A 144179-nucleotide genomic window follows, 5' to 3' on the forward strand; every position below is an offset into this window, starting at 1 on the left:
GGGGTGGCTGGAGTGACATCACAAATCAAATAAACAAACTCCCAGAGCCATCTGAGCCGAGAAAAGCCAGTCGTGATTGTGAGACTACAGATACAGCATAAAATAAATGGGGAATGAGAGTCAGAGAGTTGATGATAGATGTAATTACCTTTATACAATCCTAAGATATTTTAAACTTTTTTCCAGAGATCTGGAAAAATCATGAAGGGAGGAAAATGGGAAACTGTTAATTTTACTCTCGTGTTTTTTTACCTCAGAATCTATGAGGACTTTCCTAAGGAAGCTATTCCCATTACACCCATATAGGGCAAATGTCCATCCAAGTATAAAACAAACAGACCTACGCTTAGTTCAGATTTCACAGGTCTGTGTGCCTTATGAGAACATCCCATGTTCTCAGGATGTCAGATCAGCTATACTTTGCTTCAGCCAAAGCGTGTGCGCGCCTACTTCCTGGCCCCCTGCCACAAAGGAGTTGCTTTTCATTCATCAAACACTGCAGCACTGCACTCTAACTAGGCAACTGCTCCTCATTCCTGCCCAAATCTCTTTATCATGGAATTGGGCTCCTTTCAAAAAGTTTATCATGTTGAAAAGGGCCTGCAATGCAAAAACAATGCCATTTATCAGCTTAGGCAAGGAGCCAGCTAGACAATGATGAATTTTCCATCAGTGGCTGTAGTTTATCACCAGTTTATTTTAACTTCTCCTTGCGCTTGCTGGATATATTTGTATGACAGGTAAACTTTAAGTGCTTCGTGCCCCTCTCCCCTGATGAATGTGCTTAATAATGCAGATGTGCATTTATGAAGTTGTCTCCTAGCAGAGAGGATACAGGAAAGGCCAACTGTAAGAATTACAGAATGTTTTAGAAGCACATGATCTGAGGAATCGTTTAGTTCATGCCAGAACAAAAGGCAAAGAATAACATCAAAGGAAAAAGTGCTTCCAAAAAATATTTTTTGTAAGTAAATGAATTGAACTGTTAGAAAATGTTAAACGCTAGTGGTATACCCCAAAAGGCAGACAATGTTTAGGATTATCAATGAACTGGTATTTGACTGCAAACAACCCCATTCTCTTAATGAGGAGCATCCATTAAGGACGCTGGTGGGGCTGGAGATTCAGGCCACTCTATGGGAATCAAGTCCATTTTACAATGGTTCTTGATGAGATGTCACTGACACTCCAGCGAGGCACAGTCTCTCACTGTGACCCTTTACTTCTGAAAACTAGACATCCCTGAACCTTGGCGCCCCACAAGAGGGATTCTGTACACTGCCTGCTTTATCCTGTATCTCCAGCTGTATCGATTTGGAGAAGTTTACTTGGTTGGTGGAACCTAGGCTGTCTGTCTGGGCTAAGGGGCACTGAGGCTGGGAGGACATTTTCAGATTCTATATTAGAATGCATGGATAGTCATACGGTAAAATCGTCCCCAAACTCAACAGCTGTGCTTAAAGGTTTGCAGGGCAAAACCACCACCACCACCACCATCCTCCTCATGGTGTCTTAGGCAAAAACACCATGGCTACGTGTTACTCGCGTACTGGCCCCTCTTAGCTGCGGAGAGCTAAACCACGTTATTTGTATATTTCAGCTAAGCCAGATGATATCAGATGATTAAAAAGTAAATTCAACAGAAAAGCCCCAGAATCCATTCTTCTTCTATGCCATTCGATACTGTATCCTGTGTTAAGAGCTCCGTCCTAATAATACCAACTCTGAATGACATACCATCTTAACGGAGAAGCCTGATTTATATGAGCTCATACAATTTCCGTTCCTAACTGATTGCTGACAGTAAAAGTTCAATGAAAGCTCAAAACAATTATGTATCTAAGAACAGAGTTCTCTGCAGAATTGCTGCCTCGGAAGCCTCACTGCTCTTATCATTTTGCTCAATAACCTTTGCAATCTATCAAGCATTTAAATGGAATAAAGTATTTTACATAAAAGTTACTGTGCAAATATGTGTATGAGGGAAAAGTGATATTATTGTCTTAAAAGCAAGGGGGAAAAGCACTTTTGGTTCATTGAGGAGAATGCTATGACTCAGAGAAATCTGCATTTCGACTTCAGTCAAAACTAAAGGTAGCTGTATTTTTCGTCTTTGGGCAGGAAGAAAGCAAGAAAGAAGACCTAACAGGCCATAGGGCTGAAGTGGCACATTTGTTTCAACTGTTCCCTGAGATAACCTGGAGGGGAAGCCAAGCCCCTCCCGGGAATTTCCATTTAGATGAAGAGGTGGGAAACAGGCCACGATCAGTGCGTGTTCTTCGTCATCACCCAGACTGAGAAGATGTTCATAAGAACAAAATGGTGATTAGCAACCAGAAATGGAAGCGAATAGAAAGACTCTAGACATTTGGGTGTCCGGCAGTTGGAAAAACAAGCTGCTTCTAGATTTTAAAGAGCAAGTGAAGGGTCTGAAAAACTTTTGAGTGACAAAAATCCAGGAAGAGTTTTCATCAAACAAAAATTCCTGACAAAATTTAAATTACATGTGTATGTTTTTTTCTTTAACGTAATGATTTTAAGTATCTTAAGATAAATATCAGAGAAGAGAACAAGGTGGGAGGGAGAAGAGGAAGAAGGGAGGGGAAGGAGGCATATGGCAGGAGCCAGGAACCAAATAAATCAGAAATTTGTCAGAAAAAACAAACTTTGGATTTGTTCATATAACACTTGCAACCAGGCAAAATTAAGTTTAACACCCTACCAGTATTTCCAGAAAAATCAGTGACGTGCTGATAATCTAGACCTAACCAACATTGAAAAAAACAAAACAAAACTTCATCTCTTTAAAACCACTGTTAAGAAATGAAAAGGCAAGTCACAGCTGGGAGAAAACATTTGTGACTCATAGATCTGATGAAGAAATAATAGCCGTAATATAAAAATCTCACAATTCAGCAAAAGACACAGAATTCCAGCCTCTAATGCACAGGAGACTTGAACAAAAACTTCAAAACAGATGACAGTCACATAAATACTAAGTATACTAGAGATGCTCAACATAATTAGTTTCTAGTGCAAATTTGACCACAGTAAGATTCATGTCATTAGACTCACTCAAATTAAAAAGACTGACACAATGAACTGCCGCCAAAGATGAGAAGCACCCTGGAGCTTACTCAGTCCTGGAGGAAATATGAAATGGTATAGCCACTTTAGAAAACAACTATATAATTTTTTTTAATAAAATGAAATATATACTTAACATTTGACCAAGCACTTCAACTCTTAAGTATCCTTCACTATGAAAATATATATTTATATGAAGGCTTGGACACCAATATTCATAGAAGTTTTGTTCATTCTAGTTTGGAAGCAACCTGTATTTCCATAAACCAAGTCTGGTCCATCCAGACTATTCAGCAATAAAAACAAACCAATTACAGATAAAAGCAACTACATTGATGAAAAGTCAAACACATTATGCTGTCAGAATGATGCCAGATATGAAAGAGAACATTACATATGATTCCATTAATAGGGAATACCAGAATTCTAATATTTAATAACAAAAAATCTACCAGGGACTAATAATTATCCATGGTGTCGAGGCAGTTCTGGCTGCAGAAAAAGCACAAGGAAATCTGGAGCGGGGCAGGGGGAGGCTGTGAAGAGACCACTCTGTATCTTGAGTACAGTGTTGGCCATACAGATACCACATCTGATAAAAGTCATCAAACTACCTTAAAAATAGTACATTTTATTACATCTTTTAAAACATATTCATTACTTTTTTAAAAAAGCATTGCACATTCTGGATATTAGAGCATCCTCATCAGGTCTCAAACTTAGGCTGGAAGCATGCTGTAATTATTTACTATCCCTGAAGCAAGGCAAACTTCTAAGAAGAGAATCTCCCATAGAATATGATCAGGGACCAAAACGAAAAGGAAAGCAACTCCTGGAGAGCAGAATCAGGGCCTATTCGAAGAATTTCTGCTCCATCCAAGTAGGGTCCCTTCACACTCTCTCTGCCCAGTGATATTTTCCAATAGTTTTGGATAAGTAACTCTCCTGTGTCTTCCATTTTTCCATTTTTGAAATGTTACACTCTTGTTTCCTGTGTCTCCGTGTGTTTGTAAGGGTCTAGAAGTTTAGGTTCTGGTAGAGATATCTCGCTGTTAGTTCACAAATGCAAGATCTGTCCTCAGTGTAGATGAAAACACACTGGCCAGAGCTCTTGGCCTTCAAGCAGAATCCAAGAAGTAGACGACTCTTTGGTTGCCTCCTTTGATGAGGGAAGGAGGTACTGAATTTAAGGAGAACAGATGAACAGGTCAAAGGAGGTTAGTCAGCAGCAAAGAATAACACTCACCATCCTCTGCCTAACTCCTTCCTTTTTCATGACACAGAGCTAACATATACTCCTTAGTCTACTCTAAGTGAGGGCATAACTCTGGGTCCTGGTCAATGGAATGTTGGCAGAAGTCATATAAGCAAATTTCAGGTCTAATTTCAAAAACAACTCATTCATTTGTCTGTGAATTCACTTAACCCCTATCTGTTAACTCATCAAACCAAGATGACCTCAGGAATCGCTTGTTGAAGAATGAAAAACCACCAAGTTGAAAAGTAAATAGCTCTGATTGATTTGCACACAGTAGATACCTGCTTTGGATCACAATACAGGTGAGAAACAAACTTTATTTTGTTAGGCCCTGCAAATTTCTTGTCGGAACAGCACTTACCATGACTAATTCTGACAATTATAGAGTTTAATCACACAGAATTGTACAAAAAAAAGTTTATAAACATAATAAAACATTCCACTATTTTAAAACTACCATTCAAAATCCTTTAGAAGTTATGAGGGCAAAAAAATTTTTTTATCTTTTTACTAAATTGCATTACATGAGACGGAATTTCCTAGAACTGCTCAAAAAGCATTTGAAGTACAATTAACCTTGGGTTGTAAAGCTGAGAAAAGTATCACTGAAAATCTCAATCACTGCAATAGCATTCACAGAATTCACGTCCTCATGTTGGTCCCAGAATCTTTTCTGACTATGGCCCTCATTAGCCAAACCCAGCTCCTCACAGCCAAGAAGGGATTTAGTTTTACTTTGATCACAATTTTGAAGCAAAAAACATTTTAGAGTTAGACTCAATAATAACATACTGATGGCCTCTTCTGATTTTTGTTTCTCATGCTTTCAGATGAACATTTTCAGCATTTGTTTTTGTTTGACAGCCTGAATAGATTGCAAACCACAAGACCTTTCCTACATCATATTTTCAGAGGCAAAAATGGATAAAAGAGGTTTTTCAAGTCTAAACAGTCCAAGAGAGGAGAAATTCTCCCTTGACACTCTTGAGGTAGATTAAAAACAAAAAATCCTCCACAGAAAATTTGATTGTCAAGTGCCTTACTCTTCACCAAACATCATGTTCCACTTCAATCATGAAGACACTGCCTCAACTACACCCTAACCCTACAGAATTAAATTTAACCCTAAGAGTTAAAATAAAGCGGCATTACCCATTTGCAACAAGAATACCTATCAAAAGAATGGTAATGAGCAGACAGAATCAAAGAACAGAATTAATATATAACACAGCAGTCCGTTGAGCTGTCTATTGGAGAATCCAGCCCTGACAGAGAATTTCACTCTGGGTCTTAGGAAAACAGGGGTCAAATGGTAGCAGGAGCACTTGAAGAGTTTGTCTATGTGAGCATGTCATCTTGCACTGATGTTTCAACTGAGACTTTGAGGGTGTAAACGAGACAGCCAAGTGAAGATATGTGAGCATGTCATCTTGCACTGAGGGCAAAGCAAGACCAAACTAGCACCGCAGGACAAGGACCCACAGAAGGTGTAGAAACCAAAGGAGTTCAGGGCGCAAAGCAAAGCAAGAAGCGGAGCTAGGTGGAAAAGAAACAAAATGGAGTTAATATTTTTTAAACTTCACTCAGGGTGTTCCACGATCTATGAATGACAGCAAACCAAAGTAAGGCTGGAAGGTGACTAGGAGAGCACCATCTTATTCAAGACCACTGATGCTAGTTTTGAGGATTAAGGTGGTAGTGGTGGAAACGAGGAAAAACGTATCAATTTGAGATACATTTTGAGAGTAGAGTCCACAGTACCTGTTGTTGGACTGTGTGGGAATAAAGAAAGGGGGGAATAAATAATAAACGTTCAGTTTTCAGGCTAGAGCAACTCTGTGAATTTTAGAATTTCCTTTGCTGAAAATCAATAATTGTGTTTGGTGTACATTATGTTTGAAGCATCTATTAAACATCCTACTGGAGACGTAAGTGAGCAATTACAGGCATTTGGAACTAAGATGAATGTGGGAACGGCGCCTGGGGGCAATCTTACTTGTTCCTTTAACCCCATTGAGTAGATCAGTGCCTTGCACATCACTGAGGATCAAAAACTACGTGTTGAATCAAAGACTGTTCCTCAATCCTCCAAATTTGCATGTGAAAAATCTTAACTTTATGAATCTACTACTCAAAATATTTAGAGATTTCGAGGCTTTCTAATGTTTTTCTTTACTGTTGGTAATAAAAAGATTAAAATCTAAAACATTAGTTCTCATCAACTTGTTTTTTTTCCCTGAAATAACTGAAAACTGTATTTTTCTAAACACATGATAAAATTATGCTATTGCATGCCTAAATTACTCTTTTTTGAAAGCAGACCATTTGCAAGCTCTAAAACTATGTTAATTAACTGCATATTCTAAATCTTTAGAAAATCAAATACGTCCTTTGAGAATTTTCTTTCTGGACAAATATTTATGTCTTTCTCTTAGAGGGCTTTTTTTTTTTTTTGCTAGAGGTTTTACTCTTTTAAATATGATAAAAGCTCAGAGTAAGTGACAACACCACAAAACCTCTATTTTGCTTTGGGGTCTAAAATCCAATTATATTTTATTGTGAGAGTTGGAATAAAGTAAAAGAAAAAAGTAGGAAACACCAATACATCTTCTAAGTAAAGTGAAGCAATTTCCCTAGAGACAAGAATAACGTATCTTTCAACCTCATCCATCTTAGTATTCAGAGTACTGCATACTAGAGAGATTTTAAATAAAGTCAATATGCACATCTTTTTCTTCACAGACTATTAAACGTTAATGGACTTCATCAAATATTCTTAAGTATACAAAATAACTTTCTGATCCCTCTTCAGATTAGACACTTACTCAAAATTTGTCAAATAAACAATTTCCCTTTCAAGGTACTATTTTCTAGCTTTTGCTATAGGGGGCCGTGTGCTTTTAAATGTGTACGTTTTGAGAAGGGCTTGTCTGACTGCCGCAAGCATTATCACATAACCCCATGATTAGAACATCAAAGAAGTGGGAAAAAAAATCAAAGGGAACTGGAGAAATAGGACTGGTATGATGAATTATGTGCACACACCTGTTGTATGTTTTCTGTGCTCTATAATTGTTGGAAGTAAACCATTGTTTTGATAATAATAAAACCATTTTAAGACTACTCTAGACACTTTTTTCAAAATTTTAATACTCAAGTGACAGAGGCAGCCTCGTTACACTGGAATGATCCACTTTTACCTGATTTTGATGAAATAAGCCTATCTGATACGGTTTATTGTATCATATGTGCCAACTCCCATTCTAACTTACAACAAGAAACAAGGAAAAGAATGTGTTCCTGGAATGTTAAAAAAAAAAAAAGCATAACCATATAATTTTTAAAAATCATGTGGTTACATTTATTAGAAAGCTAAGCCAATTTTAAAAATCTATCAGATTGCACAAGAAATTATTCAATCATTGTGATTCTGTTGTTTTATCTGAATGCAATTTTCAGCCTGTGTTTGTAGGAAATATTGAAGTAAGTTTCAGTATCATCTTAAGTGTTTACTGCTTCTCTCTCTAACCTGCCCCTCCACCCACTTCCTACTGCACAGGGGCCCTGCACCTTCAAGAATGCCTTCCCCTCTTTTCTTCCTATTTCAAGCCCTCCTACTCTTAGGGCAGGCACAAGTCCTCTTGGCTCCATAATGCCTTTCCTTTCCTCAGTCCTACAGCACATTATTTTCTTCGTTCTATACTCTTTTCCGAAAGAACCCTGCAGTAAGAGGCTAACATCACTGAACTCACTCTTCTATAGCATCACTAATAAACATTTACATGGATAATAGTCATCTCGTGAACTACAGTTCATACAATTCATGGGGCATCTCATCCCAAGGTGCTTCCTAAATCTTATCTCTTAACTCTTCAGTCGTCTACAAATTCCTAGATGGGAGGAATGCTATTTAATTTGACTTCAATAGTGCCTGTGTAAAATGGGATACGTAGGTATTTGTCTACCTGTGTTTCAAAGCAAAGCTTCCAATCTTCTGCCCAATGCTTCTGGTGATGTCTTATCAGAAGATATGGGAACACATATATTACTTGCTTTATGACCAACACTATACTTTTACTTACGTGGCCAACAATTACACTAGACATTTTGGCAAACTCTTCACACTGTCATTAAATTGTATTCAATTTTTAGTCAGCTAAAAACCTAATCTTCCTAATGGTTTGTGATATTTAGTCCTTCTCTCAGTTTGAGCTGTTTTAGCATAGAATTACTATTTTTCCTTTACATGGTGCCTGATATACAGCAGAAGTACCCTATTTTTACAGAATGAATGACCTTAGAATGAAGGAATTTATCAAAGAGTGGTTTTTATTGTTTGTTTGTTTTTTAATGTTAGGAGTTAAATGAAGGTTCTTTAGAGACATAAGCTATGAAAGGAAAACATCCAGCCTGTTTCAGCTTTGGACTTTCTCGTAACTTCCCGTTTCCACCTACCATGCCCTAAACTTCATTTATAAACAAAAGCTTACATGTAGAAAAATAAATAAAACTAAAGTCATCCCCTTTGTATTCACTAAAAGAAATAATATAAAACATTTCCAATAAAAGCCTTCAATAAAAACACAAAATTCTAGCCACAGAGAAACATCACCAGAGCCTTAAGAGGTTAAAAATACAGCAAATTAAACAAACAGAAACTCAGGTCTCATTTGAGCAAAGTTTACAGAAGTGGGCCTCTGATGAAGGTCAAGGTTAATAACTCTTGATAGGGAATCTCGGACAAAGCTGAACAACATAAAATTTCTACAGACTGTGGGGTCATACAAACCAATGAGACAGTCATCAACATCTGATCTTCCTCCAGCTTCAAAAACTTCCCTCTTGTGCTCTATTGTAACAAACTGCACACGATTCTTAACGTTCTTAATTCCCTATCTTATAATTCCTCAGTTGGCATTTTTTGGTTTTATTCTTTTTTTAAAGCCTAAGTGCTGTTCTTTCATGTAACAACTTTCTTTTTAATACAGACCAAGCAATACTCTATTTCCTGGCCACTGAGATCTTAACTGGGTCTTCTGAAGTGTTCGTCATCCCTCCTAATGATTTGATTAGCAATTCAATCTTGTTCTTCTTCAAAGTCAGTGTTTTAAAAAAAAAAAAAAAAGAAGTTAATTATTAAGGAAGTTGGCAACTTACTGGTAGAGATCTTTCACCAGAATGACACAGAGACTAAATCACATAACTTGGGAATAACAATTCAGTTACACAAGCATTTAACTCCATTAACCATCCTGATTACAGTCAAGAGATCAGAAGAGACTATCAAATACCATGCCAAAATCCAGATAAACTATATTGATATCATTTCTTGGTTCCTAGTATAATCACTGTATCTAAAAAGGTCTACAACATCATTAAGAAATGTTCACTGAATGAATGAATGAATGAATAAGCTTCCTCCTCTTTGGGGGACTAGAGTCAATCTCTAGATTTGTTTGGGGATTGAGATATTGACAGCATAACAGGACTAAAAGAAGCAGAAGGAAAGAATTTCACATACACCCAGCGCCCTGTCCCTGGAGAACACGCACCATGGCCTTAAGGGTTCATCACTGTAATGACACAGATACGGAAAAGGGATAATGTGAGGATTCTACTCTACTTTAATGAAAAACGTTGCAAGGGGTATTTACTATACAAGATACCGATGCCTCTAGGTGTCCAAATGCAACTGAAATGTCCAAGGATCTGTGGCTGGACAGTATCTCCTAGATTCATATTACACCCAATATTATTTCACAGCTGCACTCCTGAGATTTATTAAGAAAGCAACTTTTAAAAAAGACTCATGGGGAGATGCAAAAATGAACATGAGAGCAAAATCATTTTTACGTTTTTTTTTTCATTCATTTTATCCAAAAGTGAATTTAATTATACACTTAAAAACCAAGCTCTCTTTTCAGAAACTGTTGCTAAGATGAAAAAGATTTATGGTGAGGGCTTGAGGGTTATAATATCCTCTTTTATTTCTCCATGTTGCTTTCATTTATGCTCCATTAATACTAGAGACCTGGTTCCCTACCAAATTCAGTCTTTTTTAGCACTTGATCTGAGCATTGTAGTTATTTTTCACTTTTTGACCTTACAAAAGATATATGTCTTCTGTTTCCGAAAAAGAATTAAACTTACACATGTAATTTACCACGCTAGAATATGTTCTTTACAGTTATTTCCTTAAGATAGCTGCTAAATATAATTTTTTTAGCATTGTTTCCATATTAGAAAAGTGTGAAGTGCAAGACAGTGGGGATTTTTTTGTTTGTTTTTCAGGGATAAATATGTTCAGCTGTAAACAAGTAGCTTCAGGGAAGAATTAACTCCTTCAAGTCAATGCTAGTCTGTGATATTTTAGTTCATAAATCATAACTTACAAACTAGAGAGGAAGTAAATCTGCCTATACAGAGTATTTATTCTTGGTAGTGACCTGTGAACTGAGAAACTTGGAATCGGGTAAAACTTTCCTTTGAAAGATTTATTTCTCAAATTAGTGGCTATTAAGAATAATTGAGTAGTGGGTTAATGATATAATCCAAATAGATCACTGAAATCAAATTCCTAGTCCTACAAAGTAGGTACCATCAATCAACAAATTACAAGCATCTGAAATTTCTGCCTCAAATTCACTATGACTTGACTGAAACAATCTGAAATTGTGGGGTTGTATAGTGGATGTTAGCCTGGAACGTAACTAGTAAATTTTGGAGGAGGAACAGAGCATAGTAAATGGTTTTGAATAGTCAGCTAAGGCCAGTTCCAATTATCAGTCTTAAAGACAGTGATTCTTGTTAAACTTTTCTTTCTTTTCCTTCTTTTTTTTTTTTGTAGGGATAAGTTGTTGGTAGTAATTAAAATATTATGTGCGTATGAATATATAAAATATCTTCCAAACCTAGACATAGGTACTTACATATTCCTAATTCAGAATTATTCAGAATTCAGAAGTAGTAAATATGGAACAAATATACACTAACATTGACTATATAGAGTAATGATGTCTGTTTAATGTTAAAATGAGATAGAACATGACAACAATAACGTGATTTGGAAAATAGCATATGAGGTTACATTTTCAAAGCCCATTGCATAATCTTGAGAGGATGTTAAGTACTGATTAACTCTGGATAATGATTAAATATCTACCTGCAGTATATTACGGTCACTTCGAAAGGAGGAAAATAGAAGAGGTAACTTACAGTTGGTGTTACATCCCCCCAGAAATCAACATTTCTCTTCATACTAGTAGTTTCTTACTTCAAATCTCTGCCTGAAGTTTCTTTGACTAAAGAATCTGGTTCCCTTATCAATGACAAATGGAACAGTCAATAAATCAGTCAGTTTTCTCACTTTGGAGAGACAAAACTCAAGGGCACTTTCTACAGCACTTCCAAGTGGTCTCCACCAGAGCTGAGTCCCAGCTGCTCTCACAAATACCATGCTCAGTAGTAATTCACCTCCGTGAACTTTCTTCTCTTCCTGTGTCACTTCCCTAACCATTGGTTCTCCTGTATCACTGCTCATGTAAAATGTTAACACATCCTATTCTCAGGAAATGATTCTGAGAGAAACGAACCTATGACAACATTAATTAAGGAGAGGGAATAATGGAGTAAGAAACACTCAAACACCAAAAGGTAGAGTAAGGTATGAGGAAAAAAAAGTACAGAGGCCTGCTAGATAAAAAAAAATTGATAACACAGCAGATTCTACTCAAATATGTTAATCAAACATATTAGATGAAAACTGACTACAAAGTTCTATCTAAAGAAAAATGTTACCAAACAATCCGTAGATATATAGGAAGTCTAAAGAACACTATCAACCAATGTATGCTAATCAACATTTATAAAACACTATATCCCAAAACAGATGGTGGGCCATTTGGTGGGCCATAAAATACAGTTAAGTCCTGATTAACTTCAGAAGAATTAAATATTCCAGAGTATTTTCTGTGATCCAAATGTAATTAATTAGAAATTAGAAGCAATTAAGTTCTAGGAAAATCTCAGGTATGTGGGACGAAACAACACATATTTAAATAACATATAGGTCAAAAAAGAAATAGCAAAAGGAGTTAGAAAGTATTTTAAACAGGATAATAATGAAACTTATCAATTACTTTCGATGCTTACATGATAAAAGATAGATTTAAAAGGAATGATCAAAGTACCTTATTTAAGAAGTTAAGGGGGGAAAAAAAGGAAGTTAAACCAAAAACTAAAGCAAGGGGATAATAAAGAGGGAGAATCAATGAAACAATAAAATTAATCCATGGGAAAATGTAACAAAGCCAAGAGTTGATTAAAATTGATAAACAGCAGAAGAATGAGAGCAAGAGGGAGAGAAAGAACACCAAGTACACACAACACCACCGGATATTTCTACAAATTCTATAAACATTCCAAGTAAAATGAAGGAGTACTAGGAACAACTTAATGCTAATGATGATTTGGGTGAAAGAAGCAAACCCTTTAAACAACACAGTGTTTGGAAATACTAAGCAATCAACAACAAAAAAAAAGAAAAAGAATTGTCTGGTTGCTATGCCCAGAACTTTGGTACTCTCTATTTTATATAATTAGAATAACCTGAAATTCCAAATCTAAATATGTTCTCCCCTATGTATTGCAAGATATGTGAATGTGTAAAATTTTTAAATTTGACTCATGGGATTTTTTTAGTTTGTATTAAATCCTATGACTTGGTCTCATGCAGTTATGACTTTAATATTATGAACTTTTCTTTTCTGCTGAAGTTGTATTTTTGTTTTCAAGAGATCATGACAGTGGGCAATAAAAAGGTAATATTAGTAAATGCAAATGAGAACTTTTTTTGCATAAAGTATAAGAGTTCTAAGTTATTCTCTTCTTTGCATTTATCACTGACATTAAAAATTAATTAGAAACAAGGCAAAGTTTGGTAGCATATTCTTTGTCACATGATTTACTGTTTAGCAAACTCACAAAAATTGTTAAGTTGTATAGAATATCCTGTGGTTGTCCTATTTACTATTAATAAAGAGTTCAGTATTCATAAAGGTGCATCTTAACATATAGATTTTTCCCTAGTAGAAAAGTCTATCTCCAAGGTTATGATTATAATGTTCTTTAGGATATTAATCAGTTTTTGTCTCTAATTTAGCAAACTTATTTTAAAATTTCTTTCCTGATAAACTATAAATATCCTATTACACAAAATGATCTTTAAGAAGCTTTACCAATAAATACCTGAATGAACTTTTACCCTCATTAAGTTTACTAAACTCTCAGACTTTTGCTAATTCTGTATTTATATGAAAGTCATCTTTTAACTTGGTAAACAGTATGCTTTATTAACACAGATACAGAAAATACAAATTTTTCACTTTTTATTATAAATTTGAGTAATTTATTTTACTAAATTTTCCATTAAATTTCTGCAAAGTACTGATGATTACTTTCCACTTAAGAAGTAAAACAATCTCTGTGCCTTTTTAAATTTTCTGTGTGATGCTCATTGTTCCGCCTGAACACTGTTCGTGAAGTCTTCCTTCAAAACCTTCAAAAAAGAATTAGGATGTATGATTTCCTCATCTGTGGCACCACAGAAATCCAAGAGTGTTTTAATTAACATATCAATTTTACTAAATTAACATGTATAATCCAGAAGTCAGGAGGATGAATGCAGAAGGAAAAGGTATGGAGTCTAGAAGTAGATGATGGTTTACCTTGCAGTGTGGTTTTCCCTAAAATTTCAATGTTTAAACTTATTCAATACTTGAAATCATTGAAATTATGAGGAAACTAGTAAAAGGGCTGTATAGTAAGTTCAAATTCATGCAGAAAAAAACAATGTAACCATCATTTAGACTTGAGTGTGGGTTCCCTTGACACCAAAACTAGACAAAGACATTACCAAAAAAGAAAATTACAGGCCAATATTACTGATGAACATAGATGCAAAAATCCTCAACAAAATATTAGCAAACAGAATCCAATAACACATAAAAAAGATCATGCATTATGATCAAGGTGGACTAATCCCAGGGACCCAAGGAAGATTCAACATATGCAAATCAATGTGAAACACATCAACAACAAAAACAAAAAAAAAAAAAGGAAAAAAATCACATGATCATTTCAATAGATGCTGAAAAAAACGTTGTAAAATTCAACATCCATTTCTGATAAAAACTCTTATCAAAGTGGGTATAAAGGAACATATCTCAACATAACAAAATCTATTTATGACAAACCCACAGCCAGCATAATACTCAGTTGAAAGCCTTCCCACTAAAATCTGGAACAAGACAAAGATGCCCACTCTCACCACTTCTATTCAATATAGTATTGAAAATCCTAGCCACAGCAATCAGACAAGAAATAAAAGGGATCCAAATTGGAAGAGAAGAGGTAAAATCATCATATGCGGATGACATGATATTATATGTAGAAAACCCTCAAGGTTCCACACAAAAACTACTAGAGCTGATAAAAGAATTTGGCAAGGTAGAAGGATACAGATTAATATACATAAATCAGTAGTATTTCTTTACACTAACAATGAAATATCAGAAAAAGAGTAAAGAAACAATCTTTTTTAAATTGCATCCCCCCACCAAAAAAAAAAAAAAAAACAAAAAACTTATGAATAAACCTGACCAAGGAGGTGAAAGACTTACATGCAGAGAACTACAAAACACTTATTAAGGAAATTAAAGAGGCCTTAAAGAAACGGAAAAGGTATCCCATGGTCTTGGCTTGAAAGAATAAATACTATTAAAATGGCCATATTATCCAAAGCAATTTACCCATTTAATGCAATCCCTATCAAATTACCCAGGACATTTTTCACAAAACTAGAAAAAATAATCCTAGAAATTATACAGAATCACAAAAGACCCAGAATTGCCAAAGCAATACCAAAGAAAAAGAATGAAGCTGGAGGAATAACCTTCCCAGACTTCAGACAGTACTACAGAGCTACATTATTCAAAATAGTGTGGTACTGGAACAATAACAGACATATGGATCAACAGAACACAATACAGAGCCAAGAAGTAAGTCTACAGACTTAGAGTCATTTAATCTTCAAAGAAGGCAAGAATATACAGTGGAGAAAAGACATTCTCTTCAGCAAGCAATGTTGGGAAAACTGGACAGCTGCAAGTAAACCAATGAAGTTAGAATACTCCTTCACACCATATACAAAAAAAGCTTAAAATGGCTTAAAAAATTAAACATAAGACACTGTAAGCCTCCCAGAATAAAACATAAGCAAACATTTTCTGACATAAATCTTACCAATGATCTCCTAGGGCAGTCTACCCAGGCAAAAGAGATAAAAGCAAAAATAAACAAATGGAACCTAATTAAAATGCATAAGCTTTTGCACAGCAAAGGAAACCATAAGCAAAACAAAATGACAGCCTATGGAATGGGAGAAAATATTTGCAAATGATGTAACTGCCGAGAGCTTAATTTCCAGAATATATAAACAGCTCATACAACTTAATAAAAAACCAAACAGCCCAACTAAAAAATTGGCAGAAGACAAGCAACTCTCCTAAAAGGCACATGAAAAAATGCTCACTATCACTAATTATCAGAGAAATGCAAATCAAAACTACAATGAGTTATTACCTCACACCAGTGAAAATGGCCATCATTCTAAAGTCCACGAATGATAAATGCTGGAGAGGATGTGGAGAAAAGGGAACCCTCCTACACTGTTGGTGGGAATGTAGTTCGGTGCAGCCATTATGGAAAACAGTATGGAGATTCCTCAAAAGACTAAAACTAGATTTACCATATGATCCAGGAATCCCACTCCTGGGCATATATCCAGAGGGAATTCTAATTCTAAAAGATACATGCACCCCAATGTTCATAGCAGCATTATTTACAATAGCCAAGACATGGAAACAACCAATCAACAGATGACTGGATAAAGAAATTGTGGTATACTTACATATAATGGAATACTACTCAGCCATTAAAAATGAATAAAACAATGCCATTTGCAGCAACATGGATGGACCTAGAGATCGTCATTCTAAGTGAAGTAAGCCAGAAAGAGAATGAAAAACACCTTATGATATCACTCATTTGTGGAATCAAAAAAAAAAAAAAGACACAAATGAAGTTACTTACAAAACAGAAATAGACTAACATAGAAACAAATTTACAACTACCAGAGAGAAGGAGGTGGGATGAGATAAATTGGGAGTTTGAGATTTACAGATACTACTTTATATAAAATAGATTAAAAAACAAGTTCATATTGTATACCACAGGGCTATTCAATATCTTGTAGTAACCCATAATGAAAGGAATATATGTACATATATGTATGACTGAAACATTATGCTATGCTCTAGAAATTGATACAGCATTGTAAACTGACCGACCCCTCCCTCTCCCATCTCCCTCCCACTGCTGAATTGAATTACTCATCCCCTTATTCTTAGGCTAAAATATAGGACCCTGGGAAACTTGCCAGTGACATCTTTGTGTTGCAATTCTTTTAGAAGATTACCTGTATTCCCTGTAGAGGGAAAGTGCTTTTGAATCTCCAGTTACCTTCATGTCCAAGCTTGTCTTGGCCTTGCCACCAACACCTCCCCAGCTCAAATACTGTTCTAATTATTAGCCCCTGAAGGCAAGAACAATGTTTTATTGATCTAGATCCAGATTATGAGCTAGTTAACATAATGGCTTAGTAACACCATCAGTAATTATTTTTCGGGTGAACACAGGGTGACTGAGAGGGATAAGTAATTTTCTCAGTATCATACTCTCAGTAGATTGTTGATCTGGTATTTGAACTCAGGTAATACGATTCCAGAGCTTGTTCTTGTGTTCTTTATGCATTTTTCCCCCTAATTATTAACTGGTGAGTGAAGTTCTCCATCCCAGTAAGTACCTTTTCCTTTTCTCTCAGCCCATCCAAATCTTCTCTCTTGAAAGCTTCATTCTCAGGCATACTCTTCCAGCTCATTATCATTTCCTCCCTTTCTGATCTCCCATATTTACTGTCTTTCCTAACAATTGTGTCATTCTGTTGTTATCTATTTTATATTTATGAACCAGTAGAGGCAAAAAATAATGGTAAAATACATTTTACAGTACTTAGGAAAATTTCTAGTATCTACACAAAAAAATTAAACTGATATTCCCACTAAATTATAGTATTAAAATACATATCTTGTATATAATATTCCCACCACCATGTAGCACGATTGAGATACACAGAAATTACCAAATTTTTCTATAGTAAAATATGGAAAACTGTCAAAAATTACTTCAAATAATGATTTATTTGAACAAATTATGTACAGTATAAAATATGTAAATCTTTTACTTCCAACTTTACCTACACAACCAATACGTAATTGGGCATACTGCCACACTTACTACTTTAGAATTTAAAGCTATAATCAATCTAAGCACAAAACACTCTGGTTACAAGAGCAAGCACATCAAGTCTTGCTATTTTTCTTCATTCCATCTACGTGCTTTGCTGCATAAGCAGAAAATGTCCTATTTGGATGTCAGACAGAGAACAGGAATAAAAGGCCATTAGCTATAGCTGTTCCAAATGTATAGTAAATAGGCTGGGATTATGAAACCAACAAAACATCTGTTTTTCCTGTGCAGATCTGACAGCTTAAACTCTAGTTTGGTGGTCTGCTATTAGCCATCATTAAAGCCTCTACTGACTGCACTCCCCATCTGTCATCATGAAGCTGCATTAACTCATCATTTAATTCCATGCCCTTTTCAAACTGTGCACTTTAAGGTTAACTTCACAAAACCGTGTTAACACATTTTAAAATACTGTATACCGTCTATATGTATCACGCAACAATGAGATGTATTCATTTGAAGGGGAGGAAAAAAGCATTTTCTATATGTGGAATAAATGTAGAGTCTCTATTAACTCTCCCTTTCCCTCCTGTCCCCTCACCTTCACCAAAAGATAGGGAAATACTGATCTGTTCTGAGAATCTAATCACAGTAATTATGTACATGCCCACTTCTAAGAGAAATGCATTTGCCTCCCAATCTACCCAGCGTCTGTCTGATTATACCATGTGCACATTAATGTCCTCCTGTCCTTCTTCAATCACGTGACACTTCTCATGACCCATCCCATTTCCTCATCTCATGCAGTTACAACGCGATCTCTGAGTGTGGATGTTTGTGAAATTTCAAGCTTTGTTTCTATGTGGAAACATACGCCACTTGAAGTCAGTGGCCATCTTTCCAAGAGTCAAGCAAACCACCTTGTTCTCAGGAAGCATATGGTGAATAACAGAGTGATTTATAGAGAAAATCAACTAATCCTTGGTGACTATAATAGGTTAATTATAAAGAAATAAGTGACTTGCCTGGATATAGATGTATCTCACAGAAATTGATAAACGAATGTACAGCCTAATAGCATAGCAAACAAATTTTCTGAGTAACATTTCACAGTGGAATGCTCCCTCTGAATTATTTTCATAAGTAAACTTTGCTCTAACAATACTGTGGGATTCTAGATTTATCTTTATGATATCTGAAAGTGCTCTAGAAAAGACAAAAATGTCAATAAATGACAAAATGGATGCCAGCTGATATTTGCATCTTCAATTTATGGAAAATCTCACTGTTTTAGTGACATATAGAATTAATACCTATATTTAACTTGCTATGTTATGTACTAAAAATAGTGGGAGGTGAATCTATGTTTTTCCTAGCATGCCTAATACAAATGTTTATGGCATTTTACTTACGAAATTATCTACCTGTCACTTAAAGAAATTTGACCAAAAAAAATGTGTGAAATAGGCAGTCCTGATCGCCAGTGATTTTACATGATTTAGCACAGGACACCTCACGAGCTAAACAATGGCATTCTAGCTTCTCTTAGGAGAACTTAGGTAGTTTATATTTTTATAAATTTACCAACCTCATCTTTATTGTTAAAAAACTACATCAAGCTAGTATTTTAAATAATTATACATTTTAACTCTTAACTGTTTTCTGTTAAAACGGTTTTCTGCTTTCTCTTATTTCTATTGAATAACTGCTTTAACTAGTTAATCAAATCAATGAGGTATTGGACACCAAAATGTCAAAAATAATGCTTTCACAATTTTTTAAAAGATTATTAAAATTAGCACTTTTTTCTTCCTAATATCCCTTGCTATTAAATTAGCATATTAATTTGTTTGAAAACTTTTACATAGTTATAATGATCTTCAATCTGTTATTGCAAGTGGTTAGCCTTAAGGATTTTATTTGATGATACATTTCTCAAGATTTAAAAAATTAATGACATATACTTAAAATAAGGTAATTTAAATAGGTATTAGAATTGTTCATGGCTTCTAAATGTAAATACTGACTAAAAAAATTGCTCAGTTTATTTGGTTCTAAGACTCCTGGAAGTCTTGGTTTCCAAAAGTAAAATTGCATTAATGTAAGATAATAGGTAAAGAGAACCCAGTGAAGTGATGTGCACAGTATCTCCAACTTACACTAGAAATTACTTATAAAAATGACTTCTGATGATTTGGGATTGGATAAGAATTTTTCTTCCATAATTTACCAACTTCTTTACAACTCATCTTTCCTGTATGTGACGCTGATTTACTCTTCACTTATTTCATCTTTATTAGTTAATATTTAATTTTCACTCTCATTTACAGGCTAAGACATTTCTATGTCTCCTAGACTTTTGCCTCTAAATAAAAACAAAAGCAAACCATGTATGTATAAAACAAAATGTGAAGATGACATTGTATGACAACTTCCAGAATATTGCATAATGCTATTTCAAATGTAAGACCTACACAAATTGAGAAATACATTCTTTAAAAACATCTGCTTTTTTCTATAGAACTTAATTCCACAATAAGGGAATTATTACTTAATCACCTTGCCTCATTACCATATAACTTGGGTAGATTTGGTTATTTGATTAAAATAAAAAGTTAAACAAGACTGTTTAGTAACTGAGTTGAAAAACAAACACCACCAATTAAAATAGGTAATGTAGTTTTCTTACCTAGCTATGCACATCGTTGTTTTCAAGAGCAATTTCTACGAACTGGTTTAATTATTAAACCCTGATTCACTTATTTTTCTTTTTGTTCTTCAAGAACCCATGTTTTTCATTGTGAAAATACATATTTGTATATGTGTATACATATACACACAATATTTAATTTTGTTGACATTTTCTCTTGTATTATTATATACACAAAATTTGGGTTTAAAAAGCTCTTATATATTAAAGAGAAAGTATTTATTCAAAATAGAATTATTTTTTAAGTTTGTTGTCAATTCTCCCATGAAAATAACTACATATTTATATATATATATATCTACATACAGAAACACAGTTTAATTTTATTGACTTTTCCCCTTGTATTATTATATACAAGTAATTCGGATTTAAAAAACATTATGTAATAAATGAAAAATACTTATTCAAGTAAAATTATATTTTAAGTTTATTGCCAACTCTATTATTACATGTAAGCTTTTAGCATTTAGGAATTTTAGGTTTATAGTTAATAAATACATAACTATAATGTAATGTGTATAAAATTTCACAAAAGCTTTATAAATAGGAATAAATATTATCACAATAGTTTATGTTTTTATATGGTAAAAGAATATCAATAATATATACACCAATTACGTTTGCTAATACCTCTACTGGACCAAATGGCATCAGACACTGAATGCTGGAAAAACTGGATAAACTCAAGTCTTATGTTCATTCAATAAACTAAAAGGGAGTAGTACCTCAGATTATTTGCCACATGTCATTCAAAACAGTTTCAATGTATGTTATGCTAATACTAATACAGTTATCCTTGCAGAGTTATAAAATATGATTTATTTCCATCTTTCCAATTTAGAGAAAAAATTACTTTAGAATTTCTTATGCTATGAGACAAGTCAACATCAACTTTTTAAATGTGTAAACAAAATAGTACGTAAATGTATGATAAGGTTTAATTACCAGAGGTCAAAACTGAAATGGGGAAGTTAGTCATTTCCTATCCTCCTTCCTGTATGACATTTTATATTGCATCTACTTTCTGATTCAGTTCCAAAATAGTATTGTGGGAAGAAGTGATTTTCTATCATTATAAATTAAGATAGAAGTTATTTTATAACCAGATACTTTTATTTGAAACTCACTGTTGTATGACATTAAATTACAAACAAGTTCAACTTCAGTTCAACACCCAAACTTTGTGGGAAAAAATGACTTAAATCTTACCTCATAAAGAAAATTTCATTTGTGAACCATCTAACGTCATATCTGAAATATTGCTCCAATCATCTGATAACTAATATTAAATATTCATACCTCTGTAATTACTTTCAGCCTACCAATGGCAACAATATTCTCATAATACCAGAAGTAGAATTTGCCCTATGGGCATTTGGGAAAACGCCAAGTGACCAGACTGGTGTGTTACTTAATTATTCCTGAAACTGAAGATGAACAAGCTCTAAATATACATCTTATCACTGCTCCTGTATTTCCCAACAAACTTCCTCATCAGCATGTTAAGAGAAAACTTCACTCACCGTTTGGTTTCTAAGACAAACAACAAATTAGGTTCTTTAGGCACCTCTAGCCAGATTTGCTAACTTTCTGAAAGTAAGAATACACTAAAAAGATTCAAATTAAAAAAAAAAAAACTTAAGCCAATTTTGGTCAAAATAAAACACCTTTTAAATTATTTAGCATAAATTAAATAATACAACACATAGTAATTTTAGAAATAAGTGTATCTTATATTTGGTCACCAGATTTCAGTAAGAGCCCTGTGTGGTTTCCTTTGCCATCATTTTATACAAGATAATATGGTGAGTACACAGGACAAGACAGGTAATTTTCAACATTAAGTCTATTGTGCTTATTATAGTTCTCATTAGCCACGTGAATTCATCAGATATGACTCATTCAGTCAGCATTCTGGAGGCACACATAATACTAACGAGTCAAAGAGGAAGGAAAGCAAAAATTTTCCTAACATTTATTGAACATGCAACATGCAACATAATTCTATACACCTTACCTCATTTATTCTGCTGGGTAAATCAAGAGTCAAGAGTTAATAGGTACTTTTAGTAAAGGGACACAATTTCAACCATGAAACTATATAGCTAGATAGTAGCCAAACTGAAATTCACATTCAGGACATATTAGCTCGCTAGTGCTGTGTAACAATATCACCACAAACTGAGCATCTTAAAACAACATATATTTACTACTTTCCAGTTTTGCTGGGTGAGGAGTAGGTGCACAGAGCGGTAACCAAGGTGTTGACTAGAGTTTTGGTCTCACCTGAGGCTCCCCAGGGAAGAAATTTGCTTTCAGCCTCACCTGGATATAGTCAGAACTCAGTTCCTCATGGGCTGCTTGACTGACAGCCTCAGTTCCCTGGTAGCTGCCTCTCATGTGTGGCAACAACTCCACACAGCAACTTGCCTCTTCAAAGCCAAAAGGAGTCTTCAAACAAAAGAATTTTCTTGCCAGATGGTATGTAACATAATTATGTACAGGTAATCATCTTTGCCGAATTCTATTGACAAGAAACAAATCACAGGTCCTACCCACATTCAAAGGGAAGAGATCACACAAGCAGGAGGTGGAGATCATGGTGGCCATTCTGCCCACCATGCAGGTCTATCTAGCCCCAAATGTCAAGTTATTTGCACAGTATAAAGATACCTCACTTAACAGAGAACTCTGCACTCTAACAGCACAGAAGTCAGCGAGTCTCATTAAAAAGATAAGATTTGAAGTGATAGAAACAGTCTCTCCTTTTGGGATGTGACAAAAAGCAAAGGCAATTTTTTTTTTTTAAACCAAACATAATACATTAAGTAGACGAAAAAGGAAATAAATTCACAATAAAATTAATATCCAGTGTTTGAAGAGAAAAGAAAAACAAAGTTAAGGTAATCAGAAAATCCAGTGAAAGAATTACTACAATACTTTTGGAAATGAGTAATGCTTTAACTTCAAGAAAAAAAATTCAAACTCTGATAGATAAAGACAACTGATTAAGAAATTTACAAAAAGGGAGTAATGGGTTTTGATGGGAGTTAATGGAAAAGCCAATCTTTTATTTTTTTTCTTTTAGGAAAAAGGAAATTCAGATTTACCAAAAAAAAGCTAGATTTTGTAGCAGAGAAAAAAAGTATAATTGAAAGGTTGCTTGGATCTCTATGGGGGTGATAAGCTGTATCTTACCAAAGAAAGCATGTATTAAAAGAATCTAACCAAGTTGCATCACACATAAAAGCCCACCATTATATTAAGTAACTACATACAAGAAAATGGGAGTTAATTCCAGGTTTCACTATACTAGGAAGATGAAATTACTCAACAACTGCAAGAGGAAAAGTAATGAATTCAAAAGCATTCTAAACAGAGAATTTATTTTATTCAATTAGCTCTGTCTTAAGAAACTCAAAGCTCAAAAACAGTTTATTTTTGTCATTGTGGCAAATTCAAAGCCTACAGAGTGTTTGAAAAATCATATATACCCAACAGATGTTTTGTGAATCTATAGGAAGACTTGTCTCCTTCCAAGTGCCAGATTCTAGACCATTCTGGGAATAGGTCAATAGGCTTTAGAGCTCACAAGATAGTTATTTTCACAATTTCAAGACTGGGTTCATGCCTTCAAGGGCCCAAACCTTGCAAAACATATATGGTATATAGTGCCCATATATACTTAAGCATGTGAGTTTTGTAACATGGAAATAAATATGTGTTTTTAATGTGTGTGTATTAAGTAAAAAGTAAATCAGAAAATTTAATTTTCTAACCTGAATTTGCATTATTTTCCTTCAAATTTGACATACAAATAAGAGAGGGAAAGGAGAGGAAATGTGTTATCATTTCATTGCTTATTTCACTTTTTTGAGAGCCTTTTCTTTCATGCAATGACATGGCTGAGCTGATTTTTGGAGAATAGAAATAAAGTGTTATGGAAGCTAGAAAGATTCTTTCTCCATGCGTTCTGCTATGTTTTATTTTTGTTGCTGTTGTTGAGTATCTTTTATTTATTTATTTTTTTGTATTGATGTTCCTGAGTCTCTGAATAAAACTCAAAATTATCAACAACTGGGCCCCATTTGGTCCAGACTCAAGTAGAAAGGACCAGCTATAAGAGGAGATTAGCTCTGCTCTAGATTAGAAACTAGGAAGTTTTTAATGAGAAGAACTGATGTGAAAGATATCATCTTATAATCTTGAGAAGAAATTCATAAATATAAGTTGGTTCAAAATGAATGCTTCAGAATTGCTTTAAACAATGTTTGCACTACAAGGATGTGGCAAATATTTATTCAGTGTTAACAGAGCTTTTGTGATGCAGAACTGTCGATTCCAGGAAAACAGAACCTAGATTTCACAAGGGATCTGAAAGTAAGCTATACAAACAGACTTTCCCCCACCCAGTCAGAAGGTCCAAAAATCAAAAAAATATATATAAACACACTACAAAAGTGCTTGCTTCCAAAATCCTTTGACTGTATACACTCTGAGAATTTAATATATGTTTTTATGTTGATACTAAATTAGAAGGAAATTACATGTCAGTAACTGGGTTCTAATCCAAGGATATACATTTTGACAGTTGTTAATATTACAAACATTATTATCCCAAAGCTCTTCAATTCAATAAGTAATTTGTCTGAAGAAATAAAGACAATCCAAAAGGAAAAGAAAAAATACCAATTATACTCTGGTAAAGAATATTTTTTTCAACAATACAGTATGATATAAAGAAAATCCATGAGCCCAACTTGTAACTTATCAAGTAGAATATTCACAGTGTTTTATCTGCCAAAGCGCACTGTATGGTACTTCTCTGTTACCTGATTTCCTTCCTGTGAAGCTGCTTGCCACTGTCTTATCTTCCATGCCTATCATTCTCTCACCTTTGGAAAATAGTTTTATTATTTATATACTTCTTAGTTTTGTTTGTAATTGTGTACTATTAATAAGAGGTCTGCAATGTATCTAATTTGGGGAAACTTGCCTTTTACACTCAGTATTATTCTGAGAGCCATTCATGCAACATCCAACTCTTTTTCATTTTTGCTGCTCTAAGATAGTCCCTTTTGTGACTCTACAAAAACAGTCTCCTGTTGATGGCTATCTCCTATTTTCAGTTCATTAACTACTACAGAAAATGTTATTGATAATATGCTTGAATCATTGACAATAGGTTTCCTCCATCGTAAGAAGATCCAATTTGTTGTCAGTAGACTACAGTTTCATAGATAGTCCCGAATTAATTTCAAAATTGGTTACACAAATATACACTCCAACAAGAAATCTCTAAGTTTCCACTGATCCATATCCTTGCCAAAAACTGGTAATGTAAGAATTCTTAATGTTTCTGAAATTGTGGTTGCAAAATATTTTCTCATATGTCTTATTTAGGCCTTATTTTCACATGTATCTTTTTTTGATATATTTATGATTATTAGGGATTTTTTTCACCTCTTTCATTTGATTTGATTCTTTTCTCCTTATTGATGTGTATTATTTTTGTGTATAGTTTCTATTCTAATCATTCATCAGCTATGTAGGTGATAAAATTATTGTTTTAATTGTAGTTTCTATTTTCATTATATTTTAATGCCCTCTAATGAAAACATATTCAACATTTTATGTCTGAATTTAATTTTCTCCTCTTTTGTGGTTGGTAATTTTTTCTGTCTTATTTAAAAATCCAACCCAATTCTAATTCACTTAGATATTCACCTGTATTATCATCTAAGAATTGTCTCTTTAAGTATTTAATCAATAGAGAATTGACTTTTGCATATAATACGGTATTTTTTGTATAGCTTGTGCCACTGTTTGAATATCTAGTTAAAGAGACAATTTCTTGAGTTATTTTGTTCCCCAATGATCTACAGTGCCACTTTGTGATCGAGTTTATGAAGATGTAGATCTGTTTGTAGGATTTCTACTTTGTTCCATTTATCAATCTACCTAGTAATATACTAATTTTGCCAATTTCTCTAATTCTATAATAAGAATTAATCTGGTAATATAACCATTCCTTTTACTTCTAGTTTCTTACAAATAATTTGGTTCTGTTTCTTGCTCTTCCGCATTAAAGTTAGACAAATTTACTGAAAAAGATTTTCAAGACAGCTAGGCAATATTATGGAAAAAATTTTCTTTAGATTCTGATTAAAATGGTATTGAACAAACAGAATAATTTAGGTATAAATGATATGTTCATGACAATGACTCTTCCCTTTAAGTGGTTTACTGCCATATAATAAAGTCTCTAATGTTTTAAATAAAGCTTCATAATATCTCTACAAGTACCTTAAACATGTTTTAAGACATCTATTTTAAAACATTTTTCTAGCTGTTGCTTACACCAAAACAAATGTAGAAAGAACAGTCTTTCAATAAACAGGACTGTATTCACATGCAAAAGAATAAAGCTGAACTTCTATTTCACTTTATATACAAAATTTAACTCAAAATTGATTAATGATCTAAATATAAGTGCTCAAGGTGTAAAACTGTAAACATAGGTACAAAATCAACTGTAGTTGACAGTAGTTTCTTAGCCACTGTACCAAAAGTATAAGCAACAAAAGAAAAACAGATAAACAGGACATCAAAATCAAAACTACTGTGTGTTAAAGACACCATGAGAATATTAAAAATATAATGTATAGAGCAGGAGAAAATTTTTGTATATCATGTATATGATAGAGACTTGCATCCAGGAAATACAAAGAACCATTACCACTCAATACTTTAAAAATTAAAATTGTTCAAAGGATCTAAATAGGTATTATACAAAAATATACAAATGGGAAGCACATGAAAACTTCAGTGACGTTGCTAAAGGGTGTGGAGATTTCTGAAATGGTTACATGGAGAGTTAGCCAGATGATCCAGCAATTTCACACCTAGGTATATATCCAAGAGAGGTAAAAACATTCACACAAAAATTTACATACAAATGTTCACATCAACATTATTCATAATAACCAAATCATAGAAACAACCCAAATATCCAACAGTTTAAGAATGGTTCAATTATGTGTCATAGCTATATAATGGATTATTACACAGCAGTAAAAAAAAAAAAAGGAATGAAGTATTGATACATGTTAGAATATAAATGAACTTTGCAATCAGTTTGCTAAATAAAAGAAGCCACTGAGTTGCAACCTTTATAAAAATGAATCTTTAAATTCTCTCAATAAAATCATTTAAAATATATATATTCATATATACTTTATATTTCTGTTGCTATTTTAAATAGCACTTTGTTTTGAATTATACTTGTGCTTGTTTATAAAATGCATGTGTGCCTTCTATTGATTATGTCCAGATTGTATCATGATTTGAATTTATACTGTAATGTGTAGTGAGTACTTTATCACTGAAAGAAGAAATAGGTTTTACAATAGGGAAGTACTTCTTAGGTTGTATCCTTTGTTTCACAATTTTGATCCATCTAAGAAACCTGTTAAATTCAAATTGCTTAGAGCAAAATTTCCACTTCCCAACAGACCACAGAGAAAAAGTGATCCTTCCTCCCTGCCCTCTAATAATATACCATCTTGCCATTTTGTGCCTCAAGATTCTCGAAACCCATCTCATAACTGCCTATCGTCCTGTTAATGTGGTCACTGCAAAAGGCCACTAACTCTGTGGCCACCCTTCCTCTTCAGCATGGGATTCTCTATATTTCTCTAACTGTGTCTCATTAGCTTCCAAGCCCAAAAAAATCACTGATAGTTATCCAGCAGCGAAATATCATTATAATCTCTACTCCACTCTGAACTTTGCCCTCATGTTCCTAGTCTGTCTTGGACTCCAATCTCCCTAGAATCCTTTTAGTTTATTTTCTCTCATAGTAGTGTATCTGGAGATGGGAGAGCACAGTTCCTCTACAGAACTGTTATTTACAGACCCACAAATTCCCCCTGCCAAACAGCTTGAAAGTTTTACCTCCTAAGTCACTGCCACTCTAATATCGACATGGTAAATTTTGGTCATTGAAATATTCTCTACATGATCCTTGCAATACTCTGGCCTCTCAGGCTTTTGAAATCCATTCTTCTAATCAGCTTGTCTTTCTGCCTCAACTACTCATGCTTTGGGTCATTCCCTAAGTTCTATCATTACTGTAAATGTAAACATTCCTTTAACACAACTGCAAACATCTCATGTTGAGTACCATCTCCCATCCTTCATGCCAAATCCCTCCAGTAGTCCATCTCCATCCCTCCTTCTTCTTTGACATAACCTTCAATCAGTTCAACTTAACTGTCCCTCACTCTCCTCTTGTTTTTATTTCCCTGTGGTCAACTGCCTTTTTGTGTATATTCTAACTCCCTGCCCTTCCCTTTATCTTACTTCCTTGACTTAGATTCTTTAAGCGTTAACACTTCTAACAGAAACAACATTTTCTTTACAGAGAAAGAATTTCCTGTGGCTATCTATGATACCCAGATTTCAAACAACTCCAGAGAAGCTTCAGAAAAGTATTTAATGTCTCCACCACCTGACTGCAAAGATAAGGGAATATGTAAGTCTCTTCCTTCCCCAGACCTTGACCTTTGCTTTAACAGCTCAGTTCTTGGCCCATTAAATTTCAGGTAAATCTCATAATGTCCCATTTCCATGCATTCAAAGAACACAGAGCAATGCCTTTCATTTAACCAGGCCCTCATGTAGGTGCTAGACATACAAGAATACACAAAAACCAGTAAGTTTCAATGTCTTTTGAAGTTTAAATCCTATTGCAAGGAGAAAATTAAAATTAAATAAGACAATTTAAGGAGGTGATAAATACTATGAAGAAGAAAAACATCAAAACAACATGAATGAGAGAAGTGGCTACTAACTGTAGCTGACAGAAGAATCAGAAAAACTTTTCTGAGCAGTTCAGATTTGAGTTGATACCCAAAAGATGAGAGGGAGCTAGACATGCAGGTGTTGCCAAAAGTGTTCCTGGGTAAGGGGTCAGCCACAGCTGAAGTATCAGATCTGGAGAAAAACCCAAACACTCATGTGCCTTTGTTAGAGCAGGCAGATAGTTAGATCTGAGCAGAGAAAGGGGGACACAAGCCAAATGGTAGGAATTGGGCAGAAAGGAGGCGAACAGGCCAAACGCAGGAAACTATACATTATGTAAGCACCAGGGGTCCCTGGGCAAAGAAAAGCAGGAACCTCTGGGCTGATAAGTGATCACAACTTTTGGGGTGACAAGTGTCCTGGAGGCCGACAAAGAAAGATGGAAAGAGGCAGGAGTCTCCAGTGTCTGAATGTAACCTTTTGCTCATTATGCCCTCATCACAGTAAAATTAGCCTTGCAGATTGGAAGTACCCATCATGTACCGATACTATGACACTTCCCATCCAGACTAAATAAGGACAAAAACCCCTCCTCCCCTCAGGAAGATGGAACTGGGATGTAAATCAGGGAATACGAACCCAAAGCCTTCCCTCCGCAATAACTACTCTGCCCATTCATTTCTACCCTCTATGTAACCAACTTGCCAAAGAAACTTAGGGCAGCTACTCACCTGAGCCTGCCCACTCTCCCCCTGAGTGTGTCCTATCCATCCCTTAATAAATCCTCACTTGACTTTCTTAACCTCTGCATCTTGTCTCTCAATTCTTTCTGGGATGGGACACGAACCTGAACACTGGTTCCATCTACTGGCAACATCATCTGGCCAGCCTGACTACAGCAAGATGAAACCGGGGGAGAGTGACAATGGCCCAGAGCCTGTGGGTCACCATTATTACCATACGAACGGGATAAAGTCAGAGAGAAAGATGTTTCTCAAGATATACATATATATATATATATATACACACACACGCACACACACACACATATCATATACATGATTTTCTTTCTTTTCACATGAGACTTGTCTTTCTATTCAAACCTGAGCTGTAATTGTTTGCACTGGAAAAACTAATAAAATATCTGATTTCCTTCACTTTAAGTAATTTACCAAGCTCTCTGCCCAGTTTTCAAGTTCCTATATGAACTTTTATTACTCTCCTGAGATCACATATGGGTTATTCTCAGATATTGACAACATTCTTTCAACTTATTTTCTTTTGATTAAAGTTTCTCTTTACACTTCTAATTGAGTTCTACCACTTCAAATACCGAATCTTTCTAACGAGCTTAGTCTTTTATTACTTTTTCCTAGGAAATACCATATAATTCCTGTTACTTCACAGCACTTTATTTGGAAATCCTGGCTGAAATACGATAGAAGCTATCATTTCATCTGTCTCATAAACCCAGGAATTTATTTTCTCAATATTTTTTGTTGTTCAAAGTAATCTTTCTTCTTGATTGTACAAGTGGGCTATTATAATATAAAAAGAAATTCAAGCAATACAGGGAAATGCAACAAAGAAAGCAAACATCACCCTAAATCACACTACAATGTGGTAACACGATTCTCACTGTATGTGTATTTACAAGATGAGAACATACTACACAGGAAGTACTTTCATTCAACACATGTAACAGTCATCTTTCTAAGTCATTAAATATAGACTGCCATTGCCATTTTAACAGCTGCTTAATAATGCCTTATAAATACTTATAATGATTGATTTAACCAGCCATCTATGTAAAAATATTTAGATTTTCTAAAATTTTCTATAATACAAATAGACTTACTTGTGGTAATTCAACTCCATGTATATAATATATTGTGCACATCATTATGATCAGTCCCTAGAAGTTCTCTGGCCTAGTTAACAATAACTACTTATGGTATACATTCACCTACAATGACTACTAGAATACTTGGATTAATTTGTACCCTCAGTAACAGTACATAGAACGTATCTCAACTCTTTTTTCAAAATTTGACTACCTCTTAAGTATTTGTATCACTTGCCTAGCTATAACATACAAATTGCGTTAATTCTGTTAGGCACGCTTTTGATTACTAGTGAAGTTTAATAACTTTCCAAAAACTTATCATATACATATTTATTTAAATAAAATGTTTACTATGTTTTTACCTTTTTCTCACTTTTAGTGTCTTTTACCTTTGGGGGGGTGGTAATTAGGTTTATTTATTTTTTAAATGGAGGTACTGGGGATTGAACCAGGACCTCATGTATGCTAAGCATGGGTTCTACCACTGAGCTATACCTTCTCTCCTTTGTTTATTTTTATATATTCTTTTGTGTTTGGAATTTTTTTTCTCATATATGAAGCAATATTTTGCTAGTTTGCACACTAGTTTTTAGTGTGCCTTATAAATTTTTAATTTTTATATTATACAAATTTAATATTTGTATTTAATCAAAACTAAGTTCTATCACATACTGTTACATTTTGAAATTTACATATAATCAAAGTGTTTACTTGTGAACATTTTGTCTAAGTGTTTTATTTTTTGCATTCATATATTAAAATGAACTAAGACTTATTCTGACAAAGAAAGTAGAAATGTACAGTACAACCAGAAGTCAGGGGACCACAAATATAAAGTTCCTTAGAAAATCTGAGCCTTTATCTTGCTTTAATAATTAAAGTTTTGTTCTCTATTTCAAGCTGTTTTCATTCAATGTGAATGTGAGGAAGACAAAGGCATGCCTGTAATGAATTTTTAAAAAATCAGCTGTCTTAATGGTCCTTATAGACAGGATGATAGATCCCAATTGTCACAAATTTTAAGAAGCAGTCATCAGTTAAAACAGACGCTGGCCAGCCTAGAGGAAGAGTCCTGGAGACCCACTGCAGGGAGAGGTCAGCAGTCCTTACTGTTTGATGGGCAGAGAGGTCGTGAGCAGTACACAGGAAAAAGTACATTTCTAGGCTGGTCCAAAACGGGGAAGAGGGAAGCACTCAGGGTCAGTATGAGAGTACTTCCTTATTTTACCAAGCACTGCAGGTACCAGATACACTGAAACAGATCAGTGGAATAACGTATTTGTTTCTTCTCAATAATTTCACAAAGATATAAAACTAAAGTACTGTGTTTTATTTAACATCAGAAGTGAATCCTCCTTTTCTTATCGAATACATGATTCATGTATCCTATTTTGTAAGTGACCATGACCTGACATGTCTAGTTGATTTTTAAGGATATTAAGTAATCCACTCAAAGTGTTAACTTACCAGTATGAAAGTGAAGAATGTTATTAACATCCTTTTATTGCTCCCATATGTAAATATTACTAACTTCTTTTATAAAAGAAAATCAGATTATAATCCCTAATGAGCAAACCACTGAACTTGGGAACATAACAAATGATTTAATTTTTTAAATGCTCAGCAGCTAAGTAATAGTCAGAAATGTAAATCACAGTAATTTATTACAAAGACTATGTGACTTAGTAATATACAACTCTGACTTAGTATTCTGTGTGACTGATAGATTTGAATACAGTACAACAATTAAATTAATGATTGTTAAATATACTTATAGGTGTCACCTTTGTAACCAGGAACATATAGTCTTTGTCTCAAAAACCCAAGCACACAGAAATGTTTTCTTCCCACTGAATTATTTCTCATTATTGAGGGGAAACAAAAATTCATCTTTTTTAAAGTCAAAATTTTGTTAAAGTCAGTTAGAATTTTTAAAAAGATATTTGTGCTAACACCTAATCAAAAAGCAATAAATTCTTTAAAATAATTACAGTTCTATTTTTTCATCTAATATAAAATTTGATCTTCAAAACAACCCTCTGAAGTAAGGACAGTTTTATCACCAGTTTTGAAATCAAAAGCATTTCCTAAGGTAAAACCTGGAAAATGGCAGATAAAGAGTTCAATCAATATAGTCTACCTTTTTCCCCCCATGTTCTGTTAAATTCTCCATTTAAGATATGCCTAATCTAAACAGGAAAAGTGGAAGTCAGCTCAATTTTTAAGTGAAATTTATTTCTTAATATCTAATTCTGACATTTCTTTCATATTTTACATCATCTGTAATTGAAACCAAATCAGATACATATAAATTATACTTTCAAGGAAAGCTAAATAATCTCTGTAAATCTCACCTTATTGATTTATAAGATCAGAATGATTATTACCTTCTATATCACTAAATGGTTATTAAACTGTGTCAGTCTACCTTATTAAATCTACACCAAGTTTTTCGATAAAGATGTAGTACAAATTAGTTTATTTAACTGCAAAAGGGATGGTTCCAGGAAGACTGGCTTCCCAAACAGTAAATATGTAACTTTAATGATCTTGTGATGACAGAGTTCAAATATTCTTACACTCGGCAGGTACCTGTAACGTTTCTCAGATATAACACCCACTCAAATTGCTATTACAAGACTACTTTAGATTCAGGATTTGAAAGTGCCAGGTCAGTTTTGAAACCTTTAAATCCTGAACTTTGATGGCCACTTTTCTTCAGGAAAAAAATTATAGGTTCATTTAATGTGAGGCAGCCTGTAAATGAGTTCGGGCTATTCCATCCAACTTTCTCCGATCTGATTTCACTTGTCAACTTCTCCCTTATCCTCCTTCCAGAGTTCCTGTTAATAGTACAAGGCCACTGATATCTATTCGTTAATCTTTGCCATCATCTGTTCAAATAGCAAATAGTTTTACTGTAATTTGGAAAATAAAAGAGAGAATTTTAGAGCCTCTAACAAGTATGTTTAACATCAAAAGGTGCTGGTCTGCTCTTTTTCAAAAACAGAGCAATTTATTTCACTAGCCTCAACAAAATTTATGTCCTAACATCCTAGCTGTGATCAAAGCATGATCATTGCCTACACTGCTTATGAATTTGTATTTAGCATAGTATTAGCTAAAATAAACTAACTCTGCCTGCACTCACGACATATTTCTACGATGATCTCACCCAACTGGCAAACAATCATCCCGGAGTAAGTGGAGTGTGACATCTATGACCTCTCTGATTGCCTGCAAGCCTGCCCAGCCCCAGCTGGGGGTGAGATAAGACATACTCACAGGTATCTCACACAACGACTAGGAACCGCAGCAATCTACCTCCTTCAAAAATGAAAAGTTTTAAACACAAAACTGGTACGGTGACAGCACAGTAAAACAAAGTGCCATGTGGCTCCAGCCATGGGAGATTGAGCAAAACCCCTTAAGGAAATGGACCACTGGTAATTCGGGGGGCCCAGATGGGTGACAACTCCAGCTATTTGCCCCTGTTCTCTCGGGACTCATTTCTGTTCCTCTGTCATCTGTTTTATTTTAGGGAGGCTGGTATCCCCAGACTCTCCTTCTGAAGCTCTCTTGCCAGCTCTCTGGGTTGTGCCCGGGAGGCACTAGTGGACTAGAGGGCAGAGGGCAGAGGGCAGAGGGCAGAGGGCAGTGGCTCTTCCGCTCCTTCTGCTGGCTGCTCCTCTGACTGGCTGCAGACTTGCAGAGTGCCAGGGCTTTCTCTCCATTTAACACATTAACGCGCCTTTCCCTTCACTTCTACCGAGACGTCATTCATTGTTCTTACCCTGTTCCACAGTATGCAGTGTGCCTATTTTTTCTCGCTATTTTAGTATGTTCTTTATCTTCGATTTCAGTTGTTTAAATATGATGTGTCCAGGAGTAAATTTTCTGTGTGTTTTTCTGCTTCAGGTTCACTAAAGTTTTCTTGGATGAGTAAGTTGAAGTTTTCACCAATTTTCAAAAATCCCCAGCCAGCATCACTTCAGGTATTTTTGCCCTCCAATTACAGGCTTATTAAGACTAGTTGATGTTGTTCTACAGATGCCAAATTCTCTTTTTCATTTCTCTGTTTTTTCCTATTTGTGATTCAATATGGATCATTTCTACTGAGTGTTTATCTGATTCATTGATTCTTTTCAGCCTACTTTTGGTGTATTCTTGTGAATTCTTCATTTAGTATATTGTAGTTTTTGCTTTCAGCATTTCCTTTTGTTTCTTTTATTTAGTAATTTCCATCCCTAATGAAATTTCCTGTGTGCTAATGGCCGTCCACTTTTTCAACTAGATCAGTTATTTTCAGGTCTCAGTTTCAGAGCAAAAAAAAAAGAAATGGCATCTGGACCTTCTCTTGGTCTCCTGATGCACTTCTATTCATCATTTCCCACCTTTATCCAGTGTCACTTTTGATACCCAGCATATCCTGTAATTTTTGTAAAATTTTATACAAGACATAACGTATTTAAGAAAACAGTATAGACCAGTGGTTGGAAAACTTTTTCCGCAAAGCATCAAACAGTAAATGCTACATGCTTCACAAGCCATCTAGTTCCTGGAACTACTCTATTCTGCTATTTTAGCACAGAAGCAGCTACAGCTAGTAAGCAAATCAATCAGAGGCTACAACCAAATAAGTATTTATAGACACTGAGATCTGAATTTTATAGAATTCTGTCTCATAAAACATTTTTCTTTTATTTGTTTAAGTATATAATTACATAAAAATCCTTCTTAGCCAACAGGCGATACCAAAACTTTGCCCACAAGACTTAGTTTGTTGATTTCTGGTGTCGATTAATAAAAATATTTACCCAGACAGAACGCATGTCCTTTCTTCTCTCAGGCTGCTTAAGTGAGAGCTGAATATCCAGTATTTTAACTGGATCTTGGCTTTGCTACAAATTTTCTAAGCTTATGAGGATAGTAAAGGCATCAAATATTTTGAGGTGGGATTCAGGACTTTTCCTTAAGGAATCTGGAATTTTAGTATCAGTAAGACTTAAGAAATTCCTTGTTTTTCAGCCTAACTATAAGCTTTCTAATCTAGGGCCTATTTTTTCTTCTTTATAGAGTGTTTGCAGGCCCTCAGGGCTTTGGGTAACTTCCAAATAAAAATAATGCCTTAAATGATGTCCAAATGTATCCCTCGTCTCCCTGTCCCACAGTCCTCCTCGCAGGTTAGGGAGGGGCCACCTCGGTGCACTTGCTGAAGGGCCCGAGTGCCCTGAAGGGATTCCTTTCGTTTTTCCTGAACTGACTCCACCTTCAGGTTTTACTGTCCCTCTCCACTCAGCGAAGGCCTGTGGCGAAGAGCTGGAAGGAAGCCCTGCAGACTGACTCTGAGGCTGGAGGTTGCTGGTGTTCTGATGCATCACACACGGCCATGCACAACTGTAAAAACTCGTTAAAATTAATGTTGGTTTCTTAACTCCTTCTTAGGGTGTTTGTCCCTATCCTCCCACTCTGCCGGGATGGAAGCAGTTACAGATCTCTCTTCTTCTGAGAAGACAGGTTCATTACCAGAATTTTGTCATTTTAAGTTTCCAAATCCAATGTATTTTTTTTTCAACTATGATTTTTTTCTCTTTCTTTTGTTTATCCCACTTCTTCTCTTGTATAGAGTGGGAGTAACCATCTTTTGCAGCTTTGTACATCTTAATAAGCAGAAGTCCACATTTAATGCTTTTAATCAGAGGAGTAGAAGAATCAGACTTTTTTTAATTGAAGTATAGTCAGTTTACAATGTTGTGTCAATTTCTGGTGTACAGCATAACAGTTCAGTCATACATATACATACAGACTTTCACTTCTGTCAGTATTGGTCCAAGTATAAGCAAATAAATGAGGCACTGGATTTAACTGAGAATATTAAGATATGGCCTAAAGTTGTAACAAGAGGGATGAAGAGACAGCACAAAGATCGATTTATAATTCCTCAGTTTCTATTACCCAATACATCATGTTCTTTTTTCAAAAGAAAAATTATAAAACATGGGTAGAAAGAAGAAAAAAAAACACTATCTTATGAGCCAAACAAGCATCAGATTAGATTCTCAAATGACAGATTTTAAAATTATGAGATACAGAATTTTATGTAACTATGGTTAAAATGTTTACGGTTCCAATAAAAAAAAAAAAGACATGGAAGAAGAAATAGTTAATTTAAGTGTAAAGATGAAAACTCTAAGAATCAAATGGGAACACCAGAAATCAAAAACACCAGTAACATAATTGAAGACTGTCTTTGACTGGGCTTATAAGTAGACTAGACACGGCCAAAAAAAGATTCAGAACTTGTACATAACTGAGTAGAGATTTCCAAAGGGAAATGCAAAGGGAAAAAAGAATGAAAAAAAAGAGAACAGGATAAAGAACTATGGGACAACTATAAAAGGTGTAAGATTCATAGTACAAATATCAAAAGGAGAAAAAAGAAAGAAAAAAAATTTGAAGGAATGATGGTCAATAACTAAAAATAATAATGATGACACTAAACCACAGACCTAAGAAAGCTCACAGAACACCTAGCAGGAAAAAAAAAAAAAAAAAAAAGAACTACATATAGGTATATTGTATTTATACTGCACAAAACTGAAGACAAGAAAAAATTTCTAAAGAAGGCAGAGGGATGGGTTGGGGGAGGAGAGCATGTCAGGGGGAAAACACCTTACTTACAGGGGAACCAAAGTAAGAATTACATCAGACTTCTTATCAGAAACCGAGCAAGCAGGAACAAAGTGGAGTGAAATAATGTGTTGAATTAAAACGATCTCACCAACCTAGAATTCTGTATCCAGTAAAATTAACCTTCAAAAATGAAGAAGAAATAAAGAATTTTTCAAACAAAAACTCTGGAAAATTGTCACTAGTAGCCCTGCCTTATGAGAAGCATTAAAACAAGTTCTTTGGAGAGAAGGAAACTGATGCAATTAGAAACTCAGGTAACTTATTCCTAGGAAATTTGGGAAAAGGCAGTATTTTAGAAATAGAGAACAAATCAGTGGTTTCCAATAGCTGAATACCAAGGTTAGAAGGGGACTGACTACAAAGAGGCCTTAGGGAACTTTGTGGGAGATGGAAATGCCCTGGGTGTTGACTGTTGTCAGGGTTACATAACTGCATGCCTTTATCAGAATGTGTATAATGTGTAAAAACATTGAATACGGCATCTCTGTAAACACTATCTGAAACCTTATTTTAACATGAGTTTTTGACTCTGATATTCAACTTTAAGTGTTCTAATATTCTGAAATAACTAATCATCTAAATACTAGGTAAAAGAACAAGTAACTTCAAAGTAAAATTCATGTCTTAAATGTGTCCATATATATCCATATTCATAGTTAAAATTTATAGGTAACACTTGTACTGCTCAAGAATCAAACATAGGGAGTAAAAATTTCTTTTTCAAAAACCTAGATACTTAAACATTTAAGAATCAGATGGATTTTAAACATGTTGTAAACTTACTTATAAAACTGATTTTTGACTTCCGGGAGAAAATGGCGGAGTAGAAGGACGCTCGCAGGTCACCCTCTCCCACAGATACACCAAGACCCACATCTACAGACCCACTCAGCCAACCAGAGCACCTGTGGAACTCCGACAGAACATCGCCCTCTTCAAAAGATAAAGACGCCAAAAATCTGGTAGGAGAAAAGGAAAAAAGAAAGAACAAAAGGCAAAGCAGCGCAGGATGGGTCCCGCGGGGAGGGAGCGGCAAAGGAGGACTGGCGCTCGCTCGCTGGGTCTCCCCTCTCCAACTGAGAGGCCAGCGGGACGGAGGGGGAGCCTCCGAGGCTCGGATCTGTACAGAGCAGCCCTTGACTAACAGAACTAAGTTAAACGGGCACAGAGCGTCCCCCTGACACCCAGCCTGAGACGCGGGCTGGCAGCCGCGGGCAGGGCCAGGCTGCATAAGCCGGGCGGAGGACGGAAGTGGCTGCACAGAGGCAGCCCCGGGGGAACGCAAGGGGCTGCGCGCCGTGGCTGTGGGTGCACTGGGCAAAACAACCTGGGCCCTCCATAAAACAGCAAGGTTGATGTGCTCTCGGGGGAAGGGTGCACACCCCCATCTCTGAAAACCCGCGGAAAGTTTTCGGGGGAAGAGAGGCGGGGCTCAGGCACAGCCGCCATATCCTCCGCGCTGAGCACCCAGGCGGGGGCGGGGGCGAAACCTGCATCCGCACCAAAGGGCTTAGCAGCCTCAAAGGCCAGACTGAGACTGGCCTGCAGCCCGGGGCAGACAGGATCCTTCCATCCTGGTCCCTCAGACAACTTGCTCCACGAAGACAAACAAGGAGCTGGGTTCTGGCTCGGAGCAGGGACAGGGCTGTCCCTCGGTCTTCCCCGAGCCCACTTGCGGAGCGCGCAGCCGCACAGAGAGCGGAGCTACTGGCGGCGGCGCAGGTAGAGCGAGAGCGGCCCCCCGCCTTTCGGGCAGGAACACAGCCCCTGACCGAGGTGCTGGGAGGGAGCACGACCCGCCCTCCTACCCGGCCAGTCTGCAACATCTGACTGCGGCATCCGGAGGGGCAGCGACCCGCCCGCCCACAGCAGAGAGCTGCACCTGACCCAGTGTTAGGAGGAGGCGCGATCTGCTTGCCGACAGGTGCTGGGAGCAGCACAGAAGAGGGCGCCAATGGAGGGCCTCTGAAAACAGCAAGCTGAGCTTCCAAAACAGGACGAAGACAGAAAGACTTCACATTAAAAGCATACAGACTCCAGGAGAAAACACCCCCCCCCCTTTTTTTTTAAATCTGTTTTTACCTGTTCTATTTTCTATTACTCTCTTAATCTTTACTTCTTAATTCATTTCTATTTCTCTTGGGTTTTATGTCCTGCTATTGATTAGACACAGGTTTCAAATACATCTATTCATCTCCCCCCCCCTTTTTTTGTAAAGGTTTTAAAAGGACGTCTCAACCCGATTAATACTCTGCTTCAACTCACTCTTCTATTATTCATTATACACTGTTTTCAAACCCTCTTTCTCCCTTCTTTTAAAATTCTTTCTCTCTCTCTCTTATTTTTTTTCTTTTTTTCCTAACTTCTATTCCTAAATAGGCATCAGATAGATAAAATCCTTAAGGACCAAAATAAACAACTGATACTCCATAAACCACAGTGCCAAAGAGGTATGAGCAAGATGAAGAAGCAGAAAAACCTTTCCCAATTAAAAGAACAAGAGAAATCCCCTGAAAGAAAGATCAACGAAATAGACATCGATAGCCTACTAGATCAAGATTTCAAAAAAGGAGTGATCGAATTGCTGAAGGAATTAAAAGAGATAGTGTTTAGAGGTATAAAATATGTCAAAAATGAAATTGAAGCTATAAAGAAGAGCCAAGTAGAGTGGGTAAACTCATTGACAGAGATGAGGAATGATCTAATAGCTGTGCAAAGCCGACTAGATAATGCAGAGGAACGAATTAGTGATCTAGAAGACAGGGCAAAAGAAAGCACCCATTCAGAAGAACTACAAGAGAAGCAAATAAAAAATAATGAAAATAGCATAAGGGACCTATGGAATAATATAAAGCATCCCAATCTTCGCATAATAGGGGTCCCAGAAGGAGAAGAAAGATCAAAGGGGATTGAAAAGGTTTTTGAAGAAATCATGACTGAAAACTTCCCAAACTTAAAGAAGGAATCAGATATCCAAGTACAGGAAGCTCAGAGGGTCCCAAACAGGAAGAACCCAAATAGACCCACACCAAGACATATCATACTCAAGATGGCCAGAGTCAAGGATAAAGAAATGATTCTAAAGGCAGCAAGAGAAAAGCAAAGAGTAAGTTACAAGGGAACCCCCATAAGGCTCTCAGCTGATTTCTCTACACAAACACTACAGGCCAGAAGGGAGTGGCAAGATATATTCAAAGCCCTGAATGAAAAAAAGATGCAGCCTAGGATCCTTTATCCAGCAAGGCTATCCTTGAGGATAGAAGGAGAAATAAAGAGTTTCACAGACAAAAAAAAAGCTGCAGGAGTTTAGCAACACTAAACCCATGCTAAAAGAAATATTCAAAGGGCTATTCTAAATAGAAAAGCAGCAGGATGCTACAGAAATGGGAAACACACAACTGGAAAGGTGATAACTCATGAATTACAAATAAAGTAAACATGAAATTATAAAAGAAGACATACAAATCACTGAGAGTGGGAGAGGGAGGCAGGGAAATATAGAATTTTTTTTTCTTTCTTTTTTAAATTTTTTTAACAGTAGGATGGGTTTGAGATCATGTTACTATCAGTTTAATAAAAACAGTTATAGTGATGGGTTGATAGATTTACAAAAAAGGGTAACCACAAGCCAAAAATTTACAAAGGAGTCACAAAAATTAAATAAAATCCATGATAATACAAAGGAAAATTACCAAACCACAAAAGGAAGAAGGAACAAAGAGGATATACCAATTCAACTGCAAAGATAAGTTCAAAATGGCAATAAACACACATCTATCATTAATTACTGTAAATGTTAATGGACTAAATGCTCCAGTCAAAAGACACAGAGTGGCAGACTGGATAATAAAGCAAGAACCTTCAATATGCTGCATACAAGAGACCCACTTTAGGGAGAAGGACACACATAGATTGAGAGTGAAAGGATGGAAAAGGATATTCCATGCAAATGGAAAAGCCAAAAAAGCAGGTGTTACAGTACTGATTTCAGACAAAATAGACTTTAAAACAAAGGCCATAAAGAAAGATAAAGAAGGACATTTTATAATGATTAAAGGAGTGATACATGATGAGGATATTACACTCATTAATATATATGCACCCAATATAGGAGCACCTAAGTACATACAAGAATTACTAACAGAGATAAAGGGGGATATTGATGGGAATACAATCATAGTTGGAGATTTTAACACTGCATTAACATCACTAGACAGATCTTCCAGACAGAAAATAAACAAGGCAACAGAGAAATTAAATACTACAATAGAAAAACTAGATTTGGTGGATATTTTCAGAGCATTACACCCCCAAAAAATAGGATATACATTCTTTTCAAGTGCACATGGAACGTTTTCCAGGATCGATCATGTACTTGGGCACAAAAGAAACCTCAACAATTTTAAGAAGATAGAAATTATCTCAAGCATCTTTACTGACCACAATGCCATGAAACTGGAAATCAACAACAGAGAAACAAAGGAGAAAAAAAGGAAAGCATGGAGATTAAACAATATGTTATTGAAAAAACAATGGATCAATGAGGAAATCAAAGCTGAAATTAAAAAATACCTTGAGACAAATGATAATGAAAGCACAACCACTCAAAACCTATGGGACACAGCAAAGGCAGTGCTAAGAGGGAAGTTTATAGCGATACAGGCCTTCCTCAAAAAAGAAGAACAATCTCAAATAAACAATTTAACCCACCACCTGAATGAATCAGAAAAAGAAGAACAAAAAGCCCCAAAAAGCAGCAGAAGGAAGGAAATAATAAAGATCAGAGAGGAATTAAATACAATAGAGATTAACAAGACCATAGAAAAAATCAACCAAACCAAAAGCTGGTTTTTTGAAAAAGTAAATAAAATCGACAAACCTCTGGCCAAACTCACAAAGAAGAAAAAAGAGAGAGCACAAATTAGCAAAATAAGAAAGGAAAATGGAGAAATTACAACAAACAAAATAGAAATACAGAATATCATACGAGAATATTATGAAAAACTATATGGAACCAAACTGGATAACCTAGAGGAGATGGACAAGTTTCTGGAAACATACTGTCCACCAAAACTGAATCAAGAAGAATCTGAACACTTGAACAATCCAATCACTAGAAAGGAAATAGAAATAGCAATTAAAAACCTCCCTACAAATAAAAGTCCAGGACCGGACGGCTTCACCGGGGAATTCTACCAAACATACAAAGAAGAACTCATACCAGTCCTTCTCAAACTCTTCCAGACGATTGAAAAGGAGGGATTACTCCCAAACTCATTCTATGAAGCCACCATCACCCTGATACCAAAACCAGGCAAAGACACTACAAAAAAAGAGAATTACAGGCCAATATCACTGATGAACATAGACGCCAAAATCCTCACCAAAATTTTAGCAAATAGAATCCAACAACACATAAAAAAGATTATACATCATGACCAAGTGGGGTTCATCCCAGGGACACAAGGCTGGTTCAACATATGCAAATCAATCAGTGTGATACATCACATCAACAAGAGAAAGGACAAAAACCACATGATCATCTCAATTGATGCAGAAAAGGCATTTGATAAAATTCAACACCCATTTATGATAAAAACTCTCGCCAAAGTGGGTATAGAGGGAACATATCTCAACATAATAAAAGCTATATATGACAAACCTACAGCCAGCATAGTACTCAACGGTGAAAAACTCAAAAGCTTCCCACTAAAATCTCGGACAAGACAAGGATGCCCACTATCACCACTCCTATTCAACATAGTCCTGGAAGTCCTAGCCACAGCAGTCAGGCAAGAGAAAGAAATAAAAGGGATCCAAATTGGAAAAGAAGAGGTAAAAGTGTCATTATATGCTGATGACATGTTACTATATATAGAAAACCCTAAAAGGTCCACACAAAAGCTACTAAAGCTGATTGAAGAATTCAGCAAGGTAGCAGGTTACAAAATTAACGTTCAAAAATCAGTTGCATTTCTTTACACTAACGATAAATCAACAGAAGAAGAAAGTAAAGAAACAATCCCCTTTAAAATAGCATCCAAAGTAATAAAATATCTGGGAATAAATCTAACCAAGGAGGTGAAATAATTATACACAGAAAACTATAAACCATTGAAGGAAATTAAAGAAGACTTTAAAAAATGGAAAGATATTCCATGCTCTTGGATTGGAAGAATCAATATTGTTAAAATGGTCACACTGCCCAAGGCAATCTACAGATTTAATGCAATCCCTATCCAATTACCCAGGACATATTTCACAGAACTAGAAAAAATCATAATAAAATTCATATGGAACCATCAAAGACCTAGAATTGCCAAAGCATTACTGAAGAGAAAGAAAGAGGCTGGAGGAATAACTCTCCCAGACTTCAGACAATACTATAGAGCTACAGTCATCAAGACAGCATGGTATTGGTACCAAAACAGACATATAGACCAATGGAACAGAATAGAGAGCCCAGAAATGAACCCACAAACTTTTGGTCAACTCATCTTTGACAAAGGAGGCAAGAATATACATTGGAATAAAGACAGTCTCTTCAGCAAATGGTGTTGGGAAAACTGGACAGCAGCATGTAAAACAATGAAGCTAGAACACTCCCTTACACCATATACAAAAATCAACTCAAAATGGATTAAAGACTTAAACATAAGACAAGATACAATAAACCTCCTAGAGGAAAACATAGGCAAAACATTATCTGACATACATTTCAAAAATTTTCTCCTAGAAGAAATAAAAGCAAGAATAAACAAATGGGACCTAATGAAACTTACAAGCTTCTGCACAGCAAGGGAAACCAGAAATAAAACAAGAAGAAAACCTACGGAATGGGAGAAAATTTTTGCAAGTGAAACCGACAAAGGCTTGATCTCCAGAATATATAAGCAGCTCATACGACTCAATAAGAAAAAAATAAACAACCCAATCCAAAAATGGGCAGAAGACCTAAACAAGCAATTCTCCAAGGAAGACATACAAATGATCAAAAAGCACATGAAAAAATGCTCAATATCACTAATTATCAGAGAAATGCAAATCAAAACTATAATGAGGTATCACCTCACACCAGTCAGAATGGCCATCATTCAAAAATCCACAAATGACAAATGCTGGAGAGGCTGTGGAGAAAGGGGAACCCTCCTACACTGCTGGTGGGAATGCAGTTTGGTGCAGCCACTATGGAAAACAGTGTGGAGATTCCTCAAAAGACTAGGAATAGACTTACCATATGACCCAGGAATCCCACTCCTGGGCTTGTATCCAGAAGGAAATCTACTTCAGGATGACACCTGCACCCCAATGTTCATAGCAGCACTATTTACAATAGCCAAAACATGGAAACAGCCTAAATGTCCATCAACAGGTGACTGGATAAAGAAGCAGTAGTATATTTATACAATGGAATACTACTCAGCCATAAAAACCGACAACATAATGCCATTTGCAGCAACATGGATGCTCCTGGGAATGTCATTCTAAGTGAAGTAAGCCAGAAAGAGAAAGAAAAATACCATATGAGATCGCTCATATGTGGAATCTAAAAAACAAAAACAAAAACAAACAAACACAAAGCGTAAATAAAGGACAGAAATAGACTCACAGACAGAGAATACAGACTTGTGGTTACCAGGGGGGTGGAGGGTGGGAAGGGATAGACTGGGATTTCAAAATTGTAGAATAGACTACACTGTATAGCACAGGGAAATATACAGAAAATGTTATGATAGCTCACAGAGAGGAAAATGTGACGGTGGGTGTGTATGTGTCCATGGGTGACTGGAGGATTGTGCTGAACACTGGAATTTGACACAACATTGTAAAATGATTATAAATTAATAAAAAATGTTTTAAAAAAAACTGATTTTTAAACCTATTTTAAGCTTCATTTGGAAGTATTTTCAATCAAGTAGTAATATGTCATACCACATTTTCCCCTAAAAGGCATTGAATTATAATGCTCTATGTCTTAATGCTTCACAAATATTATTGATTTTTTTCTGAATCTTTGAATTTAGCTTGAGCCAGCTTAAGCATATTGATTAAATTGAAATGATTTTTGCAATGGGAGAGGGGGAATTTATATTTCTTACTTCAAAATATTAAATGTTTGGTCTAATATCTCAAGCCATTAATTCCAACCAAATAGCTCCATAAATTGATGATACGAAACACTAAAAAGAGAAAAGTATCTGTTATATTTTTCTCCTAAATACCAAGTGTTTACTTCATGGATTATTGAAGATTTCAGTTAATTTAGCTTCTAAACACCTTCCACTTGGTAGTCAACATTTTAATTTAAAATTGTTCTATGAACAGTTTTTTTTTTTAGCAGTTATTCAGAAAAACCCCAAGGCAAGTCAGACTTATTACTCCATTTTATGGATAAGGAAATTTACCAAAAGTGGAAAAAATGCCTCAGGTTGAGTATTGACCCAGTGGTAGAACAAACCACTAAGCCCTCAGGCGCTGCTTGCTCCTTTATGCAACAAAGTATCTGCTCACATCTCGCATGCAATAAATGTAGGTAATGTATCCTGCTGGGTATCTATCAGCTTAAGGAAGTATTTACTGTCAGAATAAACACTAATCACTGTTTAAATAATGAATAAGTAAATCACTGTACTGAAATAGTTTATCAAGAGATAAACTGCTATAGAATTTGAGAAATTTTAGCATTTCTCTCTCATTTTTTAAGAGGGAGGAAAGCTATGTTACTTCAAAGTTAAAGACAAGAACACCAGTAAACAGCAATGCCCAGACTGAAACTCCAAAAGAATTTTTAATACAGTAGTTAACATAATCCATTTTAAGAATTACTATCTGGATTTTGTGGTAGATAAATATTTAGGATTCTAGAGAAAGATGTAATTAACACACCTGTAATTGTCACAAACTGTGTAAAAAATTTACAAATCCATTTTTCAAGTAAATATATGAATCAAAAATCAGTAAAGTTATAGGAAAGGAACTCAGATCCCAGTTCTTAAAGCTTATTTTTGTCCGCAGTACTGTTACCTGCCTGAGTTAAAGAAAGACACGTAATTACGTGCACCGGGGCCAAAAGGAAGTCTCTATTTGTAACTTCTCCAGGCTCTCAAAATTCTTGGGTAATCTGGGTGCTTGCCTTTATCATCTTCCTTGTTGATTCTCCAGAGTCTTCTCAAAACTATTTCCCTTATTCCTTAAGCCAAACCCTCTCTCTCACCTCATCACACAGAAACTGAGAACATCCCCTGGGATCTTCTTCATTTCCCAGCCTGGAGAACCTAAGCGTCAGCCATCACAGCCTACAGTTCTCCCTCTAAAATGTCACTGCTACACATCCTTCTCCACTTGATTCTTCTGCCAACGCTCTCCACAGACCCCAGTGCATCACCATAGGGAGTACAGTTCTTCCGTATCCTCTCTCAGGCAAATCCAATTTCCATTCGTAACTAAAAACAACAAAAATAAAAATCCCACCACTCTGTATTCCCTGTATCTCCATTTCTCTTCTTTCCTTCCAACTTCCTGTAAGATTTGCTTCACAAAGTCAGAGGTTTTTTTATTGTAAGTAACAGAGATAAACTCCAGCTGTTTTATGCAAAATTAAGAAGTCCTGGAAAGAAATAGGGAGCCTTCCAGAACTGAGAAAAGGCGGAGGCTCTGTAAAATAAGGAGCAGAAATAATTTGTCTATAACATCAGCTCTGTTCCTTGGGAGCACCCTGAGTAGGCCCCTCTCTCGGCCACACCCTGAACATTTCCCTCTTATCTCCGAGATTCCATCAGCTCCATCCCTGCTCATCCTTTTCAGACTTTGACCAGGAAAGCCTCCTCTGACCATGCCTGACCCAGTCAGTGTCCCTCAATTGTCTTAATACGTCTGTCCATATACCTATCACCATGATGTACACTCTGTATTTTAGATAGTAACATTTGCCTATTTGAGGTCTCCCATAATCAGACCACAGGATGCGTCTCCATTTATTTTTCTACTCTCACATCCAAATCGATGACTCTCTTAGAGCCGATGCAGTGTTCGGTTAACTAACAATTAACATGAATTAACAACAGACATTTTTAGGGTGTCAAGTTCAAAATGCATATTTTCAATTGCCTTTAAGGAATATTTATCCATATAAATCCTCACCTCAAAGCCTGCGTGCTTACCATCACTACCTCATGGAATGTTTTTTCCCCGAGATACGCACAAAACCCCCATTTCCTTCCAAACTGCTCAAAATTTTCTTTAGCACAATGGCCTTCTTTGAATCTCTACATAAAATACCATTCTTCACCTCTCTCTACCCCTATATTCTTGATAATAATCACCAACACGAATTATTTTTTGTTAATTATCTCCTCTTCTCACTTGGGTATAAGCTCCATGTAAGTAGGAATTCCCTTTGGGGTGAGGGGGTTGTCATAGACTTAGTTTTGTTAACCATGTTTGTGAAAGTAATACTCATATATGAAAGGAAAGGAGCAGAAAGTGACAAGCCTTCCCTAATGCTCTTACGCTAGACTTCATCTCTTTCCACCAGAACCTTGACGCGAGACGTTGCATAGTAGCCCAACATCTAGCACTCCTAACACCCAACACCTGTGGAATGCATCCATCAGTGCACCAACGAGACCTTAAACACACGTCTATCTAAACATTAATTTATCTACATTTGCTCCCTTCTTCACTGCACAATGAACCTCCTCTCTTGCCATCCTTCTTTCTAATGTCAAAATTATGCTCCAAGGCACCCAGATGGAAACCGTGGAGAATGCCCACGTTAGTTGTTTCCAATCAGCCTGCATCCCACCTAGGGCTACCGCTGGTCAGACACTGAACTACCTCTAGTCAAGTAATATTTGATACTGAGTATGGGGCAAGTGTGCAACCCTGCCATTACATGTTCTGATAGAAAGTGAGATGGAACATGGCACCTGGAAGGAGATGTAAGATGAGCCTCTTGATTTTTACTTCCTTAAATTTGTGTTCATCTTCCCAGGCATGGCCATCAGAGATGGAACCAAGAGCAGCCAGTCTACCTCTCTGTCAGTTACAGGAGAAATGGAGAATATACCAGGGACAGTCCTTGCCTCTCAACAAAGCAATGCCATCCTCTGGTGATACGTGGCTCAAAGATGTTCTTCACGACCTTCTTATAAAGTAAGTCACTATCCTTTGATAAGTGTGAAAAGACAAAGTGCCTACCCCCCTTCATAAGTAAATACAGTTTTTAACTCTCTTTTAATCCAACAGCCTTAATAGTTAAACTTCAGGTCAATGAATACACAGATCCCTTCCGAGGAACAGGCTGGTAGGTAATCCAAGCAGTCACTATCTGCCCACTTTATAGGATGAACTTACAGTAACTACCATGGTTCCTTTATTTTCTTTTCTGGGAGCACTGAGCAGCACTATTCTGCTTTAGCTTTTATTAGTCTCGGAAAGAGAACAGGATATTAATAAACCTTAAGGCCACACTGCAACCTAGACCAAAAAAGAAAGTACCTTCTCTTCTCTGCCAGACGATCTAATAACACTCATCCAAATGTGTAGTGAGTTTAAACTAAAACAAGGATGACCCAGATTTAAACACAAACCCGTTCCCACTGTTATATTCCCTAACAGAATTAATGGTTTAAAATCCCAAGAAATATTTGCTCCTTTAAAGGGTTCTTACTCGATTCACTCACAGCTAAACGTTTCCCAGTTAGATGCCTAGCAAAAGTGAAACCCTTTTTCAGCAGATAAAAAGGGCTCAGAACAGTGGCCAGCACATGATATATGGTATTTAGTCATTATAGGGTCATATTGAGCATCATAGAAATAGTAGAAATTTTCTTTTTCTAAGTTCTACAAGTTGCTAGGGAACAAAATACAGTGCCATGATTGTATCCGTCAGAATGGAAGAGGTTAGACTGCACTGATAAACAATCCTGGAATCTCAGTGGCTGCTGCAAAGTATTATGTAATAGTCATTACATGTCAAACCCAGGCAGCTCTGCTCTATGTTGTCTCCATAGCCTTTGCACAGGAGTGAACTACTGTAAATAATAATACAGTCTCTCAGCTCCAGCATGAAAAGCAGAAAATTCAAAAATGTACATATTCATTTAAAAAAGACAGAAGAGGGGGAAAGGAACTTGTCACAGACCAGCATCAGCGCTAGGTATTTTTATTTTCATCTTAAATATTAGCTGCTCCACAGTGTAAACATTAATCTCCACCTACAGATGAGAAAATTAAGTCAAGTTATACTTTATAAACAGCTGTATACCTTACATAATGTAAGGCAGTTAAACTGAATCTTAGTTGGCAAAATGGTACCATCTAACTAAATACTGGTGCCACTGCAAACATGCCTATAAAAATGATAAACATCTATGGATTCATATTTAGATCTACCAATATCCTGAGATGCAATAAACACAATATTCAAGAATTCCAATGAGATTTCACATTTTTAAAAAAATCTGGTTATAACCAACTTCTTCCCTTTCTTCTCCTGTACCACTACCTCCTCCTTTTGTTTCTCCTCCTAACATGCTGAACTACATCAGAAGATTAGCAGAAACAAAGAATTTCCCTTTATTAGCTGATACGCAGCAGAGAAGACAGCTGGAGAAACTGTTAGGCAGGGAAGTGGTTTTTAGGGTTTCAGGGCACAGACTCCTCCGAGGATAGGGAGCAAAGAGTTCAGGAATGAAAACCACAAAGCTTCAGCCACTCTGGCCCACAGATCTCAGCAAAGCAGAATATGCACTGGCATCAGCCAGGAGAGAAAGGCTCGTGGCTGTCTCCTAGGAAAGATCAAAGTGGGAGTTTCTCTGAATGTTAGCTTTAAATTTATAGTCAGGTGGGATTTTCCAGCAAAGGTAAACAAGGTCTGCAAAAGCCTGCAATAAGAACAGGAGGCTTCTGCCCTGTCCTCTCACATCCAACCTTCTGGTCTTCAATTATTTTTAGTTTTTCCCCAATTCTGTCTGAAATATATATAGATACATATTTCAAAGTATTACTTTGATTTCTATACATTCTATATATACTACCAAAAATTGTTAATCCAATTTGTGTAAATAAGGGAAACTATCAAAGCCATAGTAATAGTGCAAGAAAATGTTTAGAAGTTTATCTGATGCCCAATTCAGTTCTCTTTCCCAAACATCCACTCAATCTTTTGCATTGGTTAAAAGTCAAAACCACCTAAATAGCTGATCATTATGTACAGTTAGATATGCTTGTATTTTTATAAAACTTTAAAAGATGATGATTATGACAACTCTGTGACTATTTACTATTTTAATAAATGTCACTGTCAAAGCTCTGTATTTAGTCTGACATTTCTGAGAAAATGCATAGTTCTGTAGTATAATTTTTCATGATATTATATTTTGCTTTCTACAATGTAAGTGGGCATACAGAATCACGATTTTGATAGAATTTCAGTATCAGAGGACCAAAATCTGTTTATTGGTTGCTTGGTTTTACACAAGTGTGTTTCTTTTTTCATATTCCATTAAGGATTTCTTTTTATCTCCCTAAAAGAGCAACTTTTATGTGTTTGTTCTTTTTTTGTTGTTGTTGCTTTTATACCACAGTTTTTCTTTTTACCAGATTCCATAGAAGAATTCCTTTCATTTTATAAAGAGTTTGTTTTACTCTATAAACATGGTGGGGGTGCTTCTGTTGTCATCAATTCCATGGACTTCGAGTAGTACATCTGCTTTCAAGCCATAAATCCTAAGACTAAATCGCAGTTTCCTCCCAAGTGAGATGAAATGGATTTGAATTGGACACCGGAAAAGAAAACTGCTGTGCTATTTGTTACAGCTGGCCAACTTTGTTCAATTGAAGCAACAGGGATGCGCTGAAAGCCAGGCTGTTTCCATAAGGTCATTATGAAGCTCACTCATGGAATTGCCAGTGGAAAATTTCGAAGAATCCTCCCGTGGAACATGGATGCTTTAGTACAACTAAGATAGCAACCATCTACACATCCACAGCTAAGTAAAGCAAAATTTGTTATAGGAAAGAAATTCTCAGGATTTTGACATAAGGTATGTTGGTTATCAGTTTTCGATAATATTCTTTTAATTCTATTGTTAACTGTCAGAGGAACATAGAGAGAACTTCATTTTTTTAAAACAGTCCATTAAACAGAGGCAAATTTGTCTACAAGTAGGGTTTTGTTTGTGTGGTTTTTTTTTTTTTTTTTTTTTGACCATCACTGTGAGGGAGCAAGGGAAGAAGGAAGCAAGAGTCATTACAAAAAAAAGAAGCAGATATTCAGAAATTCTTCCTGAAAAGCTTTCATTATTGTGGCACCAAAGGGGGAAAGAAAAAAAAAACACTTTCTCCATATCCAATGACATGTATTTTGTCCCCAAGGCTAAAGCCATCAAAATGTAAGTTTGCAACATAAACAGAGTTTAGTAATTTATAGTAAAATTATAGGCTGCCAATTTGGGTGTGCCAACTCATGTTGTGTTTCATCGAAGAGACTTGAAAGTCTCTAACAGAACATCCATTTAAATGCCTTTACTACTGTTTTAGCTATATTCAAAACTGGACAGTGTGAAGTCCTAATCCATGATCAAAAGGCCACATTTGTAGGAAATAAAGTCAATAGGGGAACATTTAAGAAATTAATGACTAGCATTAAATGAGCAGTCCTTTCTAAAGCTCTAACTGCAAAACTACAGGCAAAGTTCTGTTTGTTGCAACGACTTGATTGCTTTTTTTCGTAAATCCCTCCCAGCACATCACTCTTCGCTGTTTCATTGCCTTTTAGGTCACTGTTGATAGGAACTAAGCAAGTAGGAAAAAAATGGCAAGTCGCGCAGTGAGCAGATGGCTGACACCATCCCCTCCACGCGCTCCTGCTAACACAGAAGTCTGCTCATGACTACATGGTAAATAGTGTTTATCATAGGTGGGATCATTAGCCCTTTAGCCCTTTCATTAGCTCTTTGACCCCTACGGTTCAGCATTAATGAAACTGTAACTTCCTATTCCTCGGGCCTCTGTACTATTCCAGCAGCTCCCTCCTAATGGTGTGTGTGTTTACCGCAGCTGCATCACACAGCTCCGGAGTGTGTGCTCCCAGCACCGGCCCCACACGGTGGCGGGTCTTTGACACACACTGGTAACGCTCGGCGATGAACTGTGCTTATTACAGCCCACTAGGAAGGCGAGCTTCTTAGGATAATTAGCTCCCCTGAGAACAATGGCTGCCTTCACAGCTGGGAAGCTCCAAGAAATTTATTCTCAAGTATGGGAAGCACTGAAAAGGCACCTGTAATTAAATTTCTTTTTTTTTTCTTTCATTTGTATTTATACTTTACTTTTTTTATTTTTTAACTTCTCATCTTCATCCTGATTAGGAAAGCTTAAGTATACAACTTGCTAATTACAAATACCTGCGGAAGTTCACATATTTAAGTGCTATGGGACTTCCACTTTGCTTTACTCCTCTAGAGTTGTGAACAAAAAATACTGTGAACCGTATCAGTAAACAGAGACTGCTGAAGCCATCAAGTCATCAGCCGCTGCTGCCCCATCCCCCGCTCCCCCAAGTGAAGACAAGCCTGCAGCCCAGCCCTGGCAGCCACTCTCAATGGTGCACTCTGAGGGGACTCAGAACAAGAAAGGACAGGATACTGGCCATAGATGGCAAGATGATTGTCAAAGGAATGAATTCAATGAGCCCAAACATTTGCTCCCTCCCATACCTAGAAAATTGCTAAGTTCTTTAACTTGAGATGTCTGATTTTCTTCAGTTAACAAGTAATCTTTTATTGTTCCAACTACCTGGCCTTTGTTATAAAACTCCTATATATCCTAGCTCCTCCCCTACCTCTTTGGAGCCGTCCCTCAGAGCCATCTGAGAGGCTGTCATCCCGGCTCGAGTCCTCCTGCCAAATAAAACATAACTCTCAACTTTTAGGCTGTGCATTTATTTCAGTCAACAGAGTAAAAGGTTCTTAAGATAAATATTATACACACACACACCCGACTTATGAAAAAGTGTAGTTATTTCAAACCTTCGCTATGTAGACAAAATGCCTGAATGGACTGATTTTTCCCAGGGCAACTTTCTGCAATTTCCACTGAAGAGTGGTCTTGATGTGGCCAAGAAGCCATTCTATCGTTTCTCATCTGCCCCCCATATTTTCCTTTTCTTCTGTTCTTTTTCCACTCTCCTATCCCACGACAGCCTTCCTGTTGATTGTTGACAGTCTGTTGACTTTCGTTATGAATATACCAATTACCCTGTTAATGGTTTCCGACTTCTCTCCCAGTGATGTGGGGAGCTGTGTAGGCAAAACAGCGACAGCATTATTGCAGACGTGAGTGACCACCACTCAGCTGACTTGATGGCCTCAGCTTACATTCCACATTCATCTGGGAGAATGAGATAGGGTCTTACGCCATCCACTCTAACACACAAGTGTTCATCCAGCAAATGGCCATCTCTTGGGGCGTAACACTGGTTTACGTGTGGAGCTGGGATTTGAATGACGATCTGAACGGTTCGTAGTTCATTTGTCCAGACTTGGGAAAAGCACATTCTGAAGGTCGCTGGGGAACAGAAATGCTAATAACTATGGTAATTAAAATTATCTTGCTGTTTCCAGAGTTCTTTTAGAAACATCTTACTGAGTCAACTAGGAAAACAATACAAGGCAGTCTGTTCAAAGAGCTGACACTGTAGCCTCAGAATCTCTGAATCTGGGATTTTTTTAAAAAGTCTACAATAAAATCAAGATTTTTTACTCCTTAATTTTCCTGCTCCGAGGCTATATTTGCACAACACAATCAACCCTGCTGTTTCAATCAAGTCAGCAAGAGAAAAAAACAGTCAGGAGAACCAGATGTTGGCATTTTGTATATGAAACAGCTGGTTGATTGTCTGAGTTTTTCATTTTCGAACTAATCTTGCTGTCATGATATAGAAACATCCTGAAAACTGATTTCTTGGCTTGTGAAATGCAAATTGCTTCCTTTAGAGGCATGCTATGAGTTTAGCTACCTTAGAATTAATAGGAAAAGGTTTAGACTGGGTACCGTTGCAAGGACAGGTAGTGGGAAAGACAACACAAATGGTGTTCAAGGAAAATTAAGTTTCAATAGCACTGATATAAATTTTATCTTAAATTCTATTCAGCTACAGTAACATTACTGCAATACATAGGACAGTCAACTAATTGTTTTGATTTTCCAAAGAGTATAAAACATCTTTCCAGTTATGGAATTAATCATTATTTGAATCTGTAATTTTGCCATTATTAAAATTTGACTCTAATTTTTTAAGTACCTATCCCTTTTACAATTATAACTTTATATTATGATAGAATTTTGCATTTCTCAAGTTAAATAGTTTTTTAAAGCATTGTACATTTATCCCTTTAAACAAAGCAATTCCACCAGAGGAAGTCTTACATTAGCAAATTACAACACTATAAACACAAATAAATATGTAAAATACAAAGACACCATAAGGTTAAGTAAATGTTATCACTAGTTTTTCTAACAGACTTTTGATGGTCTATAAATACACAATGCATTCTAATTTCTGAGTCTTTAATTAGTAGTTTTGTAATTACCCATCTAGTATGTACCTGTGACAAGCGATACAATGAAGTGAAATGATTACCTGGGTATTTCAATGAAGTAGTCTGCCTTCATCATTCAATGATTCATCAATGAAGTATTTCTTGAAAAACTTGTACAAAAGGTATTGTGCCAAGCACTTTTAGAATGCCAAAGTGTATGTGTAATAATGCCTGTTCAGTAATAACAGTGTAAGACATTAAATAAGTAAAATTAGCAATGCAAATAACACTTGTAACTTAGGGAGAATGATTATTTCTTGTAGAGGCAACTAGGAAAAGCTAGGTATGAACAGTGAGTATGATTTTGAAAAGCAGTGATGAGGAGATGGCATCCCAGGTAGAGTGACCAAAAGAAACAAAGGCACACTGGAGGGAGAGCAGTGTCGGGGAGGAGAGTTAGATCTGCTTGCACGTAGCACGAGCAGCACCAACGACACAGTAGATATCGCACACAGGCTGTTAATGATTACTACGAAGTACATTTAGTAAGCAGATGGAATTTGGTGAACAATACATTTGATATGATGTCAAGAAAGAATATAGAGAAAGTAATACATTTTAATCCTTGAAAAATTCAGGGGTTGGGAGTGCCAACTTCTACATAATCGAAAACCCTTCCCTATTCTGTAAGTCTTTCCTCAGCTCATGTAGTACTTAAGTATGTATTTATTGAAAAACATTCACATATAAGTGGACCCATGAAGTTCAAATCTGTGTTGTTCAAGGATCAACTGCATAAAGGTCTAGTGTTTTCTCCTCATACTCTAATGGATCACCTTTAAAATGGATCATTTAAAAAAATCTTATCTACGAGGAAGACATACAGATGGCCAAAAGGCACATGACAAGATGCTCAACACCATTATTTACCAAAGAAATGCAAATTACAACCACAATGAGGTACCACCTCACATCTGTCAGAATGGCCACCATAAAAAAGAACACCAATAACAAATGTTGGTAAGAATGCAGAGAAAAGGGAACCCTTGCACATTGTTGGTAGAAATGTAAATTGGAATGGCCACTGTGGGAAAGAGAATGGAGGTTTCTCAAAACACTAAACCGAACCCCCAGTGAGCCAGCAATTCCACTCCTAGGTAGAGATGAAACACTCATTTGAAAAGACATTATGCACCCCAGTGTTCACTCCAGCAGTATTTATAATAACAAGTATGGAAACAACCTAAATGCCCATCAAAAGACAACTGGATAAACAAGATGTGGTACATATATGCAATGGAATACTACTCAGCCACAAAAAAAGAATGAAATTTTGCCGTTTGCAACAACATGGATGGACTTGGAGGGCATTATGCTAAGTCAAATATGTCACAGAAAGACAAATATTGTATGAATCACTTATATGTGGAACCTAAAAGATATAACAAAATAGTGACTATACAAAAAAAGGAAGAGTCACAGATATAGAGAACAACCCAGCCATTGCCAGTGGGGAGAGGGAAGGGGGAGGGGCAAAATAGGGGTAAGGGATTAAGCGGTACAAACTACTATGTATAAAATAAATAAGCTACAAAGATATTGTACAGCACAAGAAACACAGCCAATATAGCCAATATTTTACAATAACTATAAATGGAGTATAACCTTTACAAACTGTGACTATGTTGTATACTGGAGACATATAAAATTGTGCATCAACTATACCTCGATTTTTTAAAAACTGCTTCTGTAAGCCAAGTGTTAGCAAATTTTTTAGGCTAAGGGCCAGTCAATGTTTTAAACTTTGTAGTCTACATACTATTCGTTACTTTCTTAATTTTTTCAACTCAGTTAAAAATGCAAGTCACTGCTAGGTCGTGGGCCCTGTGCAAACAGGCTGGGAACTGGGACTCTGGTTTAGAGTAGTCTGGCAACCCCTGCCCGAGACTATGGCTACCTTGAACTTGGGGACATTTTATCTTTTTTTTTTTTTTTCACGTGGAACACCCACAGCACCTGGCATAGTGAATGGTATGTTTTAAGCCTCCAAGAAATTACTGTGTAACAAACACTGACTGACACAACTAATAAATAAAACGATGCCCCTAGGAAAGGCAACATTCCTTCCACTAAGTCAGAGTACTGACCTCAGTATCTTGGCAGGCATCTCTCACTTCAGACATCCAACCATAGTATGAATACCTAGAGAAAGATTATCCAATGTGGCAAAACTTGTAGCAGAATTAAAGAAATAAAATCTGAAAATCTTATTGGACAAGGCATTATTGTTAGGGTGTGAAGATCTGGTGAGGTCTTCTAAAGGAGATTTTTTTTTTTAAAAGAGAAAATAGTTCTTCAAGCCTCTGTTCACAGATGCCTTTATTAGTCTGCTACTTTCAATTAATGACTCTTTACATTAATATTCATGGAACTGTGGTCAGTAAGGTAATTTTTATGTCTGTTTTGTAAATAAGTTCATTTGTGTCTTTTTAGGTTCAACATACAAGTGATATCTTATATTTTCCTCTTTCCAGCTTACTTCATATGACAATCTCCAGGTCCATCCATGTTGCTGCGAATGGCATTATTTAAAATAATGCTTTACCGAATAAAATAAACAACAAATGATCAGTGTATTTACCATGAAAATTACAAAGAGCTCAAGTTAAAAACAGAACTGTTTGATATTCAGGTTGAACATCCATTTACTTAGGTCCTACACTTAAAATCAGATCCAAATCAAGTTTTTCAAATTCCATGAAAGTATTTAAGGGGCACAGTTACATGTGTGCATACGTTTATTTAATTTTCATAATAGTTTTTGAAAACTCTGTAACTGCCTTTATGTGTTCCCTGTGTGTGACTCTCTGGCACAGGGGTTCCCAGACTGATCCCTGGACCAAAAGCCTCAGCACTCCCTGAGGACCCACTACAAATGCAAATTCTGGGGCCCTATACTAAATTTACTGCACCAGAAATCTGGGGATGGGGCCAACAATCTCTGCATTAGCAAGGCGTTCTTGTGATTCTGACGCATGCTCAAATTTGAGAGCAACTGCTCTAGCAGAGGTGTAAGAGCCATGGCCTCTTAATTGCAGCTGCTACTGGTTTCCTTCTTGGCTAACTCTAAGATTAAAAGGAAGCACTGTCATGTGATAAATGACTTTTGCATTTCAGGATCCCTCCGCACCATCCTGTGACTGTTAGGGTACATTGTTCCCTTGCTGTCACTTTCAACAGGCTAAAATCCCAGTATTAAAAAAGGTTCTGGGATGCAAGATACATTTTTTAGCCACTGAATTATATGCCACATCGCCTGTTTGCTTAATGAGAAACAGGTGGCTCATTTTCAATTGCTACCATTTATCCCTTTTGACATAAGCTTGCTTCACTTACTTTTTCATGGCTCTTTAATTTGCTTGTTGTAATATTCCTCTCTCTGAAGGTAAAACTAGAAATTTCAAGAACGGTGGGTGTATACTGCCTTGTTGTACATCTGTAAAAAAGTGTTCTCAGTGCCACAGAGAGTTGCAGAAGGAGAAACGAAAATGGGCCGGTAAAGTGGGACAATGAAATTCCTAAGACAGATACCAAGGTAAAACTTGAGCAGAGGCAACTAATTTCACATTTATTTCAATCTGAAAAGTAGAAAAATGTAATTCAGAATTTAATCTTCATTCGATTCATCACAAACAAATTGATATGAATGGTATTATGCTGCAATTTTTTACAAGCCCATCTAGGAAATTAAAGTGATAGAGAATGCCCATATAAAGTAACTATTTTGAAAGCTGAGTTTAACATAATCACTAGCAATTTCAGGGTAGAATTTAACATCTGGAATACACCCATAAATAAATCAATCATAAAGCCTTTCAAAAGAATAAGCAAGATAATTCACATTAATTGTGAAGTTGTCTGGCTGATCGTAGGATGACATGCAAATTCAGTCAAGGCCAGAAGTCACAAGATAGGCAAGCTAACTGCTTACACTGAAACAAGAGAGTGATTTTTCTTTTATTTTTATCAATAAGCTTTTATGTTGCTTGAGCATAAGGCCAGTATCTTACATATTTTTGCACTGTAAAATGCCTTTCATTCATCCAAGCAAAACTTTTTATGGAAACCTCTCCTAGGTGCTAGGTAGACAGACTGAAAAACAAACCAGCATTTGCCTACGAAGGAGTCTTATCACTCACACGAGAGTCACAATAGATTGTTAAAATATGTATTGTTGATTATGATGGCCTTAATTTCTTTGAAAATTCGTTAACAGATTTTAGACTAAATTTTACCTACTGGGAAAAAAGAATTTGATACTTACTGCAGATTTTCCACAACTGCTTTAAAAATAGCTTTTTAACAATGAGAACAACTTTGGAGGAAGTTTTACCTTGCTTTTAACTCTAGCTTTTGTCTTTAACCTCTGTCATCTTGAACTGGCTGTACAATTTTGGGTCTCTGTTTTGTCTTCCAAAAATGAAGGGAGTAATATATCTAAGGGTGGTGGGAGGATCTAGATAAAATACAGGAGAACCGCATTGTGCGAAAGGTTACGTTCTATTGTTAGACTTAAACTTTTGAAAGTCTTTATGAAACCTACCTTTGGTGGGGGAAATACCATGTGAATTTCCCAGAGGAAAATATATAAAGTGTTGGGTGTACAATACTTATAAAGGAACACGATCCCATCTGTAACCTTGTAGAGCAAGATGGGTTTCAGAATTCTGAAGAGTTTGTACTTTAGAAAGCTCATCTGTGCGTATATGTTATGAAGAGATAACGCAAGGTGGTCTCCGCCGGCACCCTGTCATCAGGCATATCGACATTTCTGCAATGAAACTCTATACAGGAGTCACAAAGAGCTATCAAGGCAGAGGGAAGAGCATGTGTGAAGACACTGAGTCGGGAACATTTCAGAGTTCAAGAGAACAACACACGGGCAGGGATGCCCATGCCAATGCGGTCAGGAGAGTGAGAGGAGAGGTGTTCACGGAGGTGGTGAGGGGCTGGATGGTCATGTCGGCCACTGAACAAAAGTGGCTGTGACTTGGAGTGCGACAGGGAATCAGTGAGAGCTTTGGGCATGGAAGTGACATCTTTGAGTTCAATTTCAAAGAGTAACTTTGGCTTCTGTACTGAGAACAGACTGGCATGTGGGTGACAATGATAATAGAAGCAGGGAGATTATTTATGAAAGTTCAGGTGAGAAATTATCATTGCTTGGATTAGGTTAGTGACCATGGAGTGTGGGGGAGGGGTAAAGATTAAAGATTAGATGTGGACAGTGAGGGACAAATCAGAGTTTTGCTAAGGATTTTTAGCCTGAACAACTCGAAAGGGTAAGACTGTCATTTACTGATACAGTAAATATTTTGAGAACAGTTAATTTCAGTGTAAGAAATACCAGGACTTGGGTTTTGGCTATGTTTAGTTCTTGCACCTACTGGATACGTAAGTGGAGATATCAAATAGGCTGCTGACAGGCTAAAATAGGGGTCAGGACTAGAGAGCAAGACTAAGTTCTAGGCTGGGATGTACATTTGGGAGTCTTAGTGAGTTGACTGTATATAGTCATGAGATTGAACAATGTTGAAGAGAGAACAGACGAACAATTTCATAGAGAGAACAGAGAAGATTACTAGGTTTGAACACTCAGTCTGGGTCTAAACTTTGGATATCTGTCAGAGTACTAGAATCCAGCAAATAGAACTGAGAACGAATAAGGCAGAAAGCCAGATACAGGAGTGTCCCAGGATCAAGTGACAGTATTTCAAAGAGGAAATGAATATAACTGAGTAAGATGAGACTGAGATGTGACCACTGGACAATGAACATGGAAATCACGCACGACCACCATAAAAGTTATTTCACGGGTAAAGGGGTAGACGTCAAAGCCTGACCAAGTTCAAAAAACACAAGACTATAAAAACTGAAAAATACAAATATAGACGAAACTTCAAAGGCCATCTGTTGTGAGATGGGCAGAGTAATGAGATGGTAGTTACAGAAAAATATAGGTTCAAAGGAGAAAATTTTTCCCATACAGAAGCTGAGACAGTCTATTGGCAAGTGTGATGGGGACAGGAATGACACAGCAAAGAGGGCAGCTTCTGATACAGGACAGAGACGGGAGAATGGCAGCATCAATTTCCCTGAGGAAGAGGGGGACGGTGTAGCATCTGGTGCACCAGCAGAGGGACTGGCCTTGCTAGGAATACAGACAGCTTGAATGGGTACCACTCGGGAGGGAGAGTGTGTGGTGACGGATGCAATATATGGAATATCACTACAACAATCTTCTTAGTGAATTGAGAAGGAAGGGGGTTATTTCGGAGAACTGGTGAGAGAATTTTGAAGACTGGTAGAGAGGGCAAGGTAACAGTCACCCAGCAGAGCAGGAGGGTGCATGACCTCGGAGTGTGAGCAGAGCTGAGACTGGCTGTCATCAATGAAAGTGACAACTGTGGGCATCTTAATGTATCTCCCCTGCAAGTTCAGGTGCCCAAGGCTATGCATAGCGTAGATTGAGAGTTTAATTTTTTGAATTTAGCATTTAATTTAAGGAGGAGAATTAAAGAGAAGACAAAGAGCTGAATGCGTATAAAGGGGGTGACTGTATGATGGACCTGACTCAAATACGTATAAAGAACATTCTAAAAGAGGGGGTAAGTCATGCTTAATGGAGTGTACGTATTGAAATGGATTGAAAATTATAGAGTCATCGTCTTAAGAGGAATGGTCCTGAGAGACAGGAGGTATTATTGTCAGCAAGCAAATGCTTCAAAGTGCATTTACGAAGGACAGCTATTACTGGAAATAAAAATGTCCAGTCCATGCTTTGTGTAGACCACTGAGTTAAAAGAGAGGAACTATTCTGAGGGGAGGAAAGTGAGTCCAGCGGTGGCACTTTTAACACCTCTTTCTCTATATAACGAAATTATTTTAAGTAACAACCATGAAATAATGGCCAGGCCAAAAAAAAACAAGTAACAGTCGCTCACACTTTTCTTACACTGAACCTTCATGCACCATCACTGACACTTCTAACGCTGGTGTACACAGCCCCAAGGAGACCACAGACGATTCCCAACGACTGCAAACCATGATGGATTTTCTCTTAACATGTGTACATGTAGGCAAGTCCTCATGTGTGGGGGCTGATGGTGTAGAGCTGTGAGCTCTCATCATTAGCTCCCACCGGGATTAAAGTGTTTATTAAAGAAAATTAATGAAATTGTGTGAATCTGAAGCTGAATATACATTGTATTTTAGAACTCATACAACTGATTAGCAGGTAGCCCAGTAAATGTTTTTTTCTGACATAGCAGATTACCACAGAAACTGTTCAGAAATGCTCCCACATGGTAATAACAGACCCAACTTACTCGGTTTTATTATTTCAAGATCCTCCACAGATAGATTCACCCCTTGTTACCTGTAGGTTAGGTAAAATGCTCTCATCACTCCCCTCTTAATAGGACCAAAAAAGCATTCTCCTCAAGAGTAAAATCATTCAGAAAGGGGATTACTGTTGCAGAAAGTCACAGTCAACCAGGTTTGAAACCCAAGAGAGAAGGGTGGTTACTCATGTGTCCACAGACACACTTGTGATGAGGACAACTGAGTGATGTAACATCACAGCATGAGCTTCCATGCTGTACGTTTTAAGGGAGAAAGAGAGGTCCTGTCTGGACATGGCAATGACAAGTAGGATAGACTCTGGCTCCATTATGAGCTCCGTGGACTGCGGACTAGTGAGTGATACGGGAGAGAAGGTCACTGTCCCTTGAGGAGGCAGCAGCATCAGCACACAGCCAGCACCTGGGCTTCCAGATGCACAGGACGGTGCCCCCTGTGTATCTAGGCTGAGCCGAAAAGGTGCAACACAGCACACAACAGGAGGGCAGTCTCTGACTTAACACTGTCACCTACATCTTACCCCATTTGCCATTTTTAAACACCTCCCACCACAAATAAGATGTGAAAGTGTGTGTGTGGATGTGGGTGGAGGCAGTCCACTTCTAAGATATGTATAGGAGCTGTGGATGTAGCAGCCAAAGGAGGAAAGTAATTCAAGTCATGAAGCTTGAAAACATTGTGCTGAGGGCAAGAAACCGGTCACAAAGGACCACATATTATATGATTCCATTTAGATAAAATGGCCAGAATAGACAAACATATCGAGAAAGAAAGCAGATTAGTGGTTGCCTAAAATTGCGGGTGGAGGGAATGGGGCATGCACTTGCAAGGGGTACAGAGTTTTTGGTGAAGGTAATTAAAATATTCTACAACTGCTTGAGTGGTGGTTTCACAACTCTGTACATGTACTGAAGCCAGCGACGGGTACAATTTAAATGAATGAATGTTGAGTGAATTCTATCTCAAAACTGTTAAAGGCCTTTTTTAATTAAAGAGTATCATACATCATCTTTGTTCCAGATTCATTTTTTCCATATATATGTACAGTCAATTACAATGCTGTGTCAATTTCTGGCATACAGCATAAAGCTTCAGTCATACATGAACATATATTCATTTTTGTATTCTTTTTCACCATAAGTTATTACAAGATATTGCACATAGTTCTCTGTGCTATACAGTATGAGCTTACTGTTTATTTTTATATATATTAGTATCTGCAAATCTGAAACTCCCAATTTATCCCTTCCCACCGTTTCCCCCTCTGGTAACCTTAAGTTTGTTTTCTATGTCTCTGAGTCAGTCAGAATGACCATGATTCAAAAGTCCATGAATGATAAATGCTGGAGAGGGTATGGAGAAAAGGGAACCCTCCTACACTGCTGGTGGGAATGTAGTTTGGTGCAGCCATTATGGAAAACAGTATGGAGATTCCTCAAAAGACTAAGAAGAGACTTACCATATGACCCAGCAATCCCACACCTGGGCATACATCCAGAGGGAACCTTAATTCAAAAAGACACATGCACCCTAATGTTTATAGCAGCACTATTTACAACAGTGAAGACATGGAAACAACCTAAATGTCCATCAACAGATGACTGGATAAAGAAGCTGTGGTATACTTGTATATAATGCAATACTACTCAGCCATTAAAAATGAATAAAATAATGCAATCTGCAGCAACATGGATGGAGCTAGAGACTAGTCATTCTAAGTGAAGTAAGCCAGAAAGAGAAAGAAAAACTCTTATGATATCACTGTTTTGTGGAATAAAAAGAAAGAAAGACAAGCAAACTTATTTACAAAACAGAAACAGACTCATAGACATAGAAAATAAACATGATTACTGGTGGGGGGCAAGGAAGGGATAAATTGGGAATTTGAGATTTGCATATACTAACATATATAAAACAGATTAAAAACAAGTTCGTACTGTATAGCACAGGGAATGATACTCAATATTTTGCAGTAACTTATGGTGAAGAAGAATATGAAAATGAACATATGTATGTTCATGTACGGCTAAAGCATTGTGCTGTACACCAAAAACTGGTAGCATTGTAAACTAACTGTATTTTAATAAAAATATATATACACAAAAAAATAAAATGCTTGCATGAGTAGGAACACCCTTACACAACAGAAGCCGTATTTATTTCACACAGGAAATAAAAGAGAGAGTCTTCCCAAATATGTATGTATGTATTCACATATACATATATATATATATACACACACACATATAAATTTACTGCAAGCATCGCATATGGGAGATCAGCCTGGGAATCCCAAGAGCAACAGAAGTAGTTTGTGAAGAAAATCCATGGAATCTATTAAGGTGCACTAAATAGCCACAAAATTTTTCTTAGGATATCTCAGTAATTTCCCAAAGAAGCCTGTTAAACATATCAAATTGCTGAAGACAGAGGACAGCTAGTTTATTCCTATAGGATGATTTAGGACAATACACACCACACCCACACACATATTTTAGAGTCAGATAAACCTAGATGAAAATTTGGGGGAAAAAATGAGTAATAGCTGCAAAATCTGTGTCAGTCAGGATTCTTAATCACAAACAACAGAATCCACTGTCAACTGTATAGGCAGAAAATAACTCAAGAACATTAGGCAACTCTCAAAATCTTCAGAGAAAATCTAGCTAGAAGCTATGTACATAACTGCATTTTGAGACTGATTCACCCAGAGAAAACATCAATGGCTTGGATACGGCCTGGGAGTAGACCCAGGGCTTCCACTGTTGCTCTGTAAGAGCCTCCAAACGCACATTCCCAAAGACAGATTTCATTCTCATCTTCCCCACAAGGCGGCTCTGTAAACGAAGTCTCATGATGGTGTACCTCCTTAGAGAAGTATAGGATACAGTCCATCCTTGACAGCAGAAGATGATGGACAAGTTAATTCTGACTTCTATGCTGCAAATTTTGTAAAGATTTACTCATAAGGCAGAAGAATGTTCAAGAGATGACAGGTGAGCATAAATATGGCCAATGTCTACCACGTGGTTTAGTTATGTCCTTTTAGGTACAACGATTTAGCCTGGTAATGCTGTTTTATAAAGTAACATCTGGGAACCTCTTACCACAAGGCTAGAGTACGTTAAGTGTCTAAAATGTGGACATCTTCCTTGCTCTGTAAAACTTTTATACTTGTAGACACTTTAAACACTTAGTGTATAAAGTCAGTCAAGTCCTTCTATCTCTGTCAATAAAATGATTATTGCTGGATACTGAGCCTAATGCTAATAAAAATTCAAATTATATAACTGGTATATTTTATTCCAGCTATAATTGCATATCCTATGAGGCTTACAAATAAGGATAAAAATCAGTGGTCGAAGAATACAACTGTCACGCTCATGTGACAGCTTCATAACATTAGAATCTCTCACTGGCATTCTAAGTTTTACAACAGTTCCTGTAGAGTTGGGTTTTATGGAGCCTGCCTGGAGAGACCAAGGCCACCTGCCAACACACCAACAACCCAGCTTTCTCTCAAGACAAGGCCGACAGCTGGGTCTCAACTGTGATCAGTCTCCAAAGTAAACGTCACTTTTTGAGACCCGTTGGGAATGTCATTTCCCTTAGGCAGATGCTTCTGCCGTAACTCATGGCATTTCTCACCACCTCATGGTGTCTCACGTCCTCAGACTTCTTCAGTCTACAGTGGAACTTCTAAAATATGAGAACAGAAAGCAATGGGAACCAGTTTCACCCCAACTATTACTCAAATTTACTGTTTGCTTTTCATCTCTAATGCACATTTCGGAGGCTTAAAAGAGTATCTTTGCAACTGTCAGTGACTATTTAAAGTAAGTAGCTTCCTAAATGAATGCCTTGTCAGCTTGTATTAGAATTGTTTGCCTGATTAAAAAAGGAGACAGTAATTACGTGTTTGCCTGTTAATCTGTTACTTAGAAGTCATTAATGAAAATGGTTAATGGGTTCAAGAGGCATTCCATATTTAAATTAATCCTGTTGCTAAAAGCTAGACTAGATTTACACCATACTCAAAACACGCTGGGAAGTGAAGTATTGAATCAGCAGAGGCAGTGAGTCAAGAGGGAATCTGTTCAAGTCATAGTTTGTATTTGTTTGCTGGCTGTTAATGTAATTCTATCTAAACATTATCGGTGGTTTTTGTTTTCTTTAAAAGTGAAATAAGAGATTATATTATTATAAAAAGCCAAGGAGTAATAAAACGTCCCCAAGTTTGCCTTTGAATTCTGTAACTGCAATAAACTGCCCTTATCCTCTCTGGATGGAGAGAATAATTTTAAAATACTGCAGTGAATGTTATGTCTTATCTGTAAAAGATCACATCTTTGAAGGCAGTTGAATGCACTGTTAAATGAAGAGAGGTTGGATACAAGCAGTGCCCAAAATGTCCCTCCTCATCTTTAGTAATTAAAAGTGCTTGAAAAAATAAGAATATTCTGTGAAATTAAAATCTAAGTATGAGATCCAAGTGAGGATTCAAGCAGGCGTTGTTACCTTAAATGGAACTTAGAATAGTTTCTCCTGACTTGAATCAGTATTAAATCCTATCCACATTATCTCTAGTAATTAGCTTCATTTTCTTTGTATATTATATGCAATTTGTCATTATGTGCTTATGTTTAAAAATTTATCTCATGTTCATCTTCCCATCCAGGGTAAATACTATACGAGGTTCTGGAATACATCTTGTTTGTCCATAGTTCCAATATTGTCTTTAGTACCATATTTAGGTCTAGTCTATACATGTTTTGGTTGGCTCTATAGATGTGATGTTTCAACTGATGGAAAATGGTAGTGAAAAGTAGACAGGAAAAGTGTCAAGATTTAGGATTAAATTGTTTGGAATGGAGGACCCCGTCTGCTGTCAATGACTGGTATTTTTTTCTTAAGGAAAAGAGGGAGGGAGGAGACAGGATCTTACTGGGCTATTAAGCTATAAAATGGGTTTAATGACATCTTTATCAAGGGGATTTAATGAAATCTAATGTCAATCACTAATGTGCACAGTATGAGCTTCATACTTATTAAGCAAATAAATATTTTTACCTTGAAAATAGTGAGACATCCATTGATCATATAATACAGTGACATCACTGGACTCTAATTCAACAAAACTAACACTATGACATTTTTCACCAAAGGGTTGCCATTCTGGTTGAGGAATCATTTCACCTGGCATGGCAACTTTTTTGCATTATCTCAGATATACTACAGATTGTGGAAAGAACTCTCATTCAGAAATAGACAATATTACATGGTAAGACTGTATTAATTTCTTAATTACTTCTACAAAAAAATGAGATGAAGTAAGTTGGCCATGGATTGCAGAAGTAGATGCTTCCTTATCTCATCACAGCTTCCTTCTGTCTTATCAAGAGTCACAAAGAAATTTATTACCAATATTTCCACTGAAGGCAGCATTACAGTCATTGGGACCTCCTGAACCAAAAGGACTGTCAGAATGGCATGTTCTACTAGGGAAAAAGTCAAACCATGCATTGCTCGTATTTTTTACCTGCCTGGAGAGAACTGATTCATTTGGTTGGAACTGAATCCTGTTGTGAGGGTGGGGAAGTAACAATGAACATCATCTGTGACACCCCACTTCCACCCTAGTAAATCCTTGTATATTCCAAGACAATGAGAGATAACATCGTAACATCAACAGATCTTGCTCGTCTGTGGAATTTCCTCTTTTAGCAATTGGCCTGTTGTGTGAACTCTTTGGCTTAGTTTTTATAGACATGTCACTGAGTCTATTCTTGTATAAAGAAATGTGTTACAACTATATATATTCATGGGCAGTCCACAGTCTCCAAGTTCTGCAGACATAAGAACAAGAAACAGGCAATGATAAAACATTGTGACAGTTGCTTATAAAAAGTAGTTCACAGGGGAGTAAAGAGACCCCATGAAAGAAACATCAGATTTTCTATTGAGAAGCAAAGGCTCACCAGAAGTGATAATGTCTACAAGAAAATCTGAAAGATAAATAGGAGATAACCTGACCAAGTGGAGCTTGTAGCAGAATTTTAAGGCTGCAAAGTTAACCCTGCACAACTACGTGGATATAAGAACATGATAGTTCACAGAATAGGGCTCTAGGACTGTGTAGGAAAAGCTATTTACAAACTAATTACCTGGTTTCTGTGCTTCACATTATTTACTCATTTAATGTATCTCCTTATTTGTTAGGTGTACATCATTATCATCATCACCTCCCCCACATTTACTGTGAAGAATCTGGGACACAAAGATTAAGTAGATCTTCCATATCATACAACTAAGTGGATGATCTCCATTTAGAATCTAGGAAAGTGGAATCAGAAATCTCGGGCACTACTCTATACAGCTTATTTACTGCAAGATGAGGAATCTTAGTGATGGCTAAAGGCAATGAAGAAACAGGCAATTTAAAATACCTAAATCCTGCGCCATGTTAGAACACTTCGGATTTCATCCTGAGAACAATGCAGACCAATAAACTTGTTGTCGAGAGTTTCCATACATATTGGGGCAAATTAACACCTTTCAATTTGCAGTATGGAGAAGAGGTTGCAGAAAAGTTACACCAAAAGGCAAGGTCATAAAAAGCTGTTCATCACATTTAAGGAAAACACAATGGCAGCCTTAGCTACAGATACTGCAACGCATGAAGAGATGTGGAAGGAGCCACAGAGACTTAGAAGGCTGGATCTACATAAATTATTACTTTGGAGGTATGCCAGGATACAAAAAACAGACAAAATGAAAACTTGAGGAATCAAAGGATAGTAGTTTTATTTACTGAGATAATGGAAATGAGTTCACCTTTAGACATGTTACATTAAAGATATGTGAAATTACTGGATGTGTTAGGTAGTTAGATCAGTGGGGGTGCTGAGCAGATGGGTGGAGAGGGAGGAGGGTCCAGAAGGCGGCGCTGTGCCCACCTCCAGCTTAAGGGGACTTTCCTTCTAAATGAGTATCAGCAAAACCTGGTTAGAACTTGACAGCCAAGACTGCGTGACAGCGACAAGGACCTAACCAGACACGACCCGATGTTCATTATATTTGAGCTAACATTGCAGTTTAGCTCTCCTCCCCATGGGTTTTTCTGTGGACACCATGGGTAAGGACATGAGCAAAGGGACAAACATGACTAAGCACTCCAGGGACAAGAGCCGTCAATCAATCAAGAGACCACATCTAAGTGAGGGTCTAAGGCAAAGGGGAGACAAAGCACCACTTTTTCAGACCTCCTCCTGTTCTTGGAAGTGTATTTTTCCTTTCACAAATAAAATCTTCTAAAATCTTTTGCTACACAAGGCACCACCTCCTGACTGTAAACTTATCTTTCAGGTATGACAACACCTGGGGTCTTACCTTTTGGGGGAAACAGACCGAAATATACACAAGCAGCTGGTCATGTGGGATCTGAAAGTTATAAAAGTGATTCTGGGGTGAGTTAGCAGCAAACGGTCATTCATTTGTTCAACAATTATAGGGCACTTATTATGGACTGGAACTATTGTCCTGGCAATGCAGACACAGTGCAGAATGGATAGATGGGGTTGTGACTGACACCGAGAAGTAGAGATGGATAATGAACGATGAAATAAGTGAGCAAAGTCAAAACAGGCAGTGGTTAGTGCTATGAAGAACACACAAGGTTATGTAGAGAGGGACTCAGAGCAGCTGCACTCAGATTGAGCGGTCATTTCACAGAAGGCCTCTCTGTGAAGGAGCCACCAGAGGAAATGCGTGAGTAACAAGAAGCATGGTGAGGAAGAGTGCGGGAAGTGAAATTAAAGCACTGGATTGTGTCTCAGCCCGGCACCGTGGTAAGCACGTGGCCTTTCCCAGTCATTTAACCTTGGAATTAAGCACATTTTCCGTCGTAAGGAAAATATTCACTGTGTATTAGCAATAATAAAAAACACTAATATAAATTATACTTTTATTATTTTACCCAACTCACCAGGGCAGGCAAACATTTGTGGGTTTTCTTAGCTACTGACTGAGAGAAAGTATTTGTCTACAGTGTCCTATTTTCTTTGCAAATGTTCAACGGTGGTGAAAAACTGGCTAGATGTTGAATTTAGAAACAGCAACCAGCAGGTTCACCTTTACAGCACATAGAGGGCATAAAGGATTTGGGACTAAGAGTCATACTGAATATAAACTGGAGTCCCTCATTATACATAAATCTACCCGTTATTGTATTTTGTTGTTAAGTAAGCCTGAGTAAACATTTTAATGTGTTTTCTAATGACTTCAGTGGCCATTAGACTTGTTATTCATTGTTTCTAAAGACCTTTGTGGTCCAGGATAATATGAATTGCTTCCTTATTCAGCAGGTTGATAATGACTTCATTTCTTTTAAAGTATTTCATCTTAAAAATTATTTACTGTTCTCTGCTTATAAACAAAAGCATAAGCTTGGCTCTTATCCAAAGAGAGGAACCCAAGGATCTTTGAGTGTCCAGGCATTGCTATGTTTCAAGCAGCAGGAAATAGGAGATAGTATTTTTAAAGTAAAATGTATTTAAATCTCACATCTTCTGGTAGTTGAGCGTCTATGCGCATGTGAGTGCAGTGTGTCTGTGTGTGTTCGTGTATAAACTCATGTCAAAATATATGTTTTCTGTTTTTTGCAAGTGAAATATATAAAGCAAAAATGGCTTCCCTCAAAGTAAAATCTCAGTTCACTGAAGCTGCAAAGTAGGGAAAATTCAATTATGATTATTCCTTTATGTAGATAATCCCATAGAAATCAGTCACCTTGAAGTGCATAAAAAACTTCTTTCAGTGTAGTAATTTCTCCAATACTATTTTTATGGTATTTAATCAATATGCATGATTTAAAGGGAAGCTTCAATTTTTCCCTGAACACAATATACACAAGTTCTGTATTCTAAGAAATATATTAGTATCTTTAAAGCCCTGGAGTCTCTTCTTAATCAAATTAATCTCTGACCCCCACCAAAGGTAACAGCTACCCTATTTCTAAATTATTTGCACTTCTTTATAGTTTTAAATATACTTATTTGTATATATAAATGTTTATATATACAAGTATGTTACATAAATTATTCAGGGTTTTTTTTCATTTATTTAAAAGTCCATACTATATCCTCTTTAACTTGCTTCTTTTTGATTGACTTCATTTTTACGATTCAACGTTGTTAATTTAAGTAGCGATAGTTCATTTTTGTTGCTGTATACCATGAATACTGCATACATACAGACAGTATACACACATATATAAAATATATGTGTGTACAGACCATTATTTACCTTTACAAGTTGATTCCAAGATTTGTTTGCTATTGCAAACAATCCTGCCAGAACATTCTTGTATATGTCTCCTGGCAAAGAATTCCAGGGGGTGGAATTTCTGTATCATACGTTCTGGGCAGCATTGACTTTACTAAATAAGCAACTTTTTTTGCTGCATAATTTTAACCATTTGCACTGCCATCATTAGGATATCATACTTGCCCCTGTATTTTATTATAATGCCTTAACATTGTTCCTGTCGGTGCTACTCTGGGAAAGCATTCCCTTCTCTTTGAGGAGGGTTTCCTTCTTTCTTACAAGGTAACAGCACATTTATTTATTATAAACATATGTATATTTATATATGCTAACAATGCATACATATTATAAATACATATAACCTATTTTCTATGTAAAACGGATAACATATAGCCATTTTATACATCCAATTTATATAGAAAATAGGCATTTGGGTGTTTTTATTTTTTAAATGTGATGTTTTGTAGTTTATCTGGTCTGCTGTAGTATCAAAAGTAGATCCACTAGACTTTTAATGCAATACAGTTTTTCACAATTTAAGGAAATGCTCTCGCAACCTTATGTGTATCCCCTCTTAGCCACTGCCCTATTCTTTGCTTCTTTATCATAAGCCAATTTACAAAAGGAATCTCAACATTTTTACCTCAACTCTTTGACATTCTGAAACCAGACCTAATCCACCATTAATCCTCCCAAATAATTATGATGCTTATCAGTTTTCCTCCACATTATATTCAATAGCCATGCTCAGTCCTCATCTTTCTTAACCCTGATGATGATATACTGTTAAATGGATGATATGTTTAGTATTACTTCCTGTTTGAAACACTCTTAGCTTCTGTGAAACACTTCACATTTTCCCCCTACATCACAGCACAACTTTTCATTTGCTGGTTTATCTTAACCAAGTATTAAATATAAGGTTTCTTAAAGGCAGAGATCAGAACTCCTCTCTGCCTTCATGACCTCCTCCCAGTCATTCCATCGGTGCACATGGCCTCAATTTTTTAGCCGTAAGCAGAAGATAAACAAGTCTGGAGATAAAAACGTGTGTATCAACTGCTTCCACATCTCCTCGGAAATGATTCAACAGATTTTACTCAAGATTCAACATGTTTAAAATAAACCCATTCATATATATATATATATATATATATATATATATATATTTTAAAGACTTGTCTCTCCCAGTACACAGCAGCAGAGTCCACCCTGTCACATGAACCAGCTCCGGATGGCCACTTCCACCTCTTCATGTCATGCCAGTCTCTCCTCTCCATCTCCCACTGAATTAGTCCCCAGCTTCTACCTGCAGGCATCCTTTCACCCGCTCTTCTTTTTAATCACAGTAAAGCTGAAGCCAATTTAATATCCAAAAATCAAAATATGTTCCCTCATCCATACTCTGAATGATTTCAGTGACTTCCTATTGCTACCAGAAAATACACAAAACGTGTAAGGAAGTCTGTCAGCTCTGCAGGGTCTGGACCTTACCAACCTCATACCTCATCTATCATGTGCTTCGCTTTCTGGGATCTGGTCAGGGGGACAGTTTTCCAAACCCTCACCACTTCTGCCAACGCCAGGGCATTTAACATACTCTCACCTCTCCACAGACACACTTCTTTTGCATGTCTCCTACTTAATGCCTAATTCTGCAGGTATTTGCTAAATTCTCATTTTTTCAGGGATACCTTCCCTGGTTTCACTAACAAGGCATAATCAGCCTATTTTATACTCCAAGATAAACCAGTCATATGTATCACTGATTCTATTTTTAAATTCAAGTTTTTAATAATGCAACTTACAACGTACTACGCATGCCATGAAGTCAGAGTCAGTAAATGTCAACTGACAGAATTCACATCACGGTGGCCACTGATTTTTTCTTGCTCTCTGCTACCCACACTTTCTATTTCTATTCACTGTTGTGTTCTTCATTGATAAAGAAGACTAACCATCCAGTTAATTTTTCAGCAGAAGCTCCACAATCGCAGTCAAATTTTAACCCCAATGATATTAAAAGTCAGCATCTTCAACAATGAGTTTGGCACCTAGTGGGAATTTAGAAAAGCATTTTTCTTCCTTCTCTTGCTCTCACAGCGTCTGTTTCTGTTTGAGTTGTGTCTGAAGCAGACTACATCCAAATGATAACTAAAAATAAAACTTATGCAACACCCACAGAAACAACTGTATCTTAGTCCAGAAACTCACTGTTGTTTGACCTAGTTCAAGAGAAACATGCATAACAGTCGGGAGCTGAGTCTAGGAGCCTCTTGGCAGCCATACAGAACGAGACGCCTGGACTCTAGTTCTCTTATCCAGCTCACAATTCTAAGTGCTAGGACCACTGATGACACGCTCAGTCTCCTTCTGGTCATTAGAAGTGGTCAGTCACTGCAGTAAAAGCATGGACTCTGCAGCCAGAGCCCTGGATTTATGTCATGGCCACTTAGCAGCTACACAACTGGGACAAGGAGCCTCGCCTGTCTGCGCCTTACCTGTGTGATCTACATAACAGGAATAACAGTCACTATGGCTCCGCATTGTTTACACTTTTAAATGTAACACACTTCGAACAGTGCCTGGCACACCCTAAGCACCATGTAAGTTTGAGTCATGCTGATTCATCTGTAGCTGGGCTGCCTCTTTTTCCCTATTTAACATCATTTGTTTGTAACTACAGTATTTACAAAGTGGTTCTATCACAATGCTTTAAACTCCTTAAATATTTTCCACAAGATTAATTTGTCTTGAAAATTCAGTTCGAGAGTTACTTGTTTTCATTTCTTAACATGTTGACCAGTTACTTACCTAACTTATTAAATAGACTTGAAGTTACAGTAGGTTTTATATGTATTTTCCCATTTGGCATCTCCTTTCATGGTAAAAACTTTAACCTCAAGGAAGGAAATTTTTAATTTTCATCTCTGACTTCAACATGAGTTTGGACCAGCAGGTAATTAAATTAGGAGCATGGTCCAAGAGGACTATTAGAATTTTTTCTAGTTACTTCTCAAACTAAAATCTAGGATAGCCAAAAGAAATTTAAAACACATAAGACTGTTTTATAATCATGTAATATTAAGCAATTGTAGTTCTAACACTTTATTTCTTCATGTCCTAACCTTTCTGTCTCTTTAATAAAATCACCTATTTTGTTGATATCTTTTAAAATTGAATTTTCATCCAAAATGCAGGGGTATCCATATTTCATGAATAAACTGACAAGAAACTTGACATAATATTCCAGGTCAACCTGGCAGGATGAATATGTATCGAGTACACGTACGTGTGTGTGTTTTTAACCTTCCCATGAGTACTTCCGGTCTCCCCCCAGGCAGACATTACATCTGCTATATATGTAACACTATTTTGTTCAGCCCCTGGATGTACTACGTTGTATCACTTATACTGAAAATTGCATTTGAAGTTTCATTTTTTTATTCCTTTTCATCTGTATGAAAGTTTATTTCAGGAAACACCAAATGCAAAGATTTGTCTTTGGTGAATTCTATATTGCATTTCAAAAGTCCATGTTAGGTGTTACTTGCAAAATTGAAGTAATTAACATCAGCATTTTCATATTTAACGGTAATGATTTGGGAAGCCATATACTGGTATTACATGCTAAGCAATACACACTTAACCAAGAATCATCCACCTCCACCTGGGACAATCTGGTCTTTGCACTCTAGGACTCAAGGTGTTAGAGGAGGGCGTGGGAAATGGAGAAGTGTATGGCTGGAGAGCTCAACTGAGTTTCGAGTAGCACAGCCATCTTCCACTTAAATCCAGCTAATTATTTTATTTTTAATATAAAATGTGAGGGCTATAATAATCTGAGGTATTCATTTTTTCTTGGTATAACAGTGTAGAATATAGTAAAAGTAATTATACAATTTCCTAAGTGTTAAATCTTTTAAAAATAATTTAAAATTGAAAACCATTATGAAAGTTTTCTTCAGTCTAGAATAATCTGTGATCCTTAAAATACTGGTAGATTCCATTCAAACTATGTCCCAAGAGTATGAAATTTGGGGGTAGGTTTAAATATAAAAATGGGAATATGACCTCATACCAGCTACTGAAAATTATGCTGCTATTTCCCCTTTCCCAAAACCATTCTGCTAATAATCTGCTTAAGTTCAAAATTATTAAAATAATTAAAAGCCTCATTCATATTTTTCCATGGAAGAATACTAGCAAAATTTATTGACACACACTAATAGGAGAGTCATTCTGAGAAGAGCTCTGATCTCAAATTTCAGGATTTTAGTAAGCTTACTTCACAAATTCAACTCAACGGTTTAAAAAAGCCTAATTTGCCTTAAAATATGTGTTGGGTTCTAGTGAAATAGAGCCTCTGCCTTCAGACAGCGCATTCAAATGACATCACTCATAGGGAAACTACTTGTTCCAATCATGTAACAGATGATGCAGAAGTTGCTTCTGGAATACTGCCCAAGAGTCATCTCACAAAAGTAACTTAAGAGGAACGTTTAATAAGCAAAGCATGCACCCAAGCAGAGCCACAGCCTACACTCTGTGCTATTTATACTGAAGGTAACTAAACCCTCAAATGGAAAATAGATGGGTGATGAATCTAGGTTAAATCTCTATTCTTTATTTTTAAATTTCATTTTTGTATTAGTATAATGTGTTATAAAATGCGTAAAATACTCTGTGCTTTTCAAAAATGAACACACGTCTACTTTTTCAAGTAGCAGATGAGACAGCAAGCTTTCAAACACGTCAAATGGAGGCTGGACGGAGGCTATTATGTTTTACTGTCCCCTCAGCAGGGCTCTGAACTTCGCGTTCTCATTTATGTGCAAAGTAGGGGCACACAAAACTCACCTTCAAAGTGATCCAACAACACGAAGGTGGAGAGACTGAAAAGGGCAGCTCTCCCCTCACGTCAACACCTCAGCAAGGTGCACCTCAACTTGTGCGGACAAACTATCATCTGAGAACATCAACTAATGGAGACAATCTTCTGCAAGTACTTTTAAATCTGAATGTGCGTATTTTACAACACGTCCTTTCACGTTTAATTGCTGTGAGGGATTTTCACAGAAAAATAAACTCCAAAGGTTCCATTCAACAATTTATAAGTCAACTTTTAGCCAGATTTTTTTTGGAAATTGTAATTTAAAGCACACAAGTGCAAAACAGAGTCCCACGTTCCACCACCTACCCTGTAGGCAACAATGGAAATCCAATGCCCTGACAGAGACTTAACCAATTGTAAACTGCCGTTCTTCTACAGCTCTGTAAAAAATATGATACAGGGGTTAAATATATCCCTTAGTGGCAATACTAAAACATACTTTTATCAGCCTGATAATGAAGATGCTTGAAGAAAAAAAGGCCCAAAATATCCGTATCCCTCCAAAAACATCCACCTCACTTACTATCTTTCCCAGAGTGTAGCTATATGGCCAAGTGCAGTAGGATAACTTGGAGGCACGTCTCTCCTTCAAACACATCTTGGACCTGCTGAGTCAAGTTACCTGGTGAAGGCATTCTGGACTCTACATTTTATGAACATTTCCCCAATGATTTCTGTATACATTCCAATTTGATTAGCTCTAACTTTTTATTTTGCATTAAAGCATTCAATGTCCATGTACTCTTTCAGAAGAAATAGGCTGAAGCCGTAACTACATCTGAAACCTGCATGAACTTATCTAATTTTCTAGTCAGTCTCCTGAGTATACGGTTGCCTAGGTTGTGAGAAAGCTGCTATAAAAAGGGAGAAGAGACTATATTGACCTTAAGTTTCACGTAATTTGTGTTTTATCCGTATCAGCTCTCAAATAATCAGACAAATTTACAGCATCTCTCTTTGCCAAAACCACTGAACAAATACATTCACCTATGTCCAATAAAAGAGAAAACAAGAAATAAACATTTTATGAAGATGATTTTTTGCAGTTCAGTAACACAGTTTTCCATTAGTGCAGGATGAGTTCTCCTGTTAGTTTGGTCTGAAAACAGTAACTGCCAATTTTAAGTGGTAAGTATTTTACTATTCAGAAAAAGGCATCAGAGTACTTGGCACTGTACATCATAAAGTGCTTAAATGTGTTTGTATTACATTCTTCGTGCAATCTGCATTGCATTTACAGAAGAAAATCAGACTAGGCAGTGACTCATGCAATGTCAATCATGGTTTTATTTGGTTCTCAACTTGGGACTTGTGGTCTGTGAGATACATTACACAATGTACATACTTCAAGGCTTAATTAGCATATTGGAACAATTTTACATGGAGACTGGCTTTTATTCTCCCTTTAGATATAGTTTTATTATTTTAATTTGGCTTGTTCATTTTTAACTCCCCAGATTTTTTTCCCCATTAGAATTTAAAGCTGACTTATTATCCTATAAATATTTTCTGCTTAAATTGAAGTTTTAAATGTTCACTACTAAATACCAACAGGAAGAGCCTTCCACTTCCCTGTTTTAAATGCAAACTTTACAGAGTCTTGACAGCAGCATTTCACAGTAGTGGCTTAGCCCTAAGACATACTACAACTAGTTTGTAGTATTTTCCAGGTTATTTCTCTTTACTCATAATTAAGATCCCAAATTTATTAAAATATAATTTGTAGAAGGAGGCTTATTATTTGCAATTTTCTTTTAACGCTAGATCCCACCTAAGTAAAAATAAAGGGCCATTTATTTCCAGAGTTTAGCAAGCTGCCAAGCCTGGTCTGACTTTAGGGCCAGTCTGACTCTGGCCAGACTTTAGGGCCAGAGACCCCTGCCCAGGTCCTGACTCTCCCACTTCCAGGCTGGCAGGGAGGAGATACTTGACCTGTATGCTCCTCACCTGTAAAAGTGGGCATACAGCTTTCCATAGGTATATCCAACAGTATCTAAATCCCACACAGGCTTGTTAAGAGCTAATACTTTAAAATAATAAAAAACAGTGCCCAGCGTACTCTAATCGCTACACAGCGTTTGTTAAGTGAATCAAAATATCAGCTTCTAAAAAAGTGGAATGTGCCCCCCCAACACACAAAAGAACCACATCTATAAGTACCTGTATGAAACACTATGTCCCCAAAGCCTAATCCTACACCTGGCATAGGTTCAATCTCACTGTTGGTTAATTCATATAAAGGAAAACACAATTCACATTTCCATGCAATGAAGACTGTTTCTCTACAAAAGGTCTTAGACAGTAGTACAAAAGTTTCTTCTAAAAAAGTGATATTTACACCAAGATAACAGAGTAAGTTAGCCAGACAATACAGTGCAGACAGAACAGCCTGGGCGACACTTGACTCAAATACACGTGCATATTCATTTTCACTGACATTTATCGAGTGTCACAGTCACAATACGGTGCAGAATTACTGTAGGATGGATTCTTGCGTCTGTAGAAGAAATTCAACAGGAGCACCACCATGAATTAAAAGTCACTGAAGGAGCAACCTAACTTGTATTTTCTCAACTCTTTTCCTAGCTTTATTGAGCTATAACTGACATACACCATTGCATAAGGTTCAAGTGTACCATGTCATGATTTGAGTTCCTTATGTTTTTGAATATTTACCCCTTATCAGATATATAGTTTACAAGTACTGTCTCCAGTTCCATAGATTGCCTCTGCATTTTGCTGTTTCCCTTGCTGTGCAGAATCTTTTTAGTTTGATTGTAGTCTTACTTGTTGATTTTTACTTTTATTGCTTGTGATTTTCGTATCATATCTAAACAGTTGTTGCCAAGACCAACGTTAAGGAGCTTTTCCCCTATGCTTCATTCTAGGAGTTTTATTGTTTCAAGTCTTGCAATGAAGACTTCAACGTATTTTGAGTTAATTTTTGTGAATGTAAGATACGAGTTCCATTTCATTCTTTTACATATGAATATCCAGTTTTCCCAACACCGTTTACTGAAGAGACTATCCCTTACCTGTCGAGTATTCCTGGCTCCCTTGCCAAGTGTAAGTTCACCATACAAGTAAAGGTTTATTTCTAGGCAATCAGTTCTGTCCCATTGGTCTATGTGTCTTTTTATGCCAGTGTATTTCTGTGATGTTAGATACAAGGTCTCCTCTTATGAAACCTTTCTACATTTTTCAAACCCTTCTCTGTATGTATTACAGAGCGGCCACTATGGGCACTTACTGAAGTAACACTATTCAGCACATCATGTATGTAGCACTCTAGCCAACTTCTTCACATGTGTTTTAAACACTTCCCAGTATGCCTTACAGAATGTCTATCACATCCATTCCCTGAAATATTTTCCATTTTTGAAAATTAGGAAAATGTGACTTTAGATTTTTTTAATGCCTAAATTGTTTTGATTATTGAAATACTTCAAGAATTTGAAGAATGAAGAAGCATTTTCTCATCTACTCACCTTGTGGTTTTTAAAAGAAGTAGCATTGCTTTTCCATACTAACACTTTTTTTTTTAATAAAGTGTCAAAGTGTCATCAATACAATTAAAAACTCATGTTCCTTTCCTTTTTCTTCCTTGCTGGAAATACCATTCTCTGAAGTTGGTATCATTCTAAATCGTATTTCTATTTTTAGAAGTTTAAAAATAATTTAAGTCTATAATGGCATTTATTCATTATTTTATATTTTTTATTGAAATATAACTGACAAAACATTGTGAAAGTTTAAGGTGTATAATGTGTTGATTTGACACATTTATACTGACATGATTACAACCATGACATGAGCATTTTGACTTGAGACAGAAAGGGGCAAGGGATTTATGGAGCTTTCGTGAGAGTTCAGATGATATTAATCTAGTTTTGGGGACAATTGGTCAGAAATGATTCTAGGGAAATGAAGGAATTATTCGAAGTATTAGCAACAGCTGGCTGGGCTTTTTTTTTTTTTAAAGGTGTCAGAAAGTTAAGATTAAAGCCCTGTACAAGTGGGTAGGGAGGAATGAATGTTTGAACTGAATGCTTAAAATCATAAGCCTATCTGTAGTGTTAATACTTGCATGTTTAAGTAAATGTGTCCCAGAGAAATAATCTATGACTTAAGGGTTACTTGAGATGTTTGGATATCAGAAATAATGTACATGCAAGACCCACCGTGGAAGATGTTCCATTTTTAGTGACTCTTACGGACTTGCATGGAGGTGAATTATGTAAGCCATCTATGGTTTCCAAAAATAGTCTACACACTTATTATTCCAACCTTTTCAAACAAAAGACTTCGTAATTTGAAGACAGATAAACTAAATTCTTTTTTGAACTCTTTAGGAGAGAAACAATGACTTTGGGGGGGGGAGCAGGAGGGAGATTTTAGGTTTTTTTTTTTTTTAATGTATTTTTAATGGCGATACTGGGGAATAAACCCAGGACCTTGTTCATGCTAAGCACGCGCTCTGCCACTGAGCCACACCCTGCCCCTGGAAATGTAATGACTTTTTAGGAGAGGATACCAATCCCTGCACGTTCTACAGGAAGGGTAAGACTTCTGTTTTCCAAGAAAGAAGAGTAATACTTCCAGGCATCTTCTCTTACTTGATCCTGTCCATTGCCGAAGAGTGACTTATTTCACTGGTGATAAACACAGTGCTGAGTAGAGCCAAGCTCTCTACTGGCATTTACTGTCACAGAGGAATGGACCAAACGGATTAGTAAATCCACTCCAGCCTCATATGTGCAGTAAGCTTGCCACATCCTGTTCTCATAAGGGAGGCACCTGCCAACTGTGCAGATGCTAAGGGTTCAAAGTATAAGAGGCATCACTCTGGCCTGGGGTCCAAGCCGTGCTCTCCAATCACTTTCACCAATTTTAAGGCAGATGTTTTGGTCCCTGTTTCACACCCATGTCTAGTTCACAATTGTTTCAAAACCCTTCAGGGAGGAAATATGATTAGTTGACTACCCACTCGCTTATCATTTGAATTTTTTTAAGATCTAAATTTTTAATGAATCAGCTTGGAGATGAGTGTTCCATAGAAACACGTTAAGAAATCATGGTTTAGTTGTCTGTGGAGGAATACTGCACTGACGAGTGAACTTCAGCATAGTTCATGGAATTCTGGTTTTCATTAGGAGGTTGGAAACCTACTGGACTAGACAACAGGAATTAAAATCACAAGTGCTTGATTAGTGGGAGGCAGTGTGAGCTCATGATATGCACGTGAGCTTGGAGAATGTAGACTGCATTCCAATTCTGGCTCCTACAGTTACTACCTGAGAAGCCACACCTTTTAAGTAAGTCGTGTATCAAATTCAGTAACAGGTTTGTAAGGTGCTACCACAGTACGTACAGAAGTCACCTGGTAACATTTTTTGATGAACATGAACAGAAAGTGGACAAACAATATCTGACAGATTGGGAGCTGAACAAACAGTAGTCTTTATCATGTTATTAATAACATTAATATTAATTAATACAAGTCTGGTGGGTTGCCATTAGTTCTTTTTCTAACTATTAGGCAATGCTTCGCAGATCATTTTTAGGAGAACATTGCCAGAAAAGCCTCGGCAGTCAATGGGAAGTTGGCAGACGTTAAAGGGGAATGATGAATATGTTAATAACAGAACCAGGATTTCAAATGCAATCAGAAGCTGAAATAATGAACCAGAAATTACTAGATGAAACAAATTTGTAAAAAGCACTTGGTCTTCATAACGTAGCAGCAGTAAAAGTAAAATTAGTGAATTGTTTTGTAAAATAGAAGCATGATACGAGTCCACGATGCCCTAGAACCACTCTGTGATGCTACACCCGGTTCCGTGAGCAGAAGCTGTCCACAGATACAGCCAAGCCAAGTGTCCAAGTGCTCTGCGCTACCCAGACCATGCCTGGGTGAAACATTAACAAGGAAAACAAAAACTGGGGGCTCGTGCAAAGGGGACAGGCCAGGAGGGTAACAGGATCAACGCAGTAAATGAGGATGGATTGAAATACATGGGTCCTGCTTGTCCAGCAGGATGCAGGGTTAGTGACTATGACAGGTATCCTCTAAACTCTAAACAACAGTTACGTCCAAGAGGGCACATTAACTGCATGCGGCTCCAGAAGCTGAAATAAGCACTATCGGGAATTATACGGGGAAGTTAAGATTTAGATCAGGTTTTTGTAGTTTGTTTTTTGGTTTTTTTTGGGGGGGGTTGCTTCCTCATCTTTGGCTTTTTTTTTTTTTTAATTTTTGTATATATTGTTTATGGAAGCAGAGTCAGTTTACAATGTTGTGTCAATTTCTGGTGTACAGCATCATGCTTCAGTCATGCATGAACATACATATATCCATTTTCATGTTCTTTTTCACCATAAGTTACTACAAGATATTGAATATAGTTCCCTGTGGTATGCAGCATAAAGTTGTTTATCTATTTTATATATAGTAGTTAGTCAGGTCAGTATTTTGAATACACAGAATTTTGAAAAAAAAATAATTGAACAAGCTTCCTCCAGGGACTGTAGGGCACAAACCTAAAGGCTGAACACCAGGAAGCACCTACTGACTGGAATGCTACCGACAGGCCACCTCTCAGTCCCCTTTATAAGCCTGAGAGTGTCTTCCTGACTATGTTCATTATCTGAATATTAGAGAATGGCAACTGAAATCATAAGCATATCTGTAGTGTTAATACTTGCCAAGTTTAAGTAAATATTTTCTAGAGAAATAATCTATGACTTATGGGTTATTTGAGATGTTTGGATATCAGAAATATTTTAACATTTTGGGCATTTGGGGCATTACCTTCACTAGTTAAAAAATGTTTGAAATGCAAAGTCTAAAAAGGCTATTTAAAAATGTTAGTCCCCTGGCCACTTTTATAACCAAATTCAGTGTATATGATGGACACTGGTCTGTTGATTGTTATTAAAAGTTACTTGAATCTACTCTTTCTTGGACACTATTTCTGCCATTTGATTTCTCACCCCGTGTCACCGGTAAGAAACTGCTGGGTGAGATGTTATTGTTTAAATGTCCTAACTTTGGACGTTTGACAACAAAACTGTTGACATATATTCAAGTCTTGAATATGAATATGACTATGAATATCCAAATCTGATACAGTAACAGAAATTACTTTTATTTTTCCAGTTCAGGAAATGATATAAAGTTAGCATAGGACCGTTCTCCCCACCAGTAACAACTCTAAAACGAGGACAAAAATTGATATAACAACTGTTCACAACACTGGAAAGAAACCCACCTAGGGCTGTGACCCTGGAGGAGGGAAGCACGAGACATGAGCCCCACTGCACTCAGGATTTACTCCCGTCACTTTATAGCACATTTCCCACAGGGTTAGAGAACAGAGCTTCCATCTCCAATGATCGAAGAAACAGAAACTCACCAAAGAGATGGAATTTGGTGGCAGGTTACAGAAGGAGGGAACCGCAGCATAGGAACCCAAATATCTGAGCAGAGACTTCAGAGAAGTTGAAATTCAAACACAGCCAGAGTGAAGACACACAGTGGACAACACAGTTCAATGGAGAGTCCGGAAAAGCCAAGTCCTAGGGACAGGAGTCATGTCTTTGGAGTGAAGGGCCTGCTCTCAGAGTGAAACAGACTGACCTTCAAAGCCCAGTAGAAAATACTGACAGGGACAAGGTGACGTGTGCTAAGGGAACTGCCTATCAGGACGAAACTTACCACTCTCCAGGAACACTAAGAAAAGGTACAACGGCAAAGCTACAACAGGAGGAGCGACCAACAGCAATAAAAGTAACTGGTTAATCCAAAAGAAAATTAAAAAGGAGCAGTAAAGAAACAGTAAGCAGAAGGGACCAATAGAAGACAGATAGCAAGAGGGTAGCCCAACTCTCAGTAATAACGTTAAGGATGACTCAATTAAATGCTTCAATTAAAAGACAAGCCTTGTCAGAATTAAAAAAATATATATGCTGTTCAGACATACACTATTCTGTTTAGATCTACCTTATAACCCTCCAACTCCACTCCTGGGTACACAACCAAAAAATCAAACAAAAGAACTCATATGTCCAAAGACTTGTACAAGTCTATTCAGCTTTCTTAAAAGTGTTGAACTTAAAAAAAGCTTAAATATAGTGTGATTTGTACAAATATTGTAGCAGTATTTATCTAAGGGAACGCTACCTATCAATAAGAAAGACTAGACCACTGACATGTGCAACAACATGGGTGAATCCCACAGACAATGCTGAGGGAAAAATCAGACAGAAAGGAGGACTTACTGCATAATTTCATTTGCTTGGAGACAAAAACACTGTAACTCATGTAGAGTGATGGAGGTCTGAAGAGGGACTACATTTGGGAATTCTAGGAGCATTCTCTATCTTCATCTACTGGGGGTCGCATGAGTGAGACAGACGCAAAGTTTCTGAAGTCAATTAAGATTTATGCACTTAACTGTCAGTTATACCTAATAAATACAAAGGTCGATGATTGTGCAGAAAAGAGCTCTACCCATCAGGCAGGCCTAACTGCTGTCTCTTAAAGGTCTGTGTGCTCCAGGGGCCCGTGGCTGGCACCTTAGAACTTAGCTTCCTGGAGTGTTCTCACCATTCCCAGAAGTGCTGTGTCTTCCTCTCTTTCAACTGTTTTGACGAGCAGTATGGTTTATGCTCAACACCTGCTTTTGTTCTGAGCATCTGGGACTTGTGCACGTGCCAGACAGAGGCTGCCTATGTGACCCGTCCCCAGTAGACACCCTGGGTGCTGAGTGTGTAACAAGCTTCCCTGGCAGACCATATTTCTCTATAAAAAGTCACAGCCATCAATTTAACTCCGTTGACTCTTATGAGTCCTTCTAGCAAATTACTGCATCTGAAAGTAGTTGCAGACTCCCTGCATAGGGACGATGACAAAAAACTTGTTTTTTTTTTTTTAATGTAGTTGGGGTTGGAGTCTATTTCTGTTTGAATTTCACTTCCTCCCCCTTAGAAAGTAAGAACTTAACTGGATGAGAGGATGCCTCTTAGGAGAGTATTCCAGGAAGGGGTCCAGTAGCATGAGCGAGCCCACGCAAGGTGCACAAAATGGTTCTAAATTTGAGTGATATGAAGATGTCCACATGAGGGGTTGGCAGAGGCCCCCAGCCTGAGAAGGGATTCTCTAGAGTAAACTATAGAAAAGCAGGAGTTGGGGGTAGAGGTTGATGTTCACGCCAATGGTGATAAATGAGTTGTTCAATACAGAGGTCTCATCACATAACTAGGTACAGGAAGGGAAATGGGCTACAGGTTTCTCATTATCAAAACATAACTGACACTTGCTATGAGAGTAGATGTTAAAAGTTCTCATCACACACCAAAAAACTGCAACTATGTATGGTGATATATATTAACTTATTCTTATAATTATTTTGCAGTATATACATGTATAAAATCCTATTTCACACCTAGAACTAATACAAATTATGTGCCGATTATATCTCAATTTTTAAAGGTTTTAAAGGGCAGTGTAAAAATAAATGTTACAAATAGACAAAGAGGGAGAACCTGGATGTACCCTGTATTACTGGACTGGAATTGGAGGTGACAATGTGAATTCATTATCTTCAATATAGATACACAGCTATCCAGACAGATGCAGCTCCACACACACCCACCCTAAGGGTCTACTCAGTATCCAGGAAGCAGTGAGACCAATGTCTGCTGTTCCATTCACCCCTACAGTTCCTAACTCTACCACTTTTACTTCAATACCTTTGTCTGCAGTTTTTTGTCTGTCATTGCCCTATGATCTGCCCTCCTCCTGTCTTTCCCCGCTCCCTTCCTCCCACCTTCTCTAGATCATCTGGTTGCTCTCTAGAATATAAAGAGGTTTTGAACAACTGAAATAGGCTGTAACCTCTTAACCAACTTTGGGGATTCCAAATTTTAAAAAACATAACCTGATTTATCTAACATTCCTATCCATACTGCTTATTTAATAATGTTTTCTAAGGGGTCATGTTCTTGGTATAGAGAGTAGCTAACTTAAGTCACTGCAGCACAGGAAGCCTCATCATAAAGCTGGAGAGGTTAATAGAAGTTACCAGAGCATCAATTCTTGGTTATAATCTTAAAACAAATACACATACATACACAGAATACATACAACAAAATCAATATATGTATGCGTGTATATGTAAGTTTGGTATCTGTCATGCAACAGAGTAATTTTCTAACAGGGCATTTTTTTTTTTACTTTGATAGTAACCAAAATACCTCACAGAAAAACCATAGCTGACTTATCAATGCTTCCCAAGTACCTGATCAGATGTAATTCATTTGCTCAAAGAGCTGAAAATCTTCAGCTAAAACTTGGCAGACCCCAAATTTAGAAGCTCCACTTATAATATGGTAAGAAGTGTGCGTTCAATGTCAAAAATACACTGAACATACTGAATATAAATAAGTGGATTATGGAAGAGGTCACTTCCACATTCTAATCAAATTTCTTTCAGCCTAACAAGGTAATCCCTACACGATGGTCCCTATTTGCCTGCTTAGCATTGTCATGCCATCAGCAAAGTCATTTAGTAGAAGAGGGGCTTTAGAGACACTAGACCCTTACTACAACTATCAGAAAGATCGTTCTGAATACATTAAAGAGATGTGCTATTTATCAGGATTATACATAAGCTACTCCTAAGGTACGCACAGGACATCCCCCCGGCCAGTTTTACCAGGAACCTGATGGCAGTGGGTATCACAAAACTAATGCCAGTAAATGGGAAGCGACTTTGTCTAGTTACAGCATGTATAATGCGTGGATGGCTGGAAGTCTTTCCTTCAAGAATAACAATGTTTAGGCAGCAGTAAAGATTCTTAATGAATGTAATTCCCACTTTGGGGATACGAGAGCACACTGATTGGGAACAGAGTTAAGTCCTTTTATTTCTACTGTTGTTCTGGGAGTATGCAAATGTCTGCAGACTCCTACAAGCTGTCATACATCCTGCCATTCTCCGTCTGTCCCCTGGACAGGTACAGCAAGTTCATTAACCTCTTAAAAAAAGAAAAACTCATTGACTACGATTCAGCAATCTACCAGGCTAAAACGGCTTAGAGCCTTACCACTGTCTTGTTAAGAAAAAATAGAAGCACTACTAGAAACAAGCGTTAGATTCCTCCCTTTGAACTTGTGTCTGGTGGACCTATGAACTAGAGTTTAAGACAGCATCCTGTGATTCATTCAGTCGAATCCTTCCTGGCCATGTTTAATACTTACAAAGGTTTCTCTCAACCCTAGAAACATGGAAGTAAAGTCGTAATGACCTGGAAGGAGCCACTGGAAGAAGTCTTCCACCTCCGTTGCCAGGAGATTTGATCTGTAAAGCTGTTCTGCAGGAAAGACAATCACTATGCTGAGTTAAGCCCCTTTCAAGTGCTGCTCATCACCCCTAGGGCTGTGCAAGTCAGTCTAACAGCTGCATCCATCGTTCCTGATGTGGACTGGACTGCAGTTCCCACCAAAGACTTGAAATTTAAGTTTTTTGGAGATATCAGTGCTGAATTTAACTGGAAGGTGGTATTCTAGCAAATGTATTACTATTCTCATAGCCTGTCTTTTGTTCTATTCACAGTATGGTTATTTCCACTACTTTAAGAATCACATTTTGCTAGACAACAAACATGCTAGCTGTAACATTACTCTTTCTATACTCCAAGTACTGGTTCCCATAATCATATTTCTGATCAGGTCTAAATTCTACTCCTAGTATAACCAGATTTTAGACTTAGAAATCTAACAATCTGATTATTGATGGAGTAAAAAGCAGACTATAACATTTTATAACAAAGTAAAAGTAACTACTATGCACTGGGTACTTAAATCCTAATTTTAAGATGAAATGATTTATTTATTAGCTTGATTAAAAGGATGATGTAGATATGAAAAACATTTAAGTAACAGACACACAAATCTGACATCTACAGAGAGAGACTTCAGAAGACAGGTCTAAAGGCACTCAATGAACTCTGGGGTGCAAGTTCTTGACCAGTCCCAATATGGACAGATAAAGCCATGGAGACTTTGTTGATTATTATAATTATTTATTCAGACCTGAGACAAAAAAAAATAGGTCTACTGAATAGATCTAAGGTGTATTAGTACAATGTTTACGTTACATTGTATGTTACACACTGGAATTTCAATCTGTACCTTTCAATGTGTCTTACATTAAGACCTTGATAGCAGATGACGGCCATAGGTACCTTTGCATTTCACATCAGGGAAAAAATTTTGGTGAAGATAGAACAATTCTGAAAGAGCCTAAATTGTCATATAAATATGATGGTATTTATGTCATTCAATGAAAGCCAGGAGAAATTTATTGGGCCTTGCAAGGAAGAGCTCTTGATTAAAAATTTTGAGTATCTGACTCCAGAGTTAAGCCACCCCATAGGCTTGCACCAGCTAAAACTTCATGAAGAACTAACCATAATGCTTAGATAGTGAATCATTTGAAAATGGGAGCAATAAAGACATCATACCAATTTGTAAAATTAATAGATCACCAAGCAAAATTTTTGTGCACTGCTAACCAAGAATCGGATTCCATCTTTCACCATTGGTATGATTCATTCGAAGGTCATTCCTCCAAGTAAATGACACACAGTTTTTTAAAAAATTCAGTAACTGCTTTGCTTTGTATTTTGCTGTGGACTTGCTGGATATCTAGAGGGTTGCAAGTGGCCCAGAGAGAGGTGACAACAGCAGTCAAGTTAATAGGAAATTTGTAACATTACTAACTTACAGTAACAAAGGGGAGACTGCACATGTAAATACGAATCTAAGGGAAAAAATTCTTGTTGAAAATTCGTGAAGACATTTCCCCCACCTCCCTTTTCTTAGAACATGTACTTGAGAAAAAAATGAAGTGTAATTCTGAGTTCTTCCTCTGTCTCTTTGAAATGTAAATCTTTCAAAGAGCTAAATAAGCTTCTTGCCAGCTGTACAGAGCCAGGAATAACTGTCTCAAGCCCTGAAATGTAACCATCAAGGAAGACAGCCCCCGATCTCCCAGCGTCCACGGAAGGAAAGCAACCTGACCTGTGGGCCAGGTTGGCTTCAAGTTGCAAAACCAACACCTGCCTGACACTTAAAAGTTTACTTTCCTTGGGATTAAACCTATTAGAGGCAGATGGACACCCCAAACCAGGGAACTTGGGATGAACTCTGTCATAAAGGGGGCTGCCAGGTCCTCTTGACGACTAGTTACTGTTTACCTTGAGAACACGTCATGTGATGGGTTCTGTCAGCTTGAGTGCATCAGAAGGTGAGGTTTCTTTCTGCCTTCGGTATCTTTCAGTGCTTTGCCTGTGCTACCCGCCTCGTTCTTATATAATGCTTACTGAATAAGCAAATGCAAACCCTTCTTCCTCTTCTAGCCTTGCACACAGGTTTTCTGGGTTGGGAGATTGTTTTTAATTATATTTCCCTAACACACTCCACAAGTAAGTGCCCTATAATCAAAGGTGTCAAGGTCATGAAAGTAAAGGAAAGGTGAAAAAATGATCTAAATTGAAGGAAAAAGATAACTCCTGTAAGTGCAGTGTCAGAGTCTAGACTGGATTCACTTCAACAGAAATATTAGGAATCGTTAGAATTTCAGTGGCATCTAAGAATTAGACAGCATTCATATGTTGATGCTTATTTCCTAATTCTGATGGTTATAATATACTGAAGTGTGTTTGGATGAAATACTAAAGTACTTTCAATAGACGCAGCATTATTTTAAAATCATTTAAGATAAACAAGGTTCTACTGTACAGCACAGGGAACTGTATTCAGTATCTTGTAGTGACCTAAAATGAAAATACAAAAATGAACATATGTATGTATATGTATGACTGAAGCACTGTGCTGTACACCAGAAACTGACACAACATTGTAAACTAACTATACTTCAATAAAAAAAATTCAATAAATAAAATAATTTGGAACAGAGAAATTTATCTTAACTGTATTTTTCTTTTGAGATTGTTCCAACGTTGATTGGCGGCAGGGAGAGAGATACAGAAACACCCACATACTCACCAAGAAAAATAAAGTTTGTTAAATTTCTGCTAGTTTGCTCTTTCTTTAAAGAAAAAAAATCAGACACTTTTCAACCTCCATTTTGCGCTCCTTGTTCTTCTCGCTCTGGAGCTGACTGCTCCATAACGCATCTTTCCGACACAAGCTTATATAACACATGCTGTTGTTCTGTATGTTAAACTACGTAAGTGGTATCATACATGCACGTACTTTTCTAACTTGCTTATTTTTAGCTTTTATTTCAAAATTTATATACTTTTACATCTTGCTAAATTTTATTTTTAACAGTAGTGTTGTATAAGCCCCAGTTCATCCATTCCCCTACCGAGAAACAGGTTGCTCTGACTTTTCTCACTATTTTAAATGTTACTGCAGCATTATATAAAGTTTAAAAATACCTTCTCCCAGGGTGTGGCTTGCATTCTTCCCTTATTAATTGATGTTTGACATACAGGAGGTTTCAATTTTGACACGGGCACATTTGTTGATTCATTTTTAATGGTTTCTCCTGTTGGCTTTTTTTTTTTTAATTTTTTATGCTCATTATAGATATTTTTAATAGGTACTTCAGAACAAAAATACAATGGGTTTTTTGAAAAAAGCTTATCTTGAAAAACAGAGAACATCTAAGTTAACTCACCAAAGGGTTTGTGTATGTGTGTTAGTATTCATTCATCCAAATTGACAGGTTTAACTTCTAAAATAAATACTAACATAACATTCACTGTTGTGTTAAGAGAACTTTGAAGTTATTCATTTTCTGAGTTTATGTTTGAAAAAACAACACTTAGGTGAGATAGTCAGGCTTCCATTATCTGCCTTTCAGCTAATTATGTGTGGAAATATTTGAGAATATTATTATCTGAATCTACTCAAAATCATTTATTCATTCATTTATCCAGGCATGCATTTATTCAACAAATATTTGGTCTGTAAATATTTATTTTAGCACCTAGCATCTGCAGTAGAGTATTAGAGACAAGACAAAACCTCTGGCCTCAGACTTCGCATTTTGGTGCGGCCAACAGGCAACAGACAAATTAACCAGTAACCACACAATGGTGGATGGTGGGAAGTGCTCCAGAGAACAAGGCAGCGGGGCTGGAGGGAAGGAGGCAGCTACTCTTTCAGATAAACTTTGTGATAAAGAGTCTTACCTTTGATGGGCATAAATATTAACGACTACAACACTTGTTAGCAAATTAAAGTAGGGGATGGAAAATGAATTGAGGAGGTGATGCCTAGGTGGCAGCCCATTCACGCTTTATATCCAGTGGCACAACACTGAGACTAACTACGAAGTAAGTCTTACAAATGCAGTATGAAGCAAAGAGATTCAGGAGTTCAAAGCACTGACTAAACGTATTAATACAGCAACATCAGAGGGAAGAGAGTGACAAGTTCCCTTCCTTCTCTGTCACTACCAGCACTGGTGAAAGACACGTTAAAAGAGAACAAGGTAGCAAGAGAAAAACTGAAAAGGCACAGCTTTCATGTCACTTGAAGCCCTCCTTATCCATTCTACCTGAGAGCTACAGTAATCACCCATAAAGTACTGTAATTAAGGCTACTGATGACTCAAAGGCTACACAGACAGCTGTTACCCAATCGACTACTAACTATTCAACCGTTATGTGAAGGAAAGGAATTCAGTTATTTTAAAGAGTAATTTCAGGAGAGGAGAGGTAAATCATAATTGAAATAGAGTCTTAGACTTAATGATCAGGGCCTAAGACACGCACTTTTAGGTACCACAAAATGCAGTGGCTGTTTGCCTTGGCAACTACTCCTCCATCTGGCTTTAACTTCCTGGGAGCAGAATGCTTCAGGTAGTGTAGCAGTGAATTTGCGATCATGGGAAAAGTCAAGGGTTTGTCAAATCCATCCTGAGAAATCTACCCCACCCCTTCCTCACCCATAAATGGAAAGTGTATTCTGCAGTGAGAACGTGGTTGGAATATAAGTAACTTTAATCTGGCTTTATGAATATCGACAAAAAACACTGAATGTAATGTCATAGACAGAAAAAGTAGGTACCATGATGGGGGTGGTCATCCATCTTGGATGTCTTAACCCTGGTCTTGAGAAAACAAATACTGCATGATTCCATCTTATGAGGTATCTAAAAATCAAATTCATTAAATCAGAGTGGGGTGGTGGTTGCCAGGAGCTCAGGGGAGGGGACGGTCAGGAGTGTTCATCAACAGGCATAATGTTTCAGAGAAGCAAGATGAGTAATGTCCAGAGACCTGCTGCCCAACACTGTACCTACTGTCGAGACTACTGTGCACTTACAAGTTTGTTAAGGAGGCAGATCTCATGTTAAGTGTTGTAGATATAAAGTTTGTCTGGGGCTATCAGGACAAATATTCCTAAGAGTCCTGTCATAACAAAGCAAAATATGTATTAACACAAAAGGACACTAGAGGGCGTGATTTTTCGGAGATGAGCTGAAACTGGAAACCAGCCTAAGGAGAACACAACGCTCAAGTAACAGAGGAATGAATTAATGCCACTAAAGGAGAAGCATGCCCACCAGCAGGAGTACAAGCAGGCTAGTACCGTCACCCAGAAGAGATTATTGGATATTCATATGAAAGGAGTGTGTAGGAACACAACGGTCATCTTATACAATGGCAGGACGCTGTTGGACAGTATGGCCTCTGATATCGTCCTCTAATGACTTTGGTAGCACAGGCTTAAAAGAAAAAAGAAAAAAATTAAAATGTATCTTTCCTGTGGTGCAAATGGTTAGAACTGGACCGGAGAAAAACAACGCCATCCTACGGAGCAAAGGGGGACACGGATGGGTGGTGCTACATCATGGCACAGAAGCCAATGTCTCAACTTAGTGTGTAACATCTGGGATGTTACTGTGTCCACAAGGTAAATGAAATTCCAAGTTTCCTGAAAAATGATGTTGAGTTTCCACCTCAATCTTTGCAAGTACGTGGTATAAGGAGAAAGGTCATTTCTATTGGGAATGAAGAGTAAAGAAATGTAACTTCAGCAAAAGAATGTTATAACAAACAATCTTTCCATCCACAGTTACTTAGTATAACAAAGTATCTACAGGTCCATTGATACAACTAAATAAAAACCAGGCCTGATATAAATAATGATCTCCAAGAAGAGAAAATAATTTAGGAATTTGGTTTTAGATCTCCAATTGTTAGGATGCCTATGGAAACTAAATTGTGCTGAAAAAGTAGATTTGACTGTAGAAAAATTATCCAATTAAATGCCTTCACCAACATATAGAAAAAAGTTCAAACAACTCACGATCAAGGAGACAGAGTAACTGAGCCAGTAAACGAGTGCTAAAAGACCTGCACCCTGTTGAACAGCAGTTATCAGTCTCATAGCCAGTAGAAAATGTTCAAAGTAAATAATGAACTTAATCCTGAGAAATATTTAAAGTTTTCATGTAAAAAAGGAAACAAGAATGAACTAAAGAAGAACACTGGGTTAAAGAAATGGAGATTAAAAAACACATAAATGTATCTTTTCAGTCATTAGAAAAACCTTAATTTTTTAAAAACTGAGTTCTATTATCAGTTTATCTTTTGACAATGAACAGGTACCTGCACTTATGTAATCTACTTTGTACCAAATACCACATTGAGCTCCTTAAATTTCATGGCATATCATCTTCTAAAAAACATGCAATAGAAGTGACATCCTTAGGTGGCAAATATTTATAGATCCTTTAAGATTTTTATAACATGAGCATAACTTTAAAATATCACCAATATTTTTAGTCTTTTCATAATGTTTAAAGCACTCACTATCTTTTCCATGTAGAACCTGATTATTTTCAATGAAAACATTGCCTTGCCAACAAAGCTAGTTCTCCACCCGTGATAAACCATCAAAAATAACAAGGGCAAATTTAATTAGAGAGACAAAAAAGTTAATTAAAATTATGAAGTAAATTTGGCAATGTAGCTCTTCAAATATCTGCTGCATTGGTGATAAAGTAATTACAAACTAGAAATCTGTTTACAATAATTATAAACCAGAAATCTGTTTACAATAATTTAATAATAGAATCTAAGTATATAATACTACTTCCAGAACCTCAATGATTCTAATTTTTTAATGGTAAAAGCTTATAATGCTCAATGACAGGTGAATCTGATTTTAGTTGAGGAATTTATATGAAGACAAATTAAATACAAGTTCACTTTTTCTGGGTAAGTGTATTTTCCATAGAGATATTTTATTTTGCTAACTTTTATTTTGAAACATATACAAAGTTCTGCTATTATAAGGAACACAATCTAGGCTTTTTCTTTTGAAAATTCAAATATATTCCATTAGAAGATGGTTATCAATAGTTATTCACGTCCTTTAAAATCAGTAACTCTAATCTAAAAAAACTTCCTTAAAAATTTGAGAAGTCCTTTTGAGGAAGTATTGCATGTCTTGAAGTAAAACATACTAAGAGCCCACCAACTGTTAATTGTATTGTTTAAGACAAATTATTTCCATTTTCTGAGCACCAGTTTCTTCATAGTTAACATGTCCTACTTGTTAGTTTTTTTGTTGATAAGGATTAGATACAGTATCAAACACATGAAACATAGTAGGCACTCAATCATTTTTAAGTTTAACATACTACATAAAATAATTAAATGAATTTAGATGTATGTGATTCTATACTTTCTAAAAAATTAACTATGCTTCCCGTCTTTTTCCTTGGAACCAGGGGTTGTGGGTGCCCAAATGGTAAGTGAGTCTATTATTATGTCCTAACGAAGCATGAGTTAAGGTAGAAAAGAACTAAGTAAAGCTTCTATATGGATACCAAATTGACAAGCTAGCTCTCTTTTCATGTATTTTCAAAGGTATTTAATTCCCCAGAGTTAAATTACTATGACCAGATTTATTCATGGAAGTCACTGATGAACTAAAGCAAAACGGAGATCTAAGGGCTTTCACTGAGATGAGCAGCTGGAGGTCTATTTAGGCCGCAGAGTAAACTATGCTGAGCCCACCCCCTGCTCCTCCTCAGGGACCACGCTGAGGTGCCGTTTTCCCTCACACTGTGTGCATGTACACACTCGTGTGTACGTCGGGCTCCTCCTTTCTTACTGCTGCTGTAACCAACTACCACGAACTTGGCAGCTGAGGACAAGGCAAATTTACCTGGAAGCTCTGGAGGTCAAAGTCCAAAATCAATTTCAGGGCTAAAATCAAGGGGTCAGCAGGGCTCCTCTCCTTTCCAGAGGCTCGTTTTCTCGACCTTTTCAGCTTCAAAAGGCCGCCCACATTCCTTGGTTTGTAATCCCTTCCTCCATCTTTTAAGCCAGAGCAGTAGCATCTCCTCTTTTCTCTGACCTCTGCTTCCATCCTTAATCTCCTCTTTGTCTCTCTGCTCCCTGTTTCTATGACCCTCCTGTCCACCTCTTTATAAGAGCCCTTGTCAATATATTAAACCCAAGGGGAAAATCCAGGACATTGTTTTCAAATCATAAAATCCTTACTGTAATCACTGCCAGGTCCATTTACCATATAATGTAACTTATTCACAGGTTCTAGGGATTCCAATGTGGACATCTTGGGGGGGGGGGATATATTTAGCCTACCATAGATCGTCTGTAAGCTAATAGCAAACATGGTCTTGCAACTTGTAATTTATGGTATCAGTAAAATAGTACATGTTCTCATACACTAAGAATAGTAGTCTAAAATTGTACATAATGTCTGGAGTTCAGATTTCCAATACAGTTTGGACACACTAAATTACCCACATTCTTTGGTCCAGTAATTCCCTTTCAAAGAAGTAAAATAAATATATTTCAGAAACTCACATGTGATTTTAAGTGAACTTTTTGACTTTTATTTCTTTTCCTCTGTATTTTTCATGTTTTATGTTTTAATCATTTATTTTGTAATTAACAAAAAGTAGATTTTTATTAAAGGAGCATATGATAAAGCACGATGGATATCAGATCCACTCTCCTGTAGTACATGTTCCAAAAGCCATTAAGATTAAAGAGGTAAGAGGGCTGAGATGTCACCGAAATTCAAACGTTTGGTTTGAACAATGAGGAAAGTAGAAAACGAAATTAGAAAAAGACATAAAGACATGGAAACCCTGTTTCACATTGTGGGCAGAAAGAAATGCTACAAATTCAATTCTCCAGGAACACACATCCTCAGTCAGCAAAACGTTTAAGGGGGCAGCTGGGCAGTGAGGTCAAAGCGACTGCACAGTGGAGGGACGGGCAGCAGATGTGGAGGGCAGGGTGGGGGGGGGGGAGCTGTGGGAACTTTTTGTTTGTGTTTGATCATTTCTAATGTTTTTTGGTTGATTCGTGGGATTTAACACCATGAGCACCAGTTTACCCTGAATGTTTAGCTTCTTAAATATCATGGGTTCTTACATTTTTTTTGAGAGATATTTTTCTCAGCTCTACTTTTCCCCACTTGGACTGAGTATGCACTATCCTGCAGAAGCACCTCTGCCTCTGTAAGAACTAGTTTGACTGAGGCAGAGATACGGGGAAAAAAAAAAAGCAACAGATTTAGGACTTACTTATAGAATTAAAGAGAGTTAGAAGTTCTGATTTTGATCAATTCTGTTAATTAACAAATATGGGGAAAAAATTTTGGCCATAGCATCCTTTGAGCCATCCTACTAGGAAGCCTGAGCATTACAGAATTCATGTAGATGATAAATTCTATTTATCCACATAAATTGTTAAATATACAAGAAAATTCATTAATAAACTACACTTCCTTCTACTTTCCATTACTAAAAATGGTCCTCCTGTGGCGTATTGGGTTTTTTTTTTTTAAGTGTTAGCTGAAAAAAGATATTCCAGCTGAAGTGTAATTTCTTAATCATCTCTGGAGTGGTTGAAACACTAAAAAGTATTGTTAGTGATAAAACGCCTACCTTTTGCCAGCTGAACATTTGCATACTGCCTGAGACTAAGAGAGCTGGAGGCTGAAGAAACAGCTTTTTAGATCTGATTGATTATATCTCAGTCTGTTTTAAATGGTACTTTATATTATTTAGAAGAAAACATACCAAATGATGTCAAACTCAACTCAGGTCACTGCACTGACAAGAAGAAACTGACGGCATCCATTTAGAAAATGCTAACTACTGGCTAGATGAGCTCATTATATTGCTCCACAGATTTTATGTTATCAGTATAGATTGTATCAGGCTAACCCGAAATGGAATTTTATTTTAAATGCTTGGTGAAAGAAACAATTTGCAGAAAATATGTGCCTTGTTAAGCCAGTATCTAGCAAATGTTACACCCAATTTCTACCTCCGTATGTATGTAGTGACATGCTTAGTAGATATAATACATTTACGTATTTCTATTTTTCTGGGATTTAGAAGGTACAAACAAATGTAGTTTTCCAACGTTCACTTTTTACTTCTCCCAAATATTCTATTAACGATTTTGAACTTTGGTTATTTACCAACAAGATGAATAATGTTTCAATGACATCTATATTAACTATCCATCTATCATCATGTTAGTAGTTACAGGAAGTCAGAGAATCTTAACTATGTTTTAATTGGCAAAGACTTTTTTCCATTTTGTAAAAAAAATTATCAGGTGTGAAAATACAATTTGTTCATGATCCTTTTTGCACAATGTAGCATGCATTCCTAATTATAAAGGAAACTTGAAACTAATGTGATACTTTATTTTCCAAATTTGAAGTATTTTTAAACTTTTCCGAGTCAGTTGGAATATATCAGCACTGAGGAACACAGACGAAATAAAAATCTACCAATAGTTTATTAGTATAATTATATATATATCTTAAATAACATTATATAAAGCATTTTTATTTAGAAACACACCATTTGTTTTCTTTTCTTACCTTGTGTAAAACAGTATTACCTAGGCTCTTGACTTACATTATTGGCATCAACCACTATAGAGTCAATTTTTACACCATCTAAGTTTTTCAGAGGATACCCACTTCACTTTCATCCACATTTAAAAATATACATAAAGCTCTGTTTCTATACGATGCTTTCATTTAAAAAATGAAATCCTAAACCACATGTATCAATTTGAGTAACATTAAGTTCCCCAACCTCCCCAGTATCTATGTTGATATATTTTTGGAACATACATTATCAGTTTGTTGCTTTTAAGGGTGAAATCTTAGAGGCTTGTTTACAATAAAATAGAGAGCTGCCATTGTAAATTTCATGTTAAATGTGTTTATCTAATTTAATAATGTTTCTATGAGCTGAGTCTTCTAATCAGCGGTGTATTGGGGAATGTTTCAAATTGGCTCTGGCAGCGAAGGGGAGCTCAAATCTTGATTTGTACTGTTATCCAACTTCCATGGTGTAAATACTCCGGCTCTGGCTAATTTTAAGCTACTAACGTGAAATCAGCTTTCTCACAAACTTCCTTAATTTTTAATGAGAGGTCAGCACAAGCCAACCGCACAAGCCAAGCCCACATGCCCAAACACCAAACCACCTGCAGATTCAGCTCTTTGCAGCTCTGCACTCACACAGGTGCATGTCTTTAATCTCTTACTCCTATCTTCACTGGCTCCCTCCCTTCAACATCAACTCACTTCTCGTCAGTAAAATCTCTCACTCAAGCCCAGTCTAAGCTCATTTTAACAACAACAACAAAAAAACAGTTCTCATAATATTTACACTGACAATATTCAACCTCATACTAACTCCAAAGCTCAGTGAAAAGTTTGTTCCCATCACTTAAGACATCACTCTCCGGTCATTAACACGCCACTGCTAAGTTTGAAGGTTACTTTTCAAAGTTTTTTCTCCAAACTCATTTTACAAAGCCAGTATTATCCTAACACCAAAACCAAAGGCAGTACCGGAAAAAAAAAAAAAATTAAATCCACTATGCAAGGTTGATTTAACATGTGAAAATCAAATCATGCTGAAAGCATTCAAGAAAATCCAACACTCATGATAAAAACTCTCAGAAAGTTTGACATTGAGAGGAATTATCTCAACTTGATAACGAACATCTACAAAAAAGCAAAAACAAACAAATGCTGAGGCCAAAATCCTACTGAAGAGCAAAAGACGCCAAGCTCTCCCTCTAAAACGGGAAGCCAGGCGAGGACGCGCTCTCCCCGCGCTCGTTCTCAGCTGTCCTGGGAGTTTCGACTGCTGCATTAGGCAAGAAAAGGCCATGAAAGGCACAGAGACAGCAAATAAAAAAATACAACTCTCTTTGCAGCTGTCCATGATTATCTGTGGAGACCGAACCAAGCAATCAACACAAGAGAAAAACAAAAACCTCCTAGAACGAGGAAGTGAGGCCTGTGAACTCACAGAAGTCAAGAAAAACGCACAAAAATCAATGGCATTTCTATATATTAACATAAAACAATGAAGAAAAACGAGTTCTTACCTTTCCGAGGTAAGTCCTGATATACTGAAGAGCAAAACAGCGTAATTTCTGATACTCACTTCCTAATAATTTGGTGGGGGGGAGGGGGCAGGGGTACACAGAAAGCCGGACTGGTCACGGGTTGGCAGCACCCGAATGTGGATAAAACACAGCTCTGCCTAAGCACTAACCTCGCCCGCTCCGCGGTTCTCCCGCCGTGGGCTCCGCCTTCCGTCTTCCTTCCCGAACTCGCGAGACGGGCGGACGCCCCGCCTCCACGCTTCCGTCGTGACGTCGGGGCTCTGCACGTGGGGCCCGCGACGCTGCGGCTGAACAAGCCCTTCAGGTGATTCCCATCCCAGCCGACGCCTCCAAACCGCGGCTCGTCAACTGCTCTCACCTGAAAATCAGTAGTTTTTGTATGTTTTTAATTCCCCACAAGACAATGGGAGAAAAAACCAAAACACATGATGTTTCAACAGCAAATTAGAATAACGCTTGAAAACAGACTTCTAATCTGATACAAACACTTGTAGAAGACATAAGGGAATCTGTTCCCTAACTCAGTTTAAAAGACTAGAAAAATCTTAGCCCTGGAATTGAACAAAAAGTATGAGAAAATAAATACCAAAGGTGCTCTCACTCATGAACACAAGATTTAGTAAGTTTAAACAGGAATTAAGGAAACTCAATCTAGTAGCATATATAAAAACAAACAAAAAACCCCCACCATAGCTAAATAGCATTTATCCTAGGAAAGCAAAGTTGGTTGAACATTAGAACAACTATAAACGTAAAGGAGTGTGAGACGGGTTTGTTTCTTCCTAGTATACTGTTGTTTGCTCCAAATCTTGCCTACATGGGTATGCTTTTTTTTTTTTTTTAATGTATGCTATGATTGTTTTACTCTTTTGATTGTAAAATAAATTTAAAGGTTTTGAAAAAACTTTAAAATTTTTATTTCCCAAAACTCTTGGCCATTATTAGGAAACACAAGAAACTCTATTATTGTAATACAATACCTTGAGAAAAGTAAAATATTATAGTCCCACAAAAATTAAATTACCCACATGTATGTTATATAATAGATATATAGAGATTGTCACAAGTAAAACTGCCATTTTTTATTTGCTTCCTTCTTTTCCTCTAAAACATCTGTGAGAGAAGTAATTTGTCTAAAAGTTGGATGCTGCATATATATTGGTGAATGTGCTTATCAACACGAATTTTTTGTTTCTATTTTCCAATCAATAGGAAATAAACTTCAAGTATCCCTTATGAATATATCAAATAAATGGACCACATAACAACAGTTCAGACCATACACTTTCTATACTCTTGAAACCTAGTCATTAGTCATTAAAACATTATCAGCAAAGTAATCATCTCTAAAATGGTTCTATCTCTGAAAGGGCAAAAATAACTTGATTGCCTTTTGGAATAAAGACTGGGAAACTAGAGGTTTCCCCTTTTTAATCCTTAACGATTTGTGAATTTTTTAAGATATATTTTTCCCAAAACTTACCCATTTATTTTGTAAGCAAGATTTTTTTCCTCACCTTTTTTTGGTAATAGGAAACCTATTTAAATTAGAGCAAAGGAGATTATTTAGAGGAGTCATAAGTAAGACTTACTAACTTATGAAAATTTTCAGGTATTAAATCAAAATTTTAATCTGATTTGGGAAAACTTTGATAAAAATTATCCTTGCTATAGGAGACCATACTATCACTATATTCTGTGGTGAGCATACATTTCTAATATTCCTAATTCCACTATTTATATGGCTAGAAATATGAAAAGAAAAATCCTTTACAAAGGACTTTTTCATTGCTTGCAAAACGAACAGGTTGCCAGTGGCTTTGAAAGTCTTCTAATACCACTATATCTTGTTACCCTCTAAAGCTTAGCTATCAGTCTTAGTTCTAAATTGTTGGTGACAAAGAAAGGTCTCATGCCATTCCTGTCTCAGGCACCATGAACATGTACCAACAATGCACCTTTCAGACATCAGTTAGAGTCCTTTACACACACAAATCCTGAGACTCTTGCAGTTAACTCACAGCAATATTTCTTTTATTTAATATCTTCAAGCCATTGGCTTATGTATTCATTCAATCATTTATTCATTTGCTAAAAAGCATAAATTAAGCACCAACCATGTGCTGGAAAGACTGCTTGGTGCTGAATATGTAGTCAAATGAAGCTGGATGTCTGCTATCATAAAACTGGAAATTAAGACAGTACACAAATAAACGTCACAAAACGTGAAAGGCTATGAAAAGACGCAAACAGGACTGCTAAGATGCAGACTAACAGGAGAGACCTCCTCTGAGTGCTAAGGGGGAAGTGCCATGGACAAAGTGGCATTTGTGCTGACCTGACGGCTGAGAAACCAGTCATGAGAGAAGCATGGGGCTCAAAGTACAGGCAAAGGAAAGGTGACATGCAAAGACCTGAAGTTCAGGAACAGTTTGGGATATTTCAGTATCTTAAAAAAGCCGAAAGTCAATGAGCCAAGGGCTGTATGGTACAAAATTAAACCAAAGGAGTAATCAGGGCCTGGCCATGCAGGACTGACCGGGTCAGGAGTTTGGCATGGATTTTGTACAGCGAGAAGGTTCAAGATGGCTTCCAGCAATGTAGAAATATGATCTGACTCTTTTTTTTTTTTAATTTGTGAAGTTGCTTTAGCTCCAGTGTAGAAATAAAGGTGAACAAAGAGGAAGTGGGGGATGAGAAGGTCATTGCTGTATTAAGTGAAAGATGATAGGCTTGAAATAAATACATTTTTACGATAGACTATAAAATCCATGGAGTAAAGAAAAAGGAATAATCAAGGACTAATCCCAGATTTGGGGCTTGAAAAGCTTCTTAGGATCATATTAAAATAATCTCATACTAGAACTTCGACTCACATCCCTCTTAAGTGCATGTCATACTTTTTCCTATGTAATCTTCTTGAAATAATTCTATATGCCTAGCAGCATTACTTCCTCATCTTTTACTCATTCATTAATTTCATACACACCTGCTTTTCCCCCTTCCTCTACTAAAATTGATTTCTGCATCATAACTAAGAATGTCCTCATTGCCATATCTGAAGAGAGCTTTTCTGCCTAATCTACTAGAAATATTTCTCTCAGACACTTTTCACTCTGGACCATTTGATTTTTAAGTTCTGCTAATATTTGACTTTTTGGAAATATTCCCTCCTCATTATGAAACTTCCCCCACTGTCCTAGTTTTCTGAATTCTACCACTGTTTCTGAAATGTGATCATGAGTATGATAAATTATGTGTATGTCACTGGTCCTACCATGAGACTGTGACATCCTGGACTCCTTTTTGGCTCAGCAGTTAAGATACACCCTCATCAGACTGTCCTAAGTTGAATCCAGATCAGCCAATTTGTATCTAGGTAACATCAGGAAAAAGTACTTAAAATTCTCTAAACCTCAATTTCCTCATATGTAAAATGGGGATAATGGAATTAAATACCTCATTGGATTATTCCACTATTAGAATGAGATTAATGTTACTTACAATTAGAATCTGCACTTGGTAAATATTATTTTTTCACTATCATTATCATTATGATAATCATCTTTACATTGGTAATGTGAGCAAATAAGCAAGGTCTTGCCATATTGTAGGTGTTTAATGAAAAGTGAATGAATATCCCTAGAAGATAAGACTTATGTTCCACGTTTAAATTCAACATCATAAGCATTCAGTCATTTTTATGGACTATATGAAGTAATCATATAGAATATTTATTAAAGCATAATATGGTTACAGGATATGTAGTTAGATGACTAGAACATAGTTGCCACTAAGAATATGTTTTCTAATAAATTATGAATTAATCGATGAGTGTACTAATATTTTTGGAGAGCCAGTATCAATAATGCTGATGGTCAAATTAATTTTCTATCTTTCTGTGGAGATGTAAAAAGAATCCTTTGGGATCGTACTTGTCTTTATCAGTCACCTCTGAACCTTCCATAAAATAACGTTACAATTTTGGAAAGTTTTATGTCATGTAATTATAAATAGGTATTAGATAAATGTAAGCTCACTTTCATTATTATTTCACTTAAATTTGATTTTTAAGAAAAGGGTTTATAGATTGAACTTCCAGAAGAAATGTTTAGTGCTACCAATGTTAAAAATAATCTAACTACCAAGCCACCTTCTAGTCTATCATTTTCTATTACACATCATGTTAAATAGCAATTTTTTTCAGTCTATTTTAAAATTCAAATCATGGGAAATAAATAAAATAGAGATTAAAATTCAACTCATAGGTAAAGTTTTAATAACAATTGAATCGTTAAAACCATTTTGACTGCTTACCAATATATATGCATATGTATAATACTAAAATATAATACACTAAATATAAATATATATTTTTGTACCAACCCAATACAGTAAATATGCATTTATTGATCATTATATGTTAATAAATAAAATGAATGGCTTGAGCACAAGAAATGGTTAGTAATCAATTTTTCATCTCCTGATACTGATTTAACATGTGGTCAGTTGCCAGGGATGATGTCAATTTCTCATGCACCTCTGCTTAATGGAAAATACAATTATCTCAGACAGGATCTGTTAATATTTACAAAGTACTATTATCTATAACTATTTATAGTTATTAAATATTAAAAGAAATCTCATTAATAATTTTATACACCAAATAAAAGTGAACGGTGGCTTGAGAAAACATTTTTAAAATGCAGTGTTTCTCTGGTTAAAGGTGGTACTATGCTTCTGGTGTCCCTTTTGATGACATTCAACTAGATTGCTGACTTCAAAAACAAGAGTGACATACCGTGGCCTGTAGCTTAGTAATAGAACACTTGCCAAAATGCTGGATACTAGTTTAAATGCAAATATGGATGTGGATAGCATATGGGGAAAAAAAAAATTCATTTTAAGCAAGTAAACTCAGCCCCGTTTTTGTTGAGGCTTTGATTAATAAATGGCATCTTTAAACATGTAACAAAACTGAATATGAACTTAGTACAACCATGAATGGCAACAGGGAAGTGAGGAAGAAATTTTGAAAATACTCATTCATCTATCCTGAAACAATTAATCTTCAGAGGAAGTCATTAACATCAATCTCTTTAGCTAAATTCACCTGAGACTTAGATGCCACTAACACACACTCATTATCTAATGTTGGAATTTTTCATCTCCAGATTAAAAAATAAGCAAGAACACAAAAGCAATTAAAATACAGTTCTTGTTTAATAGTTTCCTCTGTTAATTACCTTTACAAAGAATCAGTCTTTCAAAGTGACATACAGTGTGTAATCTTAAAGGAGTAAGAAAGTATAGAAGCCTAGTAAAGGTATTTTATTTTATTTTTCTCAAAAAGAGCATCAATCACAAATGAGAGTGCTAGCTTCAAGGCTAACGTTTTTCTTGGGTCCTATTTAGGAGCCAGAGGACGTGGATTTTTTTTTTTTTTTCTTTTACTAAATACTAATCTTGTCATGTTTTATACACTTTTATACAAGTCACCCTTCTAGGTATAATTACCTCAATGAAATTAATATTTCCAAAGGTAAATTTTAGATGTTGGAAAGTGATATAAAATCTACTTGAATATGTGTTTATTGTTACTCTTATAATTTCTCTCTTATCCATTAAAATGTATTTTCTTTTTATTATTGCCATTTGAGCTTGCATGAACAATTTACCAAAACAGGAGACTCTGTAGGGGAGGCACACATTTTAGTTACTAAAAGTAAACCACCAGTTATATCAGGTAAGGTACTGTAACAAACAAGCTGCTGTAACAAATTCCAACTATAAGACTGTCCCCACCCAGTGGGAGTAGGCTTTTCTGGTAGTAATGTGCGTGTTCCTGATAAGCAGGTTTCTTTCCTCCAAGTCGTGTTTCGGGAACTCCAGTCCTCTTCAATCTCACGATGTGGGTCATTCAGACATGTAACATAAGTTGTACCCAGAAAATTTTAACTACTGAACAACTAGAGTAGAGGCCCTTTGGCTGGCTTACAATTAAGGCCCTGGCTCTTCTAAATAGATTTTCTAAGTGACAGTTAAGTCATGTATTTATTTTGTGGACCAGGCTAAGGCATGGAATTGGAGTGTGCAGAGATCTAAACCTCTTCAAGGTTAGCCTTTACACAAGTCTGAGTAACACAAATATTTCACGATGAAGTGCGCGTGGGGTAGGGATACAGACATTACTCTACAACCCTCTTGAATCAATTTTACTTTAGCTGCTTTTTCTTTCTGTCCTCTTTTTAAAATGCATACGTTTAATATATAATTTTGAAACCTCTTATGGTGTGTCAAACACTGTGCTAAGGGAAATAAAACTGTAAAAATGACACATTTCCTTCCCTCAGAAATATCACAAACCAGTAGATGAAGCACATATTTAAACAATTATATTGGCATAACCTAAAATGCTATAGTAGATGAATGTCTACAACATTACAGGAACCAAAAAGAGAATAACAAAATCTGCCCTGGTGACAGTTAAAAGGTCTCCCCTGAGGAGTCAACTGCATCAAAATATAATTTACCCCAATTCGGTAAACATACACTGAATGCATGCCAATATTGAACCCTAGAAAAAATGAGTAAGACTTGGCCCTTGTTCTCAAGGGATTCATAACCTAGCAGAGGGGAAAGAGACAATGAACAGGCACGTGGAATATATTTGTAAGAAAAGCATCTTTGGTTCTCTCTGAGTGACAGGAGACAAAGCCTGAGGCTGAGCTGGGGTTGGTGACCAGCACACAAAGCCAGGTCCCCCTAATCATCAATCAGACCCCCCGATCATTCAGTGGGGGAATTATCATCATTCTCTGCCCCCAAAGATACATGATGAGAGAAATTCAGTGTCCAACTCTGCCGCTAGGAGGAATAGAAAAGGAAAGCGTGTCTCCTCAGAGAACTCTTTACACACTCGCTCTAGTTTTGAATGGAAACAGAAATCAGCAGAAATGGGTCCAAGCGGCCCATGGCAACTCAAAGCCAATGCTTTATTTTAAAGCGATCTCAAGTTACAGGTTCTCTTAGGCACCTGACATAATAAAAGAAAATCCTCTTTGGATCTAAGTCTCAAAGACTTTTCACTGTAATATTTCAAGAAACAGAGGTTTACAATTTAAAATTACAATCAATAATTTTTGTTTGTTCAGTTTGTTGTACTAATTGGGAATTGGCCATGGGGAAATGGCTATGGATAAGCAAGGCAAGTTCTGTCCTATATCCTTGTTGTCAGGCTCAGAGAAGTCACACTCATCCCAATTCACTACCCGCAGTCCTTTTAAATATACTTTTCATCCCAAGGCTAGGAAACGTCTCTGCATTGAACTGTTAAGTGGGTTTTCCTGCTCTAGCGATAGAGAAAGGAAGGAGAAAGGGCTTGGGTGCCGCAGCCTGAATGTGAAGCAAAGGAGAGCAAACAAGTTAGTGTTTTAAAATCATCATTAAGACAGTATTTCTCACAATCTTCCCCTATTGATCTATTATGTGTAGAATCATTAATTTATCTTAGGCATTGCAACCAAAGTAACTATTTCACCTATCTTCTTGCTGGATAACAAGCCATTCCCAACTCTGTGGCTTAAATACCAATCTATCATTTGTCATGATTTTATATTTGGCTGGGATTTTTTTTCTTTTCTGTTTGTTTCACCTGGGCTCACTTATGTGCTGCATTCAGCCAAAGGTTCTGCTGGGCTAGCAGTTCCTCATGGCCTCACCTGCACGTCCAGCAGCTGGTACCGGCCGTCAGGCTCCCCTGATTCTCTTCCATGGGGCTCTCCTCCTCCAGTGGCCTGGATCAGCTTCCTTACATGGCGGAGCCACACTGGAGACCACGAGAGCTCTTAAAACCTAGTCCCCCAATCAGCCATCATTTCTGCTGCCTTGTGTTGACCAAACCCAGTCACAAGGGCAGTCTAGGTTTAAGGAGAGAGAAATAGTCTCCACTTCTTGTTGGAAGAGGGACAGAGCCACATTGCAAAAGAGCATTCAAGTATTTGATGAGGCTGTCTTGGAAACAAGCGATCAAAGCACAAAGTGTAAGGAGGAGGTGAGAGAGGGATGGGTTTTCCTCGGTCCCCAGCACGAACTGTGCACAGCCAGCAGGCAGGCGGATGTTGTTTCACAGTCCAAGTTTTGGGAGTTTGACAGCAAAAGAAGAGATAAAAGTCATTTTGTGGAGTGTATATATCCTGTCTTCAGCCATTGCTCTCCTCAGAATCTCTCCACTTACCAGGTTGGCCTGACTATAAGGAACTTCATTTTTCCTGGCATTTTGCATTAATATCCTTAAAGGAGCTGAGTCTTTGGAACATAGAGGCTTTCTGTGACCGGTACAGTGTAAAGAGATACATTTTCTAAGCATTATAATAATTAGGGAGGGAAATGGAGGAAAACAAGAATAAGTCCCTGCTTTATTTTCTCCACATATAACATTTTTTTCCTTTTTCAATACTGTTAGTATTCTGAGGTTCTAAACTTTGAACTGTCAGCGTTTCCGAAGACTATGAGTTTTGGATCAAAATATACCTAGATCTGAATTTCATTCCTGCCACCTAGAGCTAAAGGTCTGCTACTTAAGTCATTTTAGGTTGAATTTGTTTTTCTTTCTGGCTTACAACATGAGGTATATCAACTGAGTGATGGTTGTTAAAAACTAAGCACTCAGTATAGATACTATACAGTTTCTACTCTGAAAAGGCCACTCATGCAGAGTGGGTTAACAGACAAGTCCACAGATAAATATATTTCATTACTATGTGGATAAAAATGTAAACCTAGTACAATGGGGCCACAAAGTGGAAAGTGGTTACTTTCACCTGGAAACTCTGCGGGATTAAAAAAATCTTGACAGATGTGGTTTCTGAACTAAACATTAAACTAAAATATTCATCTAGTGGTGGAGGGAAAAGCAGCTTCAGCAAAGGCACAGGAATACAGAAGAGTACCGCACATGTAGGGGATGGCTGTGGTTTAGCACGGGCGGAGGGCAGGGTGCAGGGAGAAAACATGAGGACTGGTGCCTGGAGAGGAAGGTGAGGTTGTATCATAAAGGATATCCTGAGAGTCATTAAAATGAGTTTCAAATGTATTCTCTAGGTTAAGGACACTCTTGAAGTGCTCATCAGAGGGAGTAAAATGATCATATTTCCATTTCTAAGATGATTCTGGAGCAATGTGAGGTAAGGAGTATAAAAGTGATTGACTAGAGGTGGGAAACCAGTTATAAGACTATTTCAGGAGGGCGTGTGAAAGATCCTTAGAGCTAGAAGTAAGACAAAAGTAGAGGAAGCAATACTACAGGTGAAAAAGCAGTAAAATATGATTATCTGCTAGTGATATAAATTAACAACTTTTCATATCCAAATATTACATATTAACATATGATGTTAAATGACTGTTCCAAAACCAATGGCTCCTCCTAGTGAATTTTTGCTCCTGAAAGACCTAGAGCTTGTTTTCTTTTTCCCCCTAGTTAACAGTGAAACATCCACTATTTGACCATGAGAAGTGCATTCCAAGTCTGGTCTGTTTTACACAGTATTTTACAGCTTCATAGAACTAAAGCATCAAATGAAACCAAGATAAATTACTCTACACAATTCAAAACCTTCAAAATTTGCTGCCAAACATTCACAACTTTCTCACTCTTTTGGACACATGTAAAATCCGGCTGTGTGTGTGTTACTGGAAAATGACAGTATTCTCTACTTATTTTTACTGTCTAAACATAAATGAATTATCTCAATTGAATGGCCACAGCTATGTGAATGCATGTCTTCTCCACTTTTCTGAAGCTATTTTTCCACACAAAGGAATGAAAACTTGATACATCTAGAGCTCTAGCTTGCATCCAGGTGACTCAGCAAAGAAGAAAAACATTTTCAGTATTTTATCTTTAAACAATTTCTATTTGAGTAAGTAGTACTATAAGTTTACATGTAATTGGACACATACACATACACACAGCAAGACCTGTGAATACTTTTCAATGTTTTAGCTTACTTTGAGATAAAAAGCATGAAAAATTGATTCAAAGTTTATATAGTAATACAAGAAAATACCACTAAGAAGTAACTAAATAAATGTTACAGATTTCAGAGGACAGAGACGTTATGGTGACTTAGAATTATTACATTACTTTAATGATAATCATATCTATAATTATTATATACATCATATATTATATAATTATAATAATTATATTCTAATGTCATAATTATTAAATTAAATTTTTAAAGGAAGATAAGATCTATATTGATCTGTAAAAGATATACAGGAATTGATTAGAGAAAAAAGGGGAGAAATAATTCATAACAAAAAGAACAGCCTCAGCAAAAGGATGTTAAGTAGACTGGTGATAAATAACATGTTCATTATGTAAATGCTGCTGCATCTTTCCAGTGATACCAAAGCTAAAATCATTCTGAAAAAAAGTAGAAAAATATAATAAAACATGAAATATGACACAGTTAATTTTAACAATAAGACAACTGGTAATGGAAATAACATGGGTGGCTAGAGAGTAATAAATGTGATAAAAGGGTCTTGGCCTAAATGTTTGGTTACCTTTGCTGCTTCAGTAAGTTTGGGGGTCTCCGAGATATGTCTCTATACGGATGCTTCAAAATTGCATACATCTCTTATAATGGAAGAACTAAAGAAAATGTGATATCTAAAGCATGGTATTTCTGTTTACGTAAGTATGTCTAAAACATTACAATGCTATAATGACACTACTGCCACAAATTACCCTTTGTTTACTAACAGTAATGTATACATTGTTCTCAACAGATTGCAAAGCTCTTTTCAAGTATATTAATTCAAGTGACTGTTACAGTAACTCTCTGAAGCAGGTATGGTTTTTTTTCACAACCATCATCATCGTCGTTGTCGTCGTCGTCGTCGTTGTCGTCGTCGTCATCACTTTTTTACCACTGAGTAGTTGCCCAGAAAAGTAGAACACATTTTTCAAGTTCATATATTTCTTAAGTTGAAGAGATGAACTCCAGCCCAAGTTTTTGTGTAACAAATTTTATGCTTTATATCATGTCATGCATCTTAGCAATTTACTAAAATTTAACAGAAGAAAACATTAGTGAAATAAAATAAGCATACTGGCTATTTAGGGAATATATTTTTCCACATAATCATAAGCAAGTTCTACAGATAACCGTAGATAGCAGAAAGCACAAAGATTCAGAAGACAGGAAGCCAACTCAATTTTGAGAATAAAAGCATTCAGATTTTCTGAATGCAGGAAACTTTAAAAATATTTCAGCATTAATGATACATGTGTAAATAAGTCGTAAGCTTAAAACTAGTATGCACTGACCTCTACTGTGTTACTCACTTTCACTCCCAGTAGACATTTACTTACCATGCTGTCATCCGCACTCAATGAAGGGTAACTGGTAAATTATTTAACTGTACAATACAGTGATAGTTATGTAATAAGTATCCAATTTGATTAATGTATTTGATAATGTTTGATTAATAGAGTTAAAGATGATGAAATTAATTTTCAGATCTTTAGAATATTTGCCCAATATCTCACAGTTGGGCTTTAAAAAACTACAGCCTTGGAAGAGCCGCAGAGTCAGAGAATCCTGACCAGAGAAGCTGTGAAATAATAAATGTTTTAACTACCAAGTTGTGGGGTAAATTGTTAGAAAGCAATGTATAACTAATACATAGAACATAACACAAGATTCAATACATTTTGAAATCATAAAGAATATGGTCAACAGAGAGAGCTAAAAGTCACTAGAAGTTTGGAAAATAAACAACACACTTCTAAATAATCCTCAACTCAGAGGGAAAAAAACAATAAAAATTAGAAACACATTAAAAACATTAAAGGCTTGCAGGGTATCAATGTACCAGACGTGGATGCCAAATTTTGCTTGTGCAAGTAACAAAATTATTCTGCTCATTTATGCCTGAAAATACATACTAATAACATCTGGAAATTCTGTAAAAAATCTGATTTAAATGACCAGAAGCAGGGCCTGGTTCCAAGGGAAATCACGCATACACCCAGCCTGACCCCGTCTGCCCTTCTTTTGAGGCAACAAATCTTTAATACAATGTGAATTTCATCATCACTTACTGAATATGCCTCTTCTTTCTTGCCATTTACAAAGAGAGAGAGAGAGAAAAAAAAAAAGAAGGTATGTATAATTAACAAGAAGATTGAAAGAAAAGTCATTCCTACAGATACACAAAGATGTAAAAGCTATTATTAGGCTCCTATGCAAATAAAGCTCTGGTTAAAAAGGTTCCCACAAAGAAAACATCAGGCACAGATGGCTTTCGGGCTACGTCTACAAAACTTTCACAGAACAGATTGTTCCAATATTATATAAACTCTTCCAATCAATAGGGAAAAAAAAGGAATATTCCTTAACTCATGCTGTGCTTATCTTAAAATCAGAGCTAACCAAAGACACCGTAAGAATAAGAAATTAAAGGCCATTTTATTTATCAATATATTTACAAATATCTTAATAACTCACAAACTATAAGCTAAATACTATCTGTAGGTGTGTATGTATTTGGTATGTGTTTGTATACATACATATTTCCAATATTTGGCTTATATATGTATCCCCAACATCCTGGCTGAGGAACAGTATTTTACATCAAAACACAAATTGAAAATATTTATTTATAGATATCCACATTTGCCAACGTGCAGACTAAACATCTGTGGTCAAGTCATAAACACATGTTTCCTGATAGTTGGCGAAGTGGCTGGAATCACTAGAAAGAAAAGTATAACACTGAGATTTACATTGTGCTGTTATTACTGGTGGTATAAATAAATTTAATTTATTGTTTCTAAATACATCTAAATATGCTCAAAGTGACTACATTTCATGATATTTAAAAGGTATATTTAGACCAAAATTTTGAATACAGTGCCAAAATAATAATCTATTAACTACTTACAGAAAACAGATACTACTAACAATGAAATCTATCAAAGACAGGAAGTCCAAGATTGATTTTGCCCCATCTCTAGACTTTGTCTCATTTTTAAACTAAGAACAGCTTTTGATAAGAATAATGGAATACCAGGGGGAGGGTACAGCTCAGTGGTAAGAGTGTGTGCTTAGCTGAGGTCCTAGGTTCAATCCCCAGTACCTCCATTAAAATAAGTAAGTAAATAAACCTAATTACCTCCTTCTCCAAAAAAAATTTAGAAAAAGGATAACAGAATATCAATTTTCCAATACTAATAAAAAGTTCCTATTGGAACCAGTTGAAAGCGCAGACAGAAAACCTTGATAATAGTGTATATTTCTCTGTATTTCAAAAAAAAGAATATTATGTCATCTTCAAAGGAAATAATCATAATTAATGGACAAATTAATAATTTTAAAAATTTTTATCAGTTAAAAGTATGCACAGGCATATCTTAAAGATATTGCAGGTTCAGTTCCAGACCACAATAAAGCAAATACTGCAATAAAGCGAGTCACATGAAGTTCTGGTTTCCTGCTGCAGATAGAAGTCATGTTCAACTCTGCTACAGTCTACTGAGTGTGCAACAGCATGAAGTCTGAAAGAAAAAGCACCTACCTCAGAGAGCACTCACTGCTGCACGACGCCAGAGCAGTTACAACAGCGACATTGTCTCACACACGATAACAAAGATAACAATAACAAAAGTTTGACATACTGTGAGAGTTAACAAAATGTGACACCGAGATGCAAAATGAGCAAATGCTGTTGTAAAAATGGCACTGACAGACTTGCTGGACACAAGATGGCCACAGATCCTCAATTTGTTTAAAAAAAAAAAAATGCAGTATCTGCAAAGCTCAATAAAGTAAAGAGTGAATAAACGAAGTATGCCTCAGATGGTCATTAATTGGCTGAAATTACAGGTGGTGGAATAGGAAGTTCTGTTCTACTGGGGAAACAATGAGGATCTGGTCTCTGTTGTTGAGTTCTTCACGGTTCTCTGGTGGTACCCACTAGAGAGCACACAGCTCCTTTCCCTGCCATCACCCACCATCTCCAAGAAGGAAAGGAGTTTTGCTTTGGGCTTGGTAAGTTTAAGGACTCTAGCTAGACCTTATTTTAAGAACCTCATAGTTTTAAAAAAAGCCTACACAAGACAAAACTCTTGCTCTTGGCTGCCTTCTGTTTGTTTTCCCCTTGATGTGATTTTCTCAGACTCTCTTCTTTCCTAATCAGAATTGAAAGATATAGAGGCCAAGATATGGGTGAGAAATTAGAGGAAAAGCATAAAGAACAATGCTTGGTCTATTTTAGTCTCAGACCTTAGGCCCACTTTCTAACCCTGAGCTCAAATGAAAACCGCTTTGGGGTCTGTGGAGCCAAACAGTCACTAGTAATAACACACGCCTTTGGACAGCCTTGTCCTCTGATAGCCCTTTGGAGAAAGTCCCAAGTTGCAGGCAGACAACTATTTCAGGAGAGGATTCAAATATTAAGGGTCTTATGTCCCAGAAATATCCCAGTTAATCTTCCCATGAACTTTTGTAGCAAAAGGAAAGTGTGTGTAAATCAAAAGTGCCATTCAGAATAAGAGACAGTATATTAGTAGACTATGAAGTCAAGAGGAGCACAGGAGAGGTGACAGTCTACACAACCCATCAGAAGCACTGAATGTCGCTATGTGATAGCAACACCTAACAAGATTCACCTACTGGTAATTCATTTGTTCCTGGAGCTAAATGAAATATGACCTTATGGGATATTGTGGGGGCTGGCAGAGAAACCAACAGGAAGGCAATGGAGAGTGGGTGTGTGTGCACGTATCACCTTATGATATGTCAGTATGTGCGTTGTCCCTTAGCGCACTTCCTATACTATAAACTAATCTACTTGTTTCCAAAACAAGGAATGACTCTAATATGTCCCATGCCTGCCCCCAGAACTCCCTGGAAGAGCCCTGGGAAAGCAGCTGTTTGCACTGCTCCCCTTCCCATCACCCTTTGAACCTACCCCAACCAGAACATCATCCTTACCTCTTTACTGCATCTCCCGTGAGACTCACCAGCAATATTCAAGCTGCCAAATCTGACAGTCAATTTTCAGTTTCTGTTTTTCTCAATTCTTTAACAGGATTTGGCACAGTTACTCACTTCCTGAAAACACATTTAACCACTCTCCCTCCTAATTCTACTTGATGCTTTAGCAACTCCCTTTCAGTGTCTAGCTCCGGATCCACCACTTTCAGGTAAACTCTAAATCCTGGGGCACCCCAGTCTGCTAGGACCTCTTTTTCTTTATTTCTGCAGTCGCTCTGTTGGTACATTCATCCTAGTCTCGAGGCCTCAAACACCACCTGTAGAGTGACATTTCCCAAATTTATATTTTCCTCTGACCTCTCCCATAGGCCAATGTCATACTGGATATTTTTAATTGGATACTTAAATATAAACCTGAAATATGACACATCAAAACTGATCTTGATTTCTATGACATCACCTCCCCACAATAAAATACTATTTCTCCAGGGTTCCCCTTTTGAGAAATAACCCCAGTATCCACAGTAGCCCAGGCCTAGAGCCTTAACGTTCTTGACTGTTCTTATTACCCAGATCCCATATACATTCTGCATAAAAGCTCACTGACTCCACATTGAAAATATTGTAAATACAACATCCTGTTACAAAGTCCACCACTGTCCTCTACTCAAGCCTTCGTCTTCTTGCTCACTGATGACTTCAAAAGTCTCCAGAATGGTTTCTCTGCTTCTGTTCTTCCCATTCTATACACTTTCTCCACATGTTAACTACAGAACTCCTAAAAGTTACTGGGGAAAAAAAAAAGGATCTAGACAGACCTGACATTTTTCATAAAAATTAAGTGAAAATACAGCACAGTCCTATATGTAAAATGCAGCACTGTGTTTCATGATGAAATGCACATGGGGTAGGTGTGCAGACTCTGACTCTCTCTCTCTCTGTGGCCCTTCTTCCTTAGCTCCTTTTTCTTTCTATCCTCTTTTTTACATGCATAATTTAGTAGAGAATTTTGAAACCTCTTATAGTGTCTCAAACACTGTGCTAAGGGAGCACCGACTGGCACTATTCTAAGAAGTGGGGAAGGAACAGTGAACAAAACAGTCTTTTCTTTCATGAATCCCTTCCTTGGGAAATAGACAGTATATACATAAGTTAATACAAAATACAATATCATACAGAGGAGTATTAAAAAAACATACAGCAGATGGGGAATAAAATGATACTACATGCTCTTTTAAATCAAGGACACTGTAATGAGATGATATGGGGTGGAGGCATGAATGAAGTTATTAAGAAAGTCATGCAAATAAAAAGGCAAGAGAGCTCCAAGTAGACTGAGTGGCAGAGGCAAAGGCCCTGAGGCAGCACAAATTGACATGTTTAGAAAAGGCAAAAAGACCGGTGTAGCTCAAGGGGCATTAAAGCAAGGAGAGGAAGAAGACGAGAGGTGGAACATGGTATCCAAGACAGCCAGGAGGTGGGTCATGCAGACCCTTCTGCATTCTGGCAACGACTTCATAGTTCTCTAAAATCTGACAACATATTGGATATATTTAAGCAGGTGAGTACGTGATTTCAATAGCCTTTTACGTAAATTAATAGGCTTTCTCTTTCAGAGCACCTTAACTCTACAGAATAATAGACGGGATTATAGAGTTCCTATATGCCCCCTCAACACCCCCCCACTACTGTATCACATTAGTTGTGGTACATTTGTTATAACTGATGAGTCAATACTGAGACATTATTTTTAAGCCCATGGTTTACATTAGGATTCAGTCTTTGTCCTGTATATTCTATAGGCTTTGACAAACGTATAAAGGTATATGTCTACCGTAATAATATGATACAAAACAGTTTCACTGCCCTAAAAGTCTCCTGTGCTCCTCTGATTCATCCTTCACCCAAACGCCCTGGTGAACTGGTCATTTATCATCTCCATAGTTTTGCCTTTTCCAGAACGGCATATGTTAGTATTATACAGTATGTAACCTTTTTAGATTGGCTTCTTTCACTCCGTACTACACATTTAAGGTTCCTTCATGTCTTTTTGTTGATGGATAGCTCATTTCTCTTTATCATTGAAAATATTCCATTGTACAGGTATAGTACAGTTTGTTTACTCATTCATTTACTACAGGACATTCTAGTTGCTTCCAAGCTGAGGCAACTATGAATAAAGCTGCTATAATTTTGGTGTGCAGGTTTTCGTGTGGATGTAAGTTTTCAACTCATTTGAGTAAACATCAGGGGATGCAATTGCTAGAACATATGATAAAAGCTATGTTTACTTTTTAAAGAAATAGCCAAACTATCTCCCAAGTGGCTGAACCAAAATCATCTCATTGGAGTTTCTTTGATTTGAAGGAGCATCCAGTATCTTTCTACCCCCTGTCTGCTTCATCTTTTTTTCTTCAATACTCCTATGTATGATATTACATTCCACATTAATTTGTGTATCTGTCATCTATTTCCCTAGGAAGGGATCGTGAAACAAGCCTGTTTTATTCATGGCTCTATCTCCACCCCATATATGAGTGCCAGTTGGTCATACAGCAGGTGCTCCCTAAATAGTTATAGAATAAGTGACTGAAAGGCTTGCAGGGAACCCTTTTTAAATATCTTGAAAACTTTCTATAAATACACAAATGTTAAAGGAAAACAAATCCTGATTCACCCATGACCAGGCTTGGAGAATTGCCAACATTCTGAAGACAGTCATTAAATACAGCACATCTATTATTTTAATGACAGTTCATTTTATCAACTGCTTTTAACATGAGCAAATGGTCTATAGGACAAAGAAAAAAAAATGCCATGTGGCAAAAAGGCCTACACTGCATTAACATGACAAATCTATATAAACAAAATAACCTGAGTCAGTACAAAGCCAGATGTAAGTATATTAAAGCTTTCTTACATACCCTCACGTCAACAACAAATAAAACAGCAGATTAAACACAGTTCACAAAATTTCTCCTGACTTGCTGTTCTTCATTTTACACATTTATTTATTCTGCTTCCTTCAGGGCAGTACTTTTATCTTCATCCTTTTCAATTTCTCGTATCTCTGTGGCATTCTGTTCAAAGGCCTCCCGGAACCTGCATCTTTGGGACTGTTTCTGCCTAAACAGTTTGACCTTTAGTTCCCAGCTTTTTTAGTTTATCTTATCAACTAAACTTGTGCTTCACTGAAACCCTTTAATAATTGGTCTAGAGACTATCAATTCTCTTCACTCATGCCATCTCATGTTTTAAAATATTTTCTCAGCTTTAAAATACAATGCACAGAAATAATATATAAATGGTACTCTCTACCTGTGTGGTCACAGAAGTGTTTTAAGAATGAACTTACCTAGTTTAGTGCCTTGTATTTGTTTACAAAATAACGTTGAAATAATGACTGGTCAGTTTTTAATTGAAGTATAGTCAGTTACAATGTGTCAATTTCTGGTGTACAGAATAACATCCCACAATTGTGTATTTTAGTCAGACATGCCTACCCGTTCCTTCTGAGTGATGTTAAACTTGGAGAACCTAAAAATACCTTGCTTTAGTCAACAAGTATTTACTAAATTCCATCCGTGTTAAGCATTATTCTAAGCAACAGATATACAATGGTACACAGGGCAAATGAGGTTCTTGCCTCATACCATCTTACATTTTAGCAGACTACTAGGCAATTTCACCAAAGTTAAGTAACCAGCCTCAACAGCCTGTCCTCTTACCTAAAAGACTAGCCATATATCTCTTAAAATACTTGATCTGGCCATTCAAGTGGGTGTGAAGAAAAAAAGGGCAAGTAGGGCTTTCCTCTTTATATATCAAATGGCTATCGTTTATTCCAGGCCATAAAGAGGCATTACTAGGAAGCCCACACCTGACCATTTTCTTTAGCATAAATAATCAATTAGTCCTGGGATTCAAAAACTTAGGTTCGAGTTTAAAAAAAAAAAAAGCACTATAGAGTTTCTAGTCATTGCAATAAGGCATGAAAAAGAAACATGAACTATACACATTGGAAAGGAAAGCAGAGTATTTCCATTTGTGTATGATACAACTGTGCTGATAGAGCATCCTAAGAAATCCATAAAAAGTTACTACAACTGATATGTGAATTTAAAGAGGTCAAAAATTATAAAGTAACCCAAAATAGCATTTTAATATAGCAATCAAAAACTGTTGAAAATCAAAATTTTAAATGCCAAAAGTGGATTAATTTCAAGTAGATTTAACCAAATATAGGTATAGGATCTATATAAAAAAACTACAAAATATTACTAGAAGAAAGAAATTTTAAAGTCCTTAATACATGGAGAAATACACTATGTTTATGAACTGGAAGACTAAATACTGTTTAGGTGTCAAGTCTCCCAGGACTGACCTATAGACTCAGTGCAATGTGGAGCAGAATTTCAATAGGGATTTTTTTGTTTTGTTTTGATGGGACAGAGTATAAAGTGACAATCTGATTCTAAAATGTATAGAGAAGTGCCAAGAACAAGAATAGCCAAAACAACTCTTAAAAGAAGAACAGATTTGGAAAATTTTTACCACCTGATTTGAACTCATTATAAAAGTACATTAATCAAGCCAGTGTAGACTGTTGTAAAGACAGACATATGTATCAATGGAATAAAACAGAGCTTCCAGAGGGAGATCCACACATAGACGGTCAGTTGTTTTTTGACAAATGCGCCAAGGCAAGCCTGTGGAAGCTTATAACTCTTGCTTTAACTGACCATGAATGTGGAGTACATGGCTTTTTCCTTGGAAACTTCGTGGGGTGGTCAATAGCAGAACGTGCTTAAAGCAGACACCCCAAAATAAATGAAAAAACTTAGTACTGACTGGCCTCAAGCCCTGGATTTACAGGGACCTTGTCGAAATCATACAGTTTGGAAGAAACACTTTATCACTAGTGAGGGTGAGGGAAGAAGCAGGGGAAGGAATCTCTGCAGAGGGTCGACCCCTTTAGGAAGCATATGCCTTCCAACACAGGCCACTGTACTCAGGGGCTGAAGTGGACTAATGGAGGGCAAATCTCTTTCAAATCTAACAGACAGACCAAACATAACCTCACAGATTCAATTCCAAGTAATTGCAGGGGACTGGTGATAACAATATGACTCTAATTTGATTTATCTAGTAGCACATATTTGTAATCTTATGAGCACTGAGTCATAAGTACTTACCATTTTATGACCATGGAGTCCTAAGAAATAATTTTGCTAGGATGGAATTAAATGTTATTTCTACCTAGAGAAAAGATTTTGATTATTTCATCACATTCATAAAAATTTTATTGTTAATCTATAGGTTCGACTTGCTAGCTTTCTGACATCATTGGCTGAGTGTTGATTTTAATTGAATTCAAAATCCATGTATAATTGCCCTATATAGCTCATTTCTATTGCTCGCTTTTTTCTATTTTGTTAGTTATAAAATATAAATTGATAATCTTTTCTAGTAATATATCTAATCACAGCAGGACCAATGAAAGCAGCCTATTAAATGTCATCAATCTTTATTATTGAAAAGCATAAATACCATTAAATATATGATACTGCTTGCACAGGAAACCAATTATAACATTTTCTGAACTACAGAACCATTTGAGTGTATAAAATTGAGTCATATTTTTCATAATACATAGTATTACATATTTCGCTGTGTGTCCATATGCATAGCAGGTCATTAAGAAATCACCTTACCAACAAGTCTTTATTTATTTAGATATTACCTTCTGTTCTTTATAGTAATGACGTGACAAAAAAAGAGGGAAAAAATTAGTAACATTTCTAAGAATAAAATAACATTTTTCTAGACTTGAATGCAAGTAGTATTTTAGACACAATTTAAATATACAAACCAAGTGATTTAAAAAAAGAGTTAGGGCTAGATTCTATGTTTTTTTAATTCCTAGTCCATTATTTCTCTATTAAATATTCCTGTGGAATTTATGTGTTTACTTATTCCCTGATTCACTTACTGTCAGTCGGTCACTTTTTTTTTTAAAGTAACATTTATTGAGTACCCTCTATTTTTTTCAAGAAACTGTGTTGGGAACTGAGTTGAAGGCCTACTGGACGTGCCAAATAAGTAAGTAGGCAAACACAACTGCTTCGGTGAACACAGGATTGCTGGGAGCAGTTAGGAGAATACCTGATCTACTCTGGACAGTGCCCAGGATGATGGCATGTTTCCCTCTGGAATAAAAGATGAAAACTGCATGGTATAGGTACGGAGAAGCTTGCACTGCGGGACAGGGAGAGGCAGGGAGAAGCTGGGAAGCTCAGCACTTTGAAGGCAAAGAAATACATGACAATTTTGAAACAAGCTCAGTATGGATGGAGTAGAGATGGACTTAAGGAGGGATAATGAGGGATATGTCTGAAAAAAGTAAATAAAGGATAGATCAGTTGTTATTAAACCTTTATGTTTAGGTACATCCTAAACTTTGAAAAGCTATGCACATCTCACATATTTTTAGATGGAGATCAAAAATTTTTACTCAAATTGAAAAAGATACAAATAAAAAAATTTCCAGTATATACAAACAATTATATTTTGAAATGAAATGGTTACATGACAGTAGTACCTAATGGAATCTAAATACCAGGGTAGGGAGATGGTACTCAGTGGGAGAGCATGTGCTTGGCATGTACAGGGTTCTGGGTTCAATCCCCAGTGTCTCCATTAAGGAGGGGAAAAATAAAACATTTTTTTAAGTTAAATGAAAAAGAAAATACCAGGTTGAATTATCCATCATCACCTATTTGGAAAATACATGGACAAGCTCTTCATATGTGAAGTTAAATATTATTCTATTTTTCTCCATAAAGTTACTTTTCAATTCTACTTTGTTCACATTTTCAATTTAATATAATACTATTTATGCTTCAAAGGCTTCTATTGATCATCGGTCACAGTTTCCTAAAATAAATATGAAATTAATTTAAAATTATTTCTGTGATTATAAGACTACTATATGAAATATACATTTGGATTCATGAATTATAATTATCATACAACTTATGAAATATTAGATATTTTATTAAGTTTTTTAAAACAAGTAAAATTTTACTTAAATTATTTTCATGTGATAGAGTTTAAATTTTTCCAATTAATTCATTTTTTATAAATGAATTTACTGAATGCTAGAATGAGATATAATAGCATCAATTCTATTAATTAATTAACAAAATTGCATACAGGGCACTTTGAATATTTCAATGTATTCAAAAAATATGAGAGAATTAAGATTTTGTTAAATTTTAATACATCTTTACCAACACTATAATTGTTGATAATATACTTTAATCTTACCAGTTGCCTTAAATATAATCTTCTCAACAACTTCGAAGCTGTACATTCAGTTCTTTCAACTTACATATAATGTCTGACAAATAAATTAATTAGCAAGAGCATTCCTCTTGTAAATAAACTGGCCAAATCAGATTTCTGTCAGAAGATGACTAACCTCATTTTTCAATTCAAATATCTGTTACATATTTTTAGGAATATTATAAAAGCCACTGAGAAAGAAATTATGAAACACCTTTTTAAGGATCTGTTGCAAAAATCTATCAGGTCAAGATTAAAACAATATGAATATACTATTACTAATTCACTTGTTTTTATAAGAAGCTATAATAATATTTATTTTATATGCTATTTCTTACTGCTTATTTGTAATAAAGCAATGTAATATATAGCTAAAATCGTAAGTTATTTACAAAGTGAGAAGTCTGACAAAAGGTATAGTACTCTTTTAGTAATGTGAGTATTCTGAATTTTGAATATAATTTTTTAAGAAAAATTAAATAAAAATCATGTATAATATTCATGGCAGATTTCATCAATGCTATTGTGCATCATGACTAAATTTTCCTTGTACACTTAATATAGCAGAAATGTACATACTCTTAAAAGCAACCCATCCTACATGTAATGTATAATTTAATTTTTAATAATAAGCATAAGAAAATATTAATCTTTTAAGTCTAATATTAATCATTTATTAAGGCTAAAAATGGTTGACTAATATTAGAACAAGATTTCATGATATACTTGATAAAAGAGGCTTTTAGCTGACTTTATCAGTAAGAGTTCAAAAAGGAAACAGAGGTTCTAGAAGTAATATGAGAAGGAGGAAATTACTGTAGGAATGAAACCTGACATGAATGTGGGAGGAGTTGGGAAAGTGAAGGTCCACAAGAGAAGACTCACATCAAGATCAGAGAAACTGTCACTAACCACTCCTCCTGAAGCACTGAAGTGGGTGGACAGGTCCACGCTTGCTGGAAAATCCAAGAACCTGAGAAGTCTGAGCACCCCAGGCAGATATGAAGGGACAACAGATGGAGACATGGAAACTGTCCCCTCTGTGCAGCAGCACCTTTGGGCTGTCGGGTCCAGGCACCTTGAGGTGGACCAGACTGCTGGTGTCAGCAGAGCCACTGGCAGAGACGCAGTGCAGAGGTGAGCAAGGTGGGGCTCCGGGTATCCTTCTGTCACCCTGTCAGACCAACAACCTTCCAAGAGCAAAGTGTCTGCTCTACTTCAGCCCTCAAAATTATGCACAGGTCCCTCTTTCGGCCACTCTTACCTTGAAACATACCATGAAGGGATTTCCTGAAATTCAGCACTTTGACAAATTGTAAAATGCACACTGAGCTGACAAGAAACCATGTAACATTTTAGTCTGTGGACCTTTTACAGTGTAACTTGAAAATCCTGGTAGTCTCTGAAAACATTTCAGTTATTTTGAAATACATCAATGTCAATAGCCATGTACTTCTTTATCCATTTGAAAGTACCTTCCTTTACATCTTAGGGCATGAATATATCCAAAATTAACTGTATACATATGATAGGTGGGAGAAAAGCCATGTTTTTCATTTAATTTTTTAAAGTAAATATTCCTTTTGATTTGCTTCATCAAACTCTCCCATAAGATCTCTGCCTTTTCTGAAAGTCAGTGGATGAAAAATATGGGATCCTTAAAAGAATATTACCATCACCCTCCCACATTCTACAGGTACATGTGGTTTCAGAGCATCCAAATAATTGCCAAAGCAACTTATTTCCAAACTCATGCTGCATGTATAATACAGTATATATGAGATAAGAAGAGGCAGGAAGGGCTCTGATGGGAAAAAAAACCTTAAATTTTTAGGTGTCCTAAAGTATTTTATACAACTAAAGAATGTACCATAATAAAATTCTACTTAAGTGAATTATAGGCATGTTTTATAAAGTAGGGAAAGAGAAATTATGACATGGAAGGTGAAAAAGAAAAATATACATGAAGTTAGGTAAGAATACACATGGAATCTGATAGTCAGGAAATTGATTCCTTTAAAACAGTAATACCCACATAGCTCTTTAAAAATCTCTTAAAGATTCACAAAGGAACTTCATTCTACTATTGAAAGCATTATAGCACTGAAGGTTTTATTTGAAAGATCACTTGAAAATTTTTGGATTGTATCTTGAGACAATGAGTTTGCATGGACCCATTAATTAAGGGGGCGACAATATTATACAGTACGGAGAATGAAGAGAAGTGTCTAAATGCACAAGAATGGAGATGATTTAATAAGACATTTATATAATCCAAAATGAGATAATGGCAAAGAGAAATAGTAGAGGAGAAAGAGTAGATTAATACATGTTAGTGATAGGGAAGTTAGAATAAGATATGGTAGCTGACTTAATGTGTAAATTAAGTGAAATGTCACAGACAATTCCGAATTTCTATCTTAGGCAACTGAATAACTAATGTCAACCACTATTAACTCACATAGAAAGACACAGAAAAATGAGTGAGAGAGTGCTAAGATAGAGACCACTGGGCTATGTGAAGTGACATATATGTTGGTCCCTGTCATCCAGATGAATGATATTTCACGAGATTTCAAGGGAAAATATATTTCCCAGGCACAATGTTGTAAAAATATGTTGAATAAAATGGTTGCCAAAGAAGTGCTGGAGGACAAGCATCACTGGAAATTCCAAAGGAGTCTTTTCTTTCTTAAGTGCAGATTTTTGTCTTCAGTAATTTTGCCACGGAAACCAGAAAGCTTATCAGTTATTTTCTAAATACACCTTGGTTTAGAAACTACGGCACTTAGATAACCATGCAAACCAATTAATGAGTTTCCTACCTGGTGCAGCTAAAGCCTGCTTTCTCAGCCTCTTTTTATTAAATGGGGATTCAGGGTGATCAATCTGAGAAGACCTCTGAACATCTGGTGGAAATCTAGGCAAGGTTTTGTCCAGTTCAATGTGTAGTTCTGTCTCTCTTTGGATGGTCCATGTTGGAATTCAAAGCATAATCAAGTCAGGCCAGGTTTCATCTCTTTTTTGGGAAGTATTTCATAAAAAAGTTGTCAAGATTCTACATATGAGGTCACATCCACAACTGCTTCAAGCTGGATACTTCTGTAACCTTGTCACTTGTGTTAGGATGGCTGCTGCTGTGAGACCTGTAAATTATTGGGTCAAGCACCATTGTCTCTTCTTACTGGTGAGTAGAGACACAATGAATTTTATTACTGTTAAGATTTTAGATAATTTGGAAATTAGATTGAGAACTAGTAAAAAATAGCAAAGGTAATATACAGGGCCTTCTTGTGCTCAGAGTATACTATGTCTCAATTATTTTCAGTTCTTCCACAAAGAAAGTTCCAAAGGTAGGTGAATATGTGGATCTGTTGCTCAAAGGAAAGGCTTAATATTTAGCTATAAATATGACTTCCCGAAATATGAAACCCTAGGATTGGAAGAGAGCTGCTGCAGACTGAGTGTCTGTGTTCCTCCCAAATTCGTATGTTGAAATCCTAACTCAAAAAGTGAAGATATGAGGAGTTGGAGCCTTTGGGAGGTGATTAGGTCCTGAGAGTAGAGGTTCATAAATAGGATTAGTGCCCTCAAAGACAAGACCCCAGAGAGATTCCTCGCCACTTCTGCTGTGTGAAGACACAGTGCAAACAAAGATGGCCAATTAGGACAAGGATTCTCACCAGACACTCAATCTGCCGGCACCTTGATCTTAGACTTCCCCAGGCATCAGACCTGTGAGAAATAAATGTGTGTTGTTTATAAGTCACTCAGCTTATGTTTTTATTACAGCAGTTCATACAAGCCGAGACGGGCAGCAAATGAAGCAGCAGAGGAGAAAGAGGTCCAGAATGAAACGCTAAGATACGTTCTTAAAGAATGGGTAGAGATGTACCCATGATATCCAGATGTGTTGGAGGAAGACAAGGAGAACATAATATTGTGAGAGGCAAAGAAGAAAGAGATTTAATAAGGTTTGCCTAATTTACAAAAATCACTATATGATTAGATGTACCAAGTAAATGTGATCGATGATCTTGACTGGAGTATGTCCAGTGAAATAGGGAAGGTATAAAGCAGACTTCAGGGTTTGTTTCTTTTTTTCTTTTTTTTTTGGTGTTTTGTTTTTAAAAGAAGTAGGAGCAGCAAGAGTAGATAACTGTGCCAAAATATTTGAGCAGAGCTGAGAAGACATATAAACATATGAGCTATGGACAGTTTGTTGTGGCAGCGTTGTTGTTTTCTGATACAGAAAGTGAGTTTTGAATTCATCTGATACATGCTGATGCAGAAGAGCCAGTGATGATAGAAATACTGCACGTTCAGGGGAGGAAGTGTAATTAATGGGATGGTTTCTGAGGAGGAATTTTAAAAGTTTCAAGACAATTTGATTTTGTATTTCATACATGCGGTAGAATCATCGCATATTTAACTAAACTTTATTCCCTCTCCTTCCCGTCTCCCTTGAGTGTCTCAGTGGCTACTTTCACCTCCTCCAGCCTGAAGCAGAATTAAACACTCAAAAAAGCTAACAGGCTTTGGAAGCATGCTCACACCATGAGGGTTTTTTTGTTTAGTTTTGCATTTTTTTTTTTCTCACAGTTCTTAGGATTGAGCCTGGAGGAAAGGAAAGGTAACCCAGACCTGAGGACTTAGAGCCACTGAAGTGAGTAAAGGAAAAAAAAAAAACAAAAAACTTTTTCTTTCTCAAGTTCCTGGGAAAAGAGGATGAGGAACTCAGTGCTCTTGAGCTGGGATCAAACATGGAACACTCCTACCCACCACCTGTAGACCACCCACTACCCAGCACTCCGGGGTAGTTGAAACATCCTGACTAACAGAGTCAGGGGAAATTGTGGGAAAGCACAATTAAGGAAAAACTTTGCCCACGACCAAGGTAAAACTAGAAGATAAGGTCTCATTCCTTAAGCCACTTGGGTTTTTCATTTTCTTATAGCCGAAAACATCATGTAGATGTCATTTTTCCAACATTTTTTTTTTTTTTTTTTTTACTGTGGTTTAAAAACACTGAGTAAAAACACTACTATGCAAGGAGACTAAAAAATTTCTTTGGATGATTTAAGCACTCAATGTCTTTAGAGAACTTTACTGTGAATTTATCAGTGACTCTTTCCAACAGAGGTGTATGATAATGTCAGTGTTCTCATAATTTTAACTGCTAAGAAGCCAAGATGAAGAGAGGTAAGTGGTTGATCTAAAGTGACCCAGCAAATCTGTGGAGTAATTTCCAACTCCCAGGCAAGAACGCCTAGAGCAGAGCTGCCCCGTCTCTCTTCCTTGCTCTGGTTCACCTCAGTGTTAATGGCTGTGCAGCAGACAGTGTGTCTCCTTTCACAATTAGTGTAATTGAGGCTAAAATCAAAGACGTGTTGAAATAACTTTTATAATTCACACTGTTTCTCTAGGCTGAACACCCCCAGGAATCAGCCCTGAGCTTAATACCTCTGTTTAACATTTATATAGGATTCTGATTACTGGAAAAAAAAACACACTTCTGCTGACATTCTGACATGAGTTTAAGCAGTTCTGTGAGGGATTATTGCAGCTCTGATGAAACAACAAAAAATTCTGCTAATTGTACAGGAATCTTAACATACTTTTCACATTGTGCTTTCTTAATACTGTCAGTGCTTTCATTAAAAAAAATCCCAAAAGATTAGTTAATATTCATAAAAGCAAGTTAAAGAATTCTATCTTAGATTATAGCCTCATGAGGTTAGGTTATTTCTCTTTTTGGTTTCTCTCTAATATTTTGATAGTTCTTTCATTTATGACATTTTCAATCCTCAACTACTTTAAATGGATTCAACTAATTTAAATATTCATTTTAAATCCAAATTACAAAAACTCTACTAGAAGTACTGCTAGTTAATATTTCTTTTCATCAGTAAGCATTTAAAAGAAAAAGCAAACTGTAAACATTTTTATTTAACTCCAGCAAAAAATTAAACAAACCATTTATTTTTAATTGACTAAGAAATTGGGATTAAGATGGTTAATTCTAAGAGGGATTGGGTTAAATATGTCAATTTCATGCTGCAAAAATATAATTGCATCCAAAATATCTAAAAACATAAGTGTATAAACTGATGTCTAATAGAAAACAAACTTACGGTTACCGGCAGAGGGGAGGGGGTGGGAAGGGATAAATTAGGAGTTCAAGATTTGCAGATACTAAATACTAGTGATAAATAACAAGTTTATAGTGTGTCGCACAGGCAAATATATTCAGTATCTTGTAATAACTTAAGGTTAAAAAGAATATGAAAATGAATATATGTGTGTTCCTATATAACTGAGGTATTGTGCTGTACACCAGAAATTGACACATTGTATACTGACTATACTTCAATAAAAATATTTTATAAATAAATTTTTTAAAAAGCTGACATCTAGAGCCTAGACTTGTTATTAGAAAAAAAACAATGAAAGAATTCATTAAGTTGAGCCCACATCTATGTTTGAAAGCAAATTGAACCCAAACAACCCACTAGAAATTTTTCTTTCTGAAGTATTCCAGATGATGAGGAGATTCCACAAAATGTACTGTATGATAGTTTTATGAATAACAGTTTTTTGTACTGGTAGTAAAAACATCTAGAGCCAGTTTAATTATCTGAGTGCAGCATTTTGATTAGTCTTGTACCTAAATCTCTTATTCTTCCTGGGATTTTACATTTCAATAGAATATTATTATATATTTTTACTACACATTTTTCTATAAACAAGTTATTTTCTTTTTGAGAACAAAAAAACATAATCCATAAAGTATAGCTACAATTGAACATACAGATTGTATTTTTAATAAGAAATATCGTTGCATTGTAACTTCACTTTGAGGACAGTTATTGTGTGTTTTTGTGTAATTCTAAGTGTGATTTGAGGATAGCTGTATTAGTTTTTCTATTTTTATAAACTCAGATTACAGCTCAATGTCTTACATGAAGCTGGTGCTCAATAAATTCAAGAATAATAATTACAGGTCTTTTTGATTAAATGAAATGTGCACATTAGGAGAGTTGTTTTTTGACAGTAACACATTAGACATGGAATGTGTTTCGAATTCAGACAAGCCCGGCTAGTATCTCAGGTCAGCCAGTTGTTGTTTACGCCACCTTAGGCGAGTTACATCACCTCTGTGAACTCGGTGCCCTCATTTATAAAATGCGGATACAGAACCCACAGGGCTGTGAAAGCACTAATGGCAATGGACAAAAAGCACCCAACACACATCCAGTACACGGCATACACTCACTAAACGGTAGCAATTGTATTTATTGCTTATTATTCGTGCATTGTAACTTTCTACAAATACAGGATTTTATACTATTCAAGCTTGATATATGGCAGGCAAGTTTTCTTAACAGGTAAGGTTAATTTTCGGCTCCTTGTGCTACTCCTTCACACCTTTTACACCCTCTCTACTTTCTCCTGCCAGTAAGCAGCTCCCCGGTGGGAGCTTCCTGTTGGCAGTGTGGCTACTCTGACATGGACAGGGTCTCCCAGCCCTCACACCGGAAGCTGTCCCATGCAATCCATATTCACACTTCGTTTCCTCCCTCTATTTAGCTGGGTCCAAATTCAAGGGTTTTATGCATTTCTAAGGCATGCGGAAACTGGAAGATCTAATACTTTGGTACATTTATCCTTGCTGGCATCCATTGAAACACCTAGTTTCTTGTCTCATCTTTTGACACTCAAAACTAATAAAAGAATTCCCTTTTCATTGCTGTGACATCATTTTCGTAGAGTAATGGCCACCAGGAGCTTGACTGGGACGGAAGTGTGTGTATGTGGAAAAAATTCAGAAAAGCAAAAAAGTTCAGAGTTCAAATATATTAAACTCCCGATACTAAAAAACAGTAATGAAGAATCTGTTGCTACCAGCAGAAGGAGAATTTTAGAGGGAGAGGAGTCTCCCACTGGTAGAGGAACTAAAATCAGACTCTGATACATCAAAGTCAAATCAGGAAAGAACTCAGCAGTTTGAAGGGCTCGGCTCTGTCATTGCTGCGTGCTAACCAAGGGCAAGAATCAGGTCACACACGATGCCCTGACTAGGCAGCATCTGTTACAAGGTGAGGGACAGGTTTTCCCTAGCTCTGGAGCCAGAACAGGTAAGGGGGAAAAAAAAAAAGACATAAGAAAAGCTCTTCCTGGGTGGGGGTACAGAACCTGGAAGATGTCTAACTTTTACTTGCTGGATTGCTCACCTACCATTTGTACTGTTAAAAACCAAAATTCAACTGAGTAAATGTGAAGATCTAATTGGCTTTATTAAACGACTCATGAATTGGACAGCACCCCACCTGGCAACCTGAGGGGCTCTCTGAGGGGCTGTACAAAATGGGAGGTTTTATAGGCAGAAGGGTGGGGCAAGAAGGTGTTAACAAAAGAAAAAGGGTTATTTTGAGCCAGGACAACTTTTCTGGGGAGAAGGGAACCAAGGATTTTATCACGCAGACTGCCTCTTTATCCTCTAGGGTGATGGAGAAGGCCCACTTGACAGATTACCTCACTGGTGCCGGCCAAAAAATTCTATCCTGTTGATTAAAATTACATTTCTGGGAGAGGCAGAAACTGAAATTAGGTCAGGTATTAAATCTAGGTTTCGTACCACGAGCTTTAGCACGAGCGATGCCATTTTGGGGAGGCAGTTTTCTTTTTAACAGTGGCTTAGTGAAGGCACGCTGGATGATGAGTAAATATCATGTAGTTTATTCTACTGGGGATGTATATTATTCTTAAATCATACTTTTGCAGGTTTTTGTTTTTAAACAAAATTCCAAGATAAAGTAATTCTAGAACCTCAAAAGACACCCAGAGGCAAAAGCTAACACCAGAATTTAAACAAATTCTTTAATAAACAAACTACAGAGAAATCAGAATAGAATGCTGTTTATGCTATTTATTGCTATCCAGTTCTGATCAAAAAGGGACAATTTGTTACTGACTGCTCTGTTATTACATGTCATATGGGTCATCTGGAAGCTTAGGGATCTAGATGGAAAAAAAGGCAGAAGCAAGAAGAGGTGTGGAGAAGATGACTTAGGACTAACAGCAAACCTTGTCTCAGTCTCCCGGAATAACCTGATAAGAACTGTGTAAGAGTCTATCAGAGAAGCAAACACAAAAAAAGTGATCTGAATACTGATCTACTACAGGAGTTAGACATCAAGCCATTGTAAATCAATCTATGCAGGTTATTGTCTGTTGCTCTGGCTCCAGGTCAGCCAGACCAGCAGTCAGGAAATAAAGTGGAAAAGCTGAGACCTGCAGGGACAAATCAGAATCCAAGAGGAGCCCACAAGGACACAGTGGAATTTATGGCTGTCTGTGACCTCTTATAGCCGTGATGCCAAGACGGCTGCAGGAGAATGAGGCACTCTTTAATGTTGCTGCACTGTACTTGGCCTATAACTCAAAGAAACAGGAGATGTGGTGGGAGCTGAGGAAACTCAGGGTCCCCTGTTGCCCCACTCCATCAAAGTGAGCTAGGAGATCAGCAACAAGGTGAACGAGTTTCCACAATGTCTGGGGACCTACATCAAGCTTTAGAGCTTAAGGTCTGTCTTCCAGATCTAGCATAAAATGTCTTGTGGCCAGTGCCTACAGGGAAGGGAATTCTGCAAAATATAGTTCTAGTTTAGGTAAATAGACATGGGACAAGTTACCATAGACAATAAATAGTCATACTTTAATTATGAATGAGTATAATTTATAATTTGTCCTCAGTCATTTTGATTTATATTTGTCAGCTACTTAGTAAGCAGTCCATTTCATAATGTGAGTAACAGCAATGGTGGTTTGGTGACAGTAAGTACACACAGTACACTAGCAAAGTGGAGGGACCAAAATTAATTAATTTGAACAAATGTGAAATAATTCGATATTTCTAAAAATGTGATAAAATAAACATCTTAGATGTCATTACTTTAATAGGGAAGAAAAAACCTGACTATTCCTTTGGCCCTAACCCTGTGCTTAGTCATGTTGGTTCTGCACCTTTTGTGAAAGAATGTTGCCTAGAGACTGAAATATACAGGACAGCCCATTCTCAAGGCTCTGACCTTTAAATGTATATAATACTTTTCCATTCATATAGAGATTAAAAATTACAGAGCAGACAATAACATTTGTCTTGTTGGAGGATTACGGGAACATTGTGATCTGACCTAGGTAGACAGCTGCAAGAATAAAGGGTTCCGACACCAAGATGTTTGCAACAACTAACCACATTCCCTCTCCTTTTACTATAAAAGGATCCTGAATTGTGACTTGGGAAAGATGGTTCTCCAGGACTCAGTCTGACATCATCTCTATCTATTGGCCTTTTGAATAAAGTCGTTGTTCCTTGCCCCAACACCTCATCTCCCAATTTATTGGCCTGTCGTGCAGCGAGCAGAACAAGTTTGGATTCAGTAACATTACTGTTACTTTATAGTTTGGCTTTGTGTTACATTGAGTTGTGTATTATTGGATGGGCAATAGGTAAAGATGTACCATAATATTATCAGTTTGTAAGATCTCCAAAGGGTTTAAACTAGTCTTGAGTTGTACAACTGTCAAAGAATAACTGAGTTGTTTACATAAAATCCCAAATAAAACAAGCCCTTTTAGGATCTAAAAAGTAAATCTTTAACAGACTAAGCCCAATGAACTCTTGAAGTCACCTTACTGGTAGTTAATCTGGGAATATCAAGTTAACAACGCTCCCTGTAAAATGAAGTCTCAGTAGGGTCCATTCTCCAAGTCTGCTGAATTTTGTATATCGAACAGAACTCCTGATTTCCTTTCTGTTATCAGTCAGTAATTGGACATATCAAGACCAACCTTCATAGAAAATGCAAAGTCTACCGATACCTTTCAATTTCTGAATAAATGAAACTGAGTGGTAAAATGTCATCTCTCACAACTGCAGTCACGCCCCAAAATTGATTTGGGAAAATTTAAACAGATTCAATAGCCCTCGTATGTTCTCCTTCCTCTTACTTGCTGTGTGTCCTCACACAGATAGGTGGTAATTCTACATAAATAAACTGAAAGAGCATCCGGACCAAGGCTGTCGGACAAAACACTGCTGTGTCTTGTTCAGTTCAACAGCCAGTTCAGTTTGAAGTTCAGAGAACAATCGTTTTTTAATATAAGCATTATATGGAACATATTGATACTCAAAAAAAGTGTATCTTTTTTATGAAATTCAAATTGAACTGGATGCCCTGTATTTTTATTTGATTCATCTGACAATTCTAGCATATAATAGAATATTAAAATATTAAAATATTCTATTATATGCTAGAATTATATAATAATATAATATATTATATTTTAATTTTAAAATATATTTTAATTTTCTATTATATGCTATATATACAATAGAAAATTAAAATAAAAAATGTTCACCTGAATTGTATGAATGATTCTTACATGGTGATGTCAGAACAGCTATCAGAAGGAGGCTAGGAAAAAAATCTTGGGAGTTCACGTGCCGGTTTTGATGGGAAGTCTCCTGCCTCCTTCTCCCCATCTCCACTCCATCCCAGAGAACATGTTCTCTTCTTGCCATTTTAGCCTGAGGGGCCTGCCTGACTCACCACAGATGAGTTAAACTGTCTGTGTATCGCCCCCATTCCCCAAAGAAGTGCTTCTCACTGCTGTCATCTTCCCCTTTTCTCTCCGTGCTTCTTGGTAACAATCTTAGCTGCTAATGTCAAAAAGGAACAAAAAATAAGACTCTGTTGTCATAAAAATGCTTCTAACATTTTTTTATTACACACCGTGCTGATGTAACTAGCTTAAAAAGTAATCTTTCAAACCGTCAAGAAAGGAAGGAAGGCTGCTGAAACCCCAAAAAGACAAAAATAGACAGAGTGTTAAAACTGCAACTGATCCTGTTCTGATGCCTTCAACAGTCTCTCTCTTCTTTCAGAGTTTTGAGGGCTTAACATTTAAAGAAGTATTGGGGGAGGAGTGGATAAAGGCTTACAAACAAAGTCTAAAACAACAAAACAAATGAATAAAAAGCAACAAACAAACATCAGGCAAACAAACGAGTTGCTTTTAAAAACTGTCCCCTCTCCATGACTCTTAAAAAAAAATCTTAAAATATATAAAGCAAAGGTTACCTGTATTATTGCAAAGGTTTATCATCAATTGTTTCTTAGTGATTTTTTTTCCAACTAACTTCTGTTGACGCCCATAGCTTTAATTATAGCGGGTAATACTAGAGATTTTAGGATAAAATAAGTATAGTCTAGCTCTTAAGAAAATAGCTTTTATAATTAAATAGATTGAAATCAAATATGGATTCTCTTCCTACTAGCTACAGGATGGGGATCAGATAACCCACTTAACCTTCTGAAGCCCTAGTTTGGTTTCCACTTGGAAACTCGTGTTATTACTGGTCCCTCTTTTACAGGGATCTGTGTAATGTGAGATAATGTCTATAAAGTTCTTAGAATAGGGCTCACCAAATAATTTGTTCCAAAATAATTATTGCTTATGATACAGCTCATTTTTTCCCTAATAATTTCATTTCACAAATTGTCACACAGAAGCATGTCAAGTTTTGTTTTGAGTCTGGCAAGGGATGCTGAAGGAACACTGAAATTAAGGAGGGGATCACACAGCGGAAATGTGTTCACTGATTCATTTATTCAGCAAACTTATACTGAGTACCCACTATGTACCAAGCACTATGGGAGACTAAGATTACAAAGCTGAATAAAACATCCCCGTCCTCAAAGATCACACAATCTAATGAGGGAAACAGCCAGGGTGCAAGATAACTGTGGTGTGCTGAGTACAGTGATGCCAGCACTCTCAGTTTGAAAGGCACTCACCAACGCCAGGGATGAACAGAGGAGGAGGCACCCCTGAGTATGTCTTTGTTCAGTCTTGAAAGATGTACGTGAAGTAATCAGATAAAGAAAGGAGGATAACGTAAAAGTGGATTTTTACAACATACCCACCGCTTGGTGTTTCACTGTAGCACGGTACAGGATCTGCGACAGCCACCTGGAGCGACCACGTCAAGTTTCACGCAGGAGCGTCAGGACAGCACTGCACAGTGGAAGCCACAGCCAGACAGTGGAAGGTCTTACAGAGCATAGTTAGGTGTTTAGATTTTATCATGAAAGCAGTAAGGGACTACAGGAGACTTTTAATCAAGGAAGCAACATAATCAGACTTTTCCTATTTAAAAGATCACTCTAAAAGCATGAAGATTAAACCGGAGGGAAATGTGTACAGAAGCAAGAAGACCACATCTGTTGCATAATCAAGGTGAGATTTTGATTAAGAAAGTGGGAACTGCAGTAAAGACCGAGGGAGGAAAGGAATCAAGAAATATTTAGGAGTAGAATTAGAAGGGCTGGAGTGTAAGGACTACAGGAGAGAAATAATCATTGATGAGTCTCAAGAATCTGCTTTATGACACAGGTGAGGGTGGAGGAAGGCCAGGGCATGCAGTTTCTTGAAGTCAGTAAGTAACTGGCAACATTAGCCACAGCACCTAATTAGGAAGCATTTAACTGATACCAGAACAATACTATTTTAACATGTCCTCACCTGACAGGCTTTTGATTTTTTCAAACATCTAAAAGTAGTGTATTCTGATTTTAAAGTTCTTGGCAAATACATTGTTTATATTCAATCAGCCCTTTTTTATTTCTAAGGATAGTTTCAAGTGAAAACACTCTCCTTCCTGTAATAAAGAGAAGAAAAAGAGAAGACAGCAGTCAGCAGAAAGAGACCTTCATTAAATTCTGCCTTTTGTGGACAGTAAGGCATATGTCATACACCCACACATGGATGGACTTCCTCAAAGAGAGAAATACCTAGGTATTTCTAATGCATTTTACCTAACAATGAAATGCAAGCAAGAGTCCTAGTAAAACTAGACTGAAGTATGGAAATGGGGTCAAAACATACATGGGAAGAGAGAGCTGCATATGAGGAAAGACAACAGTAAAAAACAAAAATAGAACGTAATCTAATGAGTCTTCAAACGACCAGACTCAGGAGAGCCCTCTTCTCGGGGAAGTCGAGCACTTACCACACCACAGAAGTTTTGTAACAACATCATTACTTATTCGAATAAGGATTTTTAAGAAACAATGGTAGAGTACATTGAAATGGCAGATTAATGTGAAGTCCCAATTTTCAGTAGCTTATAACTTTGGCAGAACATTTAATTTCAAATGGAACTTGGCATGAGTTTACTCTGTCAGACTTCAGTCCTTGCCAAGTTTGACAAACATCCAGTTCAGCTGTTTGGGGCTAATGTGAATGCCAAAGTAGAGACTTCTTTTTTTTCACATTCAATTCAACGTTTTTCATTATAAAAAGCAAAAATGAGTAAATGAGTGTTTATTGTCAGGCTCCTTAATTAATGTAAAACAATTCTCACACAAAGCAGAAATGCGAAGTGATTCAGTGAGCAATGCAATGGACTGGGAACTCCACAGAAGTAATTCCAGTTTTGCTACTGATTCACTATATAAACTTGGAAAAGGAACTTCGCCTCTTTGTGTCTCAGCTTATTCAACAGTAAAATTAGGAGATTAATACAAACCTACAGAATCATAATGAAAATGACAGTAAAGTAGTTTTCAAATTTGAACATATATATAATAACCTCTCTTTTCAATATCCTTTCATTACAGGGATTTTTATGGAGATAAATAAATTTAAGGATGACCTATCTAAAGTTGTATAAAAAGCTAGTCTAGTAATATATAAACCATATCCTGGGAATTAGTTAAGATCTTTGGGAAGTTAAGTTTGTTCTTTTGAGTCATTGGATATCATTTAGTAAACTAATGATTTGGTTCACCATTTTGTAAATTACTGCTTCATTACATAAAACAACACCCAGGTGGCTTGAAAAGGTTAGTGCAGTCTACTTCCAAAAACACTAATTTTCTATAAAGATAGTTTATGGATTAGGCAAAAAAAAACAAACAACTAGCTTAACAGGTCAGTGAAAAGGATGTAGGCGCTTTCTACGCGTAATGAGTGAAATCACTATTTTCTTGGTCACATTAAGGATTAGTAAGCTCTTTTACATGGCACAGTTGATTGAACGACAGTTTGAATTGCCTCTTAGGACATTCCAAAACAGCTTCATTTTGCCTGCATCATCCCATCCTCCAAGTTGGCACTGCTCAGTGCTAAGAAGGAACAACTTGGCTAAACACAGATCTTCTCAAAGAGAAAGAAAGAGCTAGGTGAGTGACCAGCTGCCCCAGCCTTTTGGAGCACCATCAGAACGTCCCGCTTTGGTTTCACCCCAGCCCAGAGATTAGCAAAGCTGGGCTACATAGAGATGGCTGGGAACAAGGAAGAAAAGTGGGGACTACCAATATCAGCCATGGAGTGTGAGCAACCATGGTTCCCAGTGACCTCGTTTATGACCTCAGCATCTTTACCACTGAAGAAACTGAAGGCCAGCACAATTGCCATGAACCCCTGCAGCTTTTCCCAGCTTTTGCCCCACAGGTATTTGTGTTTCCTGACACCAGTCACTTGATTCCCTCCCTGCTTGCTCCCTCTCCCCTCCTCCTGCCAGAGCTCAGGAACTACACTGGCAGCTGTCCCAGGCCTCTGCAGCTGCACGAGTACAAGATGCCAGGCTAGATCCCCATGGCTGACCCCCTGCCACGCAGGCACACAGAACTAGCCCTTCCAGCTGTGCACTTGCACACTGCTGGACTTATGCCCATCACCAGCCTCCACTGTCATGCGCTCACAAGACCCAGCAGTGCCAGTAGTTTCTGCTGCCAGACAGGGCCCCTGCAGTTGTGAGTGTACCCACAGTTGGCTCCAGCCCTTGCTGCTTGCTTTGGCCCCCACCACACACGTGTATTTGCAACCAACCCCGACTTGCACTTGCAGTTGATCTTTGCAAAGCGTATGCACACCACTAGCTCCGGCCACTAACAGTGCTTTACTCTGGTCCCCAGAATCCCAACAGCCCTTGCAGTATCTTCAGATCCCCCTGTAGCACTCACCAAGGACCATGCAGTAGTTGATGTTGTGGACCCCAGTGCCCTGAGCCAGTGAGACACAACACCCCCTGCCCCAGTCCCAGTGCTGCCACAGGCTCCTGTACTTGATGCCCTGCACCACTAAGACCCAGGGGTAAAATTATTCTCCAGCATGATCCCAAACACCCATCAATAATTCCTCTAAACGTAAATGAATGATCCAGTCAGAAGGGATAGAGGGACAGGATGGATTAAAAGAACAAGACCTAAGTATATGCTGCCTACAAGTACTCACCATAGCTTCAAGGATATACAAAGGAGCAAAGTGAATGGGTAGAAAAAGGAATTCCATGCAAATGGAAACCAACAGAGAGCAGGAGTAGCTATATTTATATCAGACAAAACAGACTTTAATTAAAAACTGTAACAAGAGACAAAGAAGGTCATTCTATAATTACAGAGGGGTCAGTTCATTAAGAGGACACAAGTGTAAATACATATATATATACATACATACATACACACACACACTCAACATCAGAGCAACTAATATATTTATTAATAACAGATTTGAAGGAAGTAACAGGCAAAAATATAATAGTAGTAGGAGACTTCAACATCCACTTTTAACAATGCACAGATATCCAGACAGAAAACCCATAAAGAAGCACTGAACTTGCACTATACTTTGGATTAGACTGAACTAACAGACATATACAGAATATTTCATCCAACAGGAGCAGAAAGCACATTCTTCTCAAGCACACATGAAATACTGTCCAGGACAGAATACATCTTAGTTCACAAAACAAGCTTCAGCAAATTTTAAAAGACTGAAATTATACCAAGTATCTTTTCAAACCATAATAGTATGAAATTAGAAATAAATAACAAGTGGAAAACAGGAAAATTCACAAATATGTGAAGATTAAACACTGTACTCTTGGACAGTAAATGGTTCAAAGATGAAATCTAAAGAGAAATTTTAAAATATATTGAAACAAACAAAAATGGAAACAAAACATACCAAAACTTATAAGACTCAGCAAAAGCATTGCTAAGAGGGACGTTTATAGTGATAAATATCTACATTAACAAAAAAGAAGTATCCCAAATAAACTTTCACCTCAAGAAACAAGAAAAATAAGAAAAAAACTAAGCTCAAAGAAGAAGGAAGGAGATAACTAAGATCAGAGCAGAAATAAGTAAGAGATCAGAAAAAAAAAAACAATAAATGGAAGCAACCTAAATATCCATCGACAGATGACTGAATAAAAAAGAAGTGGTATATTTATACAATGGTATACTATTCAGTATTTTAAAAAAAAGAATAAAATAATGGCCATTTGCAGCAAACATGGATGGACTTGGTGATCGTTACTCTAGTGAAGTAAAGCCAGAGAGAGAAAGAAAAATACCATATGATATCACTAATATGTGGAATCTAAAAAAAAAAGAGAAAAAAGAAAAAAGATGACACTAATGAACTCATCTACCAAACAGAAACATATTCACAGACACACTAAACAATTCTGTGGTTACCAGGAAAAAAGGGGTGGGAAGGGATAAATTTGGGAGTTTGAGATCTGCAAAGGTTAACAACTATATATATATAAATAGATAAAAAACAAATTTCTTCTGTATAGGACAAGAAACTATATTCAGTATCTTGTAATAACCTTTAATGAAAAAGAATATGAAAATGAATATATGTATATATATGCACAACTGGGACTTTATGCTATACACCGGAAACTGACACAGTGTAACCGACTATACTTCAATTAAAAATAATAATAACATAGGAGACATTACAATTGACACCAAAGAAATATAGAGAATCACATATGACTACCATGAACAATTAAATACTCCAAATCTGGACAACCTAGAAGAAATGGATAAACCTCAATGTTGCTGTTTCAACTTTAAATATTAGCCAGAGAGAAATTATTGGCCTTAAGGATAAATGTTAAATGAAGATAGTTTCTTTTCCAGCATTAAAGAAGTTGCCAATTGTCCCACAGAAAACATAATGAATTTGTAATATTTACATTATTAAAGTGAAGGAGGAAACTAAGCCAACAAAGCATAAATTAACTTAAAATATAACCATATAAATAAAAGTAAGTTAAACTTCTGGAGCTGGTAATCTAACAACAAAGCATTTTTGCATATTTTTATACTTCTTTCTATTCCAAGAACAGAGTCAGCACCCTAAAACAATTCAAAAGTCCTTAAACAAATCTTTTAGATTCTCAGCACTCAAATATTGGACTCAATGTATTGCTACAAGGCTTTGGTGTTTATCTCTTAATCCTTTATTGTTTAATAATCTTTCTTCACAGATGGTGACATGCAAATTATATTTTCCCAATGTGAATAGTGCTGGGAATGCAGATTTAAACCTGAATAAATCAGATTTGTTTTAGGTGGCAATGACAACGAAGAGAAGGACACATGGAGATGCCAAACAAACTTCTTGTTTCATTCTGCTCCTTATGGCCTTTTGGTTCCTAAGCAGGTGGGAAATCATCCAAACAGATTGTATCTCAGTATTAACTCAGTCTTATCAACTATTTACATTGAACTAAGAGTGAATACTTGTCAAGTCCCAAAATTACTTTAAGATGTCTATGCCTGCACTGCTGTGAGTGAAAGGAACACTGAACTTTGGCACAGTTATGTGCTGTATTCAACAAAATTCTTCCTTATGAACCACCAGCTCCTTTTCACTCCCAGGTGATATAGGGAACTCACTTCCCACCATAATCGAGCATTCCTCCTCCTGAGTTACAGTACCACCAAAGAAAGCTATTCTCAGTTAATTTGGTGATCATATCCAAATGATGCACATAATAGATGGCTAGGATGCTAAGCACTTATTTTAAAAATTGAGGCAAAAGGAGGGTTTGGCAAACTCTTACAACCAATGCTGCTATAAAAAATACATAGCGCCTAAAAGCAGTTACTGTGTTCATATCCCAAACAGTATTAAAAAGAATAGACTTGGCACCTCAACCCACATTTGCACTCAACTGACTCTTTCTTGGCAGGTGATTTTAAGGCTGATTTGGATGCATGTTATGAGTTAGAAGCAAAAAACTATCTCCCCTTAACATTCCAAACATATTTTCAGCATAATGATTGTGGTACTTTTTTTCCACATTATTTTCGGTGTTCAAGGAACATAGGGCAAATATAATCAGAGAAAGATCCAGATAAAATATTTGATAATGGTTTTTCAGACAGTTTTACAATCAAAGAGGTTGTTTTCTATAGAATCAGCAGGCGTCAAACCAGGAAAACACCAGCAATAGAGCTTCCGGTTAGATGGACATAAGCAGGATAAGACCTGCAGAATGAAGCCTCGATAATTAGCCATGGAGAAAGAGGCAAGGACTGCTCAGGTCTCCGGGAGCTACAACCCAAGCCGATAATTACCATCAAACAGCAGAATGGCAGAAGTCAGAGAGGGAAAGTACAAATGAATACACAGAGAATAAAGGAAAAACAGATTTGATGTTTTATCAACATTCAAAGCCATGTTGCTAAACTCTGTCTCCCATTTAGTCCATTTGGCAGGAGAGGGTGGTCATTCGAAAGGTACCAATTCTCAGACTTTACCACTGTAGATTTTGATTAACTTGTCTAGGACAGTACTGAATTTCGGTATTTTTTAAAGTCTTCCTGAGTTACTTTAAATTGCAGCCAGGGTTAAGAAGCATTTGTCTCAAAGAAGATACATAACAAGCAAACCTGCATCAGAAAAACAGGCAAAACTGTTTACACTTTGGTTACTGCTTTTTACAGAAAAAGACTTTGATAGATTTTTACTGAAAAGTAGAAGATCTTTCATGGCAATCCAACTTGTTGGAGTCTGTGATATTATGATATATAACAAGAAATACATATTTGATCTCATCCCCATTACTGGCACAGAGCTCCTAAATCCTTTGGAATTTCCTAATTTCCTAAGTGATAAGAGAGACAAAGATGTCTTTTGTCATTCAAAACACGCCCTTTCAACCACTCCTGAGTTAACTGTCAACTTTTGGAAACTCTTAGATAGAGGCTGGAGGCTGGCTGCCAGGGGAACACACCCTGTTATTAAGAGGGGGAGAATTTTCAGTCCCATTCCACCCCCACCAGATCTCTGGGAAAAGGAGGGACTGGAGGTCAAATCAATCATCAATGGCCAATAATTTAATCAGTCATGCCTATGTAATGGCACCTCCATAAAAACCCAATAGAGCTTTGGGGCTGGCGGTGTGAATGTAATCAGACAGAGCCCAAGAACAGGTCTCTCATGCTAAGACAGCATCAGCACATCAAAACTCAGCACTAAGTTTCTATGCAGGGCTCTCCCAGAAAAGGACGACTTTGGTCAACCAATAAGCACTTGCCTGCTCAGCACAAGTTACCTAAGACTTCTCTTTGCTCCTGTGAATGAAAATACTGCACCCGTATCAGTAGACAATGCTGAAACCAAGTCATCAGCAGCTGCTGCCACCCCCCAGTGAGGACAGGCCTGCAGCCCAGTCTCTGCAGCCACTCACAGTGGTGCACTCTGAGCGGACTCAGAATAAGAAAGGAAAAGATACTGGCCCTAGATAGCTAGGTGCTTGTCAAAGGAATGAATTCAATGAGCCCAAATGTTTGCTTCCTCCCATACACAGAAAAGCACTAAATTCTTTAACTTGAGATGCCTGGTTTTCTTTAGATAACAAGCAATCTTTTATTGTTTCAACTACCTGATCTTTGTTGTAAAGCTCCTATATATCCTAGCTCCTCCCCTACCTCTTGGGAGCAGTCCTTCAGAGCAATCTGAGGGGCTGTCATCCCGGCTTGAGTCCTCCCGCCAAATAAAATGTAACTCTCAACTTTCAGGCTGCGCATTTATTTCAGTCGACCCTCCATATAAGAAAAGTAATCCTCAGACTCACAGACACAGAAAACAAACTTATGGTTACCAGAGGAAGAAGAGGGTGGGAAAGGATAAATTGGGAGTTTGAGATTGCATATACTAACTAATATATATAAAATAGATAAACATGTTCATACTGTATAGCACAGAGAACTACATTCAATATCTGGTAGTAACATATAGTGAAAACGAAAAGAAATATATGTATGCTCATCTATGACTGAAGCATTGTGCTATACACCAGAAATTTACACATTGTAAACTGACTATACTTCAATAAATATATATATATTTCAGTTGTATATATATATATATATATATATACACGTAAGCCTGACTTAACCAATCAGCAAATGCCCAGTACGACTTCCTTGCTCCTGCTCACTTTGGTCTTGTTTTGTGTAGCTCTCGGAGCGCCTTTCTCTCTGTTAGATTGGATGCTGCCCA

The sequence above is a fragment of the Camelus ferus genome, chromosome 23 (assembly GCF_009834535.1).
Source record: "Camelus ferus isolate YT-003-E chromosome 23, BCGSAC_Cfer_1.0, whole genome shotgun sequence".
NCBI lineage: Eukaryota > Metazoa > Chordata > Mammalia > Artiodactyla > Camelidae > Camelus > Camelus ferus.